The 137856-nt window shown below is 47.5% G+C and overlaps 16 protein-coding genes across 24 annotated transcripts in view; 6 read left to right on the forward strand and 10 right to left on the reverse strand.

Moving 5' to 3' along the window:
* Window positions 1-17338: 17338 nt before the first annotated feature.
* LOC131209486 (uncharacterized) lies at window positions 17339-45475 on the reverse strand. 3 transcript variants are annotated; one of them, XM_058202565.1, is made up of 7 exons: window positions 45388-45475; window positions 27030-27298; window positions 26807-26937; window positions 26318-26388; window positions 20631-20787; window positions 20017-20312; window positions 17339-18414 (listed from the first exon to the last, which is right to left on the reverse strand). In XM_058202565.1, the coding sequence occupies exons 3-7, from the start codon at window positions 26824-26826 to the stop codon at window positions 17639-17641; spliced, it is 1320 nt and encodes a 439-aa protein (XP_058058548.1). In that variant the 5' UTR covers window positions 26827-26937; window positions 27030-27298; window positions 45388-45475; the 3' UTR covers window positions 17339-17638. The 3 variants fall into 3 exon arrangements, with proteins under 3 accessions (XP_058058548.1, XP_058058547.1, XP_058058549.1); XM_058202564.1 differs by having other exon boundaries at window positions 45250-45456; XM_058202566.1 differs by lacking the exon at window positions 45388-45475 and adding an exon at window positions 28511-28779.
* Window positions 45476-46366: 891 nt separating this feature from the next.
* Window positions 46367-48784, forward strand: LOC131211746 (uncharacterized). Of its 3 annotated transcripts, none has more exons than XM_058205341.1 (5): window positions 46367-47052; window positions 47624-47693; window positions 47816-47908; window positions 47975-48113; window positions 48191-48784. In XM_058205341.1, the coding sequence occupies exons 1-4, from the start codon at window positions 46990-46992 to the stop codon at window positions 48070-48072; spliced, it is 324 nt and encodes a 107-aa protein (XP_058061324.1). In that variant the 5' UTR covers window positions 46367-46989; the 3' UTR covers window positions 48073-48113; window positions 48191-48784. The 3 variants fall into 3 exon arrangements, with proteins under 3 accessions (XP_058061324.1, XP_058061325.1, XP_058061323.1); XM_058205342.1 differs by having other exon boundaries at window positions 46367-46649; window positions 46753-47052; window positions 47975-48784; XM_058205340.1 differs by having other exon boundaries at window positions 47975-48784.
* LOC131211745 (peptidylprolyl isomerase domain and WD repeat-containing protein 1) lies at window positions 48058-50676 on the reverse strand. The gene is made up of 7 exons (XM_058205338.1): window positions 50502-50676; window positions 50038-50425; window positions 49334-49973; window positions 49156-49265; window positions 48956-49074; window positions 48396-48736; window positions 48058-48325 (listed from the first exon to the last, which is right to left on the reverse strand). The coding sequence occupies exons 1-7, from the start codon at window positions 50674-50676 to the stop codon at window positions 48182-48184; spliced, it is 1917 nt and encodes a 638-aa protein (XP_058061321.1). The 3' UTR covers window positions 48058-48181.
* A 1698-nt stretch (window positions 50677-52374) lies between these two features.
* LOC131211080 (cilia- and flagella-associated protein 53) lies at window positions 52375-53965 on the reverse strand. Its single transcript, XM_058204432.1, has 5 exons — window positions 53918-53965; window positions 53793-53845; window positions 53548-53724; window positions 53320-53482; window positions 52375-53256 (listed from the first exon to the last, which is right to left on the reverse strand). The coding sequence occupies exons 1-5, from the start codon at window positions 53963-53965 to the stop codon at window positions 52375-52377; spliced, it is 1323 nt and encodes a 440-aa protein (XP_058060415.1).
* A 5114-nt stretch (window positions 53966-59079) lies between these two features.
* LOC131208388 (store-operated calcium entry regulator STIMATE-like) lies at window positions 59080-64462 on the forward strand. Its single transcript, XM_058201123.1, has 6 exons — window positions 59080-59560; window positions 60334-60478; window positions 60627-60748; window positions 61930-62117; window positions 62190-62312; window positions 63012-64462. Exons 1-6 carry the CDS (start codon window positions 59389-59391, stop codon window positions 63351-63353), a joined length of 1092 nt encoding a protein of 363 aa, XP_058057106.1. The 5' UTR covers window positions 59080-59388; the 3' UTR covers window positions 63354-64462.
* Window positions 64463-66008: 1546 nt separating this feature from the next.
* LOC131209717 (UDP-glucose 4-epimerase-like) lies at window positions 66009-69993 on the forward strand. Of its 2 annotated transcripts, none has more exons than XM_058202843.1 (4): window positions 66009-66117; window positions 68566-69391; window positions 69460-69652; window positions 69726-69993. In XM_058202843.1, exons 2-4 carry the CDS (start codon window positions 68582-68584, stop codon window positions 69797-69799), a joined length of 1077 nt encoding a protein of 358 aa, XP_058058826.1. In that variant the 5' UTR covers window positions 66009-66117; window positions 68566-68581; the 3' UTR covers window positions 69800-69993. The 2 variants fall into 2 exon arrangements, with proteins under 2 accessions (XP_058058826.1, XP_058058825.1); XM_058202842.1 differs by having other exon boundaries at window positions 66010-66095.
* On the reverse strand, window positions 69832-71103 carry LOC131209716 (N(6)-adenine-specific methyltransferase METTL4). The gene is made up of 3 exons (XM_058202841.1): window positions 70864-71103; window positions 70093-70786; window positions 69832-70021 (listed from the first exon to the last, which is right to left on the reverse strand). Exons 1-3 carry the CDS (start codon window positions 71101-71103, stop codon window positions 69858-69860), a joined length of 1098 nt encoding a protein of 365 aa, XP_058058824.1. The 3' UTR covers window positions 69832-69857.
* A 7000-nt stretch (window positions 71104-78103) lies between these two features.
* LOC131209443 (phospholipid phosphatase 1-like) lies at window positions 78104-98131 on the forward strand. The gene is made up of 6 exons (XM_058202516.1): window positions 78104-79125; window positions 92771-92925; window positions 95395-95553; window positions 95626-95696; window positions 96892-97189; window positions 97259-98131. Exons 1-6 carry the CDS (start codon window positions 79035-79037, stop codon window positions 97421-97423), a joined length of 939 nt encoding a protein of 312 aa, XP_058058499.1. The 5' UTR covers window positions 78104-79034; the 3' UTR covers window positions 97424-98131.
* Window positions 98132-98321: 190 nt separating this feature from the next.
* Window positions 98322-102795, reverse strand: LOC131212940 (peroxisomal multifunctional enzyme type 2-like). 4 transcript variants are annotated; one of them, XM_058207031.1, is made up of 6 exons: window positions 102663-102795; window positions 101639-102326; window positions 101047-101561; window positions 100378-100975; window positions 99037-99222; window positions 98322-98976 (listed from the first exon to the last, which is right to left on the reverse strand). In XM_058207031.1, the coding sequence occupies exons 2-6, from the start codon at window positions 102285-102287 to the stop codon at window positions 98762-98764; spliced, it is 2163 nt and encodes a 720-aa protein (XP_058063014.1). In that variant the 5' UTR covers window positions 102288-102326; window positions 102663-102795; the 3' UTR covers window positions 98322-98761. The 4 variants fall into 4 exon arrangements, with proteins under 4 accessions (XP_058063014.1, XP_058063015.1, XP_058063016.1 ...); XM_058207032.1 differs by lacking the exons at window positions 100378-100975; window positions 101047-101561; window positions 101639-102326; window positions 102663-102795 and adding an exon at window positions 99844-99888; XM_058207033.1 differs by lacking the exons at window positions 100378-100975; window positions 101047-101561; window positions 101639-102326; window positions 102663-102795 and adding an exon at window positions 99593-99756.
* Window positions 102796-103057: 262 nt separating this feature from the next.
* On the reverse strand, window positions 103058-104935 carry LOC131206886 (glutathione S-transferase C-terminal domain-containing protein homolog). Its single transcript, XM_058199475.1, has one exon. It carries the CDS (start codon window positions 104933-104935, stop codon window positions 103118-103120), a length of 1818 nt encoding a protein of 605 aa, XP_058055458.1. The 3' UTR covers window positions 103058-103117.
* A 3-nt stretch (window positions 104936-104938) lies between these two features.
* LOC131206887 (protein JTB) lies at window positions 104939-105618 on the reverse strand. Its single transcript, XM_058199476.1, has 3 exons — window positions 105500-105618; window positions 105169-105402; window positions 104939-105095 (listed from the first exon to the last, which is right to left on the reverse strand). Exons 1-3 carry the CDS (start codon window positions 105553-105555, stop codon window positions 104939-104941), a joined length of 447 nt encoding a protein of 148 aa, XP_058055459.1. The 5' UTR covers window positions 105556-105618.
* A 1053-nt stretch (window positions 105619-106671) lies between these two features.
* LOC131207899 (structural maintenance of chromosomes protein 3-like) lies at window positions 106672-109972 on the reverse strand. The gene is made up of 5 exons (XM_058200533.1): window positions 109958-109972; window positions 109780-109894; window positions 109550-109689; window positions 106972-109367; window positions 106672-106912 (listed from the first exon to the last, which is right to left on the reverse strand). Exons 1-5 carry the CDS (start codon window positions 109970-109972, stop codon window positions 106672-106674), a joined length of 2907 nt encoding a protein of 968 aa, XP_058056516.1.
* A 300-nt stretch (window positions 109973-110272) lies between these two features.
* LOC131207900 (cell cycle checkpoint protein RAD17) lies at window positions 110273-111907 on the reverse strand. The gene is made up of 4 exons (XM_058200534.1): window positions 110918-111907; window positions 110657-110847; window positions 110462-110583; window positions 110273-110405 (listed from the first exon to the last, which is right to left on the reverse strand). The coding sequence occupies exons 1-4, from the start codon at window positions 111843-111845 to the stop codon at window positions 110273-110275; spliced, it is 1374 nt and encodes a 457-aa protein (XP_058056517.1). The 5' UTR covers window positions 111846-111907.
* Window positions 111908-112413: 506 nt separating this feature from the next.
* LOC131207901 (integrator complex subunit 6-like) lies at window positions 112414-115337 on the forward strand. The gene is made up of 2 exons (XM_058200535.1): window positions 112414-115275; window positions 115329-115337. The coding sequence occupies exons 1-2, from the start codon at window positions 112414-112416 to the stop codon at window positions 115335-115337; spliced, it is 2871 nt and encodes a 956-aa protein (XP_058056518.1).
* Window positions 115338-116349: 1012 nt separating this feature from the next.
* Window positions 116350-118718, forward strand: LOC131209710 (uncharacterized). The gene is made up of 4 exons (XM_058202833.1): window positions 116350-116409; window positions 116599-116725; window positions 116802-117642; window positions 117715-118718. Exons 2-4 carry the CDS (start codon window positions 116643-116645, stop codon window positions 118540-118542), a joined length of 1752 nt encoding a protein of 583 aa, XP_058058816.1. The 5' UTR covers window positions 116350-116409; window positions 116599-116642; the 3' UTR covers window positions 118543-118718.
* Window positions 118719-130094: 11376 nt separating this feature from the next.
* LOC131207902 (uncharacterized) overlaps window positions 130095-137856 on the reverse strand; it is a 20880-nt gene continuing 13118 nt past the window's right edge. Inside the window, exons 2-11 of the mRNA XM_058200536.1 lie at window positions 136674-137037; window positions 136401-136593; window positions 135469-135619; window positions 134681-135354; window positions 134296-134338; window positions 133274-133411; window positions 131322-131685; window positions 130922-131256; window positions 130443-130858; window positions 130095-130380 (exon numbers count right to left, since the gene is read on the reverse strand). Of these exons, the coding sequence (XP_058056519.1) occupies window positions 130162-130380; window positions 130443-130858; window positions 130922-131256; window positions 131322-131685; window positions 133274-133411; window positions 134296-134338; window positions 134681-135354; window positions 135469-135619; window positions 136401-136593; window positions 136674-137037 (2897 nt within the window). The 3' untranslated portion in view covers window positions 130095-130161. The remainder of the gene's footprint in view (window positions 130381-130442; window positions 130859-130921; window positions 131257-131321; window positions 131686-133273; window positions 133412-134295; window positions 134339-134680; window positions 135355-135468; window positions 135620-136400; window positions 136594-136673; window positions 137038-137856) is intronic.

Here is a 137856-nt window from a genome sequence, read left to right on the forward strand (position 1 = left end):
CGCATATCCTCTTGTAGCACATGACCAACTTTTCTCTCTCTCTCACTCGCTCTCTCTAGCTCTCACTCTCGGCTTCTCGCTGTTTGCTTGCGTCGAGAGCAGGAATTCCCATAGCATAGCGGGGTCCAAGTTTCACATTAGTTTCCGACCGTCGCCGGAAAAACCGCCTTCCAGAAAACACCCGAGGGGGACACGCGGCCAGAACCCCCTTTTCATGTTCCAGCCTAGCGAGAGGGCTCAACATAATTTCTGCATCAGCCGTCGGGGTGCGTGAGTGTCACAATTGGGATTCCATCGTCAAATACGGACATCCCCCATCCAAAAAATTGCTGCACCACACCAGAAAAAGCCAGGGCACGCTGATACGAACCCTTCTGCGCCTCGAAGGCGGTGATGCGAAGGAAAATCTCTTGCTCTTGAAGTACTGCTTTCCTTTGTTTTAGTCGTGCGTTTCGGTGGTCCAACGTTAACACCGAAACGTTGTTTACCAGAGCTGTAGCCGGCTCCGGCTCCATGAGGTGTCTTCCGAACACGACAGGTAGACAGACTCGCGTGTCACAGTTCCCCGTTTTGGAAGCGGATCTTCCGACGCGGTTTTACGGTACGACGGAATTTCGACGCTTCCCCCATCACATAAATAGCAACTCTCTTCTCGGATGGGCTAAGATTGCATCGGGACGCCCCAGAGAGGGTGTTGCTGATAGCAATAAACCCGGCCCGGAAAAGCAGCACTGCAGGAGTACACTTTGGCGAAACCACTCAACGGTGCCGTACGGAAGCAGTCGTTTCGGGGCATTTGAAAATTAAAGTCTGGTAACCGCACAAGAAAGAGCCAAGAAGCTGACGGTGAGAAGCAGCCACGTAATGCTGCACATGTACCTTAACAACTTCTTTTCCAGTAGAAGCAGTATGTCCTTGGTTGTTGTTTCAATACAAATCCACCGATGCATAGCGCTCCGAATGGATTGAAGACCAAAGCCAAAAGACCTTGGTTCGATTCCCGAGTGTGATAAAAAAGGTTTTTCTTGTGACATAACAGCGAATCTTCAACTTTGTCGGGTTTGTGAAGGACTGAGCAAAAATTCAGTCTTTCCGCGTCTATCGATGGCTGTGTTTTAAAGGTGATCTTAGAGAACTTAATGCATTTTATAAAAATTTGCCACTCAACCGTTTGCGAGTAGTTTTTAGATCTCCTGTCTGACGGACAAGGGCAGACCTTTCCTTTCATAGTCTTTTGAAAACGGCATAAAAAAAAAAGTTCGTACCCCCAACATCATCTGGTTCGTGGCGGCAGGGACACACCGCATCGCAGCGCTACACTTTTCACACCAACGGCGCCGGCCGACGTTGGGAGCCCGGCGTTACGGCTCATTACGGGGTGGCGCTCGCGTTCGACACGAGCTTCCAAATGTCGAGCGCGCATTTCAAATAGTGGAGCTCGTGGCATGTAATTTCGCCGGTTTCCGGTTCAAGAGGAGCGTCGGGGAGTGACATTTACGGTAAATAAAGCCCGATTCGTGTGCCTCGGTGGTGGCTTCCGGCACCTCCGGGTGCGGTCCCGATTAACCGGTGGTGGCTCTTTCCCTTTCCCCGGTGGTGGTCGTCCTCATAAACGTGTCGCTTTCCCAAATTAATAAATGCGCACCGCACACACGGCCACGACGGTTGACGGTCGCCCGGGCGCGTCAGCTTTCCGAAGCCGTCAACCGACCGAGAACGGAACAACCGAATGATGGCGGGCACTCTCTAATCAACCGTGTCCCGTCCGTGCTCGCGCGACTCCCGCCGGTTGGGTGGCATGTTTCACCTAAATTAACCCAATTAGAAAGTGAACGCGCCCCGTCAACCGGAGAGGTCGTAGTTTTCGACTAACGCTCACTGGAGCCGGGCAGGAGTCGCCAACGAAAAAGGCCTCTGTCAAGTTCACTTGCTTGGGGGGGACTCCAGCAGGAGGTGCAGCGCAGCAATCGGCCCAGAGCATTTCGTGCAATTACAGCGCTCAAATTATATGGGAGTCTCCCCTTCGTTAATCGAACACCCGAGTAATTGTAGCGTGGTGTCGCGTGGAAGGACACAACTGCAACAGGGTATTAAAAATAATACACCAATTTGGTAGATTAAAGGGTCACGGTTCCTACGGGAGGGTTCCAAGGTGAATCACTTTTGGCCTTTTGGTGGCTCAAAAAAATTCAACTGCGATCTCGAGAACTGTCTTAATTCATTGTACCCTTTTTTTGTACAATCGCTTTAATGTGTTGGAATGTTACAATTGTATAGCATAGGCAATAATTTCAAAAATATTTATTCTAATTTAAATGATAAGTTGGTATGGTTTAACATATTCTGATAAATGAAACTAAAGAGTCTTCCGTTCTTTATGTAATTTAGTTAGCGTAAAGGTGTTCCACCTTTCCGGACACATTCCCAAAGCCGGCACAAAAGTCAACCTTTTCCGCACGATACAGCAGCGTGGCGTGGCGTGGAAAATGGATCAAAACCGTAAGAAGAAAATAAATATTTCACCAACGCCACCGACTGCAAAACGTGTGCAAACGACAAGGAGACACACGGTAGCCGGCACACACAACCACCAACTCGGCGACCGCCCGCCCGCAAAGCAACACAGCATATTAATCACATGCAAACATACATTTTATCCCCCCGAACACCGGAGCGCCAGTTCCCGGGGTTCCCCGGCCACATTGCAACATGCAACTGCCAACCCATCCCCTTGGACACTCGATCCTCTTTCCTTCTTCTGCTTCGCCATACCGGCCGGCGGCGGTTAACAAACCCAGCTAACGATGCGATCGATCGAAACAACATACGGAATGTAGTTGCCAGCAGCGAAAGGGTACCAAGCGGCGTGCGACGAGGGCCTCCGACGTTGATTTGGCTTCCGAAGATCGAAGATCTGAACTCGGTCACTGGCGTCATTCGTCGTCCTGGTAGCAGGGCCACGTTGGCGGTTTGTTTAACGTTTTTCGAGGCATACAATTAAGTGATTTGACCATCACCTCAACCCTCGGGTGAGGGCGGAATTCGATCCGGCATACTCTCCTCGCCATGCAACGGCCACCGCTACGTTGTTTAATAATTGATGCGACACGATGAGCAGCGTGTACCAGAGAAAAGGATGATCGGGTTCAAGTTGTCGATTTTTAATCAGCACATCTAATGATGGCTAATTGAATGGAATTGTTAAATGTTCACTGACATTTTTAACGTCAATAAAAGGTGAATTTTAAAGTCATTTTAAAGCACAACGTTCCCAGATTCCAAGATCTCAAAACGGAGGCACTCCCCGACGATTATTGATTCGAGCAGCTCCTCGTCAAAAGAAGCATACTTTTCTTGGAAATCATCGGGCAGCGCTGGTCATGAATGCGAAATGGGCTTCGCAAAACTGAGTAAAATATTAAGAATTGCTCATTATTTAGCCAGGTCTTCTGAGTGAATCCTGTAAACCCCAAAATCACAACCCCGTTAAATAATTGCGCATCGTTCCTCGTCCACACCAATTGGCGACCCTCGAAAACCGACGGACTCGGTAGTTGCCAAACGATGTAGTGAGTGCGGAGTGTGGTTTATTATTTATCCAACTCTTCCCGGTGGTCGGTGCACAGTTTATTTTGGGACACTTGCTGCTGTCGCTTTTGGCCACGGACGGACGGACGGAAGGACGGAGCTCTCGGACCAATTACGGAGCAGGGTCGTGGTCGTCGCGCGACCGGAACCGTGGGCCCAAAATTGGAACTCTCCACCTCCGTTACACGCGCGCTGGATTCTGGATTCGCAGAATTGCACGTACGGTAGCAGGGAGAGAGAGAGAGAGAGAGAGAGATCGCATGTGTGTGAAGCTAGACATGGTCCAGGTTCCGGCCGGAGCAGCAGCAACATAACCCCCGAAACCAAAACGAAGTTGGAATTCCGCGAGACACGCGCCCCGCGGGAAGAGCACACACGGGTGGTCGGGGTGAAGTGGTAACCGCGGCACTGGGGTCAGTAAGGGTGGTGGGATGGTGAAATCCAATTAAAATTAAACAACCAGAACACGAAACTATGGCCATAAATAAGTTCGCTAAATGAACGGCTGCGTTCTGCTGTTTCTGCCGCTGGCCGCGCTGCTCGTGTGTGCCGCGGCGTGGACATTGTTCTGCGGCGCAATTGACCAGAGCAGGGGGCGGCACACACCGTCCGGAGTGTTCCTTCCTGGGTCCGACCGGATGGGGTCCGGATCGAAGAGTCTGACCACCGAAGACACACCGAGGAAGGACTCGGCATACCATTCCTGGCGCGCTGGCGATGTTTTCGGTTGAAACAATGTAGCATTTCTCGGCGAAGCGCGCGGTGACGATGAATGGCCTCTCCCCGCAGTCCCCCGACAAATATGCACCCCTTCACCCAGCCAGCCAGCGTCGCCAGCATATCTCTCGTCGTCGTCGTTGTCGTCGTCCTCCAACATCGCGGCGTCGCGTCCTAGCGGGCACGAGACGCTCTTCTTCAGCTCGCGGAATTCCGCCCGCTCGCTCCGTCAGGGGGAGATGCTTTTTTTATGCTGGCTCCATTTGGAACCATCTGCTTCGTTAGGAGCAATTGAATCAACCAGTTAACCCAACGAGCAGAGGAAGATAATTTAAAGTTTTTCATTAAGAGCAACCAACAACACACATTCATCGCCGGTCGTCGCCGCCGCAACATGTTGCAGCGCGGGGTCGCCACCGAAAGTGGGACACACATGTCTGTGTCCGAATGGAATGGCGAGTGGCGAGACACATTACCAAATTTCGTTAGGCAAAACGAAACTGTATTAGGGAAAGGTCTATTGGGTGTTAGAGAACCACTTTCGGTTTTATCATTTTTTTGTTTAAAAAATTTAGAAAGATCGGAAATGAAAGGTTGACCTACCACGAGTATATAGCTGTACTCCAACACCGCACAGCTGAAACCACTGAAAGACGAGTGGTTAACTTGATCGATAGCAGTGTCTTATCAACCTCTACTCCCAATGGAAGGGTGTACACTGTGAAGCTAAGTGTTGGTCAGTTGCTGCTGCACTTGAATGGACTGCACCAGGATTGACAGATAGCATTATCTTCGCTTCAACAACTCTTCAAATATTGTATATTCCCTCAGAAGGAGTACCCGATCACATGCATCTTTCACGCCCATGCTCGATGTGCTGCTCCATTAAAGATCCACAGTTTGGGTTTTGCCAAAGAACGCCCGCGTTTTCGCGGTCCATCTGCAGCAAACACTCTCCAGCGATGCCGGGAAAGACTTTGCGCCTGAAGTGCGGCCAATCTATTATCCTGCAAACTCCCAAACCGTCTCTCTCGAAAGACCAAACAATCGACGTTACAATTACAATCCTCCTCTGCTGCCAACTAACTGACTGCTATGGTCCTCCAGGGAGCCCTCTAGGACTAAAAAAAATCCGCACGGGGCTTACGATTGCACGTATTTTCCATCCGGTCGGCCTCTTCCTGTGCGATGCGCGGTGGAAAAATGGGCTCCCGTCAGCAGTTAAAAATAATATACCATAAATCCATTCATTCTGCCGCAGCACGGCCTCGAGAATCCCGCGAGAAATCGAGTAACCCGGTGGTCGGCTGGTAGTCCGATTCCGCCTCTGTCCTACACCTCACGCATTCCCATCGTCATTCGATGGCTGGAGCTGGACCTTACCGAGCCTCAGGGGCGCGCAAGGAATCAGTTTACGATTTCTGCGGTCAAAATTACATCGCCCGGTGGGTTGGGAGTCGGCCCCCAGCCCGGAAGTGCTACGTACTGAAGCGGGAATTATTTCCTCCGCCAACCCGACGGACGGACCCGCAAATGATTTCGCGGTCGTTGTTTTTTCTTTGTTTCGATCTCTCCGGTGCCCCGGGGGAGTTGTGCGCTCTCTCCGGTGGTTAGTGTTTTATTTGCCTCCCTATCTATCCTGGTGAGCCCAAACGGTGCCGTCGATCGATGGTGGCGGAGTGGTGTCCCATGGGTGCTTCCTCTACGGGGCCGTTGATCGATTGGCAGCGCGGAACACAAATTACACTTTATTGTTAAATGGGTGGCCAATGTTGGAGTATCTACGCGTAAAAAGGAAGAAAAACGGTTGACCATGCGCTCGCCTCCCCAAGAAAGAGCACCAAACGAGAGCCACTAAACTGGGAAGGTTCGCCCCAAACGGTTGATGGCTTGACCGAAGTGACTAAATTAAATCAAATAAATCTGAACTCCTCCTTCAGCATACGACACTTACATGGAACCATGATTAAATTTCGACTACCCTAAAATACTACTAAAAAATACTATTATCTAGTAGAAGACTATTTTCCAAGGAAACGAATTTCCAAGTAAAATCGTCCAGATGATAAAGTCGTCGGGATAAAGATCGTCGGGAGATGAATAATCGTCGGGATAAAGTGTAGTTATAGCGCCAGCTTCGCTATTCGCAAAACAGCCTTCGATGCTGCAAACTTTATAGCCACTAGAGTGTTTATGGCATAGTGTTCGCCTCGATACCATCTTATCGCTTTACTCATCCTTCCCGATCCGTTGTTATTTATAGTGCACCAGAACTGTCTGGCGGTTAGGCCGAGGGTTCTGATGTTTTTCGTTTTTTGACATTCCCCAAAAAGAAGCATGCCTCCTCTGTGTGTGCTAGGTTTCAGCCCCCCAGGACAAAGAAGTGGACACCATGCTCTAAGGCCACGTGTTCCCCTTTTTAATGTATCAAACTTCAAGAACGCGTAGGTCAGTAGGTAATTGAACGATTCCCCAACTACGAACGAGTCGATCCTCGCCAACGGTCATTTTCAACGGGTAGCCCACACAGCACAGCATCATTACTGGCAGCGAAATTGCTTAACAACGGCATTTTACGACCACAAACACACAAACAGTCCGGACGGACGGACGGCAACCCGTCAAATCGTATTTGCATAACGAATCAGAAATGCTGGTCCGGTGGTGTCCGGGCTCTCGGCGTTATTGTTTCATCAAATGAATGCTGCACACGGCACGGCGCCCAGTGCTGTACAACAGAACCAGACCACGGGCCGCCTGAGGACCACTTTCGGTGCAACACATCTTACGGTGCTGGGTCCTTGGGGCAGGCTGGAGCAGAACAGCACGCCGGCAACATGGGAACCTTAATGAGCACGCCAGACGACGACGCTGCCATTACCTCCACGCCAGCCCAAAGATCGATTGCAGCGCGTGTTACGGAATGGTGATTTTATGGCCGGGCGCTGTGGATTGCGAAAAGCCTCGCCCGGCAGTTGGCAGCACCCAGGGGAGAACACCATCCACCGGGCAGATCTCTATGTGGCGCGACTGGACACAGCGTGCACGGTGGCTGAATTCGTTTGTGAAACGAAACCAAGTCTACGCCACGAACGTCTCTATCTGGTACGGGCTGGCGGACCCGAACCAATCTCCTGTCCCAAGCAACGGCACTCAGTCCGGTTTATCTTATCGCGCCGATGCTCGGTTTACCAAAAGCTTGCCTCGGGTAATCGGACGCTTTTTGGGCTACTGGACCTGTCTAGACGGAAGCTCGAGCCAGCCGAAGTTCCCGGGGCAGAGCCATTCCGCTGCTAGAATTCCTTCGAGCTAAGCCCGTCGACGCCATGCAGGCGCGACGACAACTGACAGCACAGTTTGCGCTGTGGTATTAATCTTCTTCGCACACCCTTTTCGGGGCAAATTGATTTCGCCCGTTCGACGAAGTAAATCACATCGATCACACCCCGACAGCAGTCGGTGGGTTGTGGCGTGGTCTCTTGCGCAAACCACCGAGATTCTACGAATAGAAAATACCAAAGTTCCGATTCGATATTAGTTGAGGAATTGTCTATCTTTTAGCTTGAAGAAAAGTTAAAAGGTTCATTGATAACCTATTTCTTCCTTTGTCAAGAAATGATTCAGGCTCGATATTGGATATTTAGGCTCCATAGAGAGAGTTACTCAATTGAGGCAAATTGTTTGCACATTCCCTTCGGTGGGCTAGAATCGATGTAGTGCCAATGTATAAACAAATTCCAATTGAAGTGAAGAATGGTGTAACAATCAGGCGCATCGAAAAGGTTGCCTCCGCTACAAAACAACATCGAGCGTAATACCATCGGGACCGGGATCCACCGAAAACCCCATTAGGGCACGCCGAAATTCGGAGTAAGTGAGACATTCAATTACCTGTCGCCGGTAGTGTACGCAACCCGCAAAGAAGCCCGCGCAAGATCGATAGAATCGACACGACGAAGGTTCTCTCGATCGATCGCCCGCGAAATTTGACTTCACTCGGGGCGCGTACATTACCCACTGGTTGCGAATGAAACCCCAAAAAGCCCAACGCACCGTGTGCCTGACTGTAAGGGCAGCGAGAAGAAGAAATGGGCGACAAAAAAACCGCAACCTCAAATTCTCGTTAGATGTTCTCCCCCAGATGTGCACCCGCCAGTCCGACCTGTGTCACCGCAAGCCAACGCCGAGTACCGAGAGCCCGCCTTGAAGCCGTAACGCATGCTCAAGACATTCCTGAGAAACGACGGCAAAGAATCGCCGAAGAAACCCTAGATCGAACGTCGCAGCATCAGGGTGAGATGGGCGGCGAGAGCAAGCAAAAAATAGGGAAAGAAGGGCGAAGCGCAAAACAAGAATACTTCAAATTCCCGCCAGATATCGATTTCACCTCTGCCCAACCAAACACTACCTACGGAGGAGGAACAGGTGATGTAATTAAATTCTGATTGAAATGTTTTGTTGCGCGATACCAACGAATGGCTTCGACGACGACCCGGACGACCCAGTGCCCAGCATCTTGGGAGGTAAGCGGCAAAACAGGAAAAATTACGTTCATCCGGGTCCGGCAGATAGAACGCCGGGACCTACCCGATGGGCGGTGGGTCCGGAATTTAGAGCACAACCGTTGGAGTCAGGCTCCAAGCGACTGCTCGTGCATTTCTCCTTTTGCTTCTGCTGTCCGCGTCCCTGAAACATATCGTGAGACACGTGTCAAGACGTGTGTGAAAAACAACTTCGACCTTCGGGCCACGGGGTGAGCCGGTTAAGCCGTGAAAGCAGATCATGCCGTAACTATTGGCCGTAGATAAAATTAAATAACTATTTAAAAGATACAAAATGCCAAAATAATTACAACGGAGGTGAACACAAAAGAGGGCTGCTTGCAAATCTAAAAAGGACCCAAAAATGTTGAAAGTAACAACCAATCAAACTGTACCTCCAAAGGCGGGACTCCATAGCGAATCGTTTTCACGACGAAACATCCAATTGAAACAATTGTACGGTGGTGAAGTACCAAACAATAGAAACGAAACTGAACAACTTCAAAGGAAACGAACACAATATTTCAACAGTAGCACTACTGGAATAGCACCGGACTGGAAAGACTATTGCCACGGGAGAGCAATATAAACATCGCACAGAATTGCGAAAACAGTTCAAACAAACCGACCAAAAACTCGACCGATTCCATCGCCCTCATGCCTGCTGCTAAGCGGCTTAGCGTGCGCCCATCGCGCCCTGAACGTGTACTAAATCTACCGAAACCCCAGCATCATAATGCCATCGTTCTCTCCCATCATCTTCATCATCACCATCATCATCGTCGGCGTCTGCGGCGGCGCCCACGAAAGTAGCTTTAAGAGTTTGGCTTTGCCTATTCGTGAGGCTGATCGAAAAAGTGCAGCAATATGGAGCACTAGCAAAACAGATTCGAAATAACCATTTGTGGCATCCACTTTGTTTCCCTGTGCTGAAATCCAAAGACAACCCTCACGACTAGCCGCTACGTGGCAGCATCCAATGGCGGACGGGTGCCCTTGATTTGACATTAGCAGACGCAATTACGACCCTTGTGGACCATCGTCTCCTGGGCGGGGAAAGTAAAGCTTTCGTAGTGTGTGCCAGAAGCGGAGCCAAACGCTGCGACTTTATTCGATAAGGCTCCCGGTGCAGAGAGCTTAGCAGTAATCCACGGAGCATAGCCAAAAGCCAAACCCACGACATTTGAAAGCCGATGGTGGCCTAAAGTCTAGGTCCTGCACGAACTAGGGTTGAGCTAGCAAAAAAACAGTGGTCCCCGCAACATGGAAGGAAGCATTAATCCCTTTTTCGCCACAACGCCCGGCGCGGCACAGAAGGGGCGGTCGCGCGAGTGATGTCGGGGCCTTTCCAGTGTCTTGGCCCAATTTTCGCCCCATAATCGCGCATTGTTTTATCCGGACGAGGGTGCCGTGTCACGTTGGTGACTCGTGGAGGCATGATGAACCCCTCTAGTTCATCCCACCCACCACGGGACCGCTGGGTAGGACGGGCTGGCTAATGTATTTGTTCTGCGCGTCCTGCTACCCTTTCTGGGTGCCCTAATGGGGACTGGATGGACTTGCGTTGGGTACGCGTGTGCGTGCCGACCCTACTGCCCTGCCCGAGTTCTTTTGTGTTGTGTAAAAAATGGACCCGAACACGACGAGGAGGCGGTGAGCGTGGAAGGACATCGGTTCAACAGTCCCCACCAGACCGCTTTGCTTGTCCGTCCATTATGCTCGCACTTCATAATGTGGATGAGCGAATGGGGCAAACGAGGGTATTTCTGTTTCGCTCCCAACACCGCAACTTCATGATGCTGGGATGATGGATATTGCGAGCGGAGTCACCGGTTATCGACAATATTTCGGTCGATAGGCCGATCAATATGTAGTGAAGCACAATCGACATCTGATACTCGCGGATTGAGTCAAAGGAGTAAAAGGATGAAAAAGGATTGCATGCGTTAAGTTTTATATTTTATGACACATCGAAGGAAATATTAAAACTAAAGCCATTTATGTTTTGTATCGATGAACAGTACCGGACAGCACGCAGCGTTGAAAACTAGCTCCATCTCTTATTTACTTATGCACTCTCCCACAAGTGATCCAACACCCACCGAAACAGAAAGAGAGCAAAATAGAGTGAGAGAGAGAATACATTTCAAATGACATAATTAATTATTTGTCTGCTGTTTTTATCTTTGACGTTCACGGTTCACGCTCCGGTGATCCGATCATTAGCTGGCCTGAACTGTGCGCCGATACGCGATAAGGGCATGATCCTAGGCAACAGGATACAGCCTCCAGGCCGTCTTGGAACAAAGAAACCGACAAGCTTCGGCAAAGGCTCCGGATTCTCGATGCTGTCGGTGGTTGTCATAATTTATGGATTGTGCGGTAAGTCAAAACCCGGCACAGGGCGACTGTTGTGTGCTGCTGCTGATCCGCCGATGCTGCCCGTTGATGCGTCTAGAGATCCAATAGATAAAACCACCGGCCCTGCCCGGCGAACGTCAGCCACATTCATATTTATGCGCGAAGCCAACCAGAATCCACCAAATCGCAAACAGTCATCACCCAAGACCTTCTCTTTCTGTCTCTCTCGGTCTCACCGAAGGATAATGAAATTTTAATCACATCCATCCGCGGAACCAAAAGTATGAACTACACACATGTCGGCGTCTTTTGCGCCTCCGACAAGTTAACGAAAGCCGGGAATTTAGTGCGTCCACCACACCACCTCCTTCGCAAGGATGCGAACCACAGGCGAACGAGTCTCAGCCAAAGCCATCACCGGTCGTCATAAAAAGCCTCCCGTCATCTTTGGGAGCGAACGCAAAGGCCCTTGGCCCTGGTATTGCCCTGGAACGGAGTGGAACGGAAACTGTATTGCCAACAGGGTAATTAACCGGGGATGAAAACCGCACACCGTACCATTAATCCAACTTTAAACTTTACGCTAAACGCCATTAAATGGCCAGCTTGTCGCGGCTTGGCGCTTCTGTTCCGGTATTCCAACACGGCCGAGCATTAGGAAGAATATTCAATAGAATAAATCAATCTATCTACATGGGGCTACATGAGGCGTAAAAACTAGCGTAAAATTATTTTGTAATGTCAAATCGTTTACGCTTCGTGTGGCAGCAATAATATAAAAACGAAATGTCAAACGTTTTTATGTTCGTGTTTTTGGCCCGAGAAAATAGAAATTGAAGAAAAATAAATTGATTTCTGAATATTTTTTCTGTTTTTTCGATTTTGTTGCTATACCAGCAAATAAGAACTTAAATTATCCTCTGTTTGTAAGCAAAGCGTATGCAAAAAATATTTACGCTCGGGTTTACGCCTCAGCCGACCCGTAAACGTTTTGATAGAGGTGCAGCAGTTTGGCATTAAAACATTATGTTACGAACATTGCCGTTACGTTATTTACGTTATTAAACATTGCCAAAAACATTACGTTACGCCTCATGTAGCCCCTCAGTATCAATCAATAAATCAATCAATCGTTAATTACGCCCTTAACTTTATGAATGCAGTACGTCCCAGTTGATGATAAGAGTTGATGAAATGATAAGAGTTCCATATTTGGAAATCCTGATTATTCCTGGAAATCCTGGAAATCCTGGAACCTGTAAGATAGCACCTTATCAGCTACGAGCCTCCGTGCCGTGCTCCGTAACAGTTCGAGGCTTATCAGCTTACTTAAAGACCGAAAACTCTTGAATATTGTTGCTCACATTGTTGCACTCATTGTCACATTGATGAATATTGTTGCTGTGGGAAAAAAGCGGTCATAAATCAACTTTAGTCAACAAAGATATTGGTTTTAGTTTTATTGGCCTAAAATAGATAAGTTATCTATGACAAATCCGAATTTTTAGCCTTTCATGTTGCGTAGATTTCGCGAAATCACCAGATGGGTGATGACAATGGTTTTAGCCTGCAACCTTCTGCATTGTTGTACGGTATTTCACCTCTTCATTGTTAGTTGAGGTTTGTGCAGTGTTTGTTAAGCATTTCATATAAAATAATCTTTAACAACCTCGGGCAGGTATCAGAAAAAAGCACTTCTGGTAAGATTTGTCGTCGAATATTTTCAGATGTATTAGACAGGCTTAGGAATATCTTAATATCCATTAGCTGTCAGAAAGTAATTATTGCCGCAACATTAGACAAAAATTGTAGAGATACATATGAAAAACTCTTACAGCTTTATAGTTGGTTGAACGTACCTGTTACGTTCTGTCATGTTTTGACTCATGCTGGTATCCCTGTACCACTAGGTTGTCTGGGAGAGCTTTGGAAGCGCGGCATAAATGTTTTAAGGCGTTTAAAACCCTTAAAACAACGAAAAAAGCTTATATAATGTACTTGAACGCGTGTATTGCACATAGAAAGTTGAATTTAATCAAAACACATGCAAAGAAAATAAAAACGTTGAAGAAAGTCCATAGATTCTTCCTAAAAATAAATATGACCGCCTTTCCAATACAAATTCCCCACTGTGGTACGGTACTACCGATAAATTCCAAACCACATTAATTAAATGGTTGAATAAGTATATCCACCAGCATTTTCTCACTATTTTTACTAAAGAAAATACCATCGATTATGGTTTTTCATCATCACGAGACAGAAGTGGGAGCAACGGTTGTGGCATTATGTAAAAAATTCTTCTTGATACATATCAGACGGGGTTTAAAAAAGCATGACAATTATCAAACACAGCCGTGTCAAATAAATGTTAATTCCCACAACCCCGGAGCCGCGGTTTTTGAGCCTCATCTGCAAACCCTTCACATGGCATCAAATCCCTTCAGATCACTATCAAAGCGTACGAAATTCGTCAGCCGTTTCCACGACACAGGTTCCCGCAACCGATTGAAATCCCCAAGACTCGAAAACTGGAAAAGAACTCGAGGCCAGAGACCAGCCCGGCGTTGGTTCGAGATGACACCGATGGTTTCCTCATTCAAGTGTCACTGTCGATTACGGTGACGGCAATGGCGGGAGCACTGTTTGTACTGCCGGCGAGCGGCGAACCATTCGGCAGAGAGGTGGAATTCCCTCCGAAGACATTTGCTGTCACTTGTCCGAAGGGATTCGATTCGATTCAACTGCTCGGCCCGACCCCGAGCCAACCGGCATCCGGAGCGGAACAACTTGAACCAGTGCAAGTCAAAAAAAAAACTGAAAGTAAAAGAAAAATAAATCTCTCCACATAAAAGCGGTGCGCTTCGATCGATGGTTTTTGGCGAAGCAAAATTTCGCACAAACATGTTCTCTACTCCTTTCGCGCTGTTTGCGTAGAGGTTTTGCGCCGCCACAACGACTGGAGATCGAGTGGATCCGAACGGGAGCCCGAGTCAAGACGTGGTTTTCGATTGAAAGTGAACCTTTGCCCTCACTGCCCTCGGATGCCGAAAGAAAACATGTTTACCAAAAGTACGTCGTCGTCGTTTGGTTAGTCATTGACTTTCGTCGCAACTTCTGGCACCGCTCGCAGAGGATCGAATTGCCAACAATGGTCAAGAGGTAGCACAGCAATACCGGGAAAGGGTTCGACCGACCTTCCGGATCCGAATAGTAATCAAAGAATCGGCCCGCTCGAGCAGGATTTGCAATTTCGGTCAGGCGTTCAGAACGCCTCGCAGGAATAGGGCCTGTCGTGAATGCTCCCCACTCCTGAAAACATAACAAATTATCCGTGAAACCATCAAACCACATCTTGGCCACCCAACCAAACGGTGCCCTTCTCTCCAAGCCCAACGTTCGGCCAAACTCGAGCTGTCCATTCCAACATCCCAAACATCGACGGTTGTAGGTCACTTCCATCGTCTTATCATCGATGAATCATAGTTTTCTTTTCTCCCTTCCAATGGGCAGTCCCACGACGAGTTCTTGCAACCACAGCAAACCCGCCCACACCGGGAACTCTCCCTCGGCAGGATTCTGTTGGCCGACGATGATGCTGTGCTCAGTCAACCGCGAAAGCCTTCGGAAGGTTTCACCCTCCCGAGCCGAGGGTGCCAGTAAACTTTCTTATCGTATGCAAATGAATCCCCGTCGCCATCGACTTCCGGGCGGTGGTGGTGGTTGGTAAAGCGAAAACATTATCGGAAGACAGACACTGAAAGCGTCATGGTCGAATCGGGCGAACAGAGTGGATTGATATTTGACTTTGCACTCAATTGATCTGGGACGGCCGTTTCGAATACTGGGAAAAAGTAATAGATTGTCCATCACGGAGTCCACACCGTAGCATAGAGGTGCATCCAGTCTAAAGACTATGAATTTTGTGTTCAAACCCGAAATCGATGAAATGTTATGTAAGACCAGATCATGCACTTTTCCGACCTTTCTTTCGGTAAATATTATATCACCGTGTGCTGTAAGTAAAATTAATCTGATTGGCGATTATCGGCAAGATTCGGAGCACAGTGTGTTCCACCTCAAGAATAGCAGGCCATTGGAATGAATCGCTATTCTCGTAACGGAAGCAGCATAACACTCGGCACAACAGCACGCTTCTATCGATCGTAGAACTATCCCACATACAGCAGCACCCACACACACTCACGCATATACCGCGTCACATGACTTGCTCATTGTCGTTAGGCGCGCAGCCCACACGATTTTTTCGGCCCGTCCAAACGCAGAGGGGGCGAACGTTTCATCTGGAAGAACGATTCCCTCGTTTCTTCCCGGCAGCTTTCCTTGGGCGCACCGCCATATTTCATCCGACGGGATGGCTTTATTTACATCTTCTCTAATCTCCATCTTTGCTTTCTTCGCCCCGTGGCTCGTTACCTTCGCTTAGACACGGATGGACACACGCGCGCGGACCGAGAACAACACAAAGAAGCAAAACGGACGAAACGGCACACGTACACACAAATCCAGCCGTTCGGCATCAAGGAAGGAAGGTGGTGGCCTGGTCACTGCACTTCTCGCGAGTCACCTCAAAGACGACTTCAATTCACCTCTTTAACGTGATGCACATTTTCTGGCTGCTAGCGCCATGCCTACTTCGCACAGCATTCGAACGAATGCACAACTCAGCAGTCGGCAGGTAACGGTAAATCAATATATCGGCGGCTCATCCCAACGTACCACTACCAACACGCCCAGCCACCGATTCACATCACAACGGCACAACAAACGAGACAAGATGACCCTAATCAATCGGCATTGCGTTGTTGTTTTTTGCCCTTTAGCATCATCCCTTACGTAAAGAATGGAAGTTTCGCTCAGGACACCACCACCACACAGGACACTATTGGGGGGGTTGCCAGCCGCAGTAAACACTTCGCAGGCGAGGGAGGATAACGACACACACGAATGAAAAGCAAATGCATGACATAAGGACGAAAAAAGGACGACGTTACACACACCCACACACACACAGAACCCTCTGCAAAGCGAAGGAGTCGCTAAACCCCTAAACCTTAATTGCTTTTAATCGCGGACAAACACTTACACTGAAAGTGAGATGCTGGACACCACTTTATCGCTTTCTTCGCTGCCGCTGGATCTAGAGGAGCCGCTGTGGGCTTGTTGACGCCACCAGATGCACCGCCTGACGTTTCTAGCGAATGTTTCTAGCGAATGTTTCGAGCGTAAAATGTAGAAAATGATGTCGTCAACGGAGAGGGAGAGAAAAGTTTCTCTCTCTCTCTCGTTTCGTGTTCGGGATTTTCGTAGGTTGAATCGGCAGAATTTGAGCACCGCACTTCCATCGATGGCACGCACACCAGCAAATAGGGTCTCGCTGTCTCTGTCTATCGTGGCTCGTTCGAGAACCTCTTCCGTCCTGCTCCGTCCGGCCTACTGCGACAAAAATCAATAAACCATGGCGGATCGGCGGATCGCGCGCTCACGCACACATGCTGAGGCGATTCACGCTCCGAAAGCACGGAGTTCTGCGCACGGACACGCGCCGCATCTCCTTCACTCCGTTCGCTCTGTCTCTCTCTCTCTCTCTCTCTTTGTGAGAGAACGATCCGCTCGCTCTCGCGAACGGTTTGTTTTTATGTACATTTCGAATTGAACGAAACCGAATGTGTGTTCGTGAAGGACGGAGGACGACTGACAGTGAAACGATAAATTTCACGCTGACGTTTGAATTCGCCGCGGGCGTGAGCTTCATCGCAAACGATAAAAAGTAGCAACACACGTTGACGATTGTGCGCATCGACAAAAAATCTGGAAGCTAAATTATTATCATGCAGAGACCAGGCCTGCTCAAATCAACCATTTCACCTAGCGCTACAACGACACAACGCAACGTAGAAAAAGGGTCCTTAAGGAAGTGAATTCTGAAACTGACCAGCTATCTGCCAGACGCAACTGGAACGAAAAATGGCAGAATCGTGGTCTTGGCGCAACATGTCTCTAAGCACTGACCTGAAATAAGGAACTCAAAGGAACACACTAAATAAAAAACAGATTATAGGCTCAGATTCAGAAATCCAGTCACGTGTTTGTAATCTGTTGTCTATTGAACGGACTTTATTGAACTATATCTTACTCATCTGGAATTGTAACGGATATAGAGTGCCGCGTGCGGAACGACTATGTTGAATCACTTAAAATGTCTTCCCTCCACACGTGTTAACAATTGCATAACAACGCTGGTTTCTAATACCTCCACTACTCTCGCACAGGAGATCCTCACTGAAAACAACAAAACTAAGTAGCAACATGAAACCGGCCGGAAACCAGCACCTGGGACGATGTTCCCGTATACTGTACTTGGCACTGATTGGTTGGTTAAGTAAACTTGGCATGGGCGAGCGCGCCCTCTAGACACGCATGCTCTCCTTCGATTTGGAGTGTCTGTCGCGTTCCTTCGAATCACGGTCCCGTTCCCTCAGGTTGGCCGACGAGTGGCCCCGTACCAGGCCCAGATTAAGCGGTGGCAATGCCGTGCGGATGTTCATCAATCGTTTGCTCTTTTCCATGTTGGTGCGAGCACGTTGGTTTTTGGCTAACGTGCCGCTGCTCCCGTCGTCGGATCGGCCCATCTCAACCGCGTCCGCACTGCGGCTACCGGCCCGATCGATACCGACGACGAACAGCTCCGACTTGCCGTAGTAGCGTGGCATCGAAAGATCGTCCGTCTGCGATTGCCGGTTGATGCCGGCCGTCTGGATCGAGTACAGGCTGACCGATTCGCGGTACTTCTCGATGACGGGTGTCTCGAGGTAGTTCTTCGGGAGGTTCGAGTACGAGATGGCCGGCACCTCCGGTGTCATGCTGATGGCATTGTACGTTCCAGAGCCGCCGCTTCCACCGCCGCCACCACCACCGCCCACGGACGACGATATTGTGAAGATGTCGTTCTCGCTGGCCGGACGAATGGCAAAGTATGGCACCTCTGCCTGAAGGTAGCTGATCTGCTTGTGAACCATACTGCTGCCCACGTCGCGCGGAATCGACTTGGACAGGGCCGCGTCGGAAAAGACACGCGGGGGCCTCAAGATGACCTCGTCGTCCCGCTCGGACCCCCCATCGATGTCCTCTTCCTCGACGATGGCCGGAATGACGGCTCGGTTATCTCGCTCTCCCAGGGACGTTCCTAAAATGAAGATTCCATTACTCATTAGAGACTGATAAAGCAAAGCACCGCGAAGGTGGTTTCGTTGGCGTGGGGCGAGCTTTTCCGTATGAACGTCGACCATAGATCGACCATAGATCCGTGCCAGAGACAGAGAGAGAGAGAGTGCGTGAGGGTTTAAGTGTGCCCTGTGGTGTGTCTATACAGCTAAAATGTTGAAGCGCTTATAGTGCCACAACCGTTAAGAAAACTACCTTAAGTACCTCGGACAAAACATGCAAGCAACGAAGGGAAACGCCCGTTATCTGGGGTTGTGTAATGTGGCATAAGCAAAAGTGGAACTATGAAGTACTATGGCCAATTTGATAATATGTTAAATTAACCACTCAAATAAAGAACACAGCGTTCGGCCACCGTCCTGTGCAATCTACTGGGAAATCAAATTATAGTTCGTAGAAGTAGTAGGGCGTGCGTTCTTGGGGACCCAGCACGCCTTCAGCCATGCCTAAAATTGAACCAAAGGAACCCTGCGCGACCTACACGTGACCAATGTCACGGTTGATAGCGATTCGTGGCGTGTCTTCTACGGTGGTTCACGTTGCGGATACTCCGCTTCCAGTCGTGCGCTACGACGAAGCATGCATTACGACGTCGGACGATAACCGTAACTACAAACTACAGCGATAACAACTATACAACAAAAATTTATTTTTAGACCCAAAAGCTAAAACAAGCAAACTAGCAGCAGGAAGGATGGTTGCTCCTGTTGGAAGGTTAGTGACACACAAGGGCGCAGTAGTGCCAATTCTGGTGCTGTACGAGGAACTTACCTGTCCCAGCGTTCTCCCGTTTCGCAAAGAGCGTCTGCCCACCGGATTTCCCTAGTAGTAGCTCCTACGAACCACGATTTGGTGCTGATGGTTAGTATACAGACGCAGATATACACGTGTAACGACCCCACCGACGTGCCAATGGTTAGCGTTGGGAGTACAAGTAGGTAGGTAGGCATGCGGTCAGTAACTGGTGTGCCAATTCGTTCGGTAGATGCTATGTTTACAAAGTTACTTTATTGAAATCGAACTTATATGCTCGCGCCCAACTTAGGATAACTCAAAGAGTCTTCGGTAACATTACTGTTAGGCGTGCCTTCTTATAAAGTAAAGCTCAAAGCGCGATCCTTAAATAAACCCTAAATGTTTGGTGGGTGCGATAAAGTATTACGCCAGTGGCACGATCGATCGGGTCCATCGATCGTGAGTTCATTTGATGCACTTTTAATCCCCCGGACCAGCCAGGTGTGATGGTGTGATTCTATTAAATACCGACCGAACAGATGCTTGTGACTAGTGAATCTTGTACATGCACGGCCAAAGTGTGAAAAACTTTTCCCAACTTCCGCTGCCGTGGTGGTGGCGTTGGCTTATTTGTAGACCGATCTCGGTTTACGGTGAACAGTATTCGGGTTTGCTCATATGTCACCGTGGTGTTTGAGTTTGTTTGTGTGATTGGTTTGTGGAGTGTCGATGGGAAACGAAAGGGTGAAGGAGTGGGCTTTGGTGGCCAATCAGGCGGAGGTGTATGTGCGGAAGGGCTGAGGGTGGGCGAGCTGAAACTTCTAGTTACCTTCGAGCCGTTTCAGGAGCTTATCCGAACTCTCCGAGCGGCCGTCATCGCCAGCACCAACTTCGGCGGTGGCGGCGGCCGCCGGGGTCGTCACATCGATCGGTGAACCGGAATCGGAAATGGCAAACTTCACCGACGACGGCGAGGTGGCCTTTGACGTTTGCTGCTGCTTGGACGGTGCGTTGGATTGGAAAATTTGTGAATTAGCAAAGATGGCCATCACTTCCGGTGCCAGCATCGGGACGTTGGTTTGAATCTCTCGGCGCAAATCGTCCTCGTGAATTTTGCAGGCGGAGCTGGTGAAAGCGAAACAACAGATGCAAACAACAGAACTTAGTCAAACACAGACCACGGCCACGACAACGAACAGTGCCAGAGAACTGGCAAGAACATTTGAACTTCAAGGATTAAATAAAGGAGCAAAGTTGCAATCTAAAGTGATAGCCTTAATGCGAAATACTAAAAAAAACAATTCAAACAGGGGAACCAGTATGGGAAAGAATGAAATTCCAAAACTACTGCCATTTCATTGTTCATTTTTACAACTATCAAAACGCAAACATAAATGTTAAATTTATTGTTTCCTGAGGCAGGGGACTGCACTTCGAGCTTACCTCATCGACATGTTACGTCCGATGCTGCCCGCCGGTTGGCGACATATCGGTGCATTGTTGTTCTCGGCCGAGTCACCGTCAGCCGTCGGTCCACTGTAGTATCCGTTTTTGCTCTTATTTTTGACCACCTTTTCATCTTCTTCCGGGTCGTAGCTAACTGTGGAAAGTCGAAGCACAAGACCCCAGCGTTAGCGAGAGATTGTAGAGAGTAAAATATTTATCTGCACGGGTCGCAGATACTCCGAGACTACCGTCGGCAGCCGACCGGATCTCCGGTTGTCTATTTGGCGAGCGTTTGATAAATATTGTTCCCATCGTCGAGATAAATCGAATTCGACGTCGGGCTCTCGGGAACGGGAAGGGTATGCGGAGCGAAGGCAACCAACACTAGAAAATGCGGTCAGGCGATCGTACGCGCGGGTTGCGGCTCGTTAGGTCATTCTTCTTACTTAATTACGTGATTCGAATGTAATTACACTTTCTTAAACTCGCCGCATTCGACGGAGGCACCGTGCGGTTCTGGTTGAGACCAGCTTGAAGCATCGACCGGCTGACGGAATCCGTATCCGCAGCGCCACGAACTGCCCGCAGACCAAATGTGACCACCAAATACTGCTCCGACTATCCCGGGCTGCTTCTTCAGCGGGCTTGCTCTGGCATCTACTGCCCCCACCCGGTCCAAGGATGTGGGCACCCGGTTTTGTCTAATTGAAATCCGCACACCCAACATAATTATCGGCTGCCACCGCGGACCGCTTCTCAGATTTAGAAGATTTCAAATGCTTCTGACCGGCGCCGGCTGGCAACTTCGGTTCGGGAAGATCATTATTCTTTCCGACGAGGAACCGGGTCCGAGAAAGTGTGAAAAGCGCCACTCGGCACGACCCAGTAGTGCCGGTTCGGATTCGGATCGATGCTTTATATGCTGTCACCATTATTTTAACCTTCCCGCACACAGTGGCGCAGGGCATAACCACATCCGCCGTTGAAAATGGGTGACCGATAACGACGGGTCCGCCTCTTTCGGTACACACCCTCTGCTCCTCTCTCGAATCCCGGAAATCGATTACTCCCGCCCGCGTTCTGTTTGACTTTCCCGTTCCGAGCTTTCCGGTGGGAGCTTTATAATTTAACGTCGGTTCTGATGCGCGGTGCCACACCAGATGCGAGGGCCAAGTACGGGATCGAAATCAATTTTCCACACGAGCTAACCCGCAGCCCAGCGTGGTGTGTCCAGGCTCGGCTCGGAAAGCGAATTCGGTCAATCGAAGTGTGATATTAATCGTGCAGAAGCCTTGGTTGAAGTGTGGTGGGGAGCCCCACAAGTGTCCACAAACGATCGATGATTAATTGTGGGGCTTTAAAAAATTTCTCTTCTGCAAAGTGATTTCTTTAGCACCCATTCGGTGGTGCTTCCCTCTGGCGGCATAGCTATTGGTAACACTAACCCAGTTCGGCTCCTTAAATCTCCCTTTACGGACCAATCGGAAGACGAATTTAAACGAAAAGTGTTTAAAAATATTAAGCACCCGAAAGCAAACATTTTTTTCAAGCTACTAAGAGGTTTGAGAAGGTGAGAGCCTTCAATTTAGAGGACACCAGACACCATTACTAGACATCGTTAACTATTCTCCCTTCAGTGACATTATGGCAGAAGTTTTACGAAGGATTATCGATGATTGCACATTGATTGCAAAAACCCGATAAAAGCAAATCGACTTCTGGATCGACTTAGCACGATGACCCAATAGAGCTGCATGCACGCATCTCTGACAACTTTGGAAGCACTTGTCCAAAATATTGAAGCAATTATCTCTTGTCAGTGTTTGCCGAATAAAATCAAGAGGTTCGGAACGAATCGGCTTTCTCCAGCAGTGCCCGACCCAGAAGCATCGTTCGACTTGCAAAAGAAAAAAACCCAAAAACGAATACAGCTCCATAGTTCGATCGTCAGCGAGTTAGTTTGCGGGAGTTTAGTCTGAGAACTTTTAAGCACACGTCCACCGAAAACCGCTGCCGGCGCTGTTAGACACGCCGGGCGGACAGTGACAGCAATCTGCAATGCAGCAGCACCAGACACAGGCCAGTTCGTGACGGATAAAAAGTGGAGCAAATTTATCCTTTAAACCACGCGAACCGCATCATTTTTTCGACCCATTTTTCTGCACCGCCGGTGCGGGAGCGGGAAATTAATAAAATCATTATCGCTAACCCTGTTCGAAAAACGGAAGTATCTAATACATCGCACCCATGCTGGCTTATGTATGGGCTGGGCTGGGAAAATTAGACACGAGCGCATCGGACCTGCTGCGAACCTGGTGAGGAATGTTCTATATTATCGGCGCCTATATCCCGTTGCCACCGTTGCACCCTTCTTGCTGCATGTGTGGTGCACTTTAACGAGCCAGGATCGCCGCTGGAGTATGCACGGGAGTTTGCGGTGCTGCCGCATCGGGTGAAATTAATTATCAGTTCAATTATCGTGCGACGGACCTAAAAGAGCCGCCCAGGGTGCCATGCCGGATGGCCACACGCCGTCGCGAGCATACGTGTCGCGTAGTGTAGGGGCGCCGCAGCCTTTCCCCCTTTCGGTTCACCGTCTCTCCGTCTCACTCCGGACCGGTCGATGGAGCATTTCACGAAATTAAATATCAACAGCATTTCAGATCCCAGAGCGCCGTTCTCACGCGCGGCACCGGGCGTAGGAAATGCACTTTACGCATCAACCCGTGCACTGTCTCTGTCTCACTCACTCTCACTTTCTCTCTCTCTCTCTCTCTGTTCCTCCGATGCACTTCTGGCGATCGATGGGAAATGTGTAGTAACGCAGCCGAGCCGGCCGTGCACCGCAGAAATCTGCGGTAAGCGATGTATCAGTGAAGGAACGCACATCAAACGTGAAAGTTTGATAAACCACCCCCTGCAGCCGGCTGCAGATGCATCGCCCAAATGCATCGCCTCGAATGCAGCGATATGCCTCAGCCGTCACTTTTGGACTGAGCATCGAAATGGCCACAGTACGCGGGCACCTAGACCGGGCGCCACTGGGTTTAAATCAACATCAAATGCTACTTCCCTATCGATCCGCAGCGACAGGACATTCGCATCATTTTCCATTCGGATCAGAGCGCGGCCGTCGCAGGCGGCGGACGACTTGCGATAAGTTCGTTGAATCGGGGAACGTTTGCGGAACTCAGGACCTTCATAACAACTTGCGGTTATGTTCGTTTGCCCTTTTTGTTAAATTGATTTGTTCTTTCAGGTTTACCTAAAGTTGTATCTTTATTTGGAATATTTTTATAAGCACCGGCTAAGTTTCTTTTTCATCTATTTGGACAATTTTTTTAAATGCAGAAATATACTAAATAATGTTTAAAATTCAATTAAGAGGTCGGTTGATTAGTGGACGCTTTTCAACATGTTTAACTGTTTAACAGTTTCGCAATAAATTAGGGGCCCTAGTTTTACCAAAAATAACTATTAACTAACCCCAGTCCGTTCCTAAATATATAAAAAAAACTATTAACTAACATACAAAAAAATTTAATCCCAAATATCCTGAAGCAGCACGCCTTACAATAGAGTAACAAGAGTGGTTTACTTCAAAACTTCGATGGTACTTCACGGGCATACTTGGCGCCGATCAATTGGTCGATCGATAGCGCCCTGAGAGCAAATTTCTGTGATCTGAATGCACGTATTCTGTCATTTAACATTCCTCGAAACGGATCAATCCGTCACTAGCATCCGACACCGGCTGTGATGCTTCAGAACAGCGTGGCTCGGACGCTTAGAGCCTGAACAGAGCCGCCATTCAGCGCAGGCATCATACACTCCAGATCTGCTGGTGCCGGTTTGTGTCCGCACAAAAGGACACTCGAGTGCACGGGATTCCAATGTCAGCCCGGAATGCACCATAAGCGCCCCACCGGAATCGGCTGCATGTGCGTCTGCTGGCGTTGGATCAATTTTGTCATCAATCGATAATATTCGTTAGGCCGTCGAGCCCGAGGTTTTTGCAGAGCTCCACTCAGTTGCCCGTTTACGTGTTGTCGCTTTTTTGCCAAACTTTTTCCCATTTTTTTACTTTCGTTCAGTCTACTCGCAATAAAGCCAACCGGTATCTGCAGCGCAGCAAATACACGGTCAACGCACCAACGCTCGCCGCCGGGAGGCAGCAGCCACCCATTTCGATAACGTAATTTAGTGAATGCCGAAGCGAACGGCACACGAATATATGTGAGACACCCGGCGTCACGTCCATTTTGTTGGTGGTGAATTTACTTGGAGCGAAAGGACGAGAAAAAATCACCCGCACACGGCCACGTGGAGGTGCATTTTATTTGATCACTTTCTACACAAGCGTGGGTTTGAAAAGTTCTAATTTGATTCGCACCAATTTCGTCGGTTCACAGCAAACAAAATTGGCTTTCACTCCGTTGGTAAATCGTCCCCATGCAGCTGACGAACGCTGGGTGTGTGGCCCAATTTTGTATGCGACAGTTGTGGGTCCCCCCACACAACGACTACAGGCGACACACCTGCAACAGCTGCGTGCCGTACTGTAAACGCGAAAAATCGGAACCACCCCAAAAGTTTAATTTTATTTGCATTTGAGTGGCGAAAAGTAGTATTTAAATTAAGAAGGGGGTAAAAAATTAATCAATGTGACAAAACTGGTCGGTGTCCTATTAAAAGGAAACGTTCGCTCAATGCATCGGAATGAGAATTAGCAAACCAAATAAAGTAGGAAAGAAGGGGAAAATAAAAAGAGATAAAACTGCAAATAAATATTATCTAAAAAGTAAAACAGATAGATAAACATGAATAAAAAAAAACCAGAACCAAATGGACAAACACAAACCAAATTCCGTTCTGGTCGCTTCTAATGCGAAAACACTCGCTACTCTCCAAAGGAATTTCAAATCACAGTTCGATTCAGGTTCCTGGTCCGGCCGTGTTTGGGTGGTTGTGCTTTATCACTGCGTGATTGCGGGTGTGATATGCGCCTGTGTTCGTATGGGTGTGCGTCAACAATAATTGCTTCTCTTTATCTTGTGCCGAATGCGACGGTGGCCCAATCGGAGAGCCTGATGCAGCATCGCCAGACACTCGATCCAATCAAAGTAAATGGATGAAAGCAAAACAAATAGCCACCGATCGGTAAGGAGCACTCGGTGGTGGTGCACCCCACAAACACCTCCGGGCTCGTGCCCTGAAAGCCGTCTTGATTTCGGCAGCTTGAACAGGGGCAGCAAAACAATAGAGCGCCTCAAGTGTGGTGCATCGGAGTAACGGACTGTCCGAACACACTAACCGATTCGTTCGGCACTCACTCCTGATGCACCGCAATCGGCAAGAAAAATCTTTCAAGACCAAACACAGCAAAAAGGAAACCCCAGGAGCGAAATCCTAAGAATGATTCCGTGACCGCCGCTCGTTCCAGTGGAATTGGGTTTTCCTTTTCGGTAACTCAATGATGCTCGACGGACCGACCGACCGACTCGGAAAAAACACACCAAATCCTCCGGTTAAGTTCCTTCCTTCAAATCACCGAGCAAATCAGGTCCCGCCCCAGTCCAGCCCCACAGGAGCCATCTTTCGATCGGGGAATATAATATGGTTACGCGAGAAAATCATAGTCACAGGGAGGTGAAATTTTAATGTACCGCCTTTCGTTTACTCACCTAACGTTTCGTCGAAACAGAACTTCTCCTCGATGCAGTTCCAGTAGAAATCTTCCCAGCAGCTGAAAAAACTGAGCGGAAAAGTGGAAAGAAAACGTTGTTTTAAGAGTCAATTCGAAGGCAAACCAGCGCCTACAAGTGGTACAGTAGATTTGCAACAAATGGTGGAGTGTGTTTTATTCCAAGGCAATTTATTTGATTTTAGTTTTTGAAAATTACTTTTACCCGAAGACGTACTAGAGGCCAAAATTAATCAATTTCAATGTATTTTCTTATGGAAAATAAACCATTTGATTGAAAAAGTGCTGACCGAACTCTATAGGAATGGAATCTGCTATCTCAAATAGGATCACAAGGTCGGATATGTTTCGAGTGATAAACTGGATCCTAACGAAAGATTAGAGCATAGGGACTACGCTAAACTAGGCTACCCGTTATCCGCGTAACACGTGACGGATGGCAAGATAGCGAAAAGCAGAAGCTACTTACCACTTGCAGCAGTTACACATTTTCCGTCCCCTGCCGTGTTGTCACAGACTTTGTAATGCAAAAAAAAAAAACGCGATTGACGTAGCGTTTACATGTGCCACCTCAGGTTTGTTGTGTTGAAGATGATAAAACTACATTTAAAATTAAGTACAAACAGCGGTCGATGGATAAAAGGTTACTCTCGTTGTTGATATAAATTGAGACTGTTCGTAAGTTCTCTCACTTTTGTTCCTTTGATATCACAGTTTCGCCGATCGGTGGGATCGTGGTGATCGGTAACGATTGGGTGTGCACGAATGTCTTTTGCAATAAAGCCACGAAATCACTTTCCTCGCTTTCGCTTGACACGTTGGATCAGCATTATTTTGACACAATGGGAATGGCACCACTTCAACTGTACGCGGCTGGTGCTCTAGGCACGCACTGGACACGTCACTGGTACCAGTAATGGAATTGCTGCAGCAGGATAGCTGGACGGCTGGCGGCAGAATCCTGTCGAGGAAAAGAAAGAAAAGCAATGAAATCAATTTTCACGCTCGCTATCCGAGCAGCACCGGGAATCGATGTTCTGGACGCGTCCAGAACGCTTGAAGCTCGTCACCCACAACCTCGGCACGACGGCAAACTCCCCATAAATCAGTCACATGAGCCGTGGCACGACAAAGCCACACCGAAAAAAACGCGCTCTCCAATCTTCACCATCGTCGTACCTGCCCGAAGCCGATTTGTCGTCCCGTGTCTGTGACGGACCCAATCAACGACCGACCGAACTCGACCAAAGTGTCTGTAAATGTCTCGTACACGGTAGCGCCGTCGGTCAGGCAGCTACTAGGCCCAGATTGGCAGCGATGATAAATTTCGACCTCCGCTATGTGGCGCATTAACGAGACCACACAAATGCGGTGCGCATCCCGAAGCGGACAGGCTGAAGAGGTGACTGTGAAGGCAGGCGTTTTATGAACGTCCACAGCACGGGGGCAGCTCACAGCACGGCTTATCAACCGTCGCCGAGGAACGAGGCCGCCCGGTTGCCGATATCGTCGAACCGCGCTTGACGCTTGAGAGAAACCGATAAGAGCCTTCCACCTGTTTAGGTTATGATGGGGCCGTGTGGTTTTGTAAGCGAGTCGCAACCACACAACGGCTCCAGGGATCGTAGGATAAACGTACCGCGGTTCGTATCCTGCAAATCCAGGATGGAAGCCATTCCATGCGGCTAATTCGTAACATGACCTGTCGAATCGGCTTTCCCACGCAAGAGGGTGGCTTCAGAGGGCAGTCGGGTGGATCCTTTTTGCCGACAGGAAGATGATGTGCACTGGCTAGGCTAGTCCATAGAAGAGCACTTTTTGAATCATCTTTACAAAAGTTCTGTAGCAAAACATTCATCAGGACTTTGGAGTTCAGACTTAAAGCAGAAGTGGCCCAATTGAGTTTATTACAACTTCCAAACCTCTCCACCCGGAGGTTCCGTGGAATTAATGAAAATTCAACAGCGCTTCTTCGTTGCAAACAGTATGTCATGCACGGTTTCGGTTTTTCCGTAAACTCAGCTTCGGAGGAGAAAAACTGCATTTCATCACTCAAACTAGATTAACTCGGCTCACTTACATTCCAATTCTAATGGATAATTTATTACCCCAGCGGGCTAGGCCTGAGTGCTGACTAACGGTATGGCCTCCAACTAAACACAGACACACGTACATACGCTTCCGGAGGTATTCCTTGAGCCGCCACTCCGCTCCCAGCCAGCCAGCGATGGGGCCATGAAAGGGCTCATCGTCACCATGGCACCAGCAGCACGGCACCGTGGTGACATGTTGTCAGCCAGTAAACTAGATTCCTTTAATTACCGCTCCTGGGGGCGAGGCGGTTCGTGGTGGGAATGGGTGCTGTGACTAAATTGGAGGTCACACAAGGCCTTCAACGCGGCGAATGTGGCGAGCCGCCCATGGTCAAATGGCGAGAATCCGATGCGCACTACCCCCTTGTGACCGAGAGTGCTGCAGGCGAGGTGCAATTTTTCAGCCCACTTCAGCCCTACAACCCGACCCGACGCCAGACCAGACTGAAAATGGATGCGCGATGTTTGTTCGCGCTGGCAAGCTCCATTTGTTAATTCGATTAGCACACACTCGGCGGGGGGGGGGCGCCTGCTCTGCGCCGGTGCCAAGGGGGGGAGAGGGGCTCGCGGAACTCGAAAACCGATAAACCAAATTCGTGACTTCGAAAATTGGCGTACAATTCACCGCGCCAATGTTTGGGGATTCCATTCTGGGACGACTTTTTCGGGACGTTTTCGTGAGTGCCGGGTAAATATTTGAACGGCGCCAAAATCACTGACCCACGACGAAGCGGCCTTTGGATGGTCGTGGGGCTGAAAAACGCAATAGCCCCGTACGGCTAATTATGACGTTACGAGTAAACGCGATCGTGCGAAAGGAACTTCGTCCTCCGCGCAGTGCGGATGTGCTTTTCGGCTACACACCATTATCGGTGCCGATAATTCGAGATAAGGTGGAAATTGGTTCTTGGTCCAGCGGGCAGCGCTCGTGCTTTTGGGGGGGGTGGGTATCTGAAAAATTTAAGGTTCCACTCCGAAATTCCACGTCTCATTCCGAGCAGTCTTGCTGAGTGTTTTATTTATCCGAACTCTCCAGAAGATTCGCTAAAAAGTAACGATACTGAAACCGGCAGTAACTAAAATGTAATCTAGTTATCACTTCAGGTTTAGCCGACAGCATGCGAGTCAACGATCGATGACTAGTTGGAAACACGGTACTAAATGTACTACTATTTGGTATTGAGGTTTTTTTACACTACGCCGCCCAACAGCCTAGTCAGAACCTACAGTGGCTGGCGAAAAGAACCTTAGTTCAAAAATGCAAAAGATTCTAGGAAATACGACGATGAAAAATTTGCTTTAGTCAATCAAAAACAATAAATAAGATGTGAATATGATAGATTTGCTGTATTTAGGGATGATTGATACAAGAGACAAATTTATGGCCAAAAATCTTTAGAACAAGCTAAATTTTTCTTCGACGAAAACAAGCTTAGTATCCACAATGCATAACATTCCACCCAGACAGTGTAGCCAAACATCCTCGTTTTGTTATGTGGCCTTTTCTGCAGTCCTCACGTATTATTTTGGACCCGATTGGTTTGATTAATTTTCCTAATTATGTTAAATTGAGTGGGATCTTTCGCATACTCCAAGGTTCATAAATAACCACCAGTTCTCGGTGGTTAGCTGGTCTGGACAAAGATGTTAATAGCCTCAAACTTTGATATTATCATCCACAAGATATTGCATTACTGCTTCTGGCTTGTGGATTGCTGCACTATCCTGTGGTGCGGTGAAATCTTCACCAATAAGACATTCATGAACGCTTTTTGCTTTCATTAAGTTCTGACTAGCTTTCGAGTCGCCATGACCAGGAAAGGTCACCAAAGATCCTTAACTCCAAAACAGTTTTTCTCATAATAAGGGAGTTTTAAAAGCATACCGTTCTTTTTTGTATTGCCCTTGGTTAGGTGCGGAATTTTCCAAAAAAACAAGGTCAGATTTGTCTACATTCTATAGGATACGTCAAATGACATGCACGGAAGGGAGTTGAATAACTTCTGATTTTCGTTTTTGGCCAATATTTCAGGCGGATTGACAAAGGTTTGTGGAGGAGATACTCAGTTTACGTTTATCAACTCGTGTTGATTTCTTGCGGCCACAAGCTTTAATATCATGAATACGACCTTCAATTTCAAACAGCTTGATTATTTCTGCCGATTGCTTGCTCGCTTTTGTCGAACATTCGTGCAATATCCCTATTACCTCAACCTCAATCTAATATTCAACTCACATTTTAACATATTATTCAAATGTTCAGAAGGTAAGGCTCTTTTCGCCATCCACTGTTGCTTCAGAAAGATCTCCTTATGACGCAGTGCGGCTAAAGACCGCGATCACGAGCTTGATTACTTGCATGAGATGTCATGAGTCAGCAGCCAAAAGTGTGTGAGATTGGTTTTCGAGCATGTTTTCCAAATCCACCACCGCCACTAAACACACCGAACACGCCCAATTCGAGCGAATAATTAGTTTTCCAAAACGACCCCCCGAACCGTCCCGAGAATGCAAATAAAATTCAAAACCAACACAAATCACGGCTCCCCGCACCGAATCGGCAGCGGAGCAGATCATCAGGATTTGGATGCACAAATCACTGACGACGACCGACCGCACATGATGCCGTCGATTTTCATTGATCGACCGGCCATTTCCGCGTCACGTGTCAGTGCAACCCGAACAAACGGTTTCGCCCCGAGCGAAGCGGAACATGGTCAAGGTCTCAGCCGGTCAGGCATCGTACGGTGCCACGGCGTCCAAAAAACAATTTGTTGCTAATCAATCAGCGCCAAACAGGCCACCGGAGCCAACGGGGAGATCTAAATTCGGACCCCAACACCACCGCTGTCTGCCTCGGGGAGCCAAACGGACGGTGTGCCCGATTTGTCGCATAACGTGGAGCAGAGTCCGTCATTAGCAGCGTCGTCCTAGAGCATGGTGTATGATTTATGAGTGACCACTCACACTGGCCACATGGTGGGGCCGTCTGGAACGCAAAATTGTAGCAGACACACAGTGTGTTGGCCGTTACTGCACCGGTTCGTCGGTGCTTCGTAGCTCACTCGGAAGCCTTCTTCCGGCCCGCCAATCAATTTCAGTTATCCACAGTCCCCGGTCGGTCCCCGAAGGCCACCCCGTTGCATTTCTGGCGCCGCAATCAATTGCTATCCACCACCGAAGGAAGCACGCACGCAGGAAGGTCTCTCCCCTCCACGCTATGGGTTCCCGCCGGCCTGGCCGATGTCCGATAATGGTTGATGTCACTTTGATAACCTGCAAGTCAACCGACGGATTGATCGCGTAGCAGTGGCTTTGGGATGACCGGGAACGTCCGAAGCTTTGCACAGTGCACCGTCCACCCTCCTGCTGTTTGCTCATTTATGGCGCTGACCATGAAGTTACACGCAACGCTTCCGACAGAGAGAGAGAGAGAGAGCTTTCATCGCCGGAAGTGGATCACAAGCACCTTGGGACCAGAGAGAAACGGGGGGTAGGCGCTCAGATTACGGTCACCAAAACTCATACGCCACCACCAAGGATGTGCGCTGGAGATGTTTTGTTTATTTATCGCTCAATTTGCGAACCGTGATTCGCCCGGATCGCGTAATGCAGTTAACCAGAGTGTACACACTCAGCGGTCCGGGACCGGGCGGATCGCGTGGTCCACTACTTTACACTCGCCAGGGGTTTTTGCACAAACATCACACGGTGGTCGTCTGCCCGGGTTTTTGGTGGATATAAATACGGGGCGGTGTTTGTCGAACTCAATTACCGAGCTCCTGCACCCATGGCTATTGACCCTGCGACGCAATGGATGATTCATTTTCCTAATGCTGAATCAAGGTCGTAAGGCTTATAGCAATAAATATAGGCAAAGAGTACCATTTGGGAAGTCTGACGTTGATCATCGATGTATAAGAACGAGTAGGACATCTCTTTCCAGAAAAGAAAAAGCATTTCCAGAGTAACACTGGCCAATTAAAATTATACGAAAATTTGCTTTAACATGTAAACACACAAAATAAAACAATTTTAACCATTTAGCCAGCAACGTGCGTTCAAATGTGCTGCACAGTACGCGGCTGCACTTAAATATTGTTCGTGCGCGGCATTTGCACACACCACACGGCTCGGATTCGTCACCACGGAGGTCCGCGTGACCACACTCCACGCAAATCATAAGCCGTATGCTCGGGTGTAACGATAAAAAAATACGTTTGCACTCACCGTCGAAATAAAATAATGAATATATTAATAATTATTATCAATTATGCATGTGAAGTTTTAATGTTTTCATTAAACAACCGAAACACGGAGGGCACCGACCACTGTACCTCGCCCACAAACGGAGTGGCATAAATGTGCCCGGTGGCTTCGGTTTGCACTGTGTGCGCGAAGTGATTTGCATCCTTTTCGGGTCGCCACCCTGTGTATTCCTTACCACCACCGTGCGGTTCTCCGTGATAGGACATATGCCTGCGAGCGTTTCTCGCCAACCGGATTCCCGAACCGGTGGCACCGCCAAACGTGACACGGTGCAGCACGATTTCTGGCTTCCGGTGAGGGCGCCAGATTCCCGCGTCCCGGTCGAGTCGAGGGCCCGGATGCTTCGAGGGGACATTTATTTGCCCGTGCACACATTTCCATTGCGCAATGGTACGCAACGAACCGCTTTGTTGCGTCAATGCGAACATTATGTGCAGCGACCACCACCACCGGCAGGCACTAGGAATGTGCCGAGTGCACGGTGCAACGCGGTTGCTGAAATGTATTTTATGAAATTTTCACTCACCGGAAATGACCTCGACGCCGAGCGACTTTCGCATTCTGCGAAAACGCAGCTCTCGAGGTGGGTTATCATCGGGGACTCATTCGGAAAAAAGCGGGTTACGGTTGAGGGTAATTTACAAAGTACAGGTTTACGGAAACCACACTTTATAGAGCAGAAAAAACACTATCAGTGACAGACGAGATAAGTTCAGCGAATGAAAACCTCACAGCCTTGAAGGCCAGATACTGAAATGCTACAAAATTAAGCCTCATTTATCACACTCCGCTGTTCGTTAGTAAATTCTGCTTAAGCCCTTGTTGTGGATCGCTTATCGGAACCCTAGCGACACTGTGCGGTCTCTGAGTGGGATGCCCTCTGATTTAATCGATTGCAACTTTTTACCACCTATCCAGTCCAGGGCTAGCAAATCCAGTCGCAAGCGGATATCAAGTGTTCGCAGTGTGGCATTGTAAAGCTTTAATCGAAATCCAGTTCCCGTACGGGAAGTTGCCACATGGAAACCATAAACTATGTACGCACTACCAATCGTCGGTGAGATTTTTCGCTGTCATTATCGAAACTGAACGCGCATATTCTAACTAAGCAACGAGCAGCGGTACTACTTCCTAATGTCACGTTACCCCATCACTTGCTCTCCGTTATTGGGGACATATTCAAATGAGTTGAAATTGATTTGCCGCGTACCGGCCCGTGTTGTGGAAAGTGTATATTTAATTAACGCGACGCGACGATCCATCAATCAACGGAGCTGCACAAACATTATTTTCACATCTCGCAACAGCCACTTTTTGCACATTGCCCAGTTTCGAGGGCGAGCGAGGGATAGGAAGTTGGCACCGAAATTGGCTATCGGCACAGAATTTCAATTTACGATTCCGAGCTCTCTCGATTCCACTATCCGGAATAGGATCGCCATGGATCCGTTTTATTTGGGCGAACGGATAGATAATGAACTATGCTTCGAAAAGGACATTTTGCAATAGGGAATACATTTTAGTGCTACACTCTGTATTGTGATTGAAAAAAAAAAACCACTCTTACAGGAGAATTCAAACCGAATCTTCACACAATATAACGTCAATAGAACACTGGACAACCTCCAATATGTGATAAAACACACGAAACGTGACCCGAAACGTGATCACAACGAGGCGTGATCCGTATTTCACACAGCTCGGCCATGATTAGTGCAATCAACAGAAACGAAGCGCCGAGAGCAGTCTTCTTGCAACAATTAGCGCAGGTTCGCAGGTTGTGGCTATGCCAATGCCGGCCTTCGCTGGTCGGCCCCCCACTCGTCAGATACCTTTAAAACACACTCTAACCTCGGAACCGATCTTGAACTTGGTGGGGCAAAGCTTCCGGTGCGAGTAGAACCGACCAGGCCCTTGTTTGTGACCGAACCGTGGAGCATTTGTTTAAACTGTTTCCATCCTCCCCAGGCACACTGTCTGGCGGTTGTTTTTTTCGGTACCAGTCGACCCCACTCGCGGCCATGAGATGATTATTTGGCTGGTGGGGGACGAATTGAAAGACGTGACTCAAATCGAACACAACAAGGAAACATGTGCGGCTCCCGTCGTAAACACGTGGCACTGTCAAGAACGCGCGTGCTTTTCTCGCGTGCTTAAATGTCTCGCAAGGTATGCTTTTACGCAGCAGAGCACAAATTTCAAGTGCTTAGAGAGTGCGAATTAGTTCCGTTTAATCGTTTTAATTTCCAATAAAGTTGTTCCAAACTGCGGATTTGTGCAGCAGAGCTTTAAAGTTTTGCAAAATTTAATTACAATATTTCACTCGACGCCGACTGACCTGACCACAGAGAGAGAGAGAGACCATACACGCCGCACCGTTCGTGCAACATAACAAATGTTGAACATAAAGGTGATGGATTGCACAACTCTTCCCGTGGGGCGTTGTTTATCTTTCGGTTTCGTTGTTGCTCTTCCGCCGTTGAATGAACCACACCGCCCGACGGCCTCCCTCTAGCCGCGGGGTTATGTTTATGTTTCGACAAGAGTGTTGGCAGCGCATTACTATGCCGCTGTGGTCTAGTAATGGCAACCCTGGTATGCAGGGGCGGGCCACCCGACCCGACAAACGATTCCAAAATTAAGGTGAAACTGATGTCGAAGTCTCATTGCAAAGCAATCGGCCGCGCATGTTCGGTGTGGGGTAGCCTCGTAACTCCATCGACGGGCGGCTTGAGCTTGAGCGCTTGGGACCGCCGGTGGGACCTTGAAAGAGGCCAACAACATCGCAACGCCACGAGACTAATGCCTGAATTCGTCATCGACGCTGTCGCGGCGAACCGAGTGAGAACAGCGTGTCAAGATGTTTATGGAATCGTAACACCCGGCGAGCTTGGTCCGTTGTTGGCGTCTTTAAGGCTGCGCACCATTGTGCAGCATTGAGAGCTGCGTTAGTCGTTCAGCAAAAAACAATCTCCATACCAAGCTATTGTAAGAAAAAGGCGTTGAAGTTTACGATGCACACGACGCAGCAGATGACTAACGCTGAAGGGTACCCCAAACAGTCTGAAAGGGATACTGTTTGAAAAGACACGTTCCTGCCACGCCTCGATGCGATGATAATCTTTCGATAAGTTAACCGTTCAGTTCAGTTCTGGCTCTTTGTGCAAAAAGAACATCAAGCGGTAGGAAAGCTTTAATTGCGATAATCAAATCGATGATCGTACACCGGTTCGCGTTGATGAAAGCATTTATCACCACGTTGGTCCAATATAAGATACAATACTCCACACGATGAATCATCGTCTTTTGCTGGTCTGTAGAAGCGGTCAAGAAGATGTACGGAGTCGAGAAAAATAAGAAAACGTTCACTAAAAAATAATACATAAATAAAAAAATTGATAATTAATGGGTTTGAGAAAACTGAATGATGAATAAAAATATTGTTTATATCAACCCTTTACGGAGCATTAAAATTATCTATGAAATAGTCTAGGATACTGGGAGTGCTTTTGGGTTGGCACTTATTTTTCGCGATCCATAGTTTGGTGATTTTCCAATAGTAAACTTAAACAATTTACTGCTTGTGGTGCCGAAACGCAAATCATAAATGATAACACTCCAGCAACCCAAACCCAATAAACTTTTCACCGAAATGCCGTCACCGACAGTCGCCGGTGGAAACTTGTGGCCATTTTCAATATATCAAACCGGGTGGGCCTTCGCAGCGATTACCGGACCAATGGTTCGGAAAAACGGACCATCCTACGGTGCCTACGAAAGTGGTAATTCGATCCCTGGCTAGCCCGGCTGGTTCAGATATTCTGCTGCCGTTTGGCACACAGCTCCGTGATGCTGCCGCCGTCTGTGATCCCAAAGTGTGATTATTGCACGAAACCAAACCGTGGCCAGCCGAGAACTCCGAGAACGACTGGTTCCGGGAAATGAGATCAACTCGCATGTTTTGCCAAATTGCTCGACCACACGAAACGGCTTTTCCACCCGAGACTTTTATGCTCGGCATCGGCTGCGTAAAGCCACCATTTCCCACCTGCAGCATCGGAAAAAAGCGGGTCAATGGGTAAAATCTGTCAATTTTTCATCTCCGGTCTCCGTGCGTGCCTGAAACGAATCGAAGCTCCCCGTTTCTGGGTTTTGGTGATCGATTTGGGTTGTACTAAACTCTTTCCCGATGCAAACCAACGAAAAAAAAGTACCCAAAATGATCCATTTTTCTTTAAACTCCCACCGGATGCCGGTGGTATAAATCAGCACTCCAACAAGGGGACCCCAAAAGCTCACCGAGAGCCCAAAAAGAGAAACAGTGAATCGCTCAATCAGAAATATAAAACCGAACAGCGGGCGGAAGATAAAGTTCGCTTGTACTGTGCCAAGTGGTGCCGTTTAGAGGAAATAAAAGTTTATATAATCCCAAAGGGTCCTAGGGTTGCACCGTGGTTGCACCTGAGTCAAAATACTACGTGGGTCACAGAATGCAGAGCATCACAAACGAAGGAACAATAAGCGACCGAAAACGAGCTTTCCAGATCTTGCTAACTTGCTGCTGTGTCCCAAAATGAAAATTTGTTCATTTCTCAAATCTTCACCCTACTCCCAGCGTGGCAAAAAACCAAGGAACTTTGCCACTAGCAAGCACGGGAACTTGTGATCGCCGTAGTAGCATACGAACCGAACAGGAAAGCCACAGACAGTCCCGATTTCGACTATTCCCCTTCAACGGTGCCAACCGAACTGTGCCACGAACGTTTAAATATTGAAATAGTCACCGGGAGACATTTAGCGATTGGATTAGTGCGAGAAAAAAATCCGGTGACGACAGTTAAAAAAACAAACGCAGTGCCGGAGCTTAGCGGCCGATTGAAGAAGCGAACGATTTTGTGAACTAAAACGCGAACAAATCAGCACTTGGAGCCGAGAACTTCGATTCTATCAACGAATGGCACAGCGCGCCCAGCCGTGTCGGGGCAATCGGGGGCCATAAATGGAAACAAATGATCATTGATTCAGAATTTATTCGTGTTATAGAAATTTAAATTTATGCTCTGGCGCCCGTATTTATGTTTCATTTGCACCCGCCCTGCTGCAAACCGGGGCCGCGGTGTAACGTCGAGAGCGACGGAACCGATATCGGGACAAAACGGTTACGCATTCGCACACATCCCCCGTCCATCATTCAAGCCGCACTTGGCCGCCGGCCGCCCAAAAAACGGGGGACAGTAAAGGGTTGCGGATCGCGGGGTGGTGCATCTGCAATGCACGCGTCTTTCCCAGGGACCTCGTTTGCATAGAAACGATTTTTCCTGAGCTTTGAATTTATTGGAAATTTTCAAACCACCAACAACAAAACCGAGGCGCCGGCGGCAGAAAATATGCTGCTCTGCGGCGAAAATGGAGCGATAGAAAAACTGGCACTATTTCGCGCAGCCCAGTTCCGGCCGCGCGGTTCCGCCGCGTATGTTGCGCCGGTTCGTTCAGTTTCAGTGATGATCGGCAAACTGGCGATAATAATGCTTTGGCTTCTGATTTGTGTGACCATGTATGTGTGTGGTGGTTGGATATGTTGATAACGATTATGCTTTGATCCTTTTCCCATACGCAAACATACACGCAAACACGAAGCACACCATTCAAAAGTGGGTTGCATATTGTACCCGCGGATGTGGTGAAAATTGTTAGCATTTTGAGTGAGCATTATGGTAAGCAGTTTGCGATTTTGGGCCATTTATTGTACGGCTCCAGCATCCTTTCCGGTTATCGATATGCAGTCTGCGTTAGTTGGCACGAATATGTTGCCGCAGCTTAGGCCGGGCAAAACAAAATGGGTTTGCCGATGTAGGCAAAGCTGGAAGCGAATAAACAACTTCCAATTTTGCGTGCGATTGATTTGTTATTCGATGAAGTTAATCTATACACCCGGAAGCTTTTCATTTTTGTCGCTTATACCTCATACGGATACGTAGGAACTCATTCTGAATCGTTAACATCGACCAGTTTCCCTGTAGTGTCTGCCAAGTTAAGAGTTGATATAAAAATAGGACGGTCAATTACGAGATAATAATAACCACCTCGATAATTATCAAATCTGTTTGCTTTTGGCCAGTCAACATTTGCGGTCCAAACGCTGCGAGTTGACTGCATGACATAGAAAAAATGTAATCCCTCCATGAGTGAAATATGAATAATAATCAACACACTTCACAGGGCTTTAGCGGGAAAATATGTCATCACACCAAAACGCAAACCTTTGTTATTCGTAATAAAATCAACCGTCACAAATTAGGCTTTCGATATGGGAAAACTATAAAAAGTGATGACTGAAGTAGTTAACACAAACGCCACATTAGTCACAGCACACCAACCGATTGCTCACTCGATCGGATGCAATGCGGAATTAAACAATGGCAAATTATTTACCATGAAAATCACGTTTTCTGCATCAAAGAAGTTTGGTGCAGCCGGAACGGTTCCAGCGACAATGCACTGGACAGTCTTCTCGGCGTGTGGTGCGTACCGAATCGCTGGCCGCGAGCCGCGATTCTTTTGACGCGAAATATTCGACCGTGCAAATAATTCAACCGACCATCACGCACGGCCATTGTTGGTGAATGAAATATTAATAGCATAGCCGTAAAAAAATATCAAAAATTAAGTAAAAGAGAATAATACGCCACCGCGGCCACGATGCGAAAACATAAAATCATTCGACTACTCCCGACACCACCAGCACGCGGGCTGTTCGCATTTATCAGCATCCTGCCGCCGGAATGCTATTTTTCATCAAAAGGCCGGCCAGGGCCAGGGCCGGGGTTTGGGTCAATTAGGCAGATAGGTAACCTTTGAGTAAACAACAGGCGACCGCCAGCACCGTGGTCCACCAGCAGCAGCAGCAGCAGCAGCATCATCAGCATAATGGCGGCAGCGGCGTCGGTGGCGGTTCGAAAACAAGGTTCGACTAATTGAGCAATCGTTCGATTATTGGATGTGATTCACTACGATCACTTTATCATCCGTAACGGCATCAGCCCAATGATGGGTAGTGCCCACGAATGGTGTGACAACAACCCCATCGGCCCCGGAGTTTTTGGGGCCAATGTTGGCCCGTTTTTGCACTTTACTTTGATGGGCCAATTCAGCATAAATAATCCGTTGCAGATGGCACGATGCCGCACCAAACGAAACCTCAGCCAGCTAATCGGCGACCAAACGGAGGGAGATTTTATTAAAAACATAATTTGCGCCACGGTCGATCTTTAAAGTTCACACTTTGGTAATAATTAACCAATAATAAGGCTGCAACAGTTGCTAGAAGAAAAAAGTCCTCTAGGGCTTTTTTCAACCCACTTTCTGACTCTTGTCCAACATGAACACCGACACACAGCCAGCACGCGACGCAATACGTTTTTGTGGCCAGCAGAGAAAAAAGGGTCCCGGAATCGCGATCCTTCGCGGCTTCGGCATATGATATTTCCCGACGAAACCATTAATTTCCATTAATCGGAATATCGCCGGAGGCAGCGTAGCAGAACCTACAGCAGGTTCTGGTTGGAGTATTTTGCATTATGCAGCGCATAATTTTGATTTTTGAATCGACCGTCCAGTTTTCCGTTGTTTTTTTGTTCGCTGCATTCCGGTTCACCGTTTCGAATGTGGGATCGAAAAAATGCGAATCTGTGCACCGCGGCACTCGGCGTGCCTCGGGTGACGGCATTCCCACAAAGCGATGCCATTTGTTTTCCTGTTAAATTAATTTTACAACAACATATTTCATGATCATTTCTGAAACCCGGCGCTTCGGGGGTGGCATTTTTTCTGCATGGCCAATTTTTGCGACACCAACGAAAATCAGGGTTTTTTATTAATTTAATCGATACCATTCAAGGACACACAAACTGATGGGAAGTATGAAAATTCGCGTTTATCAGTTCAATTTGCGATAGACAGTTGGTAATGGCGAGACAAGCGCCAGATGTTTACCTCATCGAGTGTTTTTTATTTTTTAAGGCCAAACACTCATTTGGAATTCAACTATCCAGTCGACCACCAACGATGGACGCGGCCGGTTTCATCGCACTTTGAAGGATATCGCAATGGAGTTGTATCGAACCACATTAGGTGACGTTGAACAGCGTTTTATTTTCCATCATGAGCCGAAGTTACACCTCATACGCGTCATATCGAGTGGAAGTATTGAATTTGTCCCGACTAATGCCTACCTCTCACGGTGTACGTGCGCCAGGGTCGTTCCTGATGAATTACTCAACCTTAACGCAACGACCGATTGGCGGCGGGTAAGCGCAAGCGATTGATAATTTTCTCTACGCAGGCGCGTCCGGAGAGCGGTGGCCCTCCTCGGCGAAGCTCAAAACTCAAAGTCAGCCGTGATGACGTTCACGGTCACGACAGCATACACCCGCCGTAGCCTATCGTTAGTGAACACGTGAGCATATCTTCACGACCCGAGCCGTACCGCGCCAAATGCCAAACGCTCTCGGTCCGACGTGCCAATTATCGAGTCTGAACAGACGGCCATGCCTGCTGTAGCCTGTCCGCCCAGCGCCCAAGAAGGGCTTCCTAATCCACAGCCGCACGTGATGCGTCGCCTTTCGATGCTTCGTGATGAGGCCAATGAAATGGAATCGTTTCGCGAGAAACAATCTCACACTGTACCAGGCCAATTGTTGCCGCGACGCGTCATCAATCACTTGCGACAATGCATTGCCGTGACCTGTTTTTGAAGCGTTTGCGGGAGAATTTAAACACAAGTCCGCCGTCCGGACTTGTGGAGGACGAAATTTAAGCCCCCGGTCGAAGGAGTTTGGAAATTTGGCCTTCCGCACACTAATTATTCGTGAGCCAAAGCGAATCTGGAACAGCGATCTATTTTTGCACTACAAAACCGGTCGGTCGGTCGGCACGATACCACGAAGGAATAAAAACTATGTTATTGGCAGGGTTTTTTGTTACGCCTTTGGCATTGATCCAACAGAGCTCGGCGTAACTGAAGAGTATGGAAACGCTACGAATACAAAATGTTACGTGATAACGAAGCACTTCAATCATCAAAGTATAGTACGGCTACTGGGTAAAGCTTTATCAGGTTTAGCGTTAAAATGAATGCTATTTTCATTCCGCAGTTCTGAGTAGTAAAGCCTCGGTTCGTGAATTTTTACTTCTAACGCAGTGCATTCGGTGTGAACAGGTGAAATCAATCATCCGACATCAGCTCAAGTTTCATGAAAAAAAAGATCATGTTTCATGATCATGGGACAATGTTTTGAAACAATGTTAGATATTCCATTTACTGCACTGGACCAATAATTGAACAAATACCTGAACAAATTTAGGCTTCCTGCAATGCATGCCGGATGGCACATAATCGGCCAAGAGTGCTTATAATATGGGCAGCCGTCATTCTGCAATTTCTCTTTTACCTTTAAATTTGTGTTGACATTTGTCCGGTTTAGACGAACACCCGGTCAGGGTGTTCCATTTTAATTCGCCTAACCACGGGATGGATCATCGCGGAACCTTCCCTGCCCATTCGTGCTCAGCATATCGAGGGGTTGCGACTCCACAAATCGGAGGCAGGAATCAGCCCCACAATCCTCACTTCCGGTTTACTGTGCATGTGGGGTTGATTGTGTAATTATTTATAAATTTTGTGATTCCCACAAAGCGCTCTGCAGAGCCTCTGTTGCCGGGGCGCGTTTGAGCTTGATGTGGTTCGAGCACCGCCATGCAGGTTCTTTTTCTGCGTCACCCGTGCCTCAACAACGACCAAAGCCCCCCAACACTGGCACCAGCATTTCGGTGACGAAACACTAGAACTGCGGCGTAAATCTACGCGTCACACGCATATTACCTTCACCTAATGCTCGGCGCCCGGCGTCCTGCTAATGGGCTAGGTACGAGCCGATGGTGATGATGCCCCTGTAATGATGTTGCTGATGGTTGGTTTGGCGGTTTGCAAACCACATTGCACGATGCCGCCACCGCCACGACGTGTCCCGGGAATGGTCTAAATGTTCTAAACTCATTAATGCAGTATGCGGGAAGCGGATTGAAGCTAATCGACTGCCACTCTCTCTGTCTCTGCCTGCGGTATGCGGTGTCCCCTTCATCGCACCACACGTGAACGCTTAAGTGTAATTTGTTGAAAACGGATTTTGCAATTTGATAGCATTACTCTGACGCATCGCAACATGTTTGCCATTAAAATATTATATTCCGCTTACTCATACGCTAACGATTATTTGCAAACGATTAAACAGCGATAGTACATCGATGTGCTAAAACGTGTTGAACTTAATATTTCGCCAAGCCTGAAGAAACAATAACGGGTTGAACAATGTTTCCACTCTAGACCAGTTGCAGTTTTCAGATACCTAAAAATAAACCCAAAACAAACCCTCTGCCTCTAAAGCATTATTCACTCGCGCGGATGTTGCAATTGTTTTGCTAGCCTGTTCCGCGCCTGTCCGTGAGGGGCGGGTGTTGGCGACTGTTGTTTCAGTTGTGACAAACGGACAAATGATAATAATCGGCTCAACAATGCATGCTGCAGGTGTCGCACATTATAATCACCAAATGTGTGGAATGTGCTCAAAAGCGGGGTGCTGTTTGCTAATCAAGTGCACAATTCATTGCATCACGCGCAACGTAACTATTCCAAAAACCCAAAGGTAATCCATCTGCCCTAGAAAGGCGAACGCGGGCAGCCAACAATTTTCCTATCATTTTCTGCACCTCACGTAACCTCGCTCCATTACGGCAGAAACCAGCGGCAATCGGGCACAGAAGATGGCCAAGACGTCGTGTTTCGTGATCGAAGCGTTCAAAGTCGACCTCGGTGGGCAAGTTCTGCGGCACGTTTGTTTACCTTTCGATCGCCGATCAGCTGTGCGTGCTAATCGATCGCAAAGTTGTTGGCTCGCGCACGTTGCTCTGCCCATAATAGTTGCGATGAGTAACGCGTGGCGATCGCTCGGGTGCATTTTCTTACCACCTGTAGCAGCTGATCGTCGCCCCACACCACCACCACCTTCCTTGTTGGGGGCCGGGCGGGGCACATGGGTGAACAGGTCTCAGAGGCCGAACGCCTCGACGTGTAAAATTAGTTCATCGCTCGAGCAATAGAACGGTAAATATCAGTGATTGCGTGCGATGCTGCGACCGATCACATTACGAGAAATTGCTTTGAAATCTACCCCGAGTGGGTCAATAAGCGATGAAGTTAAGTGCTAAAAACTCACTGTTGATGTCAATTCTGTGCGCAAAAACACTCACGCATTTAGACCTCTTGCGATGGGACTTGAATAAGTATTTATTTGTTTTAGACAAGAACTCTACTTCCTTGGTCAATATTTAACATTTGCTAGCCTTTTGAATTAATCCTCAACAGAATATTTTCTTAAAAGAACATAAAGTGATGGCAATAAAAATAAAAAAATTTGAAAGAAGCTTCCCATAGTTAGCGTTGTTAGCTTCTCTACTTTACAACCCACGTGATAGTGATGCAATTAAGCTCAGCTATCGGGAGAGGGCGGCCAAGCAACGGTGCGAAGGCCGCTCGTCTTAGCGTAAATCTGAGAAATGCTGGAAAAACCGCAAATGTGACAAACGATCACTCATCCTCACTCGCTGGCGGGTGACGAATCGTGCGATCGTTCGCCACCAAAAGCGACGGATTTATGTCCGTCCGAAGGACACGTATTCCAATTCTTCAACCTATTTATCGTCAACAAACCACCTTCTGTTTTTTTTTTTCACCAACAACATTGTCTCACGTATAGGCCCTTCGCTCTCTCTGGCGCTTCTTCTTTCGCTGCGTTCGCTATCGCGCTACCTGCTCCGATCACGCACACACCTACAGGCTGATAGCGAAATTTTGGGACACCCTTTTACGGCCGCCACCACAAAGAGACGCACTCCTGTGAATGCAAAGACACCACCACCCTGTCGACCGCTTTCTCTTTGCTCGCGGCCATCGGGAACCTCGCCGGGAAGATAAGTGGCGCCGACGAATGTTCCCCGTTTTTTTCCCTTATTTATCTTCCTCACATTTCAGCGCATCACACCGCGGTCCGGATCACGGGATCGAGAACTGAAACCGAGCCCAACACAACCTTCCCGCTGCGCTGGTGTGCACGGCGGCGGCTGTGCGAGTTATCATCATCGGAGGCGCAACGCACACGGTCGAACGAAACAACGCGAAAAGTGCGTTGCGTGAGACGAACAAAATGGTGCTGAAAGCGCGACATGAACAGAAAATGCGAAAAATGTTCGATCATGCGACAGCGCGCTCCATGCGAAAGAAGGAGAAAGAGGAACCGGGAAGATTGGGGTATCATACGATGACAACAGAAACAAACAGTCCTTCACTCCCGGAAGACCGCGCACCGGCTTCGATCAGCTCTCGTGACACACGAGCACGAAACAATTCGGATCGGTCACGTACACGCTCGCACGCACAGTGAGATAACAACAATCAGCACTCCGAGCACAGCACAGCCATAAACACTTCGTTTGTCACCTGTTTAGCGCGCGGTCTTTTTGCGTGGCCGCCTCGACAACTCGACAAACACACTTTTCGGTCACGCGGTTCACGCGATGCTAATCACGAGCCAACTCGGCAAAGAAACAATAGGCCCCTTGGGGGTGCTTTGCTTACTTTCAGGAGCCGGCACATCCACAAAACGCCAGACGAGAAACGTTGTACGGCGCGAACGACCTGCGTACTTTCCGAGCTCCGATTCGACTGCGAGCGGCGCGCGGCGCTATTGACTCGCTCGCGGCAATCTGGCCCCATCATCGGGTTGCGTTTAAGGGTTACAACCGTCCGTTCACGCACACACGGACCGCAAGAGCCTGCCGGCGTTTCGCGTTGGTTCTGTTGATCGTTTTCCGCGCGCAAACCGCGATCGGCGGCACCAATGGGAACCGATTGTTTCGCGATTCGTTACAATGCACTCGGAGTTTTTATCTGTTGATCATAATGCACAAAACGGAATCTGGACGTAGGAATACGAAAAAGGTATAGAGATAAAAGAAATTACTACAATAAATTTGTTTATTGTTTCGAATCGTTATCGGCGTGTTCGCATGCGCTCTATGGCATTTTACAAGGTTTTCTTTTTGTTTAATTTTTTCACAAACAAAATAGATAATGCAAACGGAAAGAACGGAATGTTTTGCCATATCAAGCAACTTACGGTATCACTCTCATCGTTCGTAACCATCGCTTGTGACACGTAGGTCACTATCTCAAGTACCAAGACCGTTCGAAATCCGCCTGCAACTTAGAGAGTTAACGTAACCACCCTCGGGAGCTGCCAATGATCCTGGGTACTTCAAACAAGATACAGTTGTTTTAGATGCTCTTCCGTTTGTCAACCGGGTGGTTTCTCCCCAACAGTCGGGCCAATGGCGACGTATGGCCCCACGAACAACTTCAATCGATGGCTCTTATCATATCGCGCAATGAACGTGGAAGTAACCGAAAATGTATCAGCTTCGTTGGACACTGCCAATCCAGGCGCCCCGGCATGTGGGACATTTGCTTTATCTAGCTTTCTGCACGAGAACTTGCGTCGTTCGAAGCCGATAAGACCCCATTTTTTTTCGTCGCTCCTAGTAGTTCCGAGCTTCCTCGATTGGCAGTCGAAGTGGATGTGTTCGATCGATCAACAACCTGCCCGCCAATCGGGTCCGGGCGGAGCGAAATAAGTGGCCACAGTGTGTCGGCTTAGTCGCAACGTTGCTAAAAGTGTGTGCAGATGCGCTTAATAGGTGAACCAAGGGGGAGCTGCATTTAGGCTCCAAACTAAATCGTTTCAATTGTGCGGCTCTATTGTGGAGGTTTCCGTTAAAAGCCAAGGACTGCTAGTGGGACATTATGGTGAAATAGTACGAGTATGCCTTCCGTTACGAAACGTAAGCACTCTAGCAAAATAAAGTAGTAAGCACGAGAAAAAGTGGCCCAACTGCTCGTCGAAATCACTGCGCATCGTTATTTCCATCACGTGGCCTTTCACAGGATCCAACCGTGCGGCGATATGAGTGCGAATGTGCGATTGTAAAAACGAGTCGAACAATAAAACGGCAACATTTTTTTGAAATTGAAAAACAAACGCGATGCAGTAAACCAGACAAACTCTTAGTGAATAGGCAATTAGCATCGTTTGTCATCGTCATAAAAAGCAGACTCCACGCACCATCTACTGGCGCTTGATTCGACCCGTTACCGGAAACACCAGAGAGCCAGAGCGGTGCCATGTCGTGGGTATTTCACCTGCTGTGGATGTTTCTCGTGGTGATGTTATTCTTTGTCGTGCTGGTAAGTTTTCACCGCCCCCGGGAAGTACCGACCATCCCCGGCATTGGTAATTGATTAGCAAAAAGTCTGACTGCGTTTCCATGTTTCCATCCATTTGGCTCGATAAACTCTAAACCTGCCAGTTATTGGCCGATACTTTTTGCATGCGCGTCCATAGTAATAAATTCAAATAAAAATATCATCGAAGAGTAATGAAACATATTGTAGCTTGGGCTGTGGAAAAGTCAAAGCAATTTAACTCACTTATCGAGGACTGGCGCGTTGAATAAAAATGTACAATCACGATTGGTTATCTCCTCTAAGATAAATGCCATTGTTTTGAGCTTCGGAGTAAAACCAAGAACTATTACTCACTAGAAGAGGGCGTTTGCCAAGCGAATGGACTCAATCTTATGCACTGAAGGTAATCTTCTAGAGCCATCTTGAACTGACGCACCATTAGAACCATTTCACCACCCAGCACCGTTCTGTTACAAATTGCCTAATTTTAATCAAACTCTTGCCAAAAGCTTTGTTACATCCTTGTGTTATAAACATAATATACAACTTTTGGTAATTTTCATGCTTTCAGCGAAGGATATACTACTTTGGCCTGCATGTCAACCGACCAATACGATCAACCGCCCCAACTGGCTCAACCCGTAAGTAGTAGTCTCGTTTTTAGTGAGAAGCTAAAAATTTCTAGACTTGTGCTCTTAAACTTAAATTGTGAAAAATGTTCGAAATTAGTTGAACTGATTGTTAAAATCACATATTCTTGCAGAGACGCCACAACGTTTTACAGTCTTTACCATTTATCAAGGAGACCGTCGAACGCCGGCACCGCCGACGCCCGAAAGCAATCAACCGCCAGAATGTACGTGTCCCCTTATCGAGGAAAGTGAGAAATTAATTTTTGTTTTCCTATTTCCCTTATTCACAGACATTGAACCACCGCCACCACCGAAGTACGACGATGTGATAAAATCACCGGAACAGTTCCAGAAGCCTCCACCGTATACGGCAACCTCCCAGACTTAGGACTTTTATTTACCAAAACTTAAGACCATTAGGAATAAAAAGTAAGCCTACGATCGTTACCTCTTTTCGATTCCGGTCCAAGCTCACACGTGACGTACCTCGCATCCACTTACGATAGGTTGATGGAAATGATACGAATTTCGTCGTAAGGTTTATCGGTTTTCGGATTCGTTTTTGCGTTACAAATGTTCTGGACCACCTCCATGCCTTTGTGCACGCGGCCAAACACGGTATGTTTGTTATCCAGCCAGGGCTGCAAAGCAAGACAACATACATTTTAATTGTGCGATAGATTGAGCGGAACCATCCGGCGGATTACCTACCGTTGGTAAAACGGTGATGAAGAACTGACTGCCATTCGTGTTTGGACCCGCATTTGCCATGCTCACGGTGTACGGTCGGTCGTGTTTGAGCGTCGAGCAAAACTCATCCTTAAACTCACCACCCCAGATCGACTGGCCACCGGTACCGGTACCGGTCGGATCACCGGTTTGTATCATAAATCCCTTGATGACACGATGAAACAGATGACCGTTGTAGTAGCCGTTCTTGCTGTGAACACAAAAGTTCTCCACCGTTTTCGGACACTCCTTGCCAAAGAGCCGCAGATGTACGTCACCCATCGTGGTATGTAGCACGGCATTGTCGTAGATCTTTTGAACGCCTGGACGAATGGAAGAAAGGATTCGAATGTGAATACTTTTTGCTCACAATAAACTTTTTCACGCTTTCTAATCTTTTCTTTTGATTGTTCTACATAAGCTAGAGATCGCAAGACCGTTTACCTTCTCCTAGTTTTCGAGCAGTGCAAAGAAATATTACAGAGAGAGGCTCATTGAAACGAACTGAGATCAGCAGAAGCTGCTGCACACCGCAAACCTACCTTGTCCTTCCGTGACGGAGATGATGTCCTCCTTCGAAGGCTTTTCGTTGAACACGTCACGATCGATATCTTGCAAATCGGACGGCAGCCGTCGGGTGTACAGATAGAACCGTTGTTTTCTGTAACAAAACAAATTCAATCGAGCCATTCGGTTACATTCGAGTTAGATTGCAAAATCGTAATCATTTCAATCAATTTACTTGTACGCGGTGCAGAACAGTGTCGGATCATTGGGTATCGTTGCGGACGACTTGTTATCCGAAGCTTCTTGTTCGATGGTGTTGGCCGCTTTCGAAAGCTTTATCTTTCCCTGCAATTAAAAAATCAGAAGAATGGACAAACTTTTCTCTTTCTCTCTTACTGTCTCGTGACACTTACCTGAAACAGTGCCAAATTCAAGGGCCGCAAGTTATCATTCTTTCCGATAATCTTCGCACAACGGTTCGTCTCAATGTTGACCAGCTTGACACCCAACATCGTGGGGTACATAATGAAGTGGCCACTGCAATCGAACGCGACGTTGGTATGCGCAAACGCGTCCGATTTTTCCAGATCGCGCTCGTTCGCCATTCGCCGGCCAAACTCCATGTTTGAAAGGGTTTGCGACAACTGCTGACTTTCGCTGTAGCGCGCTAGGCTTTCGTCGTACACGCGGAGCAGTTTGCCACTCAGAAAGCCGAACACGCGCACTTGCCGATCCGTGGAAATGGTTGCAAATTTCTTACCGTCCGCACCGAAACTAAGCGAAGTGACGATCGTTTTATTCTTCGCAAACTCGTACAGGCTGGTGTCGAGCTTCGACTCAAAGTGCACCAGTTTGGTGGGAAATTTAAAGTCGTGCCGCGGCCCGTACCAGTACTCCAGAATGCCGGCTTTGTCAATGGAAACGGTCACCTCAAAGGTTGGGTTATAACGCAACATTACGACCGGTTTTGTGTGCAGTTTATCAAGGGTGTGCAGCGCAGTGTTTGTTCCTTTGCCATCGTAGATCCGAATGGTGGGTGTGTCCTGGTCAGCACTGTACGTGAGAGAAGGTAATTAAAACATGCATCCTCGTAGCGAACCCTGCCAGAGATACTTACACGGCCAAGTAGCTTATAACATCACCCATACCGTGGACCCACTCGACACGGTACGGCACGTAGTCAAACTGCAACATGTTGATCATATCGAAATTGACCACATCGAATATTTTAATGCTTTTGTCGACGGACGCCGTGCAGAGGTAGGTGCCACTACTATTAACCGCCAAACAAACGATCGGTGCCAGGTGGCTGCGGAAGTGTTTCACGAATTCGATGCCCAGTTCCATCTTCTTCCAAAACTTTACGTGTCCATCCTGGCTCACGGTAACAATAAATTCGGTCTTCGTGGCGACCAAATGCGTGATGGTGTCTCGGTGCATGAACGACTTCTCGTAACACTCTGCATCGGGCAAGTTCTCAACGTACAGCTTCTCAAACTCCAGTACTAAAATTAGTGAAGGTAAACGAAACGTTTGCCAAATTGCTGTTTTACACCGCTTAATAACCCCATTCGGCCATACCTTTCCTTTTCTTCGGTTGTGCGGCGGCCGAAGGAAGTGGCCCAATCCACTCGTCGCCGTCGCCGTCGCCGTCCTTCGGTGTTTCGTCGACGGCATCTTTTTCCTTCGGTGAACCGCTTTGCTCGTCCAGCTGCTCTACGCTGGAACTGCGTTTGCGACGCCCTTTTTCACTCATTTTTACGCCCAACAATCTTCAGTCGAAGCCAATCACACAAATTCCGAGATCAACAAAGCACGAAACTGCGAGAAACAAACGAAGTAAACAAACGATTGAATTGACAACCAACCAGCGAAAAGGCGGATTTTGCTGCAAGGGACAGTTTAGGACTGTCAAAGTCATGCAACGAAATTCTTGAAAATCCGATCTTGTTTTGATTACGTTTCACGGAATTTGTTCGGAATTTATAAGATATGGAGTTAAAACAAACGAATCACGAATCATCTGGCACGAATCAACAGAAAAAGGGGCCAAAAAGTCGTCGTAAGGTGCCTTTATGCCAAAAGCTATTAATGATAGAAAAAATCAACGCGGGGCAAAAGGCTTGTTCGGTTGCTAAGGAATTAAATTATCCGCACAGTACAGTACGTTGTGTTTTTAGAAGCAGGGAAAAGTTGTTGAAAGTCACCAAAAATATGCCAAGCACACTTAAAACAGCGTCCTATAGGCACAGAGCTGTGTTAAACCCCGATTTGGAGCAGGCCGTAGCAACGTATGTTAAAGAAGCTTTTAACTCTAAAGTTCCGGTTAACAGAATTCGCATTAGAGAAAAGGCACGACAGATCGCCAGAAATATGAATATTGATAGTTTTAGTGCCAGTGATGGATGGGTGCGTGGGTTCATCAAAAGGCAAAATTTGTGCTTTTGGAAACGCGTTGACCAGAAGGTAATATCAGATTTGCTGTATATACCGCGATGAAAACCAATTGTTTTTCTTTCTAGTCTTTTTCCGGTATCCCTGAAGCGGCCGCTAAATGCACAAACACACTGGAACATAAATATGTCCGTACGGGGCCTACTAGCGAACGTATTAAAGCTGGGCTCCTAAAAGGTTGCGACGAAGCTGTTTCAGACGAAACTGATAGTTTACCTGCGTGTCCAGAAGAATACATTCTGGATTCCGAGCAGTCGCATTCGGATACAGCTTCGGCTAGAGTTTCTCCGGATTGTTTTGAAGAGATTCCACTTCCAACTAGTGACTATTGGGCCGGTACCTCCGATGACGATGATACAAAAGATCTACGTTTGATCATTTTCTATGAACACAATTATAGTACATTCATAGCATGCTCGGAGCATGATTACTGCAAGCCTTATCCTGATGCATAGCCAATAGTAATTCGCTTAAGATGTCTAACTTGTGTTCTTGCACATGTGCGGCTAGGTAAATTCCGAAATTGGTATTGGCTGTATAAAATTGTAGACAACTAGGTATAAACAAAGTAATAACATGTATAAAAAAACTGCTTAAAATAAGACTTCGTATTGATAGAAATGGGATTGAAATGATATGGGATGATTCGCACTTTAACCCAGCTTTATAATGGAAAAAACGGTTCATTTTGCTCTCTTTTTCAAAGTCGTCATGATTCGAAAATTTGAAAACACTGCCACGGTAAAATGTTTCCCCGGTCCGACGTTATACAAGGTCCGATGTTATACACGGGACGATGTTATATGGTACTTTGTTTGCATTCGATTTGGCAGATACACATTTAAGTAATCATCAAACCGATTTCGCAAAATGGCAATGAAAAATACGATTTATTCACTCAATTGCGCTATCAAATTTAGCATAGAAAGAGAAATTTATGTTTTGGAAATGCATGACTTCGGCCATAGAATTGGATTATCTATCGTTGCTGTACGTTGTCCTAGTATTTTCTTTTCATTAGCGACACGTTCGGGTGCTTTTTGAAGTGGGCCTCAAACGAGCCCTTCACGTAGCTTTGCACAAAGTTTAACTCGTTAAGGCTTCGTTCGATCATGCGGTTCGTCTCCATCTGGTTGGCACGCTTGGAACGCTCCCGTTCTAGGTTGGCCGATTTGATTTGCTCCTTAAGCGAGTCGCGGTACTGGTGCACCGCTGTCTGTATCCGACAGTCGGCAAGCTCTGCTTCTTGACGGTTCTTTTCCTGAAATTCGCGCTCCCGGAGCGCTTCCTGTTGACGCTCATCTCGCTCCCGCACCCTTCGGGCTTCCATCTCCGCGATCTGATTTCGCTGACCCTCGTATGTTAACGACGCCAGCTGCAGCCGTTTCTGCTTGTCGCGAACGCATTTTTCCACGCTTTCTCGATCGAACTTTTCGTGTGTATCCTTGATCAGTTTCTCTAGCTTTCCTTCCTCCACCAAACGCTGCCGATGGACATCTTTGGAGTACTGATAAAATTGGTCCTTTTGCTTTCGCAATACTTCTTCTTCCGTTTTGAGCGCAATCTTCTCTTGCTCCAGCTCGCGGGCCATGGTTTCGTTCAGTATGCGTATGACCTGCCGATCCTGATCGTTTTGCTTGCGTTGTAGCTCCTTCCGGAAAGTGATCTGCTCACGCAGCTTTTCGGCCAACTCCGCTTTGCCTATGGTTTTCAACTTCGGATCATGATCCGGAAACGGTAGCGCCGCGCACACCACCCTCTGCAGGTTCACTTTCTCCTGTTCCGCTTGCAAGACTTTGTCGTTAATCTGCACCTTAATGTCCTGCAAAGTCTTTTGTTCCATCAGCTTGCGCTCCCGCTTCTTGGATAGTTCTTGTTCGAGCTAAAAGTACACAACCGTTAGTCGTCAACGCACTGAGTGCATCGTAAAAAAGTTCGCGCGTACATCGTTCTTGTATTTTCGTATGTGCACATCCGTCCACATGCGTTCCTCGTCCATTTTGGCCTGTTTCAGTTTCATCTTATCTTCTATTTGCGCTAGCTGGCACTTTTTCGACTCCTCGTGGTATTGCTGCTGAAGAAGCGATCTGATTTCGTCGCAGTTGTTCCTGTTGAAAAATGTGGACGGATAACCAGTGTCTGTGGGAAGGCAATAAAAGACGGCCAAACCCACAGCTGAAGTTGAATCATTTTGTTCTTCACAAACTCTGCCCGTTGCCGTTCGTGGTCCTGTTTCGCGACTAGCAAGGCGTTTTGTTTCTCTCTTAGCCGAGTTTCTTCTTCTTGCCCGAGTTTCTGCATTATTTCCTGGTCCAGCTGTTCTTCCTCTGCCTGAAGCAAAGCCTGCAATCTGTGGTACGTACATGGAAGCCTTAGAATCAATCGCAATCAAAAACAATTTACTCGATAAACATGTACCTTTTCCGTTTCTGCTCCAGCTGATAATCGTATGCCTGGTCGGACAGGGCCATCTGTTCGGAATGGGTGAGACGAACGTTTCTTTTTAACCAGTGTCATGGGCACCGACGAAGGCAGTTTCTTACCAACTTTTTCAGCTCATTCTGTATGCTAATCTCCGGGTAAAACAGCATGTCGAAAGACATGCTTTTCTCGGCAACAGATACGATTACTCCGCTCCGAAAGCTGCTCCGTGATTTGCGCAAACTATGCCGAAGTTCCAAATTGTTTATACAACGGTTACTATGACGAAATGTTTTTGACATTATAAGTTTACGCCAGTTTTCACGGTTCGTGTTCGGAATATTGATATAAAAAAACACTCCAAGTGATGAAAGAATTTTTTTAATTTAAGAAATTATTATTTTATTTTATTTCGGCTCGTAGGCACTTTTGAAAAAAGATCTTAAATTTACTAAAAAATCATTATATGTACACGTTACCTTAAAATTATTCTGAAACACTAAATATAAACATTGCCAACAGGCGTCAAAATTTTGTAGGCATATTTTTTTGTCTCCACGACGTAACGTCCATACACAATGTTCAGTTATAAATTTTCGTTGTACAATGTGCCTCATCACTCGCCTGATGAAGCACTTTTCTTGTTTTGTGTCTATTTCTGTTTTTGTTTTTTTTTTGTCTTTTTTCGATTTAGTGGTTCTACTAGCCCTCTATCGCTGCAATTGCTCTATCGCTTTTTCTATCGCTGCAATGGCTTTCTAAAAGGACCAGAATAAGATAACTTAATAATCCTACAAATGATGTACTATTTTATGTACCTGAGCTCTTTCTTCTTTTTTTTCCGTGTGTAGGCACGATCATGAAGAATTCGTTTCATCTTTCGTTCTTCTCCGGAAGGCTTGACGTATTTGTACCGGCCAAGGAATTCCAGAAGGGTTTCGTTTTCTTTGCGACACCTTTTGTACAATTGGCGAAAATTACACAATTGCACAATTGCGCAGCTTCACAGTTCGATCTTCCGATTCCGCGAACACTAGCACACATTCACTGTGTCTGCCAGAGATTTCTATTATTTCTATTTCTATTTCTATTTCTATTATTTATTTCTACTATTATCTATTATTTCTACTATTAGCTCACAATAATTCAATTCAATTGATTTCCAAATAAGCTTCGCTTCGTTCGCTTGTTCTCAGGGTTCTATAGCAAACGCGCTGTACGACGGTTAATGAAAAACCGTTACCGAAAAAACCGTTTACTGCCGGCACCCATACTATGCTGGCACCACTACAACTTCAAGTCCACTCCAGCGGCCGGTACCCCATACAGCCACTCTGCAGCAACACCGAGGGACTTGTTGTTGCCGAGATCAGGGGCATAGTGTACGCCAGCTGCTACGCCCCTCCACGGTGGGACATCGAGACGTTCAGGCGGTACCTGGAAGCGCTGGCCCTAGCAGTGCAAAGTCACCCTCGTGTCGTCGTAGGAGGAGACTTTAACGCTGCCGCCGTCGAGTGGGGCAGTCCCAGGACCAACGCCAGGGGAGAAGAGCTCCTCGCGACCATGGAACAGCTAGGGCTCGTTCTGCTCAACCGTGGAGAAGAGCCCACCTTCCGAGGCAACTCAGTGGCACGCCCATCGGTGATCGACGTCGCATTCGCCACCCCAGCCATCGCAGGCTCGGGCGACTGGCAGGTGATAGAGGACGATGAACTGATGTCGGACCACTCGCCCATCATGTACACCGTCGGGGACCCGCACCCTCGAACCGCACCGCAGCCAACACCACGGCACTGCACTCGCCGGTGGAGGATGCACCTGTTCGACCCGGAGGTGTTCGCGATCTCGCTGCGAGCACTGAACTTCGGCGAAGTCGAACCATCGGTGGCCGCCGTCACGAGACTGCTGGAGAGAGCCTGTGATGAGACCATGCCGCGCAGTGCCCAAGGACCGAGGCAGAATAGGCGCCACGTCTACTGGTGGACGTCGGAGATCGCTGAGAAGCGCACCATCTGTGGACTCGCCCGACGACGCCTGCAAAAAACGAGGGACGCCAGCGATCGTGCTTACCGGGCCGTCGAATACAAGCAGACGAAGCGCATGCTTGGTAGCGCCATCCGGGAGAGCAAGCGGCGTTGCGCCCGGGAACTCGCGGATTCGGTCGAGGACGACCCTTGGGGCAACGCCTACCGAACAGCGGTGGGCTGGCTCACAGGCGGACGCCTGCGCCAAGAGGACGACTACGAAGTGCTGGGACGCATCGTGGACGAGCTGTTCCCACAACAGCCACCGATGGACTGGCCCGATACAACGCGACCAGAGACTGCTACTGGGGCGATCCGCGGGGTAACGGAGGAAGAGCTGATGGCCATTGCCAGCAGCCTCAGCCCCCGAAAGGCCCCTGGACCCGACGGCATCCCGAACGCTGCCGCAACCGTTGCTCTGCGATCATACCCTGCTGTGTTCTGCAGCCTATTCGGACGGCTCCTTGAAACAGGCTCCTTCCCAGAGGAGTGGAAGCAGCAGAAACTGGTGCTGATCCCGAAGCCGGGGAAGCCAGCGGGGCTGGCGTCGTCGCATAGGCCGCTGTGCATGCTCAACGTCCTGGGGAAGGTCTATGAGCGCATCCTGCTCACCAGACTGAACGACCGGCTAGAGGATGACAGCGACGGACCGCATCTCTCTCGGACACAGTACGGCTTCCGCAAACAGCGATGCACCCTAGACGCTGCCCGGATGATCGTCGAGGAGGGAGCCGACGCGATGCGCCACGGCCGCACAAACCGTACCGATCCACGCATCTGCATGGTAGTGTCGCTAGACGTGCGCAACGCGTTCAACTGCGCCAACTGGACGTCGATAGGTGCTGCGCTCCAACGGATACAGGTGCACCCGGAGCTGCTGCGTGTGCTGGGCAGCTACTTCACCGGTCGTACCCTGCTGTATGGAACCAACCGTGGGCTGAAGGCGCGCAACCTCACGGCAGGCGTTCCGCAGGGCTCAATCCTTGGACCGACCCTCTGGAATGTGATGTACGACGGTGTCCTGTCGCTGCCACTTCCAGAGGGTGTGCGGAGTGTCGGCTTCGCGGACGACCTGGCGCTCAGCGTGCGGGCTGTCAACGTGGAGAAAGCCAGAGAGGCCGCCGAGGACGCCGTACGGGTAGTGCAGAGCTGGCTGGAGATAAACTCCCTCTCTCTTGCCCGAGAGAAAACGGAGGTCCTCGTCATCAGCAGCCACAAAGGGGGACGGCAGCACACGAGCGTCAACGTCGGTGGCGGCGTTGCCTGCCAATCGAAACAGACGATCCGGTATCTAGGGATACAGCTGCACGACCATCTGCGCTGGCGACCGCACATCGAGTATGTGGCAGAACGGGCTAGCCAGGTGACGCGAGTCCTTCGGGCCTTGATGCCTAATCGTTCCGGAGCGACGAGTGACAGACGCAGGCTGATTGCGAGTGCGGTAACGTCAATGATCCGATACGGAGCCCCGCTATGGGCGAAGCGGCGTTCCGGCCTCGAGATACAGAACAACTGTCGACTCCTGGATGGAGTGCAGCGCAGGCTGGCGCAAGGGGTGGCAAGCACGTTCCGCAGTGTTTCCTACAGTGTGGCCACGGCCCTCGCCAGCATGGTGCCCATCGTACTGCTGCTGCAGGAGGACGAACGCTGCATCGGGCGACGATGGCCAGCGATTGGGCAGCAAACGGAGGACACCCATCCACCACCAGACGCGACGGCCCTGCGCAAAAGGGAGCGTTTGCGCACTATCAGCCAGTGGCAAGAGCAGTGGGCGGCGGCGGGGCTAAAACCAGACGCTAGCCGGTATCAACGCTGGACGTACCGAGTCATCCCGGACATCACGTGCTGGGTCAGCAGGAAACATGGACGTGTGGATTTCCACATGTCCCAAGTGCTCTCGGGACACGGATTCTTCCGAGAGTACTTACACGTAAAGAAGTTCGCACGATCCCCTGACTGCAGCTGGTGCCCTGGTGCCGCGGAGTCAGCGGAACACGCAATGTTTTACTGCCCGCGGTTCCAGCGAGAGAGAGCGGAGATGCTGGCAGACGACGGCCGCACCCCCTTCACGCCGGATAACCTGGCGAGCGAGATGCTGCGGAGCCCGGAGTGCTGGCAGCGCTTTGCCCGAGCCTGCCGAGCCGTAACGCTGCAACTTCAACAGGCGTGGCGAGAAGAACAGCGACTGGAGGCTGAGGCTGCGGCCGCGGCTGCGGCTGCTGCTGCGGCGGCTGCTGCAGCAATAAGATAAGTTGGCCTTCTGCACAACTTATCCGACAAACACCTCGTTAACCGTGGGGTTAATGACGTTGTTTGTTAACTTGTTTACCGTACGTTCCTTGTCCGGCTGTGCAAAGCAAGAGCGGAGTAGCGACTGACAGCTCCTTGTAGCGGAGCTGGAACCGTCTACACGACTACATCCGCGACTTGCGAATGTGACTAAATGTATATTTATTTGTAAATATGTGCTTTATTTATGTATTTATGTATATATATATTATTTGAATAAAATGCGATGATACATCGCATTCCTGCCCCCCTGTATGCCAGACAGTATACACATACACACGGGGGGGAGAAACAGGTTGTTTTCCCGCATCGGGAAAAATTAAAAAAAAAAAAAAAACAACTTCAAGTTGGTCTGAATCTGTGGCGCTACGATTGGCGACGCGCGCCGATGCAGCAAACCGTTGCCAATGCACGCAGCCAGTTCATAGGCTGCGTCCGGTTGTTCGGGATTTTCGTTGGTTGAATCGGGTTTGTTCGTGAAGATGACGACTGACAGTGAAACGATAAATTTCACCCTGAGCTTCATCGCAAACGATAAAAAGTAGCGACACACATTGTGCGCATCGACAAAAAATCCGGAAAATTATTATCATGCAGAGACCCAGGCCTGCTCAAATCAACCATTTCACGTAGCGCTAGGTAACAAAGGACACAACGCAACGCAGCAAAAGGGTGCTTAAGGATGTGAATTCTGAAACTGACCAGTTATCCAGTTTTCGTACCGTCCTCCGTTCTACAGGTTTATCTCGTGAAACATCAAGAAAAGTGTGGCTTTGGCGACATTCCGTCACGAAATTACCAACCCAAAATTGAACCCGCCGCGGGTGATGGCCAGATACTGCATCGATTCCTGTTAGGGCGCCTCGCAAAGTGTGTTCTTTGTTCGCAAAAAAGACGTCGAAATCCGTGCTGACGTCGTCGGTTGTTCCGAGTTTCGCAACCGTCTCAAGGTGCACGGAAAGGTTGGCAATCGCAAAGTCCTATGCGTTCCCAAATGGTTGTCTGCCGATTGCCGTTCAGCAGCGGTGGTGGTGGTGGTGATCGGTGATCAAGTGAAGAAGTGCCTTCGGTGCGTGAAATTTGTAGTGGCCTGTGTGCGTGTGCATGGTGTGTAGTGGGAATGATCCGTGCCCAACAGTGTCTTCCGGAATACAAAGGTGTACCTGAGGTCGGGTTCCTCGGATCGGAGATTTGTATCGAATAAAGACGAGGGCAAGTTTCGTAGAATAGTGTGACTTCCGAAAAAACAAGGCTGTCGTCCAGAGCAGAGCGCCACTTCAATGAATACGTCCGCCGTCCTGCTAGGACATGCCGTCGATCCTGATGCAGCCCTCGCGGCCGAAGGGAACACCGAATGGCAGACGCTGCACTGCAGCAAAGATGCCCTCACCGACTTGTTCGGCTGGTTCCTGCAGGGCATATTGGCCAGCCTTGCGTTCACCTGTCTTATCGGTAAGCAGCTTCCCATCGCCGTTCAGGTGCACTCTAATTGGATTTTGTTCCAGGAAGCACCGGGGTTACGTCCGTCGGCGAGTGCGAGTTGCTGTGTGGACTTTAATGAACTCTTAAATCAGCATGGTTTTGTCAAATTATTTAATTAGCAGACTTCCTGAAACAATCGATGACCTCTTTCGAGGAACGTTTTTATGAGTTACTGTAGCGTATACCCCTCGAAACACCGCTTTTGCGTAAGAGCTGTACCACTTCACTTGATCTTACAGAGGATCGCTAAAATTATCGGCAGCATTCATCGCCCGAGAGCCAATGAGCAATGTTCTAGAATTTTAACGGCAACCGCCGCTGCGTGAGAATTATTACGCTTGGCCAATTATGAGCGTTGTTGCTGCAATTGCTACTTTATTGCACACGATCGTAGTGTGAATGAGATAAAAACGATTGCCGGTAATTTAGTAGCCTATGCAGTAACAGCAGGCTATGAACAGTTTGAATGCAAAAGGTGCTGGTTCCTAGAAACAAACCTAACATAAACTAAAAATGGCGAATGAAGCGAATAGTTCGACAGCAAAACTTTATTTGTAACTAAATAAATGGCGATCCTCATTGGGTGGTACACACAGCCGTTGCAATAGAAAGCTCTTCGTTGAGTATTGTTTGAAATGCGATCGATTTTCCTCCTGCGACGAGCGAAAAGGAAGCAATTAAAACACTTTTCTCGTTCCGTTTTTCTAACTACGGTGGCTTACGTTTTTTATTTTTACTTTCAGCTAAACGTTTCTGCGAACCACAATACAATCGGCGCTCGTGGGAAACATGGTGGTACGACACCAGCAAGCAGGGCATCGGCGCTCTGGTGATCCACATGGCCAATGTTTACCTGGCCCCGCTGTTCCAAGGCGATCCCTGTACCTGGTAAGTACCGTCGCCATTCTGTGCTATAATACCGTGCAACCTTCAACGAAGGACGCCCGATCCTCGCCTTCTGAAGGGCGTCTTCTGGGTTGACTTATTGCTTTCTTTCCCCTTTTTTACCGTCCCTTTTCCCTCTTTCATCTACCAGGTATATCATCAATTTCCTGCTGGACTCCACAATCGGTCTGTTTATCATTTACATCGGCATCAAAACTTGTCAGTATTTAGCGCGCAAGAAAAAATGGGATGCCATCAACTTTGGCGAATACGGTAAGTAAAGCGAAAGCCGCCGAAAACAGTCACAAACAAGCTACTTTACCCTGCACGATCGAACGAAGACAGAGTGAAAGATCCGACGAATGTGGCAGACAGAAACACACAGAGAAAATAGACTCATTTTCCATACCAAAAAGTGCACGTCGGAACAGTTGCCACGCGCGGTGACCAAATAGCGCCGGCAGACGATCTCCGCCGGGTGTTCGATCACCCCCAACGAACGGTCTGTGATTTACCCTCTCTCCCTCGAAAAGGCCGTTTCTTATGCGTTTTCTCCATCTAATGTCTCCGAGCTCGGTCTCGCGGTTCGCCATTGGCGATTCATCGTATGCACAAGTGTGGATTATGACATAGAAAGCTGCTCGGGACACGAAATAGGTGGACGCACGTGGAAAGAAAGAGAGAGCGGCGTATGTAACACATTAGTTACCCTGGTGCCCCACTGTAAGCGCGGTGGACACGGTTAGCCGGGCTTCATTTGATTACGCGAGCCTGCCCGCCGCCACGAAAGCGGGCTCTCGATGCATTGTCGATTTGGTTTGATCTTCTTTCGATTTCCGGTACATGATCGACACCCATATTCGTAACGGCGCGTACCACGGGTGCAGTACGATTAAATAAGAATCGCTCACATTTTCCCGATCGGGAGGTTAAATCTTGCCGAGAGAGGGTGGTGATTGCTTGGGTTTTTTTACTGCGCGAAGGTTGAATTGGCTGATTCCACCTGAACGACACTATCATCCGCGCAGAGAGTTTAGTAGAGAGGCAGCGGCTTATCTTGAGCACCGGAACCGCTGCTGGAAGCCGAACGATAAGTGATAAGAGCACTCCATAAACACTGATAGCTGAAGTAGCGGCGCTGACGTACACAGTATTTCAACGTGAGTTAAACACCACAACATACGACAGCACAGCGGCCAACGCTCTCAACGCCAATGTTTCATAAGATGATTTTGCATCAGCCCAACATGCAGTTCTGATGAACTTTGAACCGACTACAGCTAAAACGTCACCACCGATCGTATTGAATTAATAATGCATCGTTATCGTTTGGCACTGAATGGTTGGAATTCAAATCTCACATTATGCGTTGAGTCCATTTACCTTAGTCTCAAATAGGTAGAGATAATCCAAAAACATAAAATTTACATCTAGGTATTGTTTGCTTTTTGCAGGGGCCCCAAAATCGTGGTTCTACCAAACGTGCATCTACGTGTGGCTGATGGTGGTCGTTAAGCTTATAACAACCCTAATCATTCAGTTCGACGTTTGGGACAACGTGAAAAACTTTGTCTTGTCGCCGTTCAAGGACCCGCGAATAGAGCTCGCGGTGGTGATGTTGGTCATACCGTTCTTCGTAAATGTAAACTATACACAACTATTCTACCGCCACTCGCCTGACTCTAATTGACCTTTTCTCCCATCCCATTTGCAGATACTTATATTCTGGGTGACCGACAACTTCTTGATGCGGCACACGCGCAAAAAGCGGAACACCACGTCCAGCACGCACGGCCACCACGGCGCGCACGGGCGCGAACATAGTTTACTGCAAAAAGTAAGGGGTCATTTTCAGCAAAAAACTAACGAACTTTAAATGCCATCTCTCTCTTTGTTGCGCGTGTTCAAATAACGTACCGGGGTTAGGAGGCTTCCTAGCGAGATCCGTCTTCGTTGCCAATCCCACGGGTGGTAGCTCGTAGGTCGTAAGCTTTTGCTTTGATTTTTTAGTTGTTTACTTTTACTTTCCTTCGAGTCCTTAACCAGAAGACGAAGACCAGATGTTGCATCGTACCGAAATACGAGTCTGAAATTCTCGGTTTTGTTTTTCGATCCGATCCACTCGCCAGCTTATATCCTTAACTTTCAGTTTCGGTTCAGTAAGGGTGTTTGTTAGTGCCTTAGCTAGTTGATAAGCCGTTATCGCTCAGAGTAGCAAGTAGCAGGAAGAATTGAACTGAACAGTATCCAGCGGCCAGCCAATTTACTACCTTTCCCACCAAACGCAAAAGAACGTATTATGTTACTAAAAGTATCGTTGCCGCTAGTATTTGCTCACTAAATATTCCATAACAGGGACAGGGATTTCTTTTCTTTACAATAACTACCTGATGTGTGTGCGTGTGCGTTTGTTACTAGTTGGGTGTCAACTCTCGTCCCCGTCTCGTCCGCTTGCATACTATTTCGCTTGAATCGTCCTACCTTGTTCCCCACGAAACGTAAAAACCGAGCTCTCACATGAACCATCTTTTTGCAGGTAAAATACAAAATGATACACAAAACCAAACCAAATGACTCAGAATCTGATACTCTTTTATCAGGCGATGAAGAAATTTTAAGCTTCAAAGCGCCCAACGGTGGCCACGGCCACAGATCGGTTGCGGGTGGTGGTCGGCAGCAGCACGGTCCCAATCCACAGCACCATCCGCACAACCACAACCTGGGGGACCTGTCGCTGCCGGCCGGGATCAGTGGCAATTCGTCGTCGCTACTAACACCCATCGATATGGATACGGCAATCATACTGACCTCGTCACGGACATCACCGGCCTCGAGCAGGCAAACAGTTCAGCAGCGGACCAGTGTAATTAACATTTAAGCTCAATCTAATCCCATTCCTGGGGAAAACCTGGGGTACGTCACCAACGCATCACGGTCAGGGGAAAGCACCAAACCCCGCACACACCAACTCCTTTCCAGTCCGTGTCCGGTTTTAGAGTTTTCCCGCCGTTTTGTGAGGCACGAAAATCACACACGAATTGCGAAACACAACTTAAGTCTGAGAAGCAATAGTCTGACGGTAGCAGCGTCGTGTGGCGAGCACGAAGTCCAAAGACGACCATAACGACGGCGAACGGTGGATGTACTTTGTGGTTTTAATGGGATTGTTCATACGGTTGGTTGTTAAAGTTAAACTGGGACAGAGCATTACCGAACATAGGCCGGCCGTTTTGGTTACTAATGGTTTCAACCGTTGTCTGGAGTTTGAGGTGCAAGATACAATAGAATGTTTTGTGATAAATATATAAACATAAACGCGGAACCCAGAGTGTATGAGGATCAAGCGATGGAATCACGAAGCGAGCGACAGTTTTATACGATGGGTCCAATAGAATGTTCAAACGGTCAAAATAAGTTTACGAACAGTACGAATGGAGAAATCAAGCAAATGATATTAGACGGACGTAACATATTCCTACAGTTCCAGCCCACAGAAGAACGAAATGTACCCATTCCCGTAACGGATAAGAGCTCTAGGATGCTAAAACACAGCGGCACAGCTCTGGGTGCCGCCAAATTTAACAGATATCAAGAAAAGTTTTGAGCCCGAAACGCTCACCGTGTAATACATTGGCGTTGATGATTTTGAACTGTTACTTGTTATTTCGCGCTTATATGGCGGGACGGTGAGATGCTATGAGTAATGTATTTGTGCTATAGTTAAGTTGAGAATTGGATTTTTTAGCGAAAAGCGTAAGATGTATTGAGGTCGATGTGTAAAATAAAATTGAAACAACGAAACAACACACCACCACTATTCGCCTTTCCACGCACGTGGAAACTACACGTAAGAGTCGCAAAAAGGTTAGGTTATATCGTTGGTGGCAGAACATTGATTTTACGGTTAATCATGCTATTATTACTACTGCTGCTGTTCTATTTTATACATAAATATACACGAACAAGTACTGTTTAAGGATAGCGTCTGGGTTACTATGTTTACAATGAATTAAAAAAACTATGGTCGAATCATGGCCAGACCACGGCGGAAACAGAAGAGCGAAGAAATAAAGAAAACAATTGAACTTTACATTGAAGCCTAATTTTTCTCCGCTTTGTGCTGTGTGGATTCTTTTCCCAAAACCAAAATGTCCGAAAACAGATCCGAACCGAGAACCAGTTTTATGACTCTCGTGCGAGTCAAAGGCGCAATAGCACGTACCATCTCTCGCGGAGAGAATTAAGAATAATTTTCCTAAAGTGAAAGGTGAAAGGATTTTCCATTCACTTGCCCTAACTGCAGCGCTGTGCAAACATTCTCCGCTGCGAGCCATGAAAAGCTCATTCTCTCGTCGACCTAAGCGAAGAACGAACGTGTTTCCAGTAAACTTCCAAAGTGTTTACGGAAAAGGGCAATGGTTTGCAGTATTCGAGATTGTGAGTGTATACAGCACGATAAACCGTGGAATAATGTGGGTTCCGAGGAAGCCACCGTTCAGGTCCACGCGACGATTAACGGGGAAATTGCTATAACGATGCCGAACATGGCGGTGATTGAGAAAGAATTGGAGTAAGTAAATGATTGTGCAGAAACCGTCGTAAATTATTCTCCAACATTTTCGTCTCGTTCTAACAATCGCCTGTTTCCCACGTGTCTGCCGAGTTCCACCCGAAACTCCGAAACCAAATTTCCAGTAAAAAAATCGGGACCCAACATATTAACACATGTGCGTCACATGAAGAGACCTTTGCGGGTTTCTGCGTTCGCTCCACTTTCGCGTCAGGTCTGGCATTAATGGATGTGATTGTGTCTTGCCCCGGGATTGCACAAAATCTGGCCATGTTTGGTTGCCCATTTGAGGCCATTTGGGAAAAAAGATAAGCAATTAACTGCCTCAAAAGCAGACCCATATTAAATGTGCCATTCATTACATGAAGCGACCCCATTTGGGTAGAAAATCGATTATTTTGAAAACGTGATTCTAGATTGTAATTTAAATCGCTTGCAACCTTCGCTAATGGCGGAAGGCCATTTTGTGCCATTATTGCTTCAGCACGCCCAATTAAACTAAACACTCATTGCCTTTGGCAACTTTTTTATCAAATATTTTGTGGCACAAAAGGAATTTGATTTTATACAATTACCTCACACAGTTCTTGATACGAGAAGTGAATCATCGCACGGGTAATGCAAGGAGGATAGGAAATGCATCATTCATCCCTTCTCTTGCTGACCGGATCTTTCGATGCGATCGTGCAATGATCGCAACGTGGGGCCTCATCATATTCGCGGCGTCAGTGGGACAACTTTGCGTGCTTAGTGCTCTGACGCTGGAACCGCGATCCGCGGCGCGTACGATAGCGAAAGCGTGCGCGCGGAACTCACACACCGGCACCTTGCCTGGATTGAGGGGTCCGCGAGGCGGGTTTGGAGCGCTCTGCAGAGGCCAGAGGCCCCCGCTGCCCCGTTGTTGCCGTCATGCGGTTCGAAAACCTGTTGGGTCTTCTTCATTCTTCGCTGAGCAAACGGCCACGTCGGTTGTGCGTCCAGGTGAATCTCTCTGACTGACGGGTACCGCCATTCTGGGACGCTGTCCGGGACTTCGCCATTCGACCCACGGTACGGTGTAATAGCAGTTTCGGTTCGTTTCTTTGATCATAACGAGAGAAGGTTGTGGTTTTATCAACATCGAGCATCGATTGTTTCGTGTCGCGAGTGTCGCGATTCGTCCACTCGATAGTGTCCAGTGAATCACTGTACAACATAACCAATTACGAACAGCCAACGTGATCTGAGAGGCAAACGGGACAATGAAAAGTAGTGTGCTACCATTGTGGTGTGTTAAAGCACGAACCAAAGCATCCACCATCTTCTACATTCGGTGTCAAACATCATAATTTTTTTCCAACTCCCACGAATTGAGGTCCGATAACGGTTCTTCGGCAGCGGGTCAGCGAAGCGTTGAAACGGGCGCTACTCACTCGGAACTCCCGTCAACAACCTGTTTGTGGCCGATTGTTCCAGTCTTATTCCTCGCCGTTCTTCGCGTGCAAATGATATGCGCCGTGAAATTGTGCGGAAAAGTTGGTTTGCATAGAGTCAGGTTCTAGGGATAAAAACGGTGGATTGCAGATCTTTCGCCTACGTGGCGCCCATTTAATGGCGGTGACCTTGAGGAGATGTTCCTTTGCTCTGGACTACGTTTCCAAAGACTGCCGGATGAAAATATGGTCACAGTAGATCACGTGTCTGGTGCGAGGTCTAACGTGTTCCTGTTACGGATGATGTGGACGGCATCATTTTGGTTCCAACTCGATCGAAATGTCACCCGAAAGCCGACCACGCAGCGCACACTCCAAAGATTGTTACGATTGATCTCGGCGATAGATCATTTGCATACTCCTCGCAGTAAGGGCTACAACACAAAGAAAACTTACGCAGCGGGATTACGTGTTTGGCGCGAGAAGACAAACGATGAGATCGTTTATTGTAAACCAAGCAAGGACTGATCGGTCATTAGAGGCATGCAATCGGCGAGAATGCCGTTTAGCTACCTTGAGCATTGCATGACGCGGACAGCTGACACTGGCGCCGCTAACCTTGACTTTGCGTCTGAGGGTCTCCGGCGCCCGGCGTGGAATTTGACCCCACGATGGCTCTTTTGCTTCGGTTCTCAGATATGTTTATCGTTTATCTTCCCTGGCTGACCTCTTCCATCCATCCAATATTCCATACAATATACGCGACAGACGAAGAAGAGATTCAATCTTACGCAACGACCGAAGCGTGTCACCGTGGTCAGAAAGTCCGAGAAACAAGTTCATTAACAACCAGGTTCAGTGGACTCTGGGAGTGGCAAGAGGATGTTGCTACGTCAGTCAGTATTGCTATCCAAAAACCTGTTTCTCGCTGTTCCCTCTATCATGCTCTCGATATGTACCGTAATGATTGGAACGTAAACCGTCTACATGATTATGCGCCAGGAGCCGCCGGTCAATTTGTTGTTTGTTTGATTACAATAGTCGTATTGGCTTATGGGAGTGAAGGGCAATGATCTTTCATTTCCAAAATGATCTACGATATTCAAGATGTTTAAGGGTCATATCTTGTCGACTCCATGCTTGGTCACATGAACAGCTGTGTTTCTCTTGGTGGAACTACAAGCCTGGGGCCTTCTTCTTCTTCTTTGGTCCTCTGGTGTGAAGCGATTGTTCTTCTTGTCCGGGGCAGTTACAACCTTTTTTTTTTTTTTTTTTTTTTTTTGTTAAGGAAGGAAGAATCGTCCAACGCCCCTTTCTGGGGACGAAACCTTTCGGTTTCTCGTTGTGTGAGGAGCTGAAGGCTCCTCACCACGATGGCTGGTCCCCACTCGCTCCGGGTACCGCAAGACCATGCCGGACTTCTACCGACTAAACTTCCTCCCGGACAGCCCACCGCACCACCCGGCTATCGGCTCTTGCCATTACTACGGGAATGGTGCGGTATAGGACTTGCCCACTACTGGATGCGTGGTTTCTCAATCTACTTTCTCAACTAGTCAAGCGAGTCATTAGGGAACCTGAGTGATCAGGACCCTTGATGTAGCATCCTCATCTATTTAGCCTTGCGCTAATTCTTACCCTTGGTGGACTTATCAATGACCATTCTCGGCCTAGTTTCATCATTACTATTCGGGCAAAGCTTTTTACTCTGCCGAATGTTTCCTTGTCTATGATCATTTCTGCGATCATGTTGTCCGGGTTTAGGGCATTCCCACTTCTATCAGTTAATGCTAGTCGTTCGACTGCATATCGGGGACATTCGAAGACCACATGTTCGGTTGTTTCCGACTTGTCTGTGCAATTCCTGCACATTGGACTATCGTGGGGGCAGTTACAACCTCCGAACGGTCTTGATGACCTGCAACAAAGTCAATGTTAAACTCTATCAACGTGATCTCTAAACTCGACGACGTGTTGGGAAAAATTGTGACTTTTCTGACCCATCGAAATCTGAACACGCTACTGAACACTACTGAAACAATTTATTCTATAAACTTTGTTTTATTGTAAAGACCTCACACACTAACTACTGCGTTGTACTATTTCAGAACGATCATCATCGACATGACGGGTGAGCAGAAGGGTACGGTTCTGGTGACCGGTGGAGCAGGTTACATCGGTTCCCACACAGTCGTTTCGCTGCTTGAAGCTGGTTACGGTGTGGTGGCGCTGGATAATTTTACCAATTCGGTAAATTCGGCGAAGAACGAGTCCGTGGCGCTAAAACGCGTCGAAGAGATCACCGGCCGGAAGGTTCACTTCTATCGGTGCGATCTGCTCGACAAGGAAGCGGTGGAACGGATTTTCAAAGCCCATCGCATCGACTCCGTAATACACTTTGCTGCCCTGAAGGCGGTCGGTGAGTCGATGAGCAATCCGCTGCTGTACTACAAGAACAACATGATCGGCATGATCAACCTGCTGGAGGTGATGGATGGGCTCGGAATCTACAAGATGGTGTTCTCTAGCTCGTGCACCGTCTACGGCGAACCGGAACGGCTACCGATCACGGAGGAAAACCCAACCGGCAACGTGACGAACGTCTACGGGCGTACAAAGTACTTCATCGAGGAGATGCTGAAGGACGCGGTACGGGCGGACCAGAAGTGGAACATCATTGCCCTGCGCTACTTCAACCCTGTCGGAGCGCACAAATCGGGACGCATCGGCGAGGACCCGACGAAGCAGTTCACCAACCTCATGCCGTACATTGCCCAGGTGGCAATCGGGAAGAAGGACGTGCTCACGATCTTCGGTAACGATTACGACACCCCGGACGGAACGGGAGTACGGGATTACGTGCACGTGATGGACCTGGCAAGCGGACATGTTGCTGCGCTGAATAAGTTGGATCAAGAACACGTTGGCTTAAAGGTATGGAGGTTAGCGATACATTTATCCTAAACTTGGTCGAACTCATATCGTATCGTGTTCTACTTTAGATGTACAACCTCGGCACCGGCAAAGGCATATCGGTGATGGAGCTGATAAAAACCTTTGAACGGGTGAACAGCGTAAAGATCCCATACGTTATCCAAGAACGGCGTGCCGGCGACATATCGTCAATGTTTGCCAATGCTACGCTGGCCGAAACGGAGCTCGGATGGAAGGCGGTCCATACCGTCGATGAGATGTGTAAGCACACGTACCGATGAATAACGCTTGCCATATTACCGGATGCATAATAAGCTTGCTCATCTTTCCGTAGGCGAAGACTTTTGGCGATGGCAAACCATGAACCCGAACGGTTACAAAACAGAGCAAGCAAATGGGCACCATTAGAGGGAAACCTTGCCAATTGTCATGGTGTGGCAAATCGACATATTTATTATATGCACTCTCACGCCCCTTCTTTGGCGTCTTCCGTGGCCAGTCTAAAGATGCGCTTGTTTTGCAGTTTTAACACTTCCATCCCAACAGACGTACACCCGGTATGCAGGCTGCGTGCGAAGAGCTCCAGACAGTTCGGGTTTCTCGGAACGTACTTTAACGTCTCGAACAAAGCTACAACGTAGAGCAAAGAACTGGTGAATAAACCAGCAAGTTTTACCGTTATCTGGGGGCAGTTTTATTACCAAAGAGCGGCGGCTTATGGGAGTGAAGGGCACACGGAATACTGTAAAGGAATCGTTCTTTGGGAAACGTTTCCGCCTTCGTCGAATGGGCCGGCAGACCGATGAAGAGCCGCTCGTAGGGTTGCTTTTTGTTTAGCTCGTTGAACTTGCAGACGGGATGTGCTGTTCTTGTGATCTTTGTCCAGTACCAAACGGCCACCAGTTTGAGTCCCCATTTGGGGAAAAACTGATTGCTTACGGCGTTCACGTGGGTCTCAGCGTTCGTACACCATACGAGTACAAACGTTTCGTCGTGCAGGTGACGTTCCAGTGGGATCTCTTTAATATCCTCGTTTGCCAACATTTGATAGGCCGCCGAGGAGTTCGACATTTTCACCCGACGAATGTACTTATTCCACCAGGGGGGATCCAATACAATAAGATCAAATTTTTCACTGTCCCCGATGAGTTGGCAGAAATTGCTGATGGGTGCGTTGAAAAATCTGACCTTTGGTGGCACTAGGTAGACTTCGCCATCCATTTCCGTGATGACGGTGAACTCGGAATCGTTCTTTCCGCTAAAGCAACGCTCAGCATCGTAAACGGCTTGTGAATTGAAATTGTCTACAAACTCTAGTGCGCATTTATTACGCCATTCGCTGATATCAGACACTTCTTGTAAGTCTTTCTTTATTTCCGAAAGATTCTTGGATAGCTGAAGTAGCAAAAAAACGTTGATCATGATCAGCAAGATGTTATTGAATTACATTTTGATTTTTGCTGATTACCAACCTTCAATGTGATGTCTACCAATTTTGGACCAATTTTAATGCGCTTTCGCTTCTTCGGGCGCGGTTCACTCTCCGTTTCTTCACGCCAATCGTAAGGCACATTAATATCGAAAAGGGTGGAAGCTAACCAGGCTCTCTTAACATGTTTATCGTAGAAATTATCACAGTATAGGTTCGCAATACTTTTGGCATGGTCCAACAAAATTGAACGTTCGTTTATTTCACGAAAAGCCGCCGGCATCGCAGCTGTTTTTTACGGATACTGTTTGTTTACCAACTGCTTTGACGTTCGAGGCTTCCGATCGTCGAATGTTTACTCGACCAAAGCCTAGCGTGTAATGTAACCCTGAAAATCGATGAAACGGTGACTTCAAACGTCAAACGGGGCGGATTTATGCGTGTGTTGGTGCCCTTGTCGCCGAGTAGCTTAATCAAAACGAATAAAAGGTTTCGCACGGCGATTACGCAAAGTTCTACGCGAAATAAAATATTTATCTTTGGCTGTGAAGCGTTGCTTGGGTTTTATTTTGTGCGCTTGTTGTGTGTTTTACATTTTAATCGGAAGATAAACGTGTAAAAGATAAGTGTACCAAGCTATCAGCGAAACGTGTCGTGCACATTTGAATTCCGTTTTCAAAATGCAACAGCTGATTACTTATCGTACTGCATTCTCTGCAGGTTAGTAGAAAAATTAATGGGCCCGGAAAGTCTTGGTTTCTTTTTATGTATTTGCAAAAAATAACAAATTAAGTGTGACGAACATGGCTAGCGCCTCTGCTGATATCGATCAGCTGAGCAGATAAGAGAACCGCTTCCATTACGACCAACGCACATGGCTTTTATAGAACGAACCGCCAGTCATGGTGTCCATGCTTGAGAGTCCGTCCAATTGCGCTTCAATGGTAATGAAAATCACAATCATGTTCTTCGCCATACATGTTCTACATTGTGCCTTCATTGTGTGAGTACGCGATACGTAGGCGTTTCTCTCTGATTTGGCAATTTATATTCGGCACGAATTTCTCCTCACGTAGCAGAAACTTTCAAGCCGCCAGCGAATTCAGTGACCCACATATAGATCGAGTTTTGTTGAGCAGGGTGCAAAAAATACGCCACCCAAACATAACTCATAAAAGCGTATGCAAAAGCTACGGCCCGAAGATCGTCCCTTCAATGCCGTGGCGGTTGTATGGCAACGTTTGCGCGCGCCAAAGCCAAATGCCGTTGCTAATAGCAACGTGCTCGAAAGCAAATGATCCACGCTAAAAGAACATAACCGTTCGTCGAGGATCGCGCTGTGATATAGTTGATCATGGATCATTTACTTGATCATCGCGTGATTAAAAATGGTTCAAGAAGTTCTTTATAATTTAAATTCAAATCGCTCCATCTCTCATGCAAAGCATTTCGCATTGATTCACGTTTTTGTACCTTTCTTAGCTGCATGCGCAGTGTAAGTGTGACTATTCTAATGACTTTAATAAATTGTTTAAAGCATTCAAAATTGGTTCGCACCAAAATATTAATCTAATTTTTTTTTAATAAATACTTTCACACACGGCCTTGCTTTGGGCGAAACTATGATTTTTGAAACTCCGATTATCGATTCAAAAATTGAAAATTTATGACGGTGTCATGGCCATAAATATTGTAACTTTATTCAACGAGCCAAAAAATACGAAGTCAGCTAGCACCACCCGATCGGCCACCCGGTGTTGGTTTATCACTTTCCCCTGCTGGCATGAAAAGTGGGCAAATTAAACATCTACCAGGGCCTACCAGGGAACCATCGAAAAGCAACCTCAATCGTCATCTGTTACGGAGACCGACCGCCCGCTGGCGTTGTTGTTTTAGATTTGGAACCCCGAATTCCCGACGGAAACCAATATCGGTGAGATAGGAATCCGGGCGCGTCGATCAAGAACGATCAAAGCGATGATGAGTTTCCCAATTTCAACCCGATCATTGACCCATTCGGTTTAATGCATTCAATCAATGCAGCGCAACCGACGCGCCACCCGGGATCGCAGGATCTACGGCCCAACCACCCCATAGCATAATGACGATCGGTGGCCCGCGGTCCACTCCACTTGAGAGTTTATCGATTTTCTTATTTCCCAACGGGGTGTCTGGCGTATCTGGGACAGCAGAAAAAATTCACGACCAACTCCACTCGTACAGCCGGAGTATAAATGCACCACCGTAGATTGAGTCCAGCATTGAAGATGGCAGAAACCGAGTCTGTTTGATGCGTGGTCGGAATGCAACTGGAGGCGTCGCACCACCGTAAACCACTCGATGGAGAGGCTACTCTATAAAGTTACAATTGAATTATCTAATCCATTTCCTGTTCAAGTGTGTCGGCTTAAGTGCAACAATTAATGCTTTCCACCCCTCGCTAGCTGGGTTAACCGCGGCCAGTCCGGAACAGATTGCTGCTCCGACGGTCCGCCACCGGAGAATGGTAGCCCGAACTAAATGGGTTGCACTTGATTAATTCAATAACTTTGGGGATAATTGTGTCCGCCATGAAACCCGATAGCCATCACATAGTTTGTGTGTGAATGTCTGGTGAAATCGTGGCCGTTTGGAAACAATATCACTTTCGAATGATGGTCTTTTCGGAACACCGTTCGGAGGTATTTAAATTTATCGAACAGTAGAATCGTAGATCACTGAGCTTGAGTTTCTTTAAATAAAAGCCACAAAAACCGCAGCGATCGGTGAGTTTCATGTAACTGATAACAACCGTGACGTGCGTGGTACGTACTCTTGAAGAGCCGCACCAAACCACTCGGTTGCAGGAACAAATAGGAGCGGGTCGGAATTCTTTCCACCGGATCGCGCCGGGAGTATCGGGCTTCGTGGCGCGTGGGGATTAATTGAATTAAAACCACCAACCGACATCACTCCGATCGATAGCTGCCGGGCTCGGTTGCATTCCTGCGAGATAACTTTCTGGCCGAAGCTACTTCCTCCGCGTAGCCCCAACAACTAGAATGGTGTCGACAGATTGCGATGATCTCTTGGTCTGGCCGTATTCTCTCTCCTTGGTGGCCTTACTCCAGGCACCACGAAGATGACCACGAGTTTATTTTAATCACATGAAAAATGACAAAGTCACCATCGTCGGCTGGTTCTGGTCGGGGAGGTGAGTGGTTAGACTGGCGGGCCGGTCGGTTTGAACTGGCCCTGTGGAGGTTACAAGTCAAAAACACTCGACACTTCGGCTAGACCCTTATTATTCCATTACGGCGTTAGCTTTTAATTGGCCGGATTGCCACAGCAAAAAAAGAAACCGTCGCGGGTCTCCGGACACTCCTGAGGACTCGGTGGCAAATCCAACCAATTTCCTCCTAAATGTGGCTCCAGTAGTTGTCGGTCATTTGTTAAGCGTGCTGAGTACAGAACTTCATCTCCAGACGCGGCGGCACATCGGCGGCCGGAACACGAGCGATCGAGATAACCATCGAGGGCAGGCTGGCCGGTCGGCGAAGATTAATATGTACCGGGGAGGTCCAGGCCGGGCGTATGTATATTTAGCCCGAAGAGTTTGTGTTCGCTCGAGATGGACCTCCGAAATGATGTTTTTGATTATTTTTATGGCCCTTTCATCCCGAGTATGACAAATTTGGTCTCAACCCGAGCGTATGCTTTCGAACGATTCGACAGGGTCTAACAATGGCCGCAGACGGTTGATGTGGGCCGTCGTATTGCCTTAAACAGTTTATTACTTTTGCTTTGCAACCGCGAAAAGCCTCAACTTGGAAACACGTCCGAATAAATCTCGTACAAATGTCCCTTCTGGCGAATGGTGTTTGCGCGGCAATATGCTTCGCTATCTTTATTGGTTTGTTGACACGGCTAGTACACGGTGCATTTGCAACTGGTCCGGAACAAACCACTGGGTCTGGCTTTTACAAACTATAAATTACACGTTATTAAGTCCATTAAATAGTGCTCGCCGAGTGGGTGTCGTCCGGCGATGGCCACTAACCGCAACAAGCCATCAGAGGCGGTGACATTTCCCCGAAGGGATTTGGCCCTGGTTCCAACTCGATGTTCCATGCACCACCCACGCACCCCTGGTACCTGTGAGATGTGTGCTGGAATTTACGACTAATTACCGGCCCAGTTCTTCGCAACCTGCTGCTGCTGTGAATCCCAATCTCGGACGAGTAGTCGCCCCGCCCCGCGGGCCGTAAAGCAGATCAGCATGTTTCGTGTATCCCGTGCCGATCGCATTAATCGCAAGAAAAGCTGCATAATGGGTGTAATGTCAGTTTCCGTTAAGCGACGAACTATGCGTCGCTGTAAGCTGAAGTTATCTCACCCGTTGGCTCCCATACTTGGCTTCCTGCTGGGGCTGAAGCCCGCATATCCACAACGCGGGACGCGTATCGGATAGTGCCAATGAAGAATTGCATTGTACCCATAAAGTGACACCTTGAAGGACAGGGCCCTCGGGTGGAAATGTTTGGACGGAAAGGAGTGCAAATTGCCGGCAAACATGAAACAACATTCCGCTGCTCGAGTGACGCCTCGGAAGGTACATGTTTTTATCGTAGCATTTCCAGCATTATCGCTGTTTGTTTGGTTGTTGATGATTATAGGAAAGGATTTTATTGTCCGGATATGCTCAAGCGGACAGCGACGAAATGGAGTGCGCTGCACGGAGATCTATCTGATCCGGCAGACGGCAGACAGCTGTCAGCTTCTTCGATCGATCCGTGTCGATGGAACGAACACGTTCTTCGGTCGTTAAATTTGTCTATTTTTTGAAACGCACCGAGCAACGTTATTATTAGTGCCTCTCTTCCCTTTGTTGGCGTAAATCAAATCATAACACGGTGCTTTCGGGGTAGATTTAATACCTAGGCCTGCCGGTGCCGGTAATACCTAGGGGCTGCCTTTCCAATTCGCACCGGAAAGACAGCATATCTCGTCGGCCCGAGAGAGAGAAAGAACCGAAAAAATCTCAAGAATTACAGTAGAACACTCCGTCAGTCCGTCCGTCTGCCCTCACGACCCCTTAAGGGACCCTGAGAAAGTCAGTGAAACGTTGCGTCGGTAATAATCGAGCCAAAAAAATAAACGATGATGGAAAGTAGAACAATAAACAACGGTTCCAATGGGCGGGTTTACTTTTGGGGCAAGAACCGGCCGTTCCTTTACGCCCGAGGATTAGGACCGGCACCGCATCGTGACTCAGGTAGCCGGCCGTAGAAGGTCGTATATTGATGCGCTTGTTGAAGTAGCGTTTAGATCAAACAAATTATTTGGCAACAACAAAAAGAACTGTTCTCTCTGCCATCCTGCGAGGCCTTCTGGGGGTTTGTGTCATATGATGGGGGGTGGCCACGGTTTTGCTGACAGTAGCGCAACATGACCGATGAACATACAGCATCATCAGGAATATTTATCACACCTGTGATGACTGTTGCGGTTGTAAACTACGTCCTGGATCCGAAGCCCGTGACAGGGCAGCTTTTGAAGATCAACCAGATTTGTTGTTTTAGTGAGTAATTAACAACGGCAATTATGCGCCAGGGTCTGCCCACTCATAATCACGACAGCGGGCTGAAGTGAGTCACGCACGATTTAATTGGGCTTAACATTTTAAGAGGCTAGGCAAAAATGGGTTTTACTTAGTTTTAGAATTTACCGATCCATCTTTTTATTAAAATGTTATCTAAAATTTATTAGTCGAATTGTCGCCTTGTTCTACCCTATTTTTGGGTTCATTTTTGTAAAATTTATGCACTGTTTACGAAGAATAGTGTCACCAAAACATTCCCAAACAAATTAAAAAGCCAACAAATCCTTGCAGCAGGTGCAATGCTTCAGGATATTCATGGGCCGTTTACCAGCGCCACTCACGAGAACCGAGGCACTATGGGAAAAAGGCGGTCATAAATCAACTTCAGTCAACAAAGAAACTTACGGTTTTAGTTATATTAGCCTAAAATAGATAAGTTATCTATGACAAATCCGATGTTTTAGCCTTTCATGTTGTGTAGATTCCGAGAATTCATCTCTCAAAGTCGAAATAGTGATAAAAATGGCTCTCTAAAACCAACTTTTATCAGCTACTTTAACGCGATCGTTAGCACAGTTCTGCAACGGTAATATACCTATATTACACATCATTCGAAAGGTTATTAATCCTTCTTTCATATAAAATAATTAAATGTTTGCGTTTTGCATTGCTAGTTCATTTTTATCGGGAATTAGTATAAAAAGGAGGAAAAAATACAGTACGAAGTAATAGGATACTTCGGATGGTAATAACTACTTGCTTGCTAACTAAAATTCTAAAATACCCACGGAGTGGGTAAAGCTCCTTGATCATTTCATATCCTTTTTTAAACTCATAAGGCATTTGATTTGTAGCAGAAATCCGATATTTGCTTCTTCGATAGTGTTTTAAATTTGTTGGTGTAATGCAGATTGCATACTTAAGGCGTTTAAAAACTTTAAAACACCGAGAAAAGTTTATTTAATATACTTGAACGCGTGTATTGCACATAAAAAGTTGAATTTAATCAAAACACATGCAAATAAAAAAAACGTTGAAAAAAGTCCATAGATTCTTCCTAAAAACAAATATGTCCGCCTTTCCCATACAAATTCCCCACTGTGCGCGGGAGCGCCGAATGAGCGCCTTTTAAAAATCGGAACCGCGGTGATAGGTCGCTCGTCGTTCGAAAAAGCGCTCAGTTCGTTTCGAAGTGCATGTTCGCGCGGACAACCGCTTTTTCGAGATCGTCCCGCAAAGTAAGAAATACGAAACACGAAATACGACAGAGTGTGTTTATTGTTGACGTTGCTGCTTCGGATGATGATGAAGATGGGCCCGTACCGTGCCCGTAGTGCAGTGCAGTGATCACTCCTGACTTTCAACGGTTTGCCGGTGGAGTGTTTTTGTTTTGATTTACTAGTCTCCGCTGATCCTCCTCTGGTTCTTTCGTAAACAACACAACTTCAGCTCAGCTTGCACCGAACACTGCAAAAGGACACTGGCCGTGTGACAAGCGGGTTGATTATCCGCGATAAGGTAGAAGCACGTCTCTCTGCTAGAGGAGCGCTTCGCCCAACACGGGCAGAGCGCCAAATAGTAGCACACCATCCGGGACCATCGCTCAATTTTGTCCTTGACGTCGAGCGCACCACACAGGACAGGACAGTATTAATCAATTAATTAACTCGAACATGCCGAAAAAGTGACCACGACGGGGACGGCCAGAGACGGAAAGAATTTGGGCTAATCAACATATCGCAGTGCGCCGTATGCGCAACCGAATGTTTGTTTTGGCGAAGCAGCCAACGAGAACGCATCATTGAGTTAAATTGGTCCAAAGTGCAGCTTCGGGTCTTGGGTACAAACGAAGCGCCCCCCGAAACGGCCCCCGGGCGATGAGGACTGATCCAGCACTTCCGTTAATCTGGGCACTTTTGAGTGGATTAGTGCTCCCCCAGTGAGCAGCTAGTAAATAGGTGGTTCCGGTGTGTGGAGCACGACGACGGAATTTTACCGGTCTCCCCAACAGTAGTTGGCCCGCGCGATCCGATCCACTTCCCCCGCGAGAGTGCTTTCGTTGGGCTGCAGGTTGATTTTATCGAGGGATCCCCCGACGACAACTGTAAACGGCACGTTTGAATTGTTTATTGGCACAATCACCCAAGTTCCCGGTTCGCAGTGCGCCACGGTGGACAACTTTAATCTAGGGATTCAGGGCACGGCTCTGGCCAAGTGACTGTTGGCCAAACACTGCGAGCCTCTGATCGTAGCCGCAATCCGCCGCGCCACAAAGGGAAGTGCTCGATTGTGCAAATTGTTGTCATCGTCCGTCAATGTGCCGCTGTCGGCTCTCCTGTGGCCCACAGCAATCAGTGATAGAGAAAGAAAGAGAGTGGCGCAGTGCAACAGGGTGTGTTTGTGCAGTGATAACGAAGATTTCCGACAAGTGGTCGAGTGATTTGTGGTTGGCCCTTTTTTGTGCCACCGGCACAGAATCTGCGCAGCATCGTCTAGGACACACAAAAACCGGCAGCTAATCCGCACGGGACCAGCCGAGGAGTATGCTGTAACAGAACTCTCCAGCCAAGCAATTCGCCTGCAATTGACGCTACCAGGACCACATATACATCAGTGAAAGAGCTTGCCCGACCATGGCCGACGTCGAATCGCAGAAGATATGCGGCAAAGCCAAACCGAGGATCACGATCCCCATGGCCATCGATGGATTGATACTGACACTAGGTAAACGGACCGAAACGAGCCCTCCTGGTTCACCCGGAACGCTCGATTTCCTCGCGCGAACGGGGTTATCGGGTGGGCGATCGATGTTTGTTCGTCCGAACTCTCGGGAGCCGCCACACGGTCCGAATTCTGGAGCCTCATATGATAAGCCTCGTTTACTCACGATCGCGCTGTCAACATACTTGATGATGGCCGTGTGTGCTCGTGGGTATTGTGAACTCTAGTCAACACTTGAATGTGATGTGTTAAAAAGCGCGGGAAACGTCGGGCGAAATCGAGAGCGAGAGGAGAGAGGAGGGCGAGATCGGTTCGGATCGGAATTTCATTTCACTACTCCGGATTGAAAACGCTACTAAATGGTCACAAAATTAAGGCTCCCAGTTGTGCAGATTACGATTGATTCGTGTGACGATCGTACACGGGCAGAGTGATGATCCTGTTGAACTCACGATGCACATCAATCTTATCAATTTTTTCTCTCTCTGTAACATCGCAGTAAAAAAACATTAACTGTCACTGTCATCGAGTTCTTTTTCCGGTCCGGTCAAGCAGCAGACAACCAAATTTTTCGACGCGATCACTGATCACGAACTCAGAGCAAAGAAATGAACGAGGCTTCTGGTAAAAGCCAATATAAATTGGGCACTATATGACGGAGTGAGCCTGTCAACAGCCTCATTATTTAACCCCTCGCATCCGCTGTACGGTTCTCTGGACAAGAACCGTTTCCCTCTGGCGAGGGAAAAACGGCCAGCATTTCACAGGGCCTTGTATAGTTCGGGGAACACATTTGGCTACTGCCAACTGGGGCGTTGTTTTTATGCGGGGCTGCCTTCCGAATTATGTTGCGTAATGATGCTTGAGTTATGCTTTTTGGTCACTTTGCCACTTGTTTTCCTTTGGCCGACTGACCACCATTGGGTACGTGAGCAGCAACGAATTATGGTACACACCCCGCAAGCACGATTCTACTGTGGGACGGGCCCCTTCTTCGGTGCCTTGTGCTTATCACCGCACCACACCGCACTACCGCCACGTCACGTCTTTACCCTTCGACGTGTTGCGCTTTATCAGATAACTCGATACTGCCGGAGGTCCTTTTTTAATTCTTTCTGAACATTTGATAGTTTCGTTTCACGTTCTCCGTTTCATGGTGGATCTACCTATTCAAAAACAAACCTATGTTGTTGCAACATCATCGCCGTAAGCTACCAAAGCCGATAAAATGCTACAGTTTCCGTAATTTTGTTTTACGATCCACAATCTGCGCGCGATCGTCAGCCGCGGGCGGTGCACAATGTGGTGAAATGATCGATGAACTGATCGTAAAAACCTGCTTGTGTATCAAGCATTTTATGTCTCACTAAAAATTCCGCGTTTTTTCGTTTTGGTCATTCGTCTTAAAAAAACTCGATCACAACTCGAACTCTCCTAAAATATTGCAAGCCCGTCCCTGTTTATGTTCTCATTTACAATCAGAATCCACATTAAATTTCGAGCACACTGCTTGAGATGAGTTTTCGGATCAGATTTTTGGTTAGATATATTTTTGGTAAGAATTATTATTCCCACTTTATGGAAATTTTTTTAGACTTTTTTCCAAGATTTAACAATGTTTGCTTCCCTTCTAGAAACACTATTCGTGAAGTTTACTTTTCAATGGTCATTTCCCACGAATTTAAGAATAGATTAGTTCGACAGATAGATTGTGTCGACAGCAACTTCCTCAAATCCAGCAAAACAAAAAACCAAAAAAGGTCACAGAAAAGTTCCCAAACATCCAGAATTCAAACCAGAAACCCGGGCCTTCCGGCCCCGGCTATACAATCTTCTCTCTGTCTCACCGTTTTCCGCTGCTATCGGTTCGCGACACACCATAAAAAAGGAGGTTTCGCAATCATTCCGTCAACGAGATTGGCATTCTGTAACAAGGAACATCTTCGGGGCCCGCCTTTGTCGTGTACGATTCGAATTGACTTCTTTCTTCTTCCTCGAAATCGGTGGTGATAAATGATTTACTCCCCTGAGAAACATAAACTGATCGAACCCTATGTCGCGTCGATTGCCGAGTTATGTTGGCGATTTTATTGTTTCCTCCTCTTGGGTCTTGCGTTGTTTTCCCCTTGTTTCTTTCGGGAACACATGAGTGTTACTTTTATGGTTATTACGTATCCGAACGGCTTGTTTTGGGGGAATTTTACCTTCTTAACTCAGTAGATCGGTGTCGAGTTTTTGTATAGTTCTGTGGTGTTTGTTTCAACATATCACTACCGGGTTTTAACCCGAACCCGAAGTTTCGCAAGTTTATTGCTTCTGGTCGCGTCCACGCACAGCGCGTTTGTCGTAAATCAAAAAGCGGGCCCTAACCGCCCGATCGGCCGAGCATCACACGTAGGGCCGCAGCATATTTTACGACCTTTGGCCGGAGCCGGTGCTCCCTTTTTCAGTTTTGTAAGACCGGAGGTGGTTCCCGTTCCCCTTGTGTTTTTCGTTTTCAAGAAGAAACCACGTTTCGTCTTTACAATGACGAAATTTTTGTCCCAAACTCAACCGAAATCCCTTCGATCGTTTTTGGGATGGACTGCGGGGCTCATCGCTCAACAATTGCGGGAACGTGGCCGCGGGTCGTCTAGTCCCCTCGGACGGTCTTGGTGGTCATTTGAGCTGAGAGGGGCTTAGATCATCTTTGGCTTTTGAACGTGGGTCGTGAGAGTCGACTTTTAAGGTCGCAGGAAAAAAATTGTCGATGCCAATCTATGCTAATCGTTGCGATGCTCTTTTTAATCGAGAGACGAGGCATCGCTCGTGGGGTCGGTTTCTCCGTTTGACGCCCACCGATGTATACCGGCCGTTTATACTATTCAACCGAATGCGCCCCTCACCCACAATGTCGCGTAGCTTTTGGGCGACTTAAGGAGTTTACAAACAAAACCAGAATGGCGCAAAAGACGAATGTAAACACCCCATATCGAACGTCGGGCTGTTCTGGTATGGTACAGCCACTAATTTGGCTAATACCCGACACCAATTTATCGCCAGCGGTTTGAAAGATTAACTTGGGTACCACTGAAGCCGTTTCGCGGCGTTTCTTTAAAGGTCAGCATCCACCACGGAGTTTGCCACCAATTGGCATAAGCGATTGTGGGCGCGAAAATTTGAGAAACTTGCATCGATTCATCACAGAATCGTGTCGCCATGCGCCTCGTGACCATTGCGAATTGGCTAGGAAAATATGAATGTTTTCTATATTCGCCTATTAGTTCGCCATTTTCATCTCCACAAACGATTGCACAAAGTGGCGAATGTTAGCTTTGTGTACATAATGGAACACCTTAATTATGGCCAATTAGTATCAGCACTAATATGAACCCAATTCGTTGGATATGCTTTTACATGGTTTAGAACTAAAGTTCATTTAACTTAACATTCGTAATATAAATGCTTGCACATTTTCATCTAATTCCCACAGGATAAATATTTTATTAAAAATAAAGTTTGTTACTAATTTTGGAAATCTGAAAAAATGTCGAAAATAAAAACCCTATCGTCTAAAAGACTGTTCAAAAGAGTTTCGAAACGAGCATAATAATTTTGAAATAATTAAATAACTTCTGAATTAAGAAAAAAAACCTATTTTTTAACGAATTTCACTTAAAAGTGCCGCAATAAATGTTCAAATGCCACAAGCAAACGATCGAAAGACCGAACTGTGGAACGTGCCACGCTACTCGTGCGGTGCGCGGGAGCGCTTGCCGGCCGCTCGTGCCAAACAATCCGCGGTTGGCTTTCCGACGGCACCAATAGAAGAAAAAAAAATGCTCAATGAAATCCTCAACCTCGCACGGTATCAGTAACAGTGGCCAAAACAATTACGATTGTTGTGTATACGAAATCGTTACTTCAGCAACGACCGCTCCACGCCCCGCGGATCGACACTTCACGGCCGATGATAAACGATTGTTGTAATCCGAGCGGGGTCCGGTTTTGCGTCCATACGCGACTCAAGTTGAATCTTAGCACCGGTACCGACGCGAGTAACAGGACACCAGAAAGGGGTCCCCGGTGGAGCGCTCTCTCTGCGCTTTTGTTATGAATGAAATGCAGTTGTGCAAGCTTCGCTGCACCGTGGTTTGCAGTGCACCCGCCGGATGGGCGTTAAAACCGTGTTGACTTTCTTGGCACTCTTTCGGTGGAGTCTCTCGCGGAAAATTTAACAGGTCGGCAAATTTATTCCACTTCCTTTGAGATTCGATTCAAACGCGTTAATGATGCATTGCCAGTGGGATCGCGGCAACTGCACTTCATCCACCCATGACGGACCCCATAATGGGGACCCAATGAACCGATCGATCGTTTTCCTATTTTCTTATCGTTCTGGATCGATACATCAGCTTGATTCTTGGCGGTCAGCGAGCATAACACATCGCTCAATGGAGTGCGAGTTTCTGCTGCTGATGGTCTGAAAGTAAAACGGGCGGCAACAAATTGGATTTATGGTAATGTGGCAACAAAATAATCGTGCATATGGCTGCAGAGTCCCTCCGAGAGCAGCCGCTGTTTTTCTTCGGTCCACTCGCACGACATAGTTGCAAGGGGAAACTAGTGACAATAGGCAGAAAAGGTACAACAATTCGACGCTGTCACGGTGGATGGGTGAAAATGGGTGTGCCATGACGGGTGTTTGAAGTGGCAGTGCCGCCGAGGTTCCGGTCGGTGCTGACGATTTCATGCCACATTCGCACCGCCAAACGCATCGAATTGCATCTTCAGTGATGCCCTCCTCTTCCCATCGAACCTGGTGACGTTGCGCAGAGGTTTTTGTCTAAGCGCAGTGTACAATCAGTTTTGCGAATCTTATTATGGATAATTATGTGTGTCGATAAATTGCCAATATCGTTTTGTCCACTCTTTCATTTATGTTAAAATGTTGATTGAAATGCTCAATGAATTTCAATTCATTCTTGATGTTAAAACTAACAGGCTTCGCATTTAACACTTTCATTTACAAAGAACTTTATTCGACTTCATTTAATCACTTGATTTTTTATCTTATTTCCTTGCTCACCTAAGAGTTTCATTTTCCACTTGGCTCCTATCATTCCCACCAGGCTTTCACTTGTTTCCCTTCAAGGCGGTATGGCAAGGCAAACAATTAAGAGTTTATGGCAGTGAAGGTTCGTGTTGTATACTCTGTAATCGTTAAAGTTTATGCATTTATACAGCCCCAGTGAAGCCAGTTGGCGACGCTGGCCCATTAAATGAATCATCACCTAGTGTAAGCGGCTGGCTGCGCAGTCCATTGATAACGCAAGCGCAAGATGCAAGCGCATTAACGGCTGCAAGATGATCTTAAAAACACGAACAAAGCCACACTAATCCATCATCATGGTCATGCCGGCCGGTTACGGTCACGATGGTTCCCTCGAACCGTTGTGGCGCGGAAATGATTTGCTGGAAAGCCTCCGGAAAGCCGCCGAAGACTTGCTCTGGCCCTTTTCCTGCAATAAAGCCGCAGGCAGGCGGCGTCTCGTACTGGCCCGGTGTAAACAGACGCGTGCTGGCGAGTCTGGCGGAACGCACAAATGCACTTCTCTTGTTCGGAAACGGAACAACAGAAAGGCAGGAGACCCGTTTTATTGCCACCGTTCCAAGACTAATGGAGGCGACGGTTCCACACTAATGGAACGCAGGCGGTGCGGGACTGGCTCTGGCCCTGGCCGCCAGTCGGCCGCCTGAGCCTCGTCGAAAGGGGTTTTTGGACAGTGGACGCGAAACCCGTTGTGCATTTTGAGCCACTCCGGCAGAAGTAAATTCACCCCACGGAACTGTCGTCGAGGGATGCGTCGACAATCCATCAATCAGCGCAGACAAATCGCATTTCCGGACGGGCGCGGTGTGGCGGAGGGTAAGCCACAATTACCACGCGTAAAGTCTAGCCGCGCGAACAATAGGAAAAACACAGCCGTCGCAACCATTTCTTCCAACATTCACGAGCCGCTCTCGAACCCTCCTTTGTGGCGGTGGGACGTGGCGCACGTGCTAGGACCGGATCGATCGAGCCTGGCCAGGAGGTATGCCACCAACCGCACCACCACGGTACGGTACTGGAATGCGATCTGTTGCCTATTAAGGAACCCGGGAACCTTCCCACTCTGTCGCCCTCGTCGAGAGTGTATCCTTGTTCGGTTTTAATTAGCTTGTTGTGCGCTCCAGAACATAGACCAACGCGTTCCCCGTGCCCTGGGTTGCATTGTGATGCTGCTTAAGCTCTAGTTTATGTTTAGGCATCTCTTACTTACGGCGTTTGACAAATAAAGCATGTGTTCGACCCTTTCTACCTTGCCAATGCAATGCGCAAGAGCTCGAACATTCCTACAGCGACGAACGAAGTGAACGGGATTCTGTTCCACATTTTGATGGCTTGTCTCAGGAGACTCTTTGCCAGTGCAACAACGATCTTCTCTTGCTATGCTGGCGCAGGCAACGATCGCGAGTAACACGAGCACGAGCACGGCATAGCCCGAAGACAAAAGGAAAATAAATAGAAATGTTCGATTTGTTTGTTGTTTCCTTTTACGGGGGTCATATGTTCTTTCTTATGTTGCTCTCGATCATGGTGCAAATTCGAAAAATGTTCAGAGTTTTCTGGCACCACGATCGCTAAAATTAGTCTATGTTTGACGAAAGTGTTGACCACGGTAGCCGTTAACACGTGGCATTTATGATCGATGATGTTGTTGCCGGAAGACGCCGACCGTAAACGAATGTTACTCCGAACAACGCCGCCTCTGACAGCGATCATTCTGTCGGATGCTTACTTTTTAGTCTCTTGCTTCGTAAGGGCCACAGATTGTGCTCATCTCTATCTTCATTCATCTGGTGAGCAGCTTCTAGACTAGAAGGCTAAGCGCCACGATCAGAGTTTGACATTACATAACCGATCGACAAGCTGGACACAGCTGCCATCCTCTCAAGTGTCTCGAAAAGCCAGTCGACACTTAAATGGACTGTTACGTCTGTCTGGAGATTGGAATGGAGCTTAATAAATATACCTATTAATAAATTAGGTTTCTAATTCAAAAACTGGGTTACGGGTGTGATTAGCATCCACAACAGTATCTTCCATAAAGATGGATGAATTTACTGTAATATATCAATTTAAGTTACGTCCATGTTATTAAACAATCGAAGCAAAGTGATTATTTTTCTTTTAACATGGCGGTTCGCTTTGTTGTGTCAGTCTAAAACAAAATACAAAGCTGCCGCAGCCTCACGCCGGTTCACAGCTGGCAACAGCACGCTAAAGGGTCTCCTATTGACGGCAACACTCGCGGGTCCTCAGCGTAGTTTGTGCGGCATTATGATTCCCACTTGAAAGGACCCCTTTTCTACGCCGGTTTTATGTGTGCGTATTATCGTAATTCGTTTATGTAAAATGAGTTTTTCCACTTTGCCAGTTTGCCACTCACTTTAAGGGCGAGCCAAGGCGCATCTACGGCCTCACCTGGATGAATCATTCGTGGTAATGTTTTTTCATAAGATTTAATCCTTCTCCACGGGAATAACCAGGTGTCTTGTGACCCTCTACCGCGAAACCTGATCGCCGTCATGGAAGCGTGTAATGGCCAACTCGGGCCTTTACTTTCGATCGGGCCAAGACGCAGCTTCTTCAGCAGCTGCAGAGTATTTTATTCTGCTGATAAAAAATAGAAACGGTACAATAAGCGTTCATAGCGAAACGAGTTTTAACGTATAGCCAGGGTGTTTCAACAGTGTGTGACAATGGCCACATAAATATTGTTGCGTCTTTATACTTTTGCGTTCTTCAAATCCTTACTGTAAATAATGTAAATTATCCTCTCTCGCCATAGAACAAAATGCAGTCAAACTAGACTGTTAAATGAAAATGGTTCTGCTGGCACAAAAAAATCCAGAATATGTTTTTTTATAACTCTACATGTTTCCCTCTTCAATTAACACGTACAAGCGAGTGTTTTCTCCACCTTGAAGGTGCTAACGAGACCGACAATTTGGGTGTTTAGTTAGCTCTGCCGTAGAATGTTTCCGGCAAAAAGGCACTTCACTCTTGACCGAAGCTAATAATTGGTAGTTGTTGCTTTGAACAACCGCCTTTATAGCCATTTAAGCCAGAAGGGAATTTGAGGATCGTTTCATTATGTTTAATACATCAGACACCAACTTTTACATCGCGAAAGAATTATTCATAAATATAACTTTACCAACAAAAAAAAAGTTGATCATTACATTCTTCGTCGTTCGTAATTGCTGCCGTATTATGATTCACGATCGGGATTATGCGCTAAAATTGCACCCTGCATCGATAATGATGGCTTTCGATTGCCTATCAATTCCATTGAACACTGATTGGTTTCCAGTTTTGTGCGAGAAAAAGAAAAATGGCATTAAATCTTGCCTCTTCGATCCTCTCATTTTCGTTGTGCGAATTTCTCGCGCTTCAACAACAACGAACCTTTTCATGGGCGGCGTTCAGTGAAAGATCAAAGGATATTATTTAGTGCTGCGAAAGGTAATTACAGGTCTTCTGAGTGGGATTCGATGCTAAGACCAGTGGGAATACGCATAGAGGAGAACATATTTGCCTCACAGCAGGACACCCTTGCGCCAAGGTATTATTTCTCAGAGGGGCAAATGTGACAAAAGATGAGGCTCGAAGGCCTTGCGGGCTATGAGCATTATCCGTTGTCCGTTGTATGAGCATTATCACACGCGGCGTTGAATAAATCGCACGCTGAGCCCATTGCACCGAATGGGTTCAGAAGTAATTCATTACAATGCCATTTTTTTCACAAACCTACTTGGAATGTCTTGTCCTAATGAAGCAGAGCCACAAAGAGATTTAATTCAACCATTTAAATGCAAATAGCTGCACATTTTTTCCTCGAAAATGTAATCTTCCACATTGGCTAAGAATCGGGTAAGCGTTATTGTACCGTTCGAAAGCTTAATATTCAGAAAGGAAAAGTCAAAGGTCTGAATTTTGATTAAAAATTATAAATTCCATCTGCGAACTCAAAATCAGCAACGATCAAAAGGAGATGTTTTTTTCTCCGTTCCAAAAGCGTTCAAGATGACGAAGGTAGGCGAAGCACGGATTAAAAGACAGAAGCGAAACGAATCGAACCATCGTATCGATAAAATTCGACAACTTAATCTTAAACTTTGTGTGCGATACACGCGCCATTTTGGTTATTATGATGCTCGTCCGTCGCATATCATTGCTAATCCTCGCTGCTAGCCGGTTATCCAGGAAGATAAACCCGTGTTACGAAGTGAATAATATGACTTTAAGTTATACCGACTACCAAAGATTATAATCCGACCAGCCCCGACACTAATCATACGTTGTGTAGTGGTGCCGGTTACCAACTGATGCTATGTTTAGAGTCCTAAAAGAGTCGTAAAATAGTGACGATACCACCTGTAGGCAAAGTCAAGGTTAACGTTATTAGACACCACTGCAACCCGAGAGAAACGTGTCCATCCAGCTCGTTATTGATCATTCAATTTTATGGACCTCTTTCTAGTGTCTTGGGATGTCGCAAGTGCATTAGCATCGACCGTAAAATAAGATGGGACACTTTACGCTCTCAAGGGAAGTGTTACAGAGATTGCTTAATTACTGTGACCCAAGGACTGCCTTACGGGTTTTGATCCATTCTATCATCACTTCATAAAAATGTAAATGATGTTCTTCGATCACTTCGTGCAGAATGGGGTCAGTTTCCGAGCTTATACCGTTCAATTATAATTGATGGCGACATCTTGTGGTGTTTTAACACAGCCAACAGGTGTCCATTTTGATCGCCATGTTTTATGTTGTATATAAATTCTGTTTCGTGAATAGCTCGATGTTGTGCAAAAAAGGTACACTGAACAATTCAGTGACCAGCAAGCATCTTTCGTATGCAGCTGGAGTTGTATCACGCATGAACGAGGGCTTGCAAATGATTCATAGCAGTATGCAAGCAGAATTCTCTTTATCGTGCATCAACCACGGAAACGTAATACGCCGCGAGGCGCCAGGCGATTTGGATGAGTCAACCGGTGGGAATGTTTTAAACGTGACTCCCCGGTACAATGAATCTCATGCCGCCACTTGTCGAAGGTGCAAAAACCCCATGCTGGCCGCTGTCTCCGGTATGATTCAAGCCGCCGATTATGCTGACTTTAGTTTTAGTAATTTTAGCTGAATTCTCTTCGCCAGGCGAGTGGCTTTAAAAATAGGCGGAGGGTGTCCATCGAGGCGATAATCGTAAATTTTGCCCAAATATCACCCAAGGTCCGTCGTTGACGGGGCGTTTTTGCGAGATAAAATGACAAACCAGACGGACGGGCGGTTTATTTTCGCGTCCAGAGAAAGTTGTCAATCGTCAAGCGTCAAAGCATTAGTGTTAGAAGTCGTATCATTAATTTGCTGGAACATTACATAAAGTTATTTAATGGTGTAGAAAGAAATGCCATAATAGTGTCGTCAAACGAGAAAATTACTATATTTCTTAGTGTTGCTCCCGAGCGTTAGATAATTGGTATGCGCCATGTGAAACTGTGAACGAACGATCTTGTCGAAACATTTTCTGTTTTTCAACAAACAGAACAATCAACCCCTAGGTTAAAGCAAAGACATTGGCTTTATAAGATAATACGATTTGTTCGAAAATCGCTGCAAGTCGAATAACGTTAATAAACACGCTGCGTTCGAATACTTTCGAAACTGACTGTAAACGAACAAAGCACCCAACAAAAGTGCCCAACGAAGATCGACAAGCAGAGGGCGAAGGATTCTATAAATCACTCATCACTAAATACCATAATCGCACGGCGCCGGTCCCCGGATATTCGTGAGCATCTGGTTTTAATTCAGGAACCCTAATCCTGACAGAGGATTTTGGACGAAAGAAACCAATGCGCAACATTTGGCGGAATTTATGCGCGGACGGCTTTTTTGTTTTCTTATGTAAGCACTCAAAAAGCAGCATAAACCGGCGACCTTTATGTGCCGTGCCGTGCCAATGTCAGGCTCCGTGGGGAGTGCGTAAAGTTTCCCAGTGATTCGACCTAAACGAGTTTCGCAACGTGGTTTCCATTTTCATGATGCGATCGACGCCCCGCTGCAAGACCCCGGGTTTTTATTTCCGCCTATGAATCATGGGCGCGTTCCACGTTTTATGTTGTGGAAGGCTTAGGGGTTTGAATTTCTCTCTTGGCGGGTGTCTTCCACTAAGCCGCTAGAACCAGAATTAACTGTGGCAGTGAGCCGAAGTAGGGATTTTAGAGGTAAAACTGGCCGTTTACCATAAATATGATTCACAAAAGAAATGTGCAAGTTGCACCGGAAAACAAAGTATGGAGACTAACGTGACGGTTGGTCGTTTTGCATCGACAGACTGCACGGTTCATTTATTGTTCGCAGTAAATGCTTGGAAAAAGTGTTGGCATTACGCGGCAGTGCTTGTTTTGCATTTCTCCAAAACAAATACTACGTTCAATTCAATGCAATTGTTCTATAAACAGTAATTACTGGTGCTAAACATTATACAAGAACTCGTAACAAATTATGTCGGCAATTATTCTGAAAACTTGCAAAAAAGGTTTATTTTTTTCTTTTTCCAATAGAAAGGTTATCTTTCTATTGGATAAAGTTAAGCTATCTAGATGTACCCCTTACATTGTGGTCTTAGACTAACCATCGATGGTACTCTAGGAGTTTTGCCCACGGGAAAGCCCTACAATTCTTTGACAACCTTCACCCACTACTAGAGCGAGTGTCACTGTCGTCGGTTTAGCGAAACCTTTTCCGGCGGTCGATTACGAAACGGGTGCGCGATAATGTCCAGTTCGCGTAACGCAGCACTTTTGCCAATGACACTCGGGAGCGGCTTATGGCCATCCATCGCCGGCACGACGCGGCCATGCTGCATCGGGCTAATTTTCCCACTCACGTTCGATGCCAGAACTCCGCTTTACTCCGATTTTTGCACCTCCCAAAGCACTTTGCATAACCAAACGGAAGGTTTATTTATATTTTTACATTATAGCTACGTTTTCGTAAACTTCTCCGCTTTGGCGGTGTGTTACGGTTTATTTCAAACGAAACGCGTGTCAGGTATAAAGTTGTGGTTGAGGTTGTAAAAATAAAACCTGGCACTTTTTTGCCACTCTGCGCGTAAATCATCGCACGATGGACCCACCAATCAATCGTTTGGGCACCGTGTGGGGGTACGTGTATGTTTCTGGCGTTGATTTGTATGCGCGATGCTAGCGCACGGCACGCAACGCACCATCAGAGCCAGAGGAGTTTCTTTATCAACACGAACATTTACCATGCCACCATTATCGGCTCGATGGAGCTGAAACGGCCACCTTTAATGTGTCAAATCCATGTGCTCGGCGGCAAGAAGACCCGCAACCAATGGCTGGCCATAAAACGGTCAGCCTGTGGTCTCCTGGTGTTGATAGTGTATTTTTACCATTAAATCATTTTTTATTTTCCTTCAATTTTAGTAGCTACTGTTTGTGCAGGAAGAAGAAGCTCCCAACAGTCGATGATAAGCACTCACTTCCGAAGTACGTCCGGTCTCTTCGGTCATTGGCTCGTCGTTTTTGGAAGGAAACGCTTTTATGCGGGGCCATCGTAATTCACTTTTAAGGCAATTATGAGACGCTTAGCGTGTTACTATCCTTTCGAAGTATCGACCAGAAGCCAAAACTCCGAATTCGTCGATGGCTCATCAAAAGTCAGCGCACGTTGTAGTTTGCTCATCCATGTTCGTCACAGTTTGATGGAGAATTTCCTTTTTTTGATTGGCGCCTTGATTCTTCCGACGAAAGGATGTTCGTTGCTTAGTAAGGTACACAAACCGGCCAAACCTTAACCACTTCCTAAATGTTTGGACCTCTTTTTATGAGGCTTTCGCCTCTTTCGGGAAAAAATGTAAATAAAGCTTATAGTAGGGCTCGGGAGACACCTAATCTGGTCCGGACACTTAATCTGGTCCGTACTTTATCAACGCGCAACGCCACAGTGCGCAATTCGGAAGCGTAACACGGAATCGTAACCTTGCGTGCGCAAACTGCGGCCATGACGTACATCGAAACAGAGCGCATCCCGTTACAGGGGGCGGGCCACAACCCGGGGCAGTGTTTTGTCACAAACTTTTCTTAAGTGGACCACAAATCAAGAAATGAAAAAGCCATTCGAGAACCATTGGCGGTGGCCGAGGCAGTAAATCTTGACACACTGAACTCCTGATCGCATAGAAAGTCTGGCCAATTGCACTTGGGAGCGTCAGCATACTGTAAAAAGACTGGCGTGAAGTTTCACCAGCTGGGTAGAATTTTGAGACGAATTCTCGGTGCACTGGGTGGCATTGGTTCCGGACCACAGCTAAACCTCAAATAAACAATCAAAATGGTTCCACTTTTATGGTGGCTGCTTCATAATGTGGGAAACAGGGAAGGGAATTAGGAGTAGCTCACCATCGGACGGCCAGCGAAACAGATGTAATGCAGCCACTGAAGTGGAACAAACGAAACGCATTTGTTTCGTGACTAAATCGTAAGATACTTTTAAACACGCACCCATTCTGTTCTTGTTCTTCAACAGTTGCCTGCTTTCTTATACTGACCGAGCTGGGGCTGCTGCCACAAGTGGTGAAGCGCGGCTACTACTGCAACGATCAATCGATCCAGCATGAGTACAAGGGCGATACGATTACGACTGTCACCATTCTGCTGAGCGGGTTCGTTCCCGTGCTGCTGGTAAGTGGTTCCCAACAACTTTGTTGGCCAATAGTGCTCAAGACGGGATTATTATAGGCGGATTATGGCATCATGAAACGATCGTTGGGCCTGGGGAATACTACTTGTTACAGAAAACATTACCGGAACTCGGACTTCATTGATCTCAGTCTAACTTGCCGTTGACTTTAGTTGCAAGATATCAAAATTTTTTCCTACATTTCGCTCAGGCGTGAGATAGTAAATGTTTCAATGATCAAGACGACAACAGATGACCGAATCCATGGAGTTAGACTTATTTCGAACGTCATTGAGTCATTTCTATAGATATTTGGTCGTTTGAAATTTATTGCGTTTTGCCCCGGTGAACGGGTTTCTTTATTCGAAGTAGCTCCAAAGACGGCATACAACCACAAAAAACAGTTAAACTGAATCAAAAACGTTGTTAATATGGCACCGGTCTCCGAGACTCTGTAGGGGGTGCTTTTCAGATGGTAATGTGGGCACATCTTATGAATGCAGCGCTTACAGCTCTCGTGCTACAACCGGCAGCCGGTGAAGTTGACACGCGGAACATGTTATGCCGCGTCCACCGCACAGCCTCAGGGAGCAGACCAGTGTTCAAGGTGCTCCCGTGATTTGGCGTATTGATTTACGCGTGAATTTGATATTTATGTCCCAATGGCGGTCATTAGCATATGGGGATCTGTGGTCGCCATGGCCGCGTAGGAAAAATATTGAAACAAGTTTACAATTTGTTAAACGTTGTTACATTTGCTTAAATCAATAAATCAACTTTGGACAGGTACGGCTATAGCAAACCAACACGTGGGATTCGCAAAGCCGGAGTGGGATGTAGCCGGAGACGACATCGAAAACGTTAAATCGTCTGGACTGAACCAGATGGGTGGCTTGGAGATTTGACCATTCGAAGAGTCGGGAGATGGGATGTCGAGATATTGGACAATAAACTATTTCCCGTATCAATTTTTATCATCGAATCCATTTTCAACGCCTCGAGGTGTAGATTGAGATACCAGCGGCCGCCCGTTTAATGTGGTCATTAAAATACGAACCCGTGTCGTGCCGTGGACCTCTGAGCAGTTTATTGAGGAACGATGCTCTGAACGATGAGGCGGTTTTAAAACATCAAATCTATTCGAAGACATGAGCACGATCGGTTTCGCTTTAGTCACTCTAATACGCGGATGGCAATAAAGTGTTTTCACATTCGTGCTGCATAACGTTTGACCAATCGAACCATTTTTCGTTTGGCTCCGCACGAGGCTAGGCTATTAAAGTGTGGATCGAAAATCAAGCGCAAATTATACTTTTATCATTCGAAAATCTAATCTTCATAAGCTGTTAAGGTTGATTATCTGCGTCGTAAATGTATTGCAATAAAAACTAATAATTTATTTTTTTATGCCTTTGGACCGCCGAAGTGAAGATCGAATTCTCATGTAGCTGCCATACTTGAGTTAAGGCATGGTTTGGCAGCCACAACGCGAAATCGAAACCTTGAATTTCTGGATATTTCGGCCGACCAAATTATATCGGAAATATTCAATTTTTACTTCAGAAAAGTTATTCATTAAAAAAATGTTTCAAATTCATCACGTTTATAGAAGTTTCTAGTATAGCGCTGATCCATAATTAGGGTAAATGTACCATTTTTGGAAGCACCTTTGATTTAGGAGAACATTTTTTAAACAGTTCTACAACTAAGTAGCATATAATTCATCTGCTTTGTATTTAAATAAAAAGGCTAATATTAATCATTTCGATTTGTTCTTATGTTGGAGACCGTGTAACACTAGCATCCATTCATGCTGAAAGATCATAAATCTACTGATTGGAGTCATTTTTATACATGTTTTAAGCGTCTATGCGTAGATGCAGTTACCTACCATCCAATGTATCTCATTAATAGCCAAATGAATCATAATTAGTGGAGTGTCTTGCGGAGCCTCAAACAGGTTCATTAAACCGTTGCCAAAGGACAGCCTTCCGTGGTCTTCGAAAACACGCGAGTACCGTACAAACGTGCAGTGCGGTGATTTTTTACTAGTACGAAGGTATGACACCTCGTTTATCTTCCGGAGACGACGTTTGAAAAGTCTCTCTCTCTGATAAGGTTTGATAAAGCCTAATGGCCTTCGAAGTAAGAGGAGACTTGCACTCATACCTGGACACATTACGCACCGAGTGGGGAACGCGTGCAAAAACCCTTGCCCCTCGGATAAAGACATTCCGTAGGGTTTTACTATTTCCCACTCGCATTTATGGCACCCTTTAATAAGTGCACGTTGTGCGCCTTTCGCTTATCTTTGAACTCTCCTCATTAATCAGGTGACTTTAGTGGCCGATGCTTAACCGGCCACTCGAGTTATGGGTTATGAAGAGCGCTACATCGCTTCGGCTGGTCGCGCACTTATCAGTGATGTATTTCTTATGCTGGGGTTGTGTGTTTTTCTTCCCATTTCATAGATATGGCTAACAGAAGCGTTCCTGTACGCGCCATCGATCAACTGCGGCAAAACAGAACCCGGCTCGCGGTGCCGTGGGGCATTACGTGAGGCGTGGTACTGGACCAAAAAGTACGGCCGAGGACTTGTTACGATGCTAGTCATCATCGGCACCATAAAGGTAAGCCCACACCTTAGCCCACACACCTGACCAGCACATGTTTTAAGCGATCCCGTTTTTTTCTCGATTCAGATTTTCCTGGGAGAGCTACGGCCACACTTCCTGTACACCTGCAAACCGGATGTCGACTGCCAGGGCAACGAGTAAGTGTCGCGTTGTCAACTACGCCTCCGACCAGGGGGTTAACGGTTGTGAACGTACTTGCCAGCCTCCGAGGCATACGTTAACCTAAATAAACAGGCGTCCCGGTAAAGATACAAAAAGTCATCTGAGTGTCGAGCGTTTCTGACCGACGGGGTGTATGTTAATTATCGGTCACCTGGAGAATATTATCTTGACAAACAAACGGGGTCGGTGAACACACTGTACTCTTCCCTGTTTACCAGATTCTTCCCATGGCCTTGGAATTTGCGGAGTGATCGTCTCTTGGAGTTACCTAGATTGCACGATATTCTATCGAACCATTTATCAATGTTATTGATCATTTATCACCGATGTGTCATGTAAAAAACTTTAATTGTGTGTTCTTCATAGGCCCTCCTACTTGTCAGCGTCAGTGTGGACAAGATAAGGTTTAATTGCAACCAGATACATTGTGTTCCGTAAAGTGAGCAATATCTATTCCAAAATATTCCTTTACTTTTTTACGCTATTACCATAATCTAATTGATTCGTTCGCTCCGTAGCCTTTGCGATCTATCGTGTTGTGGACCGAGCCCAACCTAACACATGTGCCTTAAAAGTGGCACTTGCAATACGTCGCAAGAGTTGGAAGAACTGTGTTATTTGCATAATACTAAAGTACACCGTCGGTCGATTTGTTTGCCTTTGCGGCGCATAGTTTGACAAAGCATCATTGAACATTATTTGCTGTGAAGCTACTGCAAAATTCCCCGCCGTCTGGAAACGTGGCCGCATAACCAAAAGCAAATGTTTGCAAATGGTACGATGGTTTTTTGTTTGATTGGAATGCACAACGAGGGAATTGTCAAAGTCGTCGAACGGAATTCTGGCAAGCAACTCAGATGGGTTGGATCGGATGTTTTAAAAGTCAAACCATTGTATGTAGAGTACAACATGTTTGAATTGTTGCAAATGCCTATAATTCACAGTATGGAGCGCCTTTTACTAAGTATGGTTCACTGAAGATTCAAGCACAAGAGCCTGGTACTCAAATGAGCCATGTGCAATTTGCATCTCCCAACACGCCCGGTTTCTGTTTGATATCAGCAAATGGCATTCGAACCGTGTGCCAAGAAGCAATTGAAACACAGCGGAGACTGAAAAGAAAATCAATCAGCAGTGAAACTCACAGTTCGATCGGTCTCTTCTTCGCAGATACATCACCTCGTACACCTGCACCAACCGTGAGGAAAGCCATTACTTTGTGCGCGACGCCAGCAAATCCTTTCCCTCGGGCCATTCGGCGATGAGTGTGTTCGAGGCGATCTTCATGATCTGGTACCTCGAGAAACGCGTGCCGCGTCTACGATCCGTACTCACCATACCACTCTGTCAGATGGTGCTAATGTGCTGGGCCGTTTTCTGTTCCCTGTCCCGGATCACCGATAATCGGCATCACTGGTGGGACGTGCTGGCCGGCTCGATAGCGGGTGCGTTGGCGGCCATTATTACGGTAAGACGACAACCACTTGCCAACCCTCAGCGAGTTGCATAAACTCACTTTCTCACTCTCTCGTTGTAGTGTCTTTTCGCCTGCCGCAATTTCGAAGCCAGCAAGCGACCGAGAAAGTCCTCCCTGTGTAGGGATCACGATCACAAGCTGATCACCAGCAATAGCACCAACACGCCCGGTGGGACACCACTGCACAAGGAGGAGATCACGCTGAACAACGTGATTCACGCCTGACGAGCGTGCATCGTACCGGAGGCGGCATGGCGCCGAAGTTGCGTCGAAGGAACTTTGGCCTTTCCTCTGCGCCACTTTCCTATTCCACAGAATCAGTATTTTGTGTTAGGTATTGTAGAGAAGTTTTAAATTACGACAAGGTTTTACTCCCTATACGAGAGCGTCTGCTGATCCGCTACCACGGGGATACTCGATGGCCGACAGTATGTTGGATTCACCGTAGAAAAGAAAAATAGTAAACCGCAAACCACAATAAGAGCGAAGCGTAGAGCGGGGTCACGCAATATGGCGGAGTGAACGCGTATAGAATTTAGTCGCCAGCTTGTGGCAACTATTGCTACCGATAGACCGGACACTGGAGACCGGTAGGTGAAAGGACAGAATTGTGATATTATTCCCTAAGCCGTAATCATGTTCTCCCGTTCTTGGTTCGTCAAAAGACGTTATTTTAAAAATTCAAACCAAACGTCGCTGAGCGTTGGCCAACGATAACGGGCCCGCGAAGGCAATCGCGTACGCGTACGTTGAAGCAAAAAGTGCCTCGCCGATTTCAGCAAAATTACCACAAGTCAGCCGAAAGCTTACAAGATAGCATTAGGGAGATTTTCGTTGATAAAGATACGGCCAGCGGCCGAGCAATGGGGTTACGAATGGTCGAAAGTTCAAATACAACTATTTAAACATAGCGGGAATTAGGGGTGTTGGTGTAAGAAGATAAAAATATATTGTATTATTTATAAATACTTTTTGCGTAGCGTAAATTTACTTCAGTGTGTTGTAGCTACGATTAAGCGCTCGGTGAGTTTTGTAAGTGATGAGGTTCGCCTTTGGATGTGGGTTTTCTTAAAATAGGTTAACTTCTTTCTTTAGTAACCAAGGTTTAACACAACTGTACACCTTATTTTACAAACATATTTATTGCCCTTAGCCCCACCGTGTAAGACACTAGCTTTTTCCGTCTGTGACTGTGACACATATTGAACGAGAACCCGTAAAAGCAAAATAAAAAGAAAAAATAACAACGAAAATACTTCACAATCGCTGCACCGTCGCAACGTTATCAACAGATTAAAAACAAGGGGACTGGTGTAAAGCCACCAAGCTAATCACCCTTTTCGTGTTCGTTGTTCAGCTTTCATTGACTGCTTACGACCCCGCTGTGGGTCCATCTTACGGCTTACCGAAAGTAAGTTACTGGAAATGTGTGCGGTACTGTGAAATGTTAATCGGAGCTAGAACAGCAGACCAATCACCAGGAGGCTTCCGACTACTCGCACTTCCGGTTCCCATAAAAAAGGGGAAACATTAAGCGCTTTGCGACGAATGATCCTAGGAAGCCTACAGCTTGGCCTCCGTCTTGAGCAGAGGGGCCAACTTCTGCGCGAGCATAATGTTGCCGGTGATCTTCAGCTTGCCTTTCATGAAAGCCGTCTGCGGCTGCAGTTTACCGAGCGCCAGCTCAACCATATCGGCATCGGCTACCGTCATAGTAGTGTCCGCTTTACCGCCTTGCACCGGTCCCTCGTAAACTTTGGCATTCTTCAGGTCGAGCACTGTCAGGGGAAGAGTTCAGTGAGCAAAGGAAACAACCGAGTTGTGCCGGGTGCGCTTACCCCACTCCTTGGCCACCTTGCCGCTGCTAGTGATTTTGTACAGAAACACGGCGTTGATCGCCTTCGCCTTCGCCTCGTTCTCCGCCACGCGTTCCTTGATGCCGGCGAAAATGGCATCGCTCTGAAGGGCTGCTCCGGCAGTCATGTTTGGTTTTACAACGATCTGCTTGAAGTCAACGTACGCACCTGCAGGAAAGGGAGAACCGCGATAGGAGAAATCGATACGGTGTGCTCCGCGTTAGGACGATTACTGAAGTGGCCTAAACCCGCAACGCGACCTCGACGGAAAGGTGTCGCAATAAAAGGCGTCAACCTCCTGACGGAATTGAATGATAATGCCGAAACAGGCGTGTAACTATGTGCGTATGAAGTTCGATACCGGGCCCACGGGAACGCGGTAGGGTCTTTCGAGCCCGCTGGTTGAAAGTCAAGTCCCTGATTAGAATAAATGCCCCATCACGCACCAGAACGATCCCCAGCAGTGAAGCCCCAACTATGGACGGATTTAGGCTTCCAAGGAGCTCTTATCTAGTTCCCACTGACAAACGGAGAATACTTTCGCGGTTCTAATCCCAATGGTCGATTTATAGACTGACGTGGCCCGTATCGCTTCTTAGCTATTAGTCTTTGCTTTGAGGCGGATGACTTAACAAATGATAACAAGTTCCGCCGTGCACCATAATCGCGCGGCCACACTTATCAGAAAGCCAAAGGTTTGCGAGCAAAGGTCACGCGTGCAGTCCGCTTGTAACATCAACCGGCGAGAAGCGAAACTTTCGGAAGCGCACTTTAAAAATGCAAACTCACCCGGCAAACAGCGGCAAGAACTTTCGACGGGATTCCGGATCAAGCACGGAACAGGAACGGAATCAGGAACGGAGAAAGAAAAAAATGTTCCAGAAACACCTTTGGTTTTGGGGCCAACTGTCAAAACTGACAACACCAATGTTGCACCATTATATTTTGACACATCAGTGTGTCGCGTGACGGTGGGAACCAACCAGCGATCGTCAAACTGATGAGCATAATTAACTACATTTTGAATTTAGGTTTACGACCAAATAACATCCACGAAAAATGGCTATTTGCGCAGTTTAAAGCTGCAATGAACACTGACCTAGTTGACGAACGTGCCCTATTAGAGCACAAGATCAACTAAGGCACATGAAACTATCATGAGATCGTTAGCTGCTTTCAACAAATCCCCACCACATCGGTTAGTTCAATGGGCAATGCTTACAACGCCACCATTACACAACGTCAATTACGTACAACTCCGCGCACTGGGCTCATCAGGGACAACAATAATATACGGACAATAAAATGCAAGATAAAACTTACCCGACAGCACCTCGGCGTTTGTTTCGACCACCACCGTGCGGAAGCAAACGCGATTGTTCGGTTCGCGCCACATGTCCACGCGCAGCGTTTGGCCGGGGAGAACCGGTTTCGTGAAGCGCACCTTGGCCGCCCGGAACAGGCTCGGATCATCGCCGCCGAACTGTTTCAGGACCGCCTTCACCGAGATGCCCATCGTGCACAGGCCGTGCAGGATGGGAATTTTGTAGCCCGCGATTGCCGAAAAGCTGGGATCGATGTGCAGCGGATTCAGGTCACCGGACAGTCGATACACAGCGGCTTGATCCTTGCTCGTCGCAACCTTTACCGACGCATCCGGTGCCCGGTTCGGTGCAGGAGCGAGCGCTTTCACGTCCGGTCCCGCTTTTGTTTTGCCATTAAAATTACCCGCGCCGACCACGAAAGTGGAGCTTTGATTGCGAGCGATCAGAGTTCCGTCTTCATCGTACGAATCGGATTGCGTGATGACCAGCGCACCCGACTTTTTGTCCACCACATCAAGCACGGTCGAGATTGTGGTCAGTGCACCCTCCGTTGGTGGAGCTTCGAACAGCTCGATGTACTGTTCTCCGTGCAGGATCTGAAGCGAGGAGAGAAAGCAGTTTGTTGTAGGTGGAGTAAAACAGTTATCCCAGTTTGATTGCCACTCACGTTGGTCAGATCAAAAGTTGTGTGCTTAATGGCATTTGCGGTCAAGCTCGATCCCATGACGGCCAGCAACCCGGGTAGGATGAAGAACGTTGGCAGCACAGAAAACTCCGGACTGTTTTCGTACAGGAACTTCAAGTCCGTTGCATCGGTTACCGTTGCACCGACGCCGAGGGCGTACAGAATGGCGTCCTTGTAGTTGTACCGGAATGTTTCGGTGACGGAGTTTTCGTTATTCTGCCCGTCACGCAGTTTCTCCAGCACTCCGACAAGGCCTAGGCTCGCTTCACCGATTGCGTTCAGGTGCTTCGCTTCGGACATATCCGTCACGCGGTGCCACACTTTTTTCACGTACTCGGGAGAGACGTCCTCATCGATCGCCGTGCGCAGAACGCATCCACGGCCGCGCACAAAGTGTACCTTAGTTGCCCAACCGGCGGCACTCTCGATGATGGATCCCGTGTCTTCGCACGACTCGTGGCACAGATAGGCCACCACTGGTGCAATCAGTTTCGGTTCTGCATTTTAAAAACATGGAAAAGAACAGATACTTTATAAGACTACTCATGGTTTGTTAGTTAATCCGGGAACTTACTCAGCTCATTGAACAGGATATCGGGCAGAATGCCTTCTGTCATGCGCGAAGCAGCCGTCGGGACGATCGCGTTGCAGTGGATGTTGTTTTTCGCGCCCTCGATGGAGACCGTGTTGGCGAGCCCAACCAGTCCTAGCTTGGCCGCACTGTAGTTTGCCTGCCCGAAGTTTCCGTACACCCCTGAATTGCTCGACGTCATGATGATCCGGCCATAGTTTTGCTTCTTCATCACCGGCCACGCGGCCCGCGTTGTCACGAAGCTGCCTTTCAGATGCACATCATGGATCAGGTTCCAGTCTTCGTCCGAGATACGCGCCACACTGCGATCGCGTAAGATGCCCGCATTGTTCACCAGCACATCGATGCGGCCAAAGTTTGCTAATGCCGTTTCGACGATCTTTTCACCCTCCACGACCGAGTTGTAGTCGGCAACTGCGGTTCCACCGGCCGCCCGGATCTCCTCCACCACCTTGTCGGCGGCATTCGATTTGCCCTGGCCGTGAAAATTTCCACCAAGATCGTTGACTACAACCTTTGCCCCGCGTGCCCCGAACAGTAGTGCATATTCACGACCCAAACCAGCGCCGGCACCCGTTACCACCACGACCCGGCCATCGAATCGCAGTTGATCCTCCGTCGGAGCCACCATTATTGCAGTGCGATGAGCTTTATTGCTGGCCTCGGAACACTGCGCGAAGGAAAATAAAAATACGATGGAGAAAAGAAACAATCATTTATTTAGGCAATCAGCAAACTTTGCATTGCAATGTTCCTTCGTTTCAGTCTCCCTTACGCTGATAAACAACCAAAATGCAAGCAAGAACGTAACAAATAAATCGTCGACTTATCTCAGGCCTGATAACTGAAAATAGCGCGTAGGGGACAGTTGCTCTTGGTTCAGCAAGTCATCTTTGGACCACCACCGTTTACGCAGATAGTCCCGGACAAGATGATAATGTTAGGACCGAGCCAAAAAGGGGTCAAAATACTATGGGCATTGAAACTAGTGTGCACTTTGGATTACCTCAATGGGAAATGGTTACGCTGGCGATGTATTTCCTGGGTAGCTTCGAAAAACACAATCGTTTCCGTAATTGTGTCCGGCAAATTCGGATCGAAAGAAAATTCCACCGAAACAAAACCACACTACTCGGGAACTGCAGCACAAATGATCTGGAAATCGCGAGACATCATGTAAACAATTGTGCAACATAAAATTGTGTCTCGTCGCTACGTGTCGCTTCGGTCAAGTGTCGTGCTACGCTTTTTTCAAAATTTTAACGTCAATTAGATGAAAATTAATTACGCTTTATTTCAGAGCTAATGTTAATATTAATTAAAATAAGTCAGGCAATACAAAATTGACTTGATTTTTGTAAATTCCAACTCACACGGATATCACGTAATATGATCCCGTCATATGATTCCTTTTGATGTTTATTTCAACTGTTCAAACTGTTTATTTCAACGTTCGGTATTTCAATCTTGTTCCACACCCAAGAATGTTCCAACGAGAAGTCGATTTTTAGGTGTGCAGCTTTCCTGGCCCAAACGGGTCCTCAGCACCCGATAGCCAAGCTCTTCGGCCCGCAGTGCTCGATCGCGGTCGATAATGTCCATACAATGGAAACCCTGGTGCGCCTTTGCCACATTCGTCCGCTCGCTAGCCAGATCGTGTGTTTGGTCGGCGCAGTGGGCAATGCAAAAGTACTCCTTTAACAGAAGGCCAGAACCTTGGAACAACCGGCTTCTTGGGTAGGTTATGTGCTCGATGTTATACAACTTTCCGTAACAGCACGGACAGCTAACGAAGTGAGCCCGCTGGGCGAAGCATTTCTCCAGCACGATGTCGGTCGCTACGCCACAAGCGTGCAAAGAAACGCCAATATCGAAGTGGGCGGTAAAATAGGCAAGATTACACTGGAAGAACGTTACATTGGTCAGTCCGAGCCGTTCCACACGGACCATTGCTCGCTGCTGGGACTCTTCCTTATTTTCAAGCAGATAGATCTGGCAACGAGGCAACAAACATGCCAACAAGATGCCCAAATGACCCGTTCCCGAGCAGAAGTCCACAATAATGTTACCGTCGATGGCCAGCGCGATAACTTCGTTGGCAAGCGCTTCGAGCTGATACTGTTTGCGGAGTACTCGAGCGACCGGTAGTTTTCCTCCCTCGGGTCGAGCGTCCAGCGGAACGGTGGCCCAGTCGAATAGATTGCGGTCGCCACGGGCATTCTCTACGCTTCCGATGTCGGTAGGTATGGTGTCGACTCTTTGTAAAATATCCACTACCTCCGCCTGGTTCGTCGTCAGTATTTGATCCCCTTTGAGGTTCAGCTTTTTTGTGTCCGATTTGTAGAGACTAAACTCGGTAGGAATGCTAATTTGTACCCCAGCCAGTTCTACCTTCCGCAGTACATCGTTCCCCTGCAGAGGGGCGATTTCGTTACACACGCGCTCTAGTTTCCCTGCGTCGTCGGATGCAACTCGCGCATACCAGCCCGCGACCTGTGGGACTTTTTCAGACAGCAACAGGCACCCCAATCGGCGCACAATCAGCTCGAAGCACACGAACAGAATGATATCAGCGAGAGTTTTCTCGTATCCTTCTGCGAATTTATGATTCGCATGAAAGTCGAACCGTTCCCCCGGCAGCTGACAGTGTTCTTCGGCCGATGAAATGCGGACATTGTTCACCAGATTGATCAGTTTGTAGATGTTATGCGATTTAAGTGGCTGTAGAAGATGCCGCTCCAGCTGACCTATTTCATCCGGAAGCTTCTCGCTGGTGCTCGTAAGTTGTAAAACGTCCTCCACGCAGCGGATCACATCGAGTTCGCAGAATTTCGTCCATAGCGAAGCATCCGCTGGTGCGACCAGGGTGTTACCCTTGAAACCGAGCAGCCGCGCGGACGGTACGCTCGGAACGGTGCTCGGAATATGTTCCTTCGTTAGTCGACGGCACACGCCGCACAGTCCGGAAATGATGATGTCATTTTGCTGTACAGCAATGGACGGTAGCTGGCAATGGAGAGCCGTCTTTTCGGGTGTTGCTAGGATACCACTATCGTTGACCAACGGGCTTCCGAAGTGGTGCGAGGGTAACACGACATTCAGCAAGGTCGTCGGGGTTTTGCATTGCACAAAATGTACGGCGACTTTGGTAGGGTCGATTTCTAGATAGCGGTACAGCGCTAGGACAACGTAGCTGTCGAGCGGAACTTGAAGGCATAGGTGGGAAGACGACGTCACCTCGGGAGCTTTGTAGTAGCTAAGAAACAGCTCCATGATCATCGCTTAGGCACCCAGCTCGCGTTGAATTCTTTGCATCGCCCTTCGGTTGAGCGTTTTTTGCCTCAAAAAGGATATGGCGGCCGACAGCGTACCGACGATGGTGAGTGAAATTTGGAACGACCAATAATGTCGCTCATCCAGCCATGCGACTCGATCACAGCTGTTGGGAAGAAGACAGGTGGATGGTCAGGACTTCTGCTCGGCTATGTAAGTTTGCCGTCAGGCCCACTGACCTGCGAGTTACGATTTCTCCGCTGATGCACTTTAGCACCTCCTTGTTGTGCGTATGAACACAAACGCCCTGCGATTTGCTCGCTATCTCAAACGCCGTGCACGGGTGGCAATCGTGGATCACTTCGTAGGTTTCACGCATCCAGCAAGTTGAATTATTCTCGATCACAAACTCCTGCCGACGAGAGCCCGCTTTCATCCATTTCGATTCGATGATCAGTACAACAATGGTTAGTCTAACGATTGGAGCGAAACGAGGGCGGATTAGAATTGGCTTTGGCAGAGGAACTCAAGGCGGGATCAAGGGCAAAAGGCTATGCAATTTCTACTCACAGTATGAGGCAACTAATTCCAAATACCATGCGTTTTTTTGACAAATTTTCTATCATGGTTGAGGAAATGCAGAACACAAAACGTTGACTAATTGTTATCCCATCGGAGGTTTTGTTGAATTTTACCCTTTTCCAAAACTTCAACGATGACACCTACTGTCAAATGATCAATAAAACAGTTGCACGCATCTGTCGCAACGTCTCAGCGACCAAGGTTACTACATGATACATTTCGAAGATGCTCCAAATCATGAATCATGAAGCGCTGCCGTTCAATAACTGAAATTCTCCTGTTTATTAATCCCGCCTGCTTAAAGTAAAAGAATAAATAAGGTGGTACTTATTTAGTACCTAGGATCTCATCTTCAGTCCGAAATTCTTCAAGTATCTTCATCACTCCTCTAACCGTGTACGGTCGTATCGGTGATGAAATCTTCCGCCTGCTCCTTTGATATTTTGTCGATGTGGCTTACTTTATTCCGACAGCGCACCCCGTAGAATTGATGTGCTTCTGTGAGCAGTTCCGGCCGGAACGTGGTCGTTATGAACTGCGACTGGTTGCTCAGTTCACCTATAATGCTAGCTACCTTCCGACGGTACTGCAGGTCCAATGCTTGATCGATTTCGTCAAACAAGTAAAACGGAGCGGGACTAAATTGCTGAAGGGCAAAAATCAACGCAAGGGCCACCACCGTCTTTTGCCCGCCCGAAAGCTGGTTCATTTCGCACATGTCGGTTCCATCGCCGGCGAACGCAACCTGAATCCCAATGGCCGTATATCGATCTGAGCTGGGCTGGTTGTTATTTTCATCATCGTTGTCTGCAGCAGTGCGCAAAGTCAAATAACCATTGCCCGCCGGTACAAGCTTTTTGAAAATCGTTCCAAAGTTACGATTTACATTGTCGAACGTCGTTTCGATAGTTTCCGACCGGTACGCCTCTAGCTCGAAGAGACTGCTTTCTAATATCTCCCTGGCTTTGCCTAATTCATTTAAGCGTAGTTCGTTCTGTTTCATATCGGACGACAGTCTTAAAAAATCTTCGATTGCGGTTTGGTTTACGGAGCCGACTTTCTCCAACTTTTTCTTGGTATGGTCCAACTGGGACATAAGCTGTAGGTAAGAAAAAAAACCAGAGACCATTACGTGCTTCACATCGGATTCGGTAATTCTGCTAACTCGCCTCCTGCATGCTGAAGTCATGGAATTTCGGGTCCACAGATGGTAGTGCTCCAAGGTTCGCCATCTGTTCCGAGATATCTCCAAGCTTCATTGCTAGTGTGAATCGGTTAATTGTGCGAGGATTCAAGTGTTGACTATTTTCGACCATATCCTCTTCAAGACTTCGTAGCGTCTGCCCAGACGCGTTCAGCTCTTCCATATGATTTTTCAATTTAATCGATTCCGCAGCAATGCTGAATTTTTGAATACAGAAGCGTGATTTTTTGACCTCTTTAATGTTTTACGTACTTACCGCTTTTCGCAATCATCTTTCCGGTGCTGGACCACTTTAATTTTGTTTTCCAATTCAGCTGTTTGCTGGCGGCATATCTCGATGCTGTTCGTGATATCGGCTTGTAGCGTATTCGATTCGAGTGGCTTACACAATTCCTCTCGTTGGCGGAAGAGATTAGAGTGGAGCAAGTTATTCAACTTATTTTTGGCAACTTCGACATCCAAGCGCTCCGTGAACCTCTCACGCTTGCGCACTTCAAGTTCGCGTATTTTGTTATCCAGTTTTTGCAAAGTCTGCTGTTCAACTTGCGAAAGATGCTGCTGGTTCATGTCTTTTCCTAGCTCGTCGGACAATGCTTTCCGGTGCCGTAACAGCAATTCAATTTCCGTTCGAATAGTTCGCAATCTGCTTTCGTTGTTCATGGCTTGTTCATTCTGCTGGTGGAATCGTTCGGGAAGGCGTTGTTTTTCCTCCAGGGACATTTCAATACTTTTCCTCAGTTTGTTGAGTTGCAATTCTACATTATCTAACTCTTGTTCACAACTTTTGAGGTCCCTGGCATTGCTGGCCAGAAGTTCCTGCTGGGCAAGTAGCTCCTCTTCCATTTGAATGATCTTTGTACGGGCATCCACACACTGACAGTGAAGTCGCAGTATCGACACGTGATACCTATGGTGTCCACCTTTCATAGGGCCATTACTGCGAACCTGATCACCCTCGTAGGTTACACACGCCAGCCCGGACCGCTTCGCTAGTTTCGTGGCCAATTCTAGATCTTTGCACAGCAACGTTCTGCCGAAAATGTGTTGATACACTAGCTCAAAGCGCTGGTCGTACTTCAGCAAGGAAATGAGTGGCACAACATCATCGTTACCAGCAGGATACTGATACTTTTTTCCGTTAAGTCGATTCAACGGCATAAAGTGCAGCTCGCCAGGTAATTTACGTTCGTTAAACTTGCGCAACAGTTTTGCGGATATCTGATCAGTTGACACGATATGGTAGAATAATTGATTGCCCGCAGTTACCTCTACGGCTTGTTCAATGTCGGAAGGGCAGCTGAAATTATCTGCCACTAGCCCACAGTATCCATCGACAACATCCTGTTGCGCTGGACCCTGAGAGTGAAACCAGTCCAGCACCTTGTGCGCCGAATCATAGCCGACCAGTGTCGCCTTCCCGATTCGCTTGCACAAATTCTGATCCAGTTTCGCGTGATCGTCCTTACTGGAACTCAGCTGCTGCATTAGTAATGATTCGTTAGCAAGCAATTGTTCAATTGCCGTCTGGTAACGGATTCGAGCAACTTTTAGCTCATTCAATCGCATCTTGTACTTGGCGTCTTCCTGCAACATTCTTTCATATACCTGCTGTTGTTTTCCAATAATCTTGCTCTGCCGTTTACACTTTTCCGTCCATATGTTGAACTCTCGTTCGGCTTCCTGCAGAACTGATTGCTTTCTGGCAATCTGATCTTTCAGCTCGACCAGTTCCTTGTTCAGCCATTCATCTCTTTCCGCTGGAGAAGCGAACTGGCTACTACGTCGCAATTTATCCAATAGCTCGTTTCGTTGCTGCTTTCTTTTCAGTAATTTGTCGTTCACGATATCTTCCTCTTTGGCGAGGTTTGCGTACTGGCGCGACAGTTTCTTAAATTTATCCTCACGAAACGCAATTTCTTTGTTCAATTTACTTAACCGTGACTGCAAGTCCTCTTTGCGTGTAGTTTCGCGCGTTTGTTCTCCGTACAGATCCGAAAGCTTTAGCTCTAGGGCCGCTTTTCGTTGTTCCAGCGAATTGTGCTCCTTCGTGAGGAAGTTCTGTGTTTGTTTTTCATTTTCCAGCTTCCTTTGGATGGTCATCAAAATTTTTCCCTTTTGGTCTAACTCTTTCTTAAGCCGTCGCGTTTTCTTTTCCAATTCTTCTTTCGTCTCCTCTAGTGTGCTCTTGTTCAAGTCCAACGCGTTAATCTCTGCGCTTGTTTCCATATGTTCTTTCTCCAGTATGACCCATTCCAAGGCGCGACGATCTTTGTCCAATCGGTCGTAATTTTCCAGCACACTCTTCTCTTTCGCTAGGGCGTCCATGTATTGCTTGATGGTGGATAAACTCTTGTTAATGTGCTTCATGTCCTCGCAGGATGTTTGCAATAGTTTCAGCGAGTTTTGACGCCGCTCATTGTACACCCGTATGTCGGCGATTTCGAACAAAACCTGTAAAAGCTGGGGCGGTCGTGCCGTAGCAAATTTGTTGATCTTGCCTTGCTTGACGATATAGTACGGGTTTGAGATTGATAAACCGAGAGTTTCCAAAAATTCGACTATTTCTTTTCTGGATGTTACTTTTCCGTTCAGCAAGTACTGGTCCTTGCTTTGTGTGATTGTACGTCTTACTCGAATGTCTTGCTTACCATGCTGAAAATAGACAAATTTGTACGATGGTTAGACATGACGCAGTGTATAAATGATTCTCGCTCTCCCCAATTTGCTAGAGCATCGTTTGATGTCGTTTGCGATAAAATGTGTCGTAATCAAAGAAGCCATTTGAAAACGCTCAAGACACATTCAGTGACAAGAAAGAATGGTTCCAACCCTACCTCAATCGGACAGTTGGAGTTGTCGAAAACTATTTCTACGAATGCCGTGGCCGATCTGGAAGCTACCTCTTTGTTGATCAGCGCAGTGCGTTGTCCGGAGGGAATGTTGTTAAACTCGTCACTTATCACAAACTCTATGGCTGAAAACGAGACGAAATATGCACGAGAAAGAACACAAAAACTATACGAGTCTCTTCGTCATGGGCACAGAATCGAACGGCTCAGCTTACCACCGAAAAAGTTGCTTTTGCCAGAGCTGTTCCGTCCAATAACCACATTGTGCCGTTGATCGAATGATTCGACAACCGTTTTATGGCCATAGCTTTTAAACCCCTGAATGACAACCTGTTGAATAAAATCGAAGATTGCAGAGGTGGACGGACATTCGGCGCACACTTTTAATCACACCTGTTTGATGTACATTTCAACCGTAAACAAAACGAGCTCCGCACAGTTTGACGATCAACTTGCTATTGAACGAAAACTAGATCTCGCTTCCAATTTCTTTGTTCTTTGCACAGTGTATGGCAAAAGTGTCAACAGACTCCGAGGGAAAATTGCGTTTTAGAAAAAGTCGTTTCTCGATGCATATTTCTGATATCAACAGACATCGAATGTCAACAGACTCCGAGGGAAAATTGCGTTTTAGAAAAAGTCGTTTCTCGATGCATATTTCTGATAACAACAGACAATCGAATCAACAGACATTATGCGAACATTCTATTAAGAGTTGATTTTATTCGTTTCGTTTCGTATGAGCGACACAAATCCTTTATACTCGGCAGCAAACAGCTTCGGTGTGACGGGGCGAATAATAAGTCCGGATTTAACGAATTCTTCTGTGTACGTTGGAGTGCTGCAACGAAAAGCAATCATTAGCAAACGAGTGGCTATGATAGAGAAACAGCGTACTTGCAATGCTGCTGAATGGTTATTTTCTTTTTGATCTGAAACCAACTGTGAGCCGTTTGCTCATTGTTAACCATGATACCGCGAACAGCAAGGTTTAGGCCGCTAACCGCAAGTTGATCGGTCTGAAAGTTCACAACGCAAATCGTAAATTATATTCCTTTACCGTTTGAAGCTAGCTTTCTATCGTAAACGCACGCGGTACTCGTTCATAATGACATCGGCCAGAGTTAGCGCGTCCGATGCTGCTGCCAAACAGTGAACATCGGAACAACGTGAAACATAGTTGGAGTGAAGCAAGGATATAATGGCCGTCGGTTGCGTTACGAAACAATCTCCAATATCCTCGGGGGCATGCAGAAACCGAGGGGTGGCATCACTTTTAACATCTAAAATGCATATTTCAACCGATGACAAAGAGTTGTTGGGAACAAACTAGCGTTAGTACATTGATCTTACACTTTGGGTGCAGGATTCGCCCGAGGCCGTGCATGAGCGTCAAATTTTCTCCTAGACCCAGCGCACTTTTATTACGCTTCGTATCCGGTCCATTGTTGGGTACCATTGGATTGAATTTGGGATTACTGTCCGATTTCAAGCAGCTAAACAGGTAGTTGAGGCAACAGTTTCGCAAGTCTCCCTGCGAGGAAGCAATAATGTTTTTTTCAATGTCCTTCGGTGGTACACGGAAACGTTTCGCTAGATCCGTGTCATCCTTAATCAAACAGGAGATGCGCTTTACCGCTTTTCTCATCAACGACACCGAAACGGCGTTAAATTTGATAGTGTGAATTTGGAAGCTCTCAACGACGGGCGGCGGGAACAGATTCAATGCAACGTCTAACGTTTTGCTCGAGGCATCGGTGGCGATGAAAACGATCGGAGTAGTGCTGCGCTCTCGGTACTGTTCCAGTGTGTCGTGAAAGGCTGAAGGAGTGCGCAGCAGCGAGTTGGGAAAGTCTTTCACCAGCAAAAGCCGGCCGCTGTCCGTTCCGGGGGAGCTAAACAATGAACAGTAACGCGAACTTTTGTGAAGAAAATCGACAAACTGTTGCTTCTGAGAGGGTCGACTTTTTCTATGTTCCCGGCCATCGAAGTCGAATTGGTCGTCGTAAAACAGCTCAACATCTACGGGCGTCACCCATTCCATTACGTCGAACTGTAGCTGTTTCGCGATCGTTTTCACACAAATGCTCTTTCCGCTTCCGGATGGACCCGTCACTAGCAACATTTGCTTCGCATCGTTCTCTGAGGCCGTGTTCCGCTGCTGTGCCAGCCAGTGTTTGATTTCTTCGACTTTTTTCACATGAATCGCTAGGTCCGTCTCTTTTGAAGGTTCGAACTGCTGCATTAAATCGGCCGGTTTTTCGTTGCGCTTGCTTTGCATCTTTGCTTGCCTGATGTGCGATAATATTCTCCGTGCTTCGACAAGATAATCTTTTTAACAGAGAATTGTAGAACTTGATTTGTAGCAAACTATGCGGAAAGTATCCGTTGACCAAACTTGTTTCACTATTTTGAAACAACATGCTAGTGTAAACAATGTGCGCGGTACGTCAAAATATTGAATGGAACAAGGTAGCTATAAGAAAGGAAGCTTCACAGCCACTTGCTGCCTTTGCAATGAAAAGGTAATTATCCATTTTACTTTCCTTTCTCCAAGTTTCCTCATAACTATAAACGGTGAATAGATGTAACTTTACTAATAATTTGTGGAGCGTGCCTTTGTTTTCCACGTTTAATGGGCGAGAAACAACAACCTTGAATCAGCTGATCGTCCTTCTGTCATGTAGCGCAAACACTGATGAGATTGTTTTGCTGGCTTTCGCGCGTTCTCATCTTCGTCCATTCGCAAGCAATGTTTTTAGGTGAAAACATCTCGGTGAAAAGTTTTAGTTTAACTTTGTTGTTTCTCTAGAAAGGCGCCAACTTATAGAAACCATCCAGGGACCATCATGACCATCATCCTTTTTTTGGTTGATACTTCCGCGTCCATGTGCCAAAAAGCACTGGTCGGCGGAGTGAAGAAATCATACCTGGATATAGCGAAGGGAGCGGTGGAAACGTTCTTGAAAATTCGCCAACGGTCCCAGGACTGCGTAGGTGATCGTTATATGCTGCTAACATTCGAAGATCCGCCCAACAACGTAAAAGCAGGATGGCAGGAGAACCACGCGACGTTTATGAACGAGCTGAAAAATCTGCAAAGCAACGGTCTTACTTCGATGGGTGAGGCGTTGAAAAATGCGTTCGATTTACTCAATCTGAATCGCGCTCTTTCCGGCATCGATACCTACGGGCAGGGCAGGTGCCCGTTCTACCTGGAACCGTCGATCATTATCGTGCTTACTGATGGCGGAAAGTATGCGTTCCGAAACGGTGTGCAGCATGAACTTATCCTGCCGCTGAACGCACAAACGCCCGGTACGAAGCTTACCAAGGAACCTTTCCGATGGGATCAGAGACTGTTCTCGCTTGTACTGCGGATGCCGGGCAATCGTGTGGACGAGCGACTGCAAGGCAAAGTGCCACACGACGAATCAATGATAGAAAAAATGTGCGAAGTAACTGGCGGCAGATCGTACAAAATTAAATCGCACTACGTGCTGAATCAATGCCTTGAAAGCCTGGTCCAAAAGATTCAACCGGGTGTTGTGATTCATTTTGAACAAGTCATTGCAAAGAGCGGGGTCCGTGCGATCGATATTCAGCCTACTAAATGCATGATTTACGTGCCAAAACAAAATCCTTCGCAGAAGACGTTTCCCGTGCGATATTGGCCGATACCGGAACCATATTGGCCCGATCCCAAGTTAACCAGCCTGCCGCCTCGAGATGCACACCCGAGGGTTAAGGTGATTTGGCCGAGCTGCGATGAGCCGCAGGTGTTGCGTAATTTTCCGATCGACAGATACGAAGTTGAAACATGTCCACTCACGGCACACATTATATCGATGAAGGAAACAAACAAAGTATGGCCACTGGTTATAGCGACGGGGGTGCAGGGCGAAATGCCTTTTGGTTACTTGAAGGCCAGCAACACGCATCCCTCCCTGGTGCATCTCTACGTGATGCCGTATAACTATCAAATGATAGTGTCTTTGGTCAACGATCTGGTTGACAAGTTCAACTTCAACCCACCGACCGAGTGGGTGTATAAATTCTCCAACTATGTGAAAACAATTCCACAGTACTACTGTCCTTTCTTAAGGCGAGCTCTTGTCACTGCGCTTAACGTTCCGCACCAGTTGCTTCAATACATACTACCCGAAAGCTTTGACAGTTATCTGAGTCCATCGGTTGCAAATTATTTGAAGCACATGAAAAATACTGCCCAACAGGCTCAGAAGCACCTTTGCCTGCGGGTTTTGAAGCAGCTTAAAGAACCGAAACAACCGTTTCGTCAGATTGAAACAGTAACGATAAAAGCGAGCGTGCAGCGGAAGCGTGACATTCTTTCGCACCCGATGCTCAAGGACACCTTCACCAAAATGCATATGGAAATCGATAATTATGATAATTTCTCGATTATGATACCCAGTACCGTACGTACCGCGACTACTAGTAACTGCCGTAATCCTTATGACATAACCCGACGAGAGTTGTTCGATGGGCTGGCTCGAATGAGACAGTGTTTCTTCCGCTTGTTAACGGGAAATATTACCCTGTTCACAAAAGATTCTGGCCACTGCATGCCGATCTCTAACATGGGTCACTACCAAGACTACCTCAAGAATAAACCAACGTCGCTGCGGCAGCTAGAACCAACCGATGTTTGCCAGCACTTGTTCGGAAATCCTTGTAAGAAAAATAAAAGGATAGTAATGGTGGACGAGGCGGATCTTAACGATGTGGGGTCGCTGAAATCAGTGCCCTCCGATCAGGGCGATGAAAAGAACACTGCGTCCCGAATGAAAGACCGAAAGCGAAAGGCTGGTCCTATCCATAAAGACTATGTGTATAAGAGATTGGTGCCGTCTAATAGATGTTCTGCGCTTGAGGTTAAGTCAGAACTAACTACGACTGATTGCGGTAGCGGTAGTGGAACTACGTCCGACTCGGAACGTTTAGTAGTTTTGCATGCTGACACGGGTGAAGTACCCGCAACGAGCGTTTCTTTCCGAGAAAACTCCCACTACATTGCAGCGCTCAAAGAAATGTTTGCAGTTGAAATGAATGCTTACTCTCGAGAGAGTCAGCATGATGTTACAACGAAGCAAGGTCCGGCTGATAGAGTAGTTGCTCAATTAAGCGTTCCTGCTATCAGTATCCAGACAGTTGTCGTTGATAGTCCTTTGATCAATTCATGTCCACATTTTGTTCAAAGAGATTCTTCTTCGCGGATAAATGAAGAGGAGGGCATCAAATGTGCCCAAGTTGATCAAACTTCATGCCTGAAAACATCTCCAGTGTCCGATGATTCCCCTTTCCAAGTAGCCCCTATCGAAGAGCCGCCCGATGAGAAAGAACCTACCGAGTGTCGAACGGTAGATCCGGTGGAAGTGCACTCAGTGAGAGTCGAACAGCATGCACAGTATGAATCACACCAAACCTTGGATCAGTTCAAGCAGCAGCAACAAGAAGAAATACCATCTCAAGAGCAACCTATTATTTTGCCGGCTCCTGAACTACTCCCGCAACTTAAGCTAGAACATGGCCATTCGTTATCGATAACACGGCCACAGCTACCGTCCAATAAAAGCTCAATTTCGATGTCATCTGCTGAAGACGTTGCCGATATGAGCGATGTGCTCAATAAATCTAACATTATCAAAACCTGCCGCAATGAGGACAATGCTACCGAAGAAAAAAGGCAGGTGAGAAAGCCTTTGGATAAATTTGCATCACCCGACTCTTTTACCGGCGTAAGACCAACTGAGCAAGAGAATATTGAATGTGCAGAGTTGTCCACTATTGAAATGCCTGGCTATAATACGCCGCCGCCATATTTTAGCATTAGCTCCGCGTTTTACGGGAGATCCGACGAAGAGCCCGGCTTAGAGCAAATAGAAGAACTGAATCTCAAAACACGTAACATAATTTTTAAAAACATTCGTCGTCCCGGTCGAGATTATTCGGATACGCTGAATCGTTTGGAGCAAGTGCACGGAAATTGTTCGACACGGCAAAAATTTGTCAGTATGTGCATCAGCGAAGCCAAGCGCTTCCGGCGATATCGTATGGTTGTTTGCATTCAAAACTGGTGGGACAGGACTGGAGGCCAGGTCGGGGGAATGAATATACCGACGCTTTCACCCAATCAGACTCCGTTTAACGTTAGCAACACTCATCAACCCCTTAAGGAGTGCAATTTTTCAAGTGTTTTTCAAGCAGATGATTTCCAAGTTCCGATGGGACAGGATTAGCGGGTCCTACTAACAACATTGTATGCACAATGAAAACTAGGCGAATAAAACAATTACATTCTAATGGAAATCGTAGAAGCATCATGAAACTCATTGTGTTGACTTGTTCTTTTGATTCGAATGATGCTGAATTAATCGTATAAAATAAACTACGTCAGTAACACCCATCGTAGAAAGTTGTTTAAAATTGAAATGATTTTTATACTGTGAGAACCTGTAAGTCAAACGCCTTGTAAGTTTGCTGAACTCGTTTCCATTCGTCTGAAAAAATATAACTCGTGTACTACAGGGCCTTGCGATTATTAGCCAAAAAGGAAATAGAACATGAAACCGTCATAAAACATTTCTGTTACATTAAGTTGTAATCAATGAATCACTTCATGTAATCAATGTTGTAATCGTGTTGAAAATGAAGGAAGCCGAATTGACCGTTAATGGCAGATAGCTCAATACTAAGAACGTGTTTCGAGAGGTTTACTGAATGTTATTCTTTCCACTGCCACGCAGTCTTCATTAAGGCATCTACCGAGTAGGAGTGCTCTATCTAACACTGTTGACGACAATTGTCTCCAGTTAGTTTCCGTAGTAAGTGGAAGGCTATAACGAAATTACACTGTGTAATAGACTGCTGTATGTTTAGCAATCGAGGATTGTTGTGCATGTTGAATGCGTGATTTTTCTTAGCTCAATAATTAGTGAGTGCTGCTGCCCAATTCGTTTGTTCTAACAATGAAACAAAAATCGTTTCATTATCATAATCATTCTTTTTTACAGCCACATCGTTACAACTGTTTCGTGTAATCACATCTGCTTCTATTATGGTCGTTCGGCACTTAAAATCATTTATGGAGAAGCAGGTTAATGATGGAACGTATTTTGTGGACATTTTATATGAAATAGAGTACGTGGACATTTGATATTGTATCGCATTGCTTAAATTTAATAACATTCGTTTTTGTTTCCCACTTTTTGAATAGAAAAGCTAAAGAGCGTTCGAATGAGCCTATAATTGTGGTGGACTGGACGATGCTGTTTCAAATGATTCGCACGGATAATGTCACCATGTTGTGTGGAATGCAGCTAGCTTTGGCCGAGCAAAGAGTCGACAAATTATTTCGCCAGCTGACCGAAGCTGGAGCAAAGCTGATATTCTTTTGCTGTGGCCTCTGGGAAAAGACGAACTACCAAGTGTGGACCGCAAAGCAAAACGAATACTACATGGCGATGATAGATATTTTCGAGGAGGTAGACAACGGCCTACCATTAAAAGAAATAGCTTTGAAACATCAATACAGTGGGTGTCTTCTTAAAAATAGTTGCCTAAAGCTGAACTCCATTGTCAAGAAACATGGTACAATCGTCTCATCGATTACAAAATATGTGCCCCAGGAGTTGGCAGCTTACGCAGTGCAGCATGACGCGTTTGCGATCATTTCTGAAAACACCGATTTCCTCATCTTTCACGGAGACTGGCGACTCTGGTCACCTGCAATTGATTTGAAGGACCTGACAACAATAGAATACAATAGGGATGCTTTGTTGCGAGGGATCAGATTGCAAAGGAACAACATGCCGTTGTGGGCAACACTTTGCGGAAATAACTTCTTCAGGTACGAAGAGGTCAAACCGTTTCACAAAACTCTTGGTAAGGACCAAAGCGAGTTCTACAAGGTGGCGGACTTTGTGCAGAAACTTCCGAGGGAGAAAAATGTCAGCATCAAGACCATACAAAATATTTTGGCAATCATTTATAAAGGACGTTCCATTCCTGAAAATGCTGTCGAATGGTTCAAAGAAAGTTTGAATTTCTACAGGATTGTACGTACAGCGAATATGGTCCTATTATACGCAGTCTAATCCGGATATTTTTTTATTATTTCATTTTTTTAGGACGTGAAACCAGCGGCCCCGGTCAATGAAGAAAGTGCATCTTCTCTGATGGAAGGAATGGTTTTAAAACGAAAATTTCACTATGTCACAGAAAGTATTCTGAATGGCGAGCCGCAAGGTATAACCGTGTACTTTATTGACACACGATCTAAGCAAGAGATCGGCTGCCACTTTGAAATCATCACAACTCTAGCGGCGCGCATTGCTGGCGTTGTTCTATTCCACCGACGTGCTGCTCCGAAGGACGTGATAGTAGTAACCAAACGGAGCTATCTGGAACCATTCGATTACCACTCCATTCCAGTGATATATCCTGCGGGTATAGGGCCGCCCCAGCTTTCCGAGCTTCTATCGGAGGATGGCTGGATGATGACCGAGCTTCTGGAGCGTAAGCTTCAGTTACTAAGATGGGTTTGTTGTTCCGAGCACGTAACAGATCAAGCGGTTCTGGCAGTTCCAAAAGAACTAACCGTCACAGTGCTTGCACTAGTGATCCTAATAGAATTTCGTGCATTACATGTTTTCGAAGCCGATCTGCTTCTGTGGATCGCTCACGAACTGACGACCGGTATGTTCGATCCGTCCTGCGAACCGCAGCCTGTTTGTATCGATCCGCGTGCTTTTCGTGTGGTGTTTCTGTATCAGTCAATTTACTGGAATGTTCTTCGTGCTGTCAAAGTGCTGGATCTACCCGTTGAATATCGCCTGACGCCACCTTACGATGGCCATCGCTTCCATAACTGCTACGCCGCCTGGCGAGATGGGCGACCGAAAGGAAAGGTAGAACAGATTTCTCACTGCCGTCTGTACGAGCGTGGCCAAGGCTAAGCATACGAAACAGCAGGAATAGTGAATTCTGATAAGCTATGCAGAGCTTTAAGAGATTACAATCAGTCGACATAGATAGATAGGCATTGGCGTTCTAGGTAGTAGCTTCCAGAAGAGAACCATATATCTGCGAAATCTTGTCCATTAAATTATTCGTTGTCATTACTTAAAGCGTCTGCAATAAATAACATGAATAGAATTGGATGCGAATTCGAAGAGCATTTATGTATGTTACAAAATTAAAGAAGCTACGCAGAGCACGTGTTTGTGGAACACTCACTAACGGCCTTTCATGAAATATTACCCAATTTTTCAACGTGAAACTTTTCCAACTGTATTCAAACCCTAAACGTTGGAACTCCTTCCGTGTGGGCTCATAATCTCATATCATGGTGCGGCGGGCCTTCGGCTTCCGGAATCAGTACTTTTCCTTTCGTTTCCGGCAGAAACCCGCCCCCAACCAGACAAACCATCGCCAGACAACCCATCGTACCCGGCAGTCCAACGGTGGTCAGCATCGGCGGAAAAATCTGTAACGTCGGCGAAAAAAGCAGGTGGTCGCCTCTGCCCATTTAGCGCTCTGTACGGAGCTTACCTTCAGCACTGCGAAGGCACAGAACGCGACAAGTGTCATGCAAATTGTGCTGCCGATGTTTCTCAGGTGCCACCGACACGGAGAAAAGGAGCGAAATAAATTCAAAACTGGCCGGTGGTGGATTAGGCTGGCAAGCATAAAGCATAGGGAACATTCACCGCCGGACACATTGAAGCGAAGGAGACGGACACACATACACGTGCGTTCCATCAGCATCCATCGAGCGCGGTCCATTATAACATATAGTAACGCAATAAAAACAAAAAAAACGCAGACGTGCTGAACGAGCCATTGCCAATGCGCCAATGTCAAGGTTACGGCCGTTTAGATAAACAGCGCTCCCCACACACATACACACACTCACATACGCTGCCACATGCCGATCGGTTCTGAACAAAGTCTCGCCGATCGAGACGATAAGCAGCGAGGCGAGCGATGGGCGCGCGAACATGAACGAACAGTTTCAGGAAGAAAACGGGGAAGCAGTACCTTTGGGGGCAGAATTTCGGCCATCACGATGAACGGGCACGGTGAGCAGACCGAGCGAGGCCAGCAGGATGCTGAACGAAAGGCTACAGTATAGTCCGTCGTTAGCTACTACTTTCTCCCATCTTTTAGGTAGTTCCTCGGTTCCGTATCGATAGAAATTCTTATCTTTAGAAGCGATCCCCTTAGAGACCATTGTTTCAATACTTCCATAATACATACTTCCCCTGTGCTACCAAATCGTTACTCATGTAACGGAACAAATACTTGTCCGAAAGAGCAATATCTGGTGAATACAGCGGGGGCATTTTCGAGATAGGTTTTGACTGCCCTTTTCATCATCAGTGACGTTTCGGTACAAGCAAGCCGTGCAAGCAGTCATGAAATACTACTCCCCGCAAAAACGCTTCATCAGGAACAAAACATGACAAGTTCAAATGCTTAAAACAGGTGTTGTTTATACTATAGCAAAAAAACATATACTATGTTAGATGCGTAATGACAATAGCTATCAAACACATATTTCATAAAAAAATATTTGTTATAATTAGTGAGTAACGCCGTTCATTGTAAAACCGCAAAGATTAATTCACACACTTTATATACACTGCTTTTGATAACCTCGCCCGTTTTTTCAAATGCGACGCATGGAAATTTTTCGGAGAATCGGCCGTGCTGTCTTAGTGGAAAAGTTAAATTGCCATTACTGACTCCGTCACCAGAACCTTTGAATTCATTGCTTTGTGCTGAAACACCCGAATCACGTAATTTTTTCGAAAACATTCGAAATTACAATGGCTGTTTCCAAATGACGTCACTTGGAGCAAAGATTATCAATGAACGAGGGTTTAATCCGACATTCAAGGTATTTATTTATTTTATACACATAATTCAAATATAACGATTTTTGCTACTCCTGATGTACTCAACACGGACCACTGCTATGAGTAACGGTATAATTAGTGTCGTCGCTAGAGTCATCGCGACAAATCCTCAAGGAAAATAAGCACGCGCTCCCTGTCTCCCTCTCTCTAGAACGCGCGCGGTCTCTCCGGTACACAGCACACGGGTGCTGGTACTCTCTCTCTCTCTCTCTACGTAAGCGTGCGTGCGCTGTCGTCCCGCGGTTGTCTCGCTCCCGCTTGTTTTCCAACGGGATCCCTAAATGTGGCCCATAGCTAGGAGTGCGGTTTGGCGAAATTATGTATCACTAATCAAACCGGGAGCGGTCCGTCGGCAACGGCGCTCCGGAACGGCCACAGTCGACGATGATCTTCCCCTGAAGCGAAACGCGTGTTTAGTTTGGTTGCGTTGAAGCCAGGCAGGATCTCGTCCATCCCCCTCGAGTTGTTGGACTCCCGGGGGTCTCTTCTGCTGTCCCCAGAAGAACAACCTCTCCCACTAAAAATTCATCATAGTTACATCTTAAATTAAAATTATTCTTAAACATTGCCAACAGGCGTCAAAATTTTTTAAGCATATTTTCTTATCTCCTCGACGTAACGTCCATACACAATGTTCACTTATAAAGTTTCGTTGTACAATGTGCCTCATCACTCGCCCGATGAGGAACTTTTCTTGTTTTGTGTCTATTTCTGTTTTTGTTTTTTTTGGTCTTTTTTCGATTTAGTGGTTCTACTAGCCCTACTGTAGTTCAATTTTCCTAATGTGCCATTTTGTTCTATGGAGGCTATGTATTTCGTAAGCCGATCTGTTAGTTGCGTGGCGTGTTTCTGCAGATAATTTAAATGTAGTAAATTACTTATCACCCCCCGCTGATAGAGTAGTCGGTAACGCTCTTCGCTGTCAGCGCAGCTGGCCAGGGTTCGAATCCCGGGATCGGTTGTCGCTCAACCGGCCATGGTTTCGATTCCCGATACCGGCGCTGACAAAGGGGGTTGGCGCGGGACCAACAACCCCGCCCGTAAAAAAAAACGAACTGTTACAGAATAGCACCAGGGATAATTGACATTAACAATTGTCTCTGGTGCAGGCCAAGACCGCATAGCGGTTGTAGTGCCGAAGAAGAAATTACTTATCGGTAGCTGCTGCAGCTCGTTGACGAGTTGTCCCTGGTGGTGGTGTTGGCGGTCGTAGTGGCGGTTCAGTGGTTTGCGTGCCACAACTTTTAGTGCCAGGCACAGTTTTCGCTTGTTTTACGGTGTCTATTACTATTACCGGAGATATCGGCCCATTTACTGCGAAATAGGTCCCAGGAGAGTAATGTAAATGATACCGTGCTCAAAATGATTCGGAAGCAAAAAAAATGGCGTACAAGAGAAGAAGAAAATGATGGTGGAAAGAGAAGAGAAAATGATGAAGAAGAACTCCAAGAACCAAGATAGTTTTTAATTGCTATCAACTCATAATAACAACTAACAAGCAGAGAACGTTAATACCTCCACCAACGCACACAGATTGGGACACAATGTTATTTGACAAAGCCACAGCCAAAGTAGCATCAGGACCCAAACTCTTCGGAATGAATCATTCTCGCGTATGACCGAAAAGTTAAAAAATTCCACCAAACATTTCTGGAAAGTAGCCAAAGTTCTCAGAACAAAACCAAAGCCTATCCCAACAATTTTCACCTCAGACAACAATATTCTTGTCAGTCCCACTGAGAAAGGTGATGCCATTGGATTACATTTTTCTAATTCACACACTACAACAGCCTCGTATAATAGCCCACACGAAACAAAAGTACTAAGGTCAGTTAACTTCATTGAATCATCAAATTGCACTACAAATATAAATTTTTTCACTCCTAATGAAGTGATAAACACAATAGATTTCCTTAAAAATTTTAAAGCTCCTGGGATGGACGGAATCTTTAACATTCTTATAAAAAAAATCAGTCTCCGAACCAAACAATTCATTACTCGCCTGTTCAACGCTTGTCTTCTAAACTGTTACTTCCCTAATGCCTGGAGGACAGCAAAAATAATCCCAATAATAAAACCCGGTAAAGATCCGACTCAACCGAGTAGCTACAGACCAATAAGCCTGCTTAGCTCTCTAAGTAAAATCTTTGAAAAACTACTCCTGACACGAATTATAGAGCACGTGAGCTCAAATAATATTTTTCCTATCCAACAGTTTGGTTTCTGATCAGGACACTCAACAACACTCCAACTAACCAGAGTAGTAAACCACTTAAGAAAAGCTAAATCTGAAACCAAATCGACAGCCATTGTCTTTTTAGACATTGAAAAAGCTTTTGATAGTGTATGGCACTATGGACTGCTACACAAAATGCATAAACTTAATTTCCCACTATACATATTAAAAATTTTAAAAAGCTATCTTAACAATAGAAAATATCAAGTACTTGTCAACAATACGCTCTCTGCATCCTTTAGTGCTCCAGCTGGTGTCCCTCAAGGAAGTATCCTTGGTCCTTCCCTCTATAATATATTCACGTCCGACATTCCAAAAACAAGAACGTGTGAAGTGGCAATTTATGCTGACGATACAGCCCTTATATCAACAAGCAAGGTAACCAAAACAGCGATTAAGAACCTACAAAAAATCGTTAACTCCTATAAAAGTTATTACAATAACTGGAAGATAAAAATCAATACATCGAAAGTTCAGGCTATATTTTTCCCATATAAATTCAGCAAACGAGTTGTTCCCCTACCTGGACAAAATATCATTATAGATAATCAAAATATATCATGGTCTCCTCACCTCAGGTACCTGGGGCTTCTACTGGACAATAAACTTAACTACCGTCCACACTTAGAAATGTTACATAAAAAACTAGACATACTCATCAAAATGCTATACCCATTAATAAACAGAAAATCAAAACTAAACTTCCCAAATAAACTCCTTATATATAAAACAATTTTCCTCCCTCTTTTAACCTATGCCTCTTCTCTGTGGTCGCATTGCTCCAAAACTAACTTCCAATCAATACAAATCAGACTGAATAAAATTCTCAAAATGATCCTCAATTTACACTGGAGAACACCAACAAATCTCGTCCTAAGCCTCGCTGGCACGCATAGACTATCGTTAGAAATTAACAAACTAAAAGAAGGCCTAATCAATAGATGCAATAATTCTATCCACCCAACAATAAAAGACCTAATTATCTGATGTTTTTAAAGTTAACTAGTTGTAAGATGTATGTAGTTATTAGTTATTAGTTATAAGTATGATATAATGACTCAATGCCACATGGCATAACATGTAATCTAAATAGATTTTAATCGAAATATTTTCATTTCAATCATTTTGATACTTTAAAATTATTAAATAGCTGCAATCCCATTGTGGAATATCTCTGTACTCTTATGTAATCAAACATCTCTGTATAACAAAGATCCAATTTTGAGTAAAAAAAAAAAAAAAAAAGTAGCATCAGGAACATCGCCATCGCGAGTCCACGGCGCGCCGGTTCCGTGCCTGATGTCTCGAGCAAGTAAAACGAATCGATTAGAAAACGGAAGCAACATTCCCGGATGATTGTGCACTTCCAGGAAACAATATAAGCCCCCCAAATACGGAGAACTGAACCCTAAAGGCGTACTTTCTAAGGTTACGTAAGGCTTAATCGGCTCCAATTCCACCGCTCAAACGGCTCCAATCGGCCGGCGATGGCAAAACACCACGCTCGCTCCCGATAAGAGGTCCCCAAGAATGGAGGAACGAAATGGAAAAGAAGAAAGCATTGATTGAAAACCCCATCAAACGCCCATTGGTTGCAGAGGAGTGCATTGCGTTGCAGCTGGGTCGACGTGATGATGCAATTTTGGTCGACCCCACCTCCAACAGTCTTTCTATTCGGTTAAGGGTCCTGTGCGATCTTCGATGCCGCATCTGGGCGGTTGCGATTGCGATTAGATTGGCGGCGCTCCGGTGGCGTGAAAAACGTGCCACGGGACCTGCGGCAATCGACGACGGCAGCAGCGAAAACACGAAACACCACCAAGCTGAATCTGGCCCCAGCGGTCCTCTGGTGCCCTTGCGGTTTGCTTATCTTTCAAGGTCAGGTTTGTTTGAATTCCCGCGGAATCTATATCGTGCCCATCATCGTTCTGTTTGGTTCCGCACCAATGTGGTCGGCCAAGGATCACGATAACGCGTGTGGCACCCCTGCCACAATACAAACGCACTCACAAAAACAACCCTCTGTGTGTGACTTATCGAATTCATCATCGTGCTTCGACCATCATCAATAACGTTCGAGGAAGGTGCTACGTGCGATTGCTGGTACGGCCTTTGCTAGTAAAACTATTTCCGTTTTTTTCCATGACCTTTTTGTGGTATGATAGGGTCCAATCAAGTTACAACACAGGTGTTTGCCAGTACCTTGCGATCGGATTGGTCCAACGGTGCGTTCTGATTGCGTAACCGACGTCAAAAACTCTAGCTATAAATGTGCCCAATTGTGTCTTCTTCTATTATCTGCGAAACAGTTTGCCAAACATTAACCAAAACCTCCCAGCAGATCTTGCCTTTACATTCGTTAGTACCAATTCATAAGGATTGTTTTGAAGAGCGAAGTACTAGGTTGTTCAAAATATTCGGAGCCTTGATAGCAAGGAGCGCTGCTACGAGCCTGATTTTTTTTCTTATATGGGTACACTCTTCAAATGAACGTATGTTAAGTTTCATTTCAATCGGTAACTTAATTTTTTTTACAGACCATTTAGTATCGACATGTCACATGTATTTCTGAAAACTGTTATAAAGTCATCATTTGATGGAAAACGCTATTCACGCTTAATTTTTTTGGGTTTGAACAGATGGAAGTCGCTAGGCGCCAAATCTGATGAATACGGTGAATATTCCAATTTCCATGTTCGAAATGCTCTTGCAACAGGGTGCATTGCCCTGTTGAAACAGGATGTATATCTTCTTTAAATCGGATCTTTTTTCATGAATTTTCACTTTCAGTAGGTCTAGAATGTTACAACAATAATCAAAATTTATTGTTTAACCAGTTTGTAAGTAATCCGCACAAAATACACTTTATCCTATCGACAACGCTTTAAATGTGCCTTTTTAGCGAAGCAACGCATTCGAGTGCCTTTTTAGCGAATGTGGCACCCATTTTGCCAACAGCTTTTAGGAACCCAAAACTTCAGTCAAAATATTAATTAAACAGTTCAGTGAAATGGCTAGGCCTTATACTAAATTGCTGTAAGAGATTCGACGGTTTTCCAATACGATGTTCTGCTTTTTTTTACGATTTCAGGTGTTGTGTATGTTTTTTGACATTTTTGACATGGATCGCCTTGAAGCCTAGTATGGCCACGTTTAAACTCAGTAATCCCTCTTTTAATCAACAAATTAAAGATGAAGAGTCCTTATACACTTTCAACATTCGTTCATAAATCTCCTTTGCTTTTAAACCTTCCAAAAATAAAAAAAACAAGTCACCGCACGATACTTGAGTTTTAAGTTTGTAAAAAATACTGTGACACGTCGATACTAAATGGCTTGTAAAAAAAATTAAGTGACCGATTGAAATGATACTTCACATACGTTCATTTGAAGAGTGTACCAATATAACAAAAAATCAGGCTCGTAGCAGCGCTCCTTGTTATCGAGGCTCGGAATATAATGAACGCCCTAGTATGTTACATATCGTAGCGTTCTTTCCGTTTGCGTTTGAACCGCAATAAAATTCCTATCCATACAGAATTTTCAATAAGCTTGGAGAGAGATACGGCAGATATCCCCCGTCATATCTGGGAATATCTGGCTCTGGTGCAGGATTCACTAGGTCTGCACAAATAAAGACTAAAAATGCCGTAGTCTGGAACTCACCAATGTCTTTCCACGATAGGCTAGCATAGGCTAGATAGGCTGGCGAGGTTCGTTCCTGCTCGATGGCATCATTCAGCCGTTGGAACTCCTTCCGGAAGTGGTCCGACTTCTCCAGGTGACTTCCGCCGCCACGGTAGAACATGAGCGATCGTTCCGCCCGTACTCGCAGCAAACAGGCCGGTGTGTCAGGAAGAAAGGCCATGGCTAGGGCCCACCGACGATGAACGCTAGGACCGTGCCGAAGTTGAAACAGATTGGCAGCAGCGATCCGAGCATCCCGCGGATACGACAGTCGGTTATTTCGGCCACAAACAGAGGCACTATACGGATGATCCCACCACCAGCAGCTCCGGCGAATACGCGCCCCATGCACAGTTGGTACACACATCGAAGCTAGCAAACAGTACGCACAACCAGAACGCCTGAGCGGAAGGGAACGGACGATGGAGATGACGGTCGGAATAGTTGTGGAAATTTGGTGACACTCACAACATGGGGCACGGTGACCAGCTGGAGAGCCCTCCGTTTGCCAAACCGATCGGGAACTGCCCCGAAAAGTACGACACCGGTACCGCCCAGGCAGAGGGATGATCCCAGCCAAGACGTCTGTTCGACCGTTAGCGGGCCTCCGGCTAGATGGGTTTCGTTTGACTGCAGATATGGCAGCGAAGGTGACACCCAGCCCAAGGTGGTGCCATGCGCCAAGGCAATTATGTTCACTAGAATTACGACGATCGAGGGATCGAGTCAGAAATTGGTTCCGTATCGATGGAAACGAAAGACGCTGCATTGCGTTGGAACGTTATCTAGCTGCAGCCGTTGGTGGCCACTTCCGAGCACGGATCGATAGGAAGAAACCCGACTCTACCGCTACCCTAGGACGGACTGATCTACGAACTGGACGGATGATGATTCTTATCGTCCGGTGTAAGATCGTCAGCTGGGGAGAACCGCTTCTCTGGCAAACAGATGTAGCGTGATATTTTATCGCCCGATCCACTGATCCTCGAGATGCATTCTCACGGTACGGCTTAAGATTAGCGCTGCAACGGGCACGTTGCAGCTGCGGCTACCGTTCTGATAAACACCTACCGAACGGAGACGTATGTACTTCTAACAATTTTTTGCTGTATTTATTATCGATTTTAGAGACCACTAATTTGATCATAAATATTCATCACAAGTGTCGCGACTATAAGAATACGGTAAATTGCTGAAGTCAACTCGATCGCCACGTCAACTCGCTATGCACTCTGACCACCGTCAATAAGGCTTTTGCCTTTAGTTTCCGGAACGAGCATCAAGATGACCGTACCGCCGACGAAGCAAACCCCGACGTATATGCCGATGGCCCCGTACAGCTCTATGACTTCGACCATCACAGGAAATATCTGGGAATGACGAAGTCCATTAGGGTATCAGAACTGACTGACTGGCCAACCTCTGCCAGTGCTCACCTTAAGACTGATGAACGAGAATATGGTGACCGAAATCATGCTGAGTGTGTTACCAACGTTGCATATCTGAGGATAGAACAGTATAGACCTGAATGGTCACTCGGCGACGCTTAGGCCAAAACCTACCTTCGGTGGTAGCAGTTCCGGTAGCACAAAGAACGGGATGCTGCTCAGTCCGATCGCGTACAGGTACGCCGTCAAGGAGAGTGCCACGATCGGGAACCACTGATAGTTGGACAACCCTTCGGCCCCGCCAATGGTGAGCCAGTTGAACACGGCGAGCAGCAAAAGCCCCAAACCGATGCCGAAGGTAGAAATTACTAGCAGCACCTTACGACCGACCACATCGATCAAGACGAACGAGGACAGCGTCCCTACGATCTGGATCGAGCCCATGATGATGGTGGACATGTTTGGGCTAAGCGTAGAACCGACCGTAGCAAAGATGGTGGCGGCGTACGTTAGAACCGTGAAGATCCCACAGAACTGATTGACGAACATCAGAAACACCCCGATCGCAATCCCTAGCTTGGCCTCGCGTGTTCCTGAGTAGAAGATGAGAACAAATCTGGTTCTGGAGCATTGCGGCACTACGAATCCCACCGGAGCTACCTACGAAAGTCGTCGAGGGTGACACGTGCGTTCTGCTGCGTGTTGGTCTCGATAAACTTTTTCATGCTTTCAAACTGCTGGCCGAAGGCGGTCGATTTTTCCTCCACCGTTCCAACGCCTTGGTAGAACATGAAGGACTGCTCGGCCTGCACGAGGCGGCCCCGCTTCAGGAGCGTTTGCGGAGTGTCCGGTATGAGGCACATGAGCAGTGTGAAGACGAACGGGAGCACCAGCACGACGAAGACGACCGTATGGTACGAAAGAATGTTACCGATCACGTACATCACCAGCATCCCGATGTTGTTCATCAGCGCCAGGAATGTGCCCAGAATGCCGCGGATCCTGCAACAGAAATTAAGCCCACTGGTGTGACGGTTGCTTCAAGGTACGAGGGAGTGTTGCGACACAATCTACTTCTTATCCGCAACATCGGCCACGAAGAGCGGAAACACGACGATGATTCCTCCGCCCGTTAATCCCGCCAGAAAGCGAGCCACGTACAGGTGGTACACGGATGTGGCCAAGTACACGGTTATCCAAAACGCCTGTGGAAAACGGAGGCAAAATGAGGCTTAAGAGGCAGCCGGTAACCACTGCATCTGGCCTTACCGAGTGCGGAACAGCGAGGGCCTGAATGGTGCGTTTGATGCCCAGTTTTTCCACCAGAAAACTGTAGAAAAATGCTCCAAAGAGACCTCCCAGGCAAAGGATGGAACCGATCCACGATCCCTGTTCCACGGTGACCGGGCCAGACTCAAGGTGCGTTTGGTTTTCATCCATCAGCACCGGCAAATACGGGGACACCCATGCCAGGGCTGTCCCGTGCGACAGGTTGATGATGTTAACTGGGGTCGGGCAGAATGAGGGGTGACCTACGGTTATCGGTTATCGTGATCACCGCCCTTAACTTACCGATGCATGTGGCGTAGACTTGGTTCCGTACACCGCTGCTGGTGGCCTTCATCGTGGCAGTAGTTGGAAAGCCTGGCGGATCGGTCTGCTCAACAACGGCCGTACTTGTCTGCTGCAAATTTCGGACGTGATTCTCACGGCTCCTGCTGAGGTCCACCACAATCTGGCACCGTTTTGTTTGGTGGCAACCCCGGTAACCAATTTACCGGGCGTTGATGGCGTTGTTTGATAAGGCATAAATCAATCGCGCTAAGTACGGTGTCTGGAGTCGGGAACACAAAGCTGGGTCGCGTCCAGCTATTGTAAACACACCCTGTCCCTAGACGGTCTGATCCCACACGGAGCCCATGCTAGACTCGTCGGGCGACATCCGTCGGGGTAGTTGCTTGGGGCTCGCGCTTGCAAGATGTGGTGGCTATTTTGAAATTCAATCTGATGTTGCTTCCTATCTCTGTTCTTGCGCGTGTGTGACCTAGCAGTGTAAACAGTGAGCATTGTTATGCCGGCTGCCCTCCCCCCCGCCTTGAGGGAAGGGTTATTTTTTCAGCACACTACCGGAGATGAGCAAAGCCATTAACGTTCGTTGCGAAATGACGGAAAGATAGAACGAAAGGTAGACCCCGCGAGTGATGAGTTTGGTAAGTCGCATACGTGAGTTTAACATGAGAAAGAACGCGTCGCGTTTTTTGATCGCTTCAGGCTTCAGTCTGGTTCTAGAGTACTTCGTTTATTTCCATCCAGTTTCCAGTTTGGTTGCTTTGCTGGTTTATGTTATCGCTTCGCGCTTTCCGTTTGTACATTAAGGTTTTTTCCTTTCGTTTCCGGAATCAGAAATATGATTACGAACACCGAAACGGCACACACCCCGGACGATATCCACACGGTTCCGTGAATCTGTATGCTCTCCATCAGGATCGGGTACAGTTTGACGACCACGAAGGCGAACATGCACAGCAAAGTGCCACTGATGGTGCTCCCGACACTGCGCAGCTACAAAATGGAGACGCCGTGAGATCGTGCTAGCAAGGACCACCTCGTTCGGCGCTACCTACCTTCGGTGGCATCACTTCGGGCAAGATGAAAAACGGAACGTTGGTAATACCGATGGCGGCCAGGAAGAGGGTCATCGAGAGCGCCAGCACCGGCAACCACTCGAAGCCCCGCAGATCGTACTCGCTAGTCCGCAGGTAAGAGTACGCTCCGAGCACTCCGAGCGATAGGCCGACTCCCAGCGCCGACATTAGGAGCAACACTTTCCGCCCAACACGATCAACGATGGCGAACGACATCAGGTTGCCGCTAATGTTGATGATCGCTACGATCGTGAGCGCCAGGTTCGGATCGATTCCGGTGCCCGCCATCTGGAAGATCGTCCCGGCGTACGTGAGAATGGCGAAGATGCCGCTGAACTGGTTGAGCGCCATCACAAACACCCCTATGAAGAGTCCTTTCTTTGCCTCCGGTGTGGCTGCCGGGGGAACGGGTCGGGTTACTCTTCTATTACGGGTTCCAGGGTTTTCCAGATACTTACTAAAGTCTGCCCAACGGAGCCGCGTCTGGGTGGTTCCCGAGAGGGCGAACGTTTTCATTTCCTCAAACTCCACGTAGAAGTCGGCCGTTTTGTGGTTCTCGTCCGGCACGTTACGGTAGAACATCAGCGATTGCTCGGCCTGCGACAGCAGCCCCTTCCGCAGCAGACACTGGGGAGTTTCGGGAAGGAAACTGACTAGCACCAGAAACGCCACCGGAGCGACGAGCATGATCTTGGGAATCGTATCGTACGCGAGGTAGTTCCCGGTGGAGTAGATAAACAGTAGCCCGAGGTTGATGAAGATGATCGTCAGCGAACCGAGCGTTCCGCGGATTCTACGGACGGTACGAACCAGAACACTGAATGACCGTATGCGTGTGCCGGAATCCGGCTCCCGTACCTTTTGTCCGCAATATCGGCAATGTACAGGGGCACCACGCTGACCACTCCGCCGCCGGTGAGTCCGCTACAGAACCGGGCCCAGTAGATGTACCAAATGTTGTCACCAACGAGCACCAGCGTCCACAGGACCAGGTGTGGGACGGCCATCAGCAGGAGCCCGGTCTTCTTGCCGAAGTACGTGTGGATCAGCGCGAACAGGATCGTCCCCGTGGTGCCTCCGATACAGAGTGCAGCCCCCACCCATGACGCTTCCTCGACCGTGATCGGCCCCGACGGGAGCGGCGTTTCGGGCGATCGCAGGAGCGGTATGATCGGTGCAGGCCATCCTACCGTCACACCGTAGCTGGCGGTGATGATGTGAACTGGTGGTGATAGAATAGGAATAGACGATCAATCTAGTGTGCGCTCAGTTCGGTCCCGTTCGGCTCGGGATTTTCACGATTGCTTCACACTTCTCAGAATGGCCAGCACTTGATTTCGGCATTGCTTCGCACAAACGCACTGGCGGGGGGGACGCCGTCGTGCAGCAGCGTCCTGCTCCATCCGCACTCACTCCGTAACGCGCGCGCACTTTGTTTACTCCCCAGGGCAGAGTCGCCTACTAATCTGCCCGCTGCATTTGACAGTTATCTAACACATTCTAATAATACTATTGCTCCCGCATGCGCATAGCTCGCACCAAGAACGAACGACGATCGAAGGTGCAACTGTATTGGGTCGGGTTTGCATTTTGTAACCCTTTCCACGGCCGGACCGATTGGTTGATCCTGATCCATCTGTCACATTTTAAAATCAGCATTCAAAAGGGCTCCCATTACAACCCTGCATTAAGTTCAACTATGCAAAGCTGTTTGGAGCGTATTGTTTTCGTACCAAAAACGAAACGATGTTGTTGTTTGGGAAATCGGGGCAGAATCGCCTGAATTATTCAGCTCCCGACAACGAGGTTCGCGGTTTCTCACACGCGGATCGGGCGATGGGTTATCCCACCCAATGTATGTGCATTTCAATCACCGGAACCGTATGCTCGATCAACGTGTTCCACTGTGGAGGCCCGATGCTAATTCTTCGTTAGCAACTCGAATGTGCTGAACATTTGGTTTTTCAATTCGAACGACGAAGAAATGCCAAAAGGCGGCTCGCGAAAGTTGCCCGCCGGATCATTCTCCGCAGGACATGTTCTAACATCCGCAACGATGGGTATCTGTGTGTGCACATCCGTTCCGAGCAAATAGCGGCGACCCCCCTTCCCCGGCTAATGAACAGATCACACTCAAATCGATTCTCGGAGGCCGGCCGAAAGGAGGCCGAGGTTCCGAACAGAGGTTCCCGCTTCCGGCCGTCTAGAAGCTTTCTAATGCTAAACATTGTTTGATGACGACCGTGACACGCTGGCGGCGGGTAACTTTGCCATTCGCACAGTGCTTATCACTCCGCCACTCTCTCGGGGGGGGGGCCTTACCCTGGTGTTGGCCGACTCGCCATTTTTTTTGTTGTTGTTGCGGTTGTGGCTTTCTTCATCGTATCCGTCATCGGTCTGCGCTCCGTTCCGTGTCTGTTTGTCCATTTATTATTAAATGTTTGCCAACAGAGATCGGTTGGCCAACGACGACGGCGGCGGCAGTCGCTCGGAACGGCGCCGGTGTCGCCGGTCATTCGTTCGCACCTATTCCTACTCCATTCTCCGGGTTTGGGGTGGTTTTTTTTCCTGCTTGTTGCTGTTGGCCGCAGCAATGGCTGCGGGGGGTTCCACAGGTGCCGAGACACAACCGATTGCGGCCGCCAGGCAACTAACTAGCAAGCAACCGGGCAACCACTATCCAAACTATCGCCCGCTCCCCAAAGTTCATTGAACTGGCGAGTGGCGGTGGTAGTGGGAGTTTATGCGTCACTAGCCGCGCGCCACACCTGGCGATGACGCGCCGCTGTCATCCCGTCCGGGCGACTTACCGGCCGCTATGGATCCGAACTGTGTCCAGTAACGTCGTGAGAGAAATTCTAAGAACATCGTCGCTCCCCGGCTGCGGCTAACGAATGTACTGCTGCTGCTGCTGCTGCTCACCCCGGTATCGAAGGGGCGCTTGTGTTCTTCTCACGCACCGCCGTTACACTGGCGTAGCATGCGTTTCCGGTGCCTACGGTTGACGCAGCGCGGGTTGCACCGATCCGGTGGAGGTGGGTACGGAGGGGTACGACGGCACAGACTGGGTCCAAATCAGGCTCTCTGCATGCGCGGTGCGCATACGTTTATCTTTATTGCCGGGGTCCTCCGTTTGTGCTCGTCAGATTTACGATCCAAAGTACGGCCGTTTATTTAGCGTGGCCAGCGGTAAGCGATAAGCAAAGTTGCAATGATCTATGGAACCTTTATCTGGACTCAGCATCTTTCGCAAACACAACTCTAGGTCCGGTGGTGTGTTCGAGAGACTTCGGAATTAAAGCTTCGGTGCCGGCTAATGTCCTCATTACGCTCCTCGGCACAGATTAAAATGGGAAAGTAAAACGAAACGTAATCATATTCACTTAAAATGAGGAATAAGAGCTCCTTAAAGCCTGCTGCATCAAAAGAGAACCATCGCCTTGGGTTCGAATTACCATTCGCCGATCATAGTGGGCTCTGGGTGAAAGCAAAAGGACCGTTGTTTCGGATAATCGCCAGAGTCAAAGTCAGAGAGAGAGTGCGTTTCGGTCTAAATTCCATTAGTAGTGGTGTATAACTTTATTCATTACTTTTACTTCGATCGCAAGACGCGGTTGCGCGGTTAACAAATAATTTTCATTAAAGCTTAGTAAAATGTTGTTGTGTGGTTGTTTTTTTTTGTATTTCCTGTTGTAAAATGCTTGTTGTATCTTGTACCGATATTTGCCGGTCCCACAACAGTCAACAATTCCTCGAATCGCTGCGACTTTTCAGCGTCCACTATCCCAAGGTAGGTCTTAAATGCGAGTCCTCCGAGAGGCTAGCTGCTTACGGTTCGTAATAGTTGTACCATAATGTATCGTATGATTTTCCTTCTGTTTTCCCGGTATAAAAGTACACCCAGTATCGCTACGCTAAGACTACGCATGCACCGTGAACCGGCCCCACCCCCCTGCTGCATTGCTTCCTCTCTTGGGTGTCTGCTTTTCCGTTCTGTTTCCCTACTTCAGCTCCTCCTCGGTTTCGTATAGGAAAAACGGGCATGTGTCATGAAAAAGTGTATAATACAATTACAGATGCTGAATGCTGGCATATCAAGGTAAAACGTAACGAAAACAAAATTACAGTAATAGGGTATAATAATAATCGTCAGGATGTAACGGGTTTAGGCGCCGGGGCCGGGGTGCCACCACCGGACCCGTTTAGGTCATATGTCAGACGGGCGTCGGTGCGACATCTTTGTGGGCAGTCTTTTTGCCGTTGTTGAGAGATTCGGAGATCTGCTCGAAGTTCTTGCCCTTCGTCTCCGGCATGCAGGTGAGCACGAAGGTGGCGGACGCGACGCAGCAGCAGGTGAAGAACCACATGCACGAGTACATTCCGAGGTGCTCGACCGCGGTCGGGAAGTACTTAACGACTAGGCACGTCACGCTGGAGAACTCCAGCAGACAGAACGTCACGATCGAGCCGCGGATCTTCGGGTCCAGGATTTCGGTCATGATGATGAATGGCACAATACCGATACCGATGGCGTTGACGAAGACGAGCGCGGACATGCTGGCCACCGGGATCCACCGGAAGCACGCCACATCGACGTCCATCTCCTGAAGGAACGTGTAGGTACCCATGGTGACCGAGCAGACGGCGCAGCCGAGTGTCGAGATGACCAGTAGCACACGCCGGCCCGCCTTCTCGACCATCAGTGTCGCGACGTACGACCCGATCAGCTGCAGGGTGGCCACGACGATGGATGACATCGCCGGGCTGAGGTTCGAGTGTGACCCTTCGAAGATGTTGGCCGTGTAGGTGATGAGCGGGATCGAGCCGGATCCGGCCGGGAACAGAATCACCACCACGCAGATCAGGATAGGCTTCCACCGGGATCGGGTCACTGTTGTGAGATTCAAAAGGGGCGGAGGTCACACCGTGAAGCGATAGCGAACAACGGGCGCGATGTTAGGGCGAATGATCGTACGGGGAACGCAATGCGTACAAAGGCACTCACGGAAGTCTTTGATGTGGATCTGGTTGGAGTCCTTCTTCTTCGGGCTGCCATCGTTGTGGATGTCTTTGAAGCGGGCCACCTCGGCGGTGAACTGTGATGTTTCACTATCTGCTTCCTCCCCACGGTAGAACCGCAACGCTCTAATCGCTTTCTGTAAAGCAAAAAACAAATGGAAAAATCGGAATTGGAATTTTGAAAAAACTCGAAACAAAGACAAAGCAGTGCAATCAGCTTATTATGGGGAGGCACTTCGTTCAGGAGCTACCGATAAGGAACTAACCTAACCCTACCCTGGTCGGCCGGGACTAGTGCAAGCTGAAGTAGCGTGAGGTTTCGAAGAATTGTTTACAAATCGAACATCCGGGCACATAGTTTGACGAAAACTGGCAGATGGTGTTAATTAGCGCTGGGCCGCACCGACTCGGATGCTGGATGGACGCAGACATCATTAGCCTCTTTGGCCTGCCCAATTCACGCCAGGCGATGATAAAGCAACTTCCTAGTAAATGGACTTGGTGACCGCCCATCAAAAATTGGCCGTAACTCGCAGTGCGCAGGACGACACGCATTTTGTGGCTTATATAACGCATAGTTCCAATCACTGTGCTTGGTGACAGAAAGCGGTGAAGCGAATTGCGCAAGCCGTAGGTCAGGGGTGGCCTTGAGAGTGACATAAGAAGCGATTTCCGAGGACTGACGTTCTAAATTAGGGGTGACCCTGATCGTTACACAACAAGTTTTCGCGTCCGACTAGAAGAGCTAGTTTCAGCTGAAGAAACTAGGGATCGAGGGTTAAACTCAAGGAACATATCAGGGAACCAATGTACCTTCTAACGTAATTGGAGTGTTTTTGGAGTTTCATGCTTTTTAATTGCGAGACTCGTCGTTACGCTTGCTGTAGATGGTATCAGAATGGCTGCGGCTAATCTTACCTCCTTCTTCTTCTTGACGAACAGATACTGTGGAGATTCTGGCAAGAAGCAGCAGCCCAACGAATAGACCACGCACAGGAGCAGCGCAAGGTACGTCACGGCCCAACAGTTGATGTAGTGAGATATGATGAATCCGAGCAAGATTCCGGCATTGCACGAGATCGCGAGCATCGTTCCCAGCGTTCCTCGTATTCTGTGGGGATCATTCGGGCAGCCACACCAGTGGTTAATGTACGCGAAACCCTCCGGTTGGTGATCTAGACACTACCCTACCTATCTTCCGATATCTCCGACACGAACAGAGGCACAATCGACAGCGTTCCACCACCGGCGAACCCGCCAAAGATCCGGGATGTGTAGATGATGCTAAGGTTGGTGGCGAACGGCATCACGACCCAGCTGATCAGCTGTGTGATGCCGATCAGCATCAGGGCGGCCTTGCGGCCCGCTATTTCGGCCACCCAACCGCAAACCAGGGGCGCCAGCATGCAGCCGATGGTACCGATCGACCCGATCGTACCCTGCTCCTCGCTGGAGATCTTGCCCGTCACCAGCGGCGTGTCGTCGGAAGACATCAGGATAATGTTGGGCGAAAGCCATCCTATGGACAGGCCGTAAATGAGTGTGGCGAGATTTGCTGTAACGAAGAGAAGAGTGTTTTGGTCTGAGATCTGTTCCGGTAGTTCCATCGGGCTGATAGTACAAATGTTGTTCTGGAGTGCATTGCGGTATGTGCTCGCTTAATGTGTTGAGGTAATTCAACGCTCCCCGCATGTGGCCCTGGTTCTGTTTCGAGAGCCTGCGGAGGATGGGTTGATAACGCATATCACATTGCCCTTGACAGAAAATAGCTACGACGCGGCTCAGTATGGTTTTAGTACCGCGTGGCACTCTCCGTTACATGCGGGTTAGCAGAACGTGTCCAACCCTCGTCTTCGAATATGACTAACACCCCTTGTCAGCACGCAGCTGACGTAATACAAAAGGTTTTCTTTTTCCAGCGTGGACCAAACCCCCCATTAGAACCTTCGAGGGGACGAAACTGTACAGCAGCCAACATCTAAATCGGATGCGCTCTGGTGATGCAAAAACATTTTCTTTTGGCTCAGTTGCCCAATAGTCTAGCTGTGACCTAACGGGGCCGGAAGCCACCGATGCTTGAACGTTCTTGCTGATAGCCCGCCACGATGACCCGTTGGACTCTACGGCGTCAGTTTCGATTTTGTTTTCGTTATTTGAAGAAGATGGACACCACAGCTACCGACGGTCGGCGATAATTGAGTTTTATGTCGGGAGTGGCCAAACTCAATCAACTGCATTTGCAGCAATCGAATCAAATGTGCAGTAAAACGACTGCACCTTACTGCGCAGCCAGCTCCGCTGGTAAATCGGACCGTTGGAGGTCGACACCCTGGGTGAGTGTGTTGGTGGGGAGCTCGGGTTCGTCCGTTCAAGA

This window comes from Anopheles bellator, chromosome 2 (genome assembly GCF_943735745.2).
Source record: "Anopheles bellator chromosome 2, idAnoBellAS_SP24_06.2, whole genome shotgun sequence".
Taxonomy (NCBI): Eukaryota; Metazoa; Arthropoda; class Insecta; order Diptera; family Culicidae; genus Anopheles; species Anopheles bellator.

Excerpts from the sequence above, each read along its gene's own strand:
- LOC131209486 (XM_058202565.1), bottom strand. The coding sequence starts at position 26,826 with ATGTGTAACTGCTGCAAGTG. Across the intron at positions 26,389-26,806 it reads ATGTGTAACTGCTGCAAGTG|TTTTTTCAGCTGCTGGGAAG; the intron begins GTAAGTAGCTTC and ends TTTTCCGCTCAG. Across the intron at positions 20,313-20,630 it reads GGACGTAACATGTCGATGAG|CTCCGCCTGCAAAATTCACG; the intron begins GTAAGCTCGAAG and ends CGCTTTCACCAG.
- LOC131211746 (XM_058205340.1), top strand. The coding sequence starts at position 46,990 with ATGTCGTGGGTATTTCACCTGCTGTGGATGTTTCTCGTGGTGATGTTA. Across the intron at positions 47,694-47,815 it reads CGCCCCAACTGGCTCAACCC|AGACGCCACAACGTTTTACA; the intron begins GTAAGTAGTAGT and ends ATATTCTTGCAG. Across the intron at positions 47,909-47,974 it reads AAGCAATCAACCGCCAGAAT|ACATTGAACCACCGCCACCA; the intron begins GTACGTGTCCCC and ends CCTTATTCACAG.
- LOC131211745 (XM_058205338.1), bottom strand. The coding sequence starts at position 50,676 with ATGAGTGAAAAAGGGCGTCGCAAACGCAGTTCCAGCGTAGAGCAGCTG. Across the intron at positions 49,974-50,037 it reads GTTATAAGCTACTTGGCCGT|TGCTGACCAGGACACACCCA; the intron begins GTAAGTATCTCT and ends TCTCACGTACAG. Across the intron at positions 48,737-48,955 it reads CTCCGTCACGGAAGGACAAG|GCGTTCAAAAGATCTACGAC; the intron begins GTAGGTTTGCGG and ends CCATTCGTCCAG.
- LOC131211080 (XM_058204432.1), bottom strand. The coding sequence starts at position 53,965 with ATGCTGTTTTACCCGGAGATTAGCATACAGAATGAGCTGAAAAAGTTG. Across the intron at positions 53,483-53,547 it reads AAAATGATTCAACTTCAGCT|GAACAACTGCGACGAAATCA; the intron begins GTGGGTTTGGCC and ends ATTTTTCAACAG. Across the intron at positions 53,257-53,319 it reads TACGAAAATACAAGAACGAT|CTCGAACAAGAACTATCCAA; the intron begins GTACGCGCGAAC and ends GTGTACTTTTAG.
- LOC131208388 (XM_058201123.1), top strand. The coding sequence starts at position 59,389 with ATGAATACGTCCGCCGTCCTGCTAGGACATGCCGTCGATCCTGATGCA. Across the intron at positions 60,749-61,929 it reads CATCAACTTTGGCGAATACG|GGGCCCCAAAATCGTGGTTC; the intron begins GTAAGTAAAGCG and ends TGCTTTTTGCAG. Across the intron at positions 62,118-62,189 it reads TCATACCGTTCTTCGTAAAT|ATACTTATATTCTGGGTGAC; the intron begins GTAAACTATACA and ends TCCCATTTGCAG.
- LOC131209717 (XM_058202843.1), top strand. The coding sequence starts at position 68,582 with ATGACGGGTGAGCAGAAGGGTACGGTTCTGGTGACCGGTGGAGCAGGT. Across the intron at positions 69,392-69,459 it reads AAGAACACGTTGGCTTAAAG|ATGTACAACCTCGGCACCGG; the intron begins GTATGGAGGTTA and ends GTTCTACTTTAG. Across the intron at positions 69,653-69,725 it reads CCATACCGTCGATGAGATGT|GCGAAGACTTTTGGCGATGG; the intron begins GTAAGCACACGT and ends ATCTTTCCGTAG.
- LOC131209716 (XM_058202841.1), bottom strand. The coding sequence starts at position 71,103 with ATGCCGGCGGCTTTTCGTGAAATAAACGAACGTTCAATTTTGTTGGAC. Across the intron at positions 70,787-70,863 it reads TGGTAGACATCACATTGAAG|CTATCCAAGAATCTTTCGGA; the intron begins GTTGGTAATCAG and ends TTGCTACTTCAG. Across the intron at positions 70,022-70,092 it reads CCATAAGCCGCCGCTCTTTG|CTTTGTTCGAGACGTTAAAG; the intron begins GTAATAAAACTG and ends TCTACGTTGTAG.
- LOC131209443 (XM_058202516.1), top strand. The coding sequence starts at position 79,035 with ATGGCCGACGTCGAATCGCAGAAGATATGCGGCAAAGCCAAACCGAGG. Across the intron at positions 95,554-95,625 it reads TCATCATCGGCACCATAAAG|ATTTTCCTGGGAGAGCTACG; the intron begins GTAAGCCCACAC and ends TTCTCGATTCAG. Across the intron at positions 97,190-97,258 it reads CGTTGGCGGCCATTATTACG|TGTCTTTTCGCCTGCCGCAA; the intron begins GTAAGACGACAA and ends CTCTCGTTGTAG.
- LOC131212940 (XM_058207031.1), bottom strand. The coding sequence starts at position 102,287 with ATGGTGGCTCCGACGGAGGATCAACTGCGATTCGATGGCCGGGTCGTG. Across the intron at positions 99,223-100,377 it reads AAACGCCGAGGTGCTGTCGG|GTGCGTACGTTGACTTCAAG; the intron begins GTAAGTTTTATC and ends CCTTTCCTGCAG. Across the intron at positions 98,977-99,036 it reads CAAGGTGGCCAAGGAGTGGG|TGCTCGACCTGAAGAATGCC; the intron begins GTAAGCGCACCC and ends TTCCCCTGACAG.
- LOC131206886 (XM_058199475.1), bottom strand. The coding sequence starts at position 104,935 with ATGATCATGGAGCTGTTTCTTAGCTACTACAAAGCTCCCGAGGTGACG.
- LOC131206887 (XM_058199476.1), bottom strand. The coding sequence starts at position 105,555 with ATGATAGAAAATTTGTCAAAAAAACGCATGGTATTTGGAATTAGTTGC. Across the intron at positions 105,403-105,499 it reads GGAATTAGTTGCCTCATACT|ACTAACCATTGTTGTACTGA; the intron begins GTGAGTAGAAAT and ends TCCAATCGTTAG. Across the intron at positions 105,096-105,168 it reads GGAGAAATCGTAACTCGCAG|CTGTGATCGAGTCGCATGGC; the intron begins GTCAGTGGGCCT and ends TCTTCCCAACAG.
- LOC131207899 (XM_058200533.1), bottom strand. Across the intron at positions 109,690-109,779 it reads CAAAAGCAACTTTTTCGGTG|CCATAGAGTTTGTGATAAGT; the intron begins GTAAGCTGAGCC and ends TCTCGTTTTCAG. Across the intron at positions 106,913-106,971 it reads AAAGATGATTGCGAAAAGCG|CATTGCTGCGGAATCGATTA; the intron begins GTAAGTACGTAA and ends TCAAAAATTCAG.
- LOC131207900 (XM_058200534.1), bottom strand. The coding sequence starts at position 111,845 with ATGCAAAGCAAGCGCAACGAAAAACCGGCCGATTTAATGCAGCAGTTC. Across the intron at positions 110,848-110,917 it reads GCGAATCCTGCACCCAAAGT|ATGTTAAAAGTGATGCCACC; the intron begins GTAAGATCAATG and ends TATGCATTTTAG. Across the intron at positions 110,406-110,461 it reads ACCATTCAGCAGCATTGCAA|CACTCCAACGTACACAGAAG; the intron begins GTACGCTGTTTC and ends TTTTCGTTGCAG.
- LOC131207901 (XM_058200535.1), top strand. The coding sequence starts at position 112,414 with ATGACCATCATCCTTTTTTTGGTTGATACTTCCGCGTCCATGTGCCAA.
- LOC131209710 (XM_058202833.1), top strand. The coding sequence starts at position 116,643 with ATGGTCGTTCGGCACTTAAAATCATTTATGGAGAAGCAGGTTAATGAT. Across the intron at positions 116,726-116,801 it reads GACATTTTATATGAAATAGA|AAAAGCTAAAGAGCGTTCGA; the intron begins GTACGTGGACAT and ends CTTTTTGAATAG. Across the intron at positions 117,643-117,714 it reads GTTTGAATTTCTACAGGATT|GACGTGAAACCAGCGGCCCC; the intron begins GTACGTACAGCG and ends TCATTTTTTTAG.